This window comes from Xiphias gladius, chromosome 3 (assembly GCF_016859285.1).
Source record: "Xiphias gladius isolate SHS-SW01 ecotype Sanya breed wild chromosome 3, ASM1685928v1, whole genome shotgun sequence".
NCBI classification, from domain to species: domain Eukaryota; kingdom Metazoa; phylum Chordata; class Actinopteri; order Istiophoriformes; family Xiphiidae; genus Xiphias; species Xiphias gladius.
In genome coordinates this window covers 16,175,525-16,289,599 of record NC_053402.1, presented here as the reverse complement: position 1 = coordinate 16,289,599, position 114,075 = coordinate 16,175,525, and the positions used below count along the sequence as shown (strand labels likewise).

The 114,075-nt window shown below is 42.0% G+C and overlaps 12 protein-coding genes across 26 annotated transcripts; 5 read left to right on the top strand and 7 right to left on the bottom strand.

Moving 5' to 3' along the window:
* Window positions 1-19,239: 19,239 nt before the first annotated feature.
* On the bottom strand, window positions 19,240-22,902 carry mrpl12 (mitochondrial ribosomal protein L12). Its single transcript, XM_040124351.1, has 5 exons — window positions 22,517-22,902; window positions 21,317-21,515; window positions 21,123-21,197; window positions 20,804-20,941; window positions 19,240-19,874 (listed from the first exon to the last, which is right to left on the bottom strand). The coding sequence occupies exons 1-5, from the start codon at window positions 22,573-22,575 to the stop codon at window positions 19,758-19,760; spliced, it is 588 nt and encodes a 195-aa protein (XP_039980285.1). The 5' UTR covers window positions 22,576-22,902; the 3' UTR covers window positions 19,240-19,757.
* Window positions 22,903-24,018: 1,116 nt separating this feature from the next.
* On the top strand, window positions 24,019-25,671 carry zgc:103625 (methyltransferase-like 26 B). The gene is made up of 7 exons (XM_040123917.1): window positions 24,019-24,157; window positions 24,248-24,450; window positions 24,678-24,840; window positions 25,019-25,078; window positions 25,221-25,288; window positions 25,399-25,477; window positions 25,564-25,671. The coding sequence occupies exons 2-7, from the start codon at window positions 24,251-24,253 to the stop codon at window positions 25,609-25,611; spliced, it is 618 nt and encodes a 205-aa protein (XP_039979851.1). The 5' UTR covers window positions 24,019-24,157; window positions 24,248-24,250; the 3' UTR covers window positions 25,612-25,671.
* Window positions 25,672-25,784: 113 nt separating this feature from the next.
* Window positions 25,785-36,870, bottom strand: hgs (hepatocyte growth factor-regulated tyrosine kinase substrate). 5 transcript variants are annotated; one of them, XM_040123496.1, is made up of 20 exons: window positions 36,662-36,870; window positions 34,493-34,577; window positions 34,239-34,314; window positions 33,900-33,992; window positions 32,800-32,923; window positions 32,186-32,238; window positions 31,886-31,954; window positions 31,602-31,726; window positions 30,386-30,497; window positions 30,015-30,113; window positions 29,832-29,927; window positions 29,642-29,680; window positions 29,373-29,537; window positions 29,036-29,249; window positions 28,772-28,944; window positions 28,544-28,684; window positions 27,931-28,114; window positions 27,670-27,806; window positions 27,381-27,563; window positions 25,785-27,171 (listed from the first exon to the last, which is right to left on the bottom strand). In XM_040123496.1, exons 1-20 carry the CDS (start codon window positions 36,696-36,698, stop codon window positions 27,070-27,072), a joined length of 2,307 nt encoding a protein of 768 aa, XP_039979430.1. In that variant the 5' UTR covers window positions 36,699-36,870; the 3' UTR covers window positions 25,785-27,069. The 5 variants fall into 5 exon arrangements, with proteins under 5 accessions (XP_039979430.1, XP_039979433.1, XP_039979435.1 ...); XM_040123499.1 differs by having other exon boundaries at window positions 29,036-29,246; XM_040123501.1 differs by having other exon boundaries at window positions 30,386-30,470.
* Window positions 36,871-39,198: 2,328 nt separating this feature from the next.
* cldnk (claudin k) lies at window positions 39,199-41,653 on the bottom strand. Its single transcript, XM_040123962.1, has 2 exons — window positions 41,362-41,653; window positions 39,199-40,292 (listed from the first exon to the last, which is right to left on the bottom strand). The coding sequence occupies exon 2, from the start codon at window positions 40,092-40,094 to the stop codon at window positions 39,447-39,449; it is 648 nt and encodes a 215-aa protein (XP_039979896.1). The 5' UTR covers window positions 40,095-40,292; window positions 41,362-41,653; the 3' UTR covers window positions 39,199-39,446.
* A 29-nt stretch (window positions 41,654-41,682) lies between these two features.
* On the bottom strand, window positions 41,683-48,702 carry btr02 (bloodthirsty-related gene family, member 2). Its single transcript, XM_040117441.1, has 8 exons — window positions 48,684-48,702; window positions 46,582-47,603; window positions 44,114-44,386; window positions 43,926-44,003; window positions 43,573-43,821; window positions 43,320-43,467; window positions 43,191-43,217; window positions 41,683-42,660 (listed from the first exon to the last, which is right to left on the bottom strand). Exons 1-8 carry the CDS (start codon window positions 48,700-48,702, stop codon window positions 42,116-42,118), a joined length of 2,361 nt encoding a protein of 786 aa, XP_039973375.1. The 3' UTR covers window positions 41,683-42,115.
* A 1,767-nt stretch (window positions 48,703-50,469) lies between these two features.
* On the top strand, window positions 50,470-54,554 carry rsad1 (radical S-adenosyl methionine domain containing 1). The gene is made up of 9 exons (XM_040155650.1): window positions 50,470-50,806; window positions 51,024-51,157; window positions 51,273-51,477; window positions 51,551-51,916; window positions 52,563-52,626; window positions 52,715-52,862; window positions 53,190-53,244; window positions 53,403-53,506; window positions 53,964-54,554. Exons 1-9 carry the CDS (start codon window positions 50,666-50,668, stop codon window positions 54,109-54,111), a joined length of 1,365 nt encoding a protein of 454 aa, XP_040011584.1. The 5' UTR covers window positions 50,470-50,665; the 3' UTR covers window positions 54,112-54,554.
* Window positions 54,555-56,244: 1,690 nt separating this feature from the next.
* On the bottom strand, window positions 56,245-57,530 carry rasd2 (RASD family member 2). The gene is made up of 2 exons (XM_040123702.1): window positions 56,990-57,530; window positions 56,245-56,762 (listed from the first exon to the last, which is right to left on the bottom strand). The coding sequence occupies exons 1-2, from the start codon at window positions 57,528-57,530 to the stop codon at window positions 56,245-56,247; spliced, it is 1,059 nt and encodes a 352-aa protein (XP_039979636.1).
* Window positions 57,531-61,744: 4,214 nt separating this feature from the next.
* epn3a (epsin 3a) lies at window positions 61,745-73,147 on the top strand. Of its 7 annotated transcripts, none has more exons than XM_040120721.1 (12): window positions 61,745-62,003; window positions 62,980-63,089; window positions 64,362-65,113; window positions 67,526-67,644; window positions 68,411-68,488; window positions 68,949-69,038; window positions 69,896-69,979; window positions 70,235-70,364; window positions 70,627-70,794; window positions 70,908-71,003; window positions 71,120-71,356; window positions 71,914-73,147. In XM_040120721.1, exons 3-12 carry the CDS (start codon window positions 64,522-64,524, stop codon window positions 72,204-72,206), a joined length of 1,887 nt encoding a protein of 628 aa, XP_039976655.1. In that variant the 5' UTR covers window positions 61,745-62,003; window positions 62,980-63,089; window positions 64,362-64,521; the 3' UTR covers window positions 72,207-73,147. The 7 variants fall into 7 exon arrangements, with proteins under 7 accessions (XP_039976655.1, XP_039976629.1, XP_039976649.1 ...); XM_040120695.1 differs by having other exon boundaries at window positions 64,359-65,113; XM_040120706.1 differs by lacking the exon at window positions 61,745-62,003 and adding an exon at window positions 62,142-62,215 and having other exon boundaries at window positions 64,359-65,113.
* A 231-nt stretch (window positions 73,148-73,378) lies between these two features.
* On the bottom strand, window positions 73,379-75,609 carry arl16 (ADP-ribosylation factor-like 16). Its single transcript, XM_040120763.1, has 5 exons — window positions 75,398-75,609; window positions 74,501-74,556; window positions 74,311-74,427; window positions 74,101-74,216; window positions 73,379-73,937 (listed from the first exon to the last, which is right to left on the bottom strand). Exons 1-5 carry the CDS (start codon window positions 75,513-75,515, stop codon window positions 73,772-73,774), a joined length of 573 nt encoding a protein of 190 aa, XP_039976697.1. The 5' UTR covers window positions 75,516-75,609; the 3' UTR covers window positions 73,379-73,771.
* A 7-nt stretch (window positions 75,610-75,616) lies between these two features.
* On the top strand, window positions 75,617-78,629 carry LOC120785802 (fructosamine 3 kinase related protein). Its single transcript, XM_040120750.1, has 6 exons — window positions 75,617-75,954; window positions 76,244-76,395; window positions 76,576-76,667; window positions 76,871-76,953; window positions 77,101-77,223; window positions 77,329-78,629. Exons 1-6 carry the CDS (start codon window positions 75,814-75,816, stop codon window positions 77,665-77,667), a joined length of 930 nt encoding a protein of 309 aa, XP_039976684.1. The 5' UTR covers window positions 75,617-75,813; the 3' UTR covers window positions 77,668-78,629.
* Window positions 78,630-79,301: 672 nt separating this feature from the next.
* tbcd (tubulin folding cofactor D) lies at window positions 79,302-104,867 on the top strand. Of its 5 annotated transcripts, none has more exons than XM_040122298.1 (40): window positions 79,302-79,425; window positions 79,593-79,816; window positions 79,936-79,986; window positions 80,104-80,201; window positions 80,392-80,493; window positions 80,645-80,791; window positions 82,716-82,771; window positions 83,247-83,379; window positions 84,195-84,240; window positions 84,556-84,688; window positions 84,893-85,032; window positions 85,118-85,178; window positions 85,312-85,386; window positions 85,583-85,677; window positions 90,521-90,677; window positions 93,921-93,978; window positions 94,075-94,104; window positions 94,465-94,550; window positions 95,508-95,588; window positions 95,704-95,777; window positions 95,934-96,051; window positions 96,858-96,918; window positions 97,020-97,042; window positions 97,142-97,173; window positions 97,303-97,365; window positions 97,462-97,547; window positions 97,717-97,798; window positions 97,904-98,022; window positions 98,126-98,217; window positions 98,607-98,747; window positions 99,580-99,663; window positions 100,256-100,414; window positions 100,706-100,844; window positions 103,227-103,348; window positions 103,497-103,574; window positions 103,672-103,758; window positions 103,854-103,941; window positions 104,230-104,339; window positions 104,443-104,527; window positions 104,662-104,685. In XM_040122298.1, exons 2-40 carry the CDS (start codon window positions 79,633-79,635, stop codon window positions 104,683-104,685), a joined length of 3,600 nt encoding a protein of 1,199 aa, XP_039978232.1. In that variant the 5' UTR covers window positions 79,302-79,425; window positions 79,593-79,632. The 5 variants fall into 5 exon arrangements, with proteins under 5 accessions (XP_039978232.1, XP_039978222.1, XP_039978249.1 ...); XM_040122288.1 differs by having other exon boundaries at window positions 79,508-79,816; XM_040122315.1 differs by having other exon boundaries at window positions 79,302-79,816; window positions 98,640-98,747; window positions 104,662-104,867.
* Window positions 86,142-88,139, bottom strand: znf750 (zinc finger protein 750). The gene is made up of 2 exons (XM_040122329.1): window positions 86,854-88,139; window positions 86,142-86,697 (listed from the first exon to the last, which is right to left on the bottom strand). Exons 1-2 carry the CDS (start codon window positions 88,122-88,124, stop codon window positions 86,142-86,144), a joined length of 1,827 nt encoding a protein of 608 aa, XP_039978263.1. The 5' UTR covers window positions 88,125-88,139.
* Window positions 104,868-114,075: the final 9,208 nt, after the last annotated feature.

The window sequence follows — 114,075 nt, the reverse complement described above, 5'->3', positions numbered from 1 at the left end:
AAAGGCATTATCCCTGACGAGATGATTGCTCTGTCAGCCAAAGGCTCTTTTTGACTATGCAGGTTTTCACTTGGTTTTCATTCAATACGCTACGTGGTAACTGGTTCTGGGGGAATGTGGAGGTGAGAAAGGTGTTGCTAAGATGTAATTAAACTCTCTGCCTTGCTATGGTCGACTGCGTGAGGTGCGCTACCCAGTGCCCATTAAAAGCAACACTGGCACAATGGAGCCACCGATGAAAACAGCTGCAGGGCAGTGAGGGCGCTAGAATGATTAATAGAGAGCTGATGGCCTTTTCCTGTTCATCCAAATGAAAGCAGTGTGATTGAAAAGTGGCTTTAACCAAGATGTTTAATGAATATGTATTATTTGCATGAGGACTCTCATATAGAAGTGCACACATAATAGCCTTCAAGAGCATAGAATGACGAAAAGTTGATTTTACTCTGGAGACTTCTGTGCTGACTGTGTAATTGCATACTTTAAGATAAAATTAACATCGGCTTCGAATTAGATGCAGCATGGAAAGACATTTTGTGGTGCTGAAATCCACAAACCTGATGTAAATCAAGGTGCAAATTCTTGCAGGAAATTATCCCTCTGTAATAGTAGTTAAAGGAATAGTTTGACATCTGGGGAAGTAGGTTCACTTTCACATTACTTTCTTACAGCGAGTTTGAGGAGAAGATCAATACGACTCAAGTCTTTGTGGTAAATATGAAGCTGCTAGTTAACCTACCTTCGCATAAAGAGTGAGAACAGGGGAAACAGCTCAGATGTCTAAAGGTAACAAAATCCGCTTGCAAGCAATTCTTAACTCCTCTACTAACTGACATGTACAAAAGTTGAAGTGTAAAAACAACATAAACTCAAATAAGCTCACAAGCCCCCATAAAATGGAAATGGTTACATTTCAGTTTTTGTATATTTTAAGCTTAACTGTTTCCCTCTTTTGACGGTCTTTATACTAAGCTAAGCTAACCAGCTGTCGGTGAGAGCTTCATAATTACCATGCAGACACGAGAGTTGTATCAATCTTTTAATATAACCCTCAGTAAGAACGAAAAAAGCATGTTTCTCAAAATGTTTAACTATTTCTTTAAGCTTGTGTCTATTTCTCTCTAAAATTGCAATTCAGATTGAAATTTTTCACATTATGTGATCAATCAAAAGCAGTTCTGAAAAGGAGATGATTGTGATAACACGAAGGATGTAAAGCAAAATGACCCTGAAAGGGTCATGCAGAATGTACAGCAGCGGCCGCTTACGGTGCGTTTGTATGATCAATTTGCATGTCAGCGGATGGGTGAGAAAACAGATTTCCGCAGCTGTCCTGCCCACACCTGCCGCACACGTCACAGCGAAAGGTGAGGGCTTCTGCCTGTGCCTCTGTCTCGTGGTGCCTGCTGGGAATCGTTATCCAGTGCTGGAAGCTGGAAAAGGTTTGCCAAGAGTTAACATCCTGCCACCCCTTCACTCAAACTCTCAGTAGGCGGATTTGTTCTTGCTATACCAGGATATCGGGGAGGAAAAGCGCCACATTCGTGACCTCAGGCAGTCGATTGGGTCATAAAAACCACTCGCACACAATTACATTCACACATCAACGGGCTCTTGTTCATGTTTTTGACATTTTCGGTCATCACTGTTTGAATGTCTTTTGTGAAAGTAAATCTGAGGGATAATTAATCAATTAGAGATTTAAGAGGCTTGTTGTCCTCTGCTGAGTGGGATTAATGGGCCATTTTACGTGGTGGTGAGGCAGCATTTTCACTGGGGGCTCTGAAGCTGCGTTAGATGCTACATGCAGACAGAACCATGGCGAGATCTCATCCGGGTTGCAGTGTTCGTATCTCCACCTCGTTAGTCTGCGGGTCGGTACTAATCATGTTCTACTGGCTGTACCTGATAAGCACAGGCAGTGTTCCCATTCAGGCCTCTTTCATATCTCTCAAGTGTCATTTCTCTGCATCATTTACCCGTTTCATTCTTTCCCCTGAGACTTTTTCATCAGAGAATCGCTGGGCATAAAATGCAAATAACTGCAGTGATAGGCTTCGTGGCTGATGTTCAACAGGAAAGGCAATCATATCCTCCATTCAAGCCATTCCTGTATCTGAATGACTGTCTTCGAGAGCCCACGGTGGGAAATGTGCACACAGAGTACGCCGCATTCCTTCACCTTTTTTGGCCACATCTGGGTGCAACGCAACACAAAGTGCAGCTCATTAGTTAAACTATCAAAATCAAGCATGAGGCACTGGTGCTGAAGTGTAAACCAAACACAGCGATAAATCAGTCCAACTACAACATTCAAATTAAACATAAAACCCATCCTAAATTTATTTCACTCAAAGTTATACACATAAGTGGTAGGATCTTACATTAGTTTTAAAGAGAAAAAAACACCACTTGAGTGATAGCATTTGAGGGGAAAAAAGGCTAAAACTGACAATGGTGGAAAAAATACTCAGATCCATTGCAGCAATTTAAAAATAGTCCATTACAAGTAACAATCCTGCATTAAAGAATAAAAGTACAAAAATATAATCGGCACATTGTACTTCAAGTATCTAAAGAAAAGTCCTCCTGTGACTGATATATGACATTATTAGATTATTAATACCGACACATCAGTGTGTGCGCAGCATTTTACTGTTGCAGCTGCTCGAGCTGGAGAATACCTTTAGCTACTTTATATACAGTCAGTTAGTTCTGTCCTGTAGCTGCCAAGTGACAAAGTGCCCCAAGTAGATACTGCTTTTTTGTAAAGGGTCATCTTTATATCTTTAAATATGTCCTGTATTTTATGAGCTTATGACTGGGTTTTTGTTTTTTTTTGAAAAGTAAGCAGATCAGATAAATGTAGTTAAACGTAGTTAAGACGTTAAGAATACAATATTTCCCTCTAAAATGTAGTGAATTGGAATAGTAAATTAGCACAAAATATCCCAGTGCGGTAGGACATTGTACTTCTCTATTGTATGAAAACAAGGCAAACTCTGTAATGGATGCAGAATAATGCTACGCTACAATTAGCCCTCACCTGTTCGTGGCCTTTTGCATCATAGGGCGTCACTCAGAATACAGAGTGCTGAGACCTGTTTGACCTGTCACATTTTTGCCAGAAAATGTTCCGTCCCCTGTCGACGGCACACGGCCCTGCTAATGACCAACATCCGCCTCCCTCAGGATTGCTTCTTTATCAGAGGCCAAGGTGTGAGCAAAACAATATCCCACTAACTCTGTTCTTCCGCTGTTTAATAGCGGAGGCATATTAGGTTTGTAATGATAAACTTAAAGACATCAGCAGCAAGCTGCTCCAGCTCGCGGTCAAAAGAACGTTTTAGCTATAATGTCACGTGCTATTTCCATCATCCGAAATATGCATTTATAGGTGAATCTACTGTTTATTTTAAATCAAGTCAATTTGGCCCCAGGGGCAGAACTTACAAGGAAAGGAAATGAAAGTGATTATTTTATAATGCGGCCACAAAACAATATTTGACTGTTCTTATGTGTTAATGGATAAAGAACTGTCCCTAGGCACATTCATGCAAAACAAAACTGAGTTAGAGACAGACAGAGTCTAGAAAATGTGACTTTATTTTAGAGATATATCTGGACTAAATGTCAGGCCATTTTACAACAAATAAGGCTTAAGTGAACGGGAACACTGCTTGTGTTTGTTTTCATTTAACTCATTGCATGTCTCACAAAGATACATTAGCCTGTTTAGAGGGACAGAGACACGCTACCATAACCATAAAAGCCGTTCAGATTTAATGCATTCTGTAGTGTTTCTGTCTGAAATGTTACAGAAATTTGGTCGTCTGGAGTTTCATGCCCCATAAAACTGGCAGAACGTTGCTGCAAATAAAGAGGAAAACAAAGGAATGATCTCATCCATCTAAGATTTTTTAAAAATGTCTCTTATTATTAACGTAGAGGAATTATGATTAAACAGAAACAGAGTTCAAATCAGAGATCGATCATCTCCCTGAGTAGATTAAGATTTGGGGTTCCTTATCAATAAATCTGTTTTTAAGAAAACCAATTAATGACATAAATATGCAAGTAGCCGATGTGAAATAAATTGAAAATATTTTTCTCTACACATCATATTTTTCTTACAATCAAATAAACAATAATTTGTGACTGCAAGTGAAATATTTTTATTTTTCACATTCAGTTTGATTGTATTGTGGCTTTACAATCCGACAGTGGTATGTGTTTGCAGCAAGTGTGACCCTGTCTTTAAAGACACAACTTTGTGTACACAGAATAAAGTTTGGACCCTTTTTTTAATCTTGTAAAGTTGCATGTTATATTGAATATCTGTTTTTTAGCTCGATAAACATGACTAATTACGGTGACTGTCTGCAGTGCCTCATGGGATGAGCTGGATAAGTGGCTCTAGGTCCTACACATACAAGCATTAAATCATGTTATAGGTCATTTATGACAAATCGTACACACTTTACATTACTGAAAGATACTTTCCAAAGCATATTGGAGGGTTTTTGTTCTTCTTCTTCTTCTTCTTTTTTCAAGGTGGCCATTGTTTCAGTTCAAGCCACTGCTTTTCATGGGTAATCCATCCCTGCCAGTTACTATTATTGTTGCAGCTGAACTGCTGACATATGGGGAACTACTTTGAACATTTTTCTTTCAAGTTGTGGATTCAGATCGGTTGAAAAGCTCTGATGTGTTAGATTTGATTAGGGTGCCATTTGGTGGCTCCACGAGCTGAGCTCCCAAAAAATAAAACCCGCAACACATGCTTTAGGGAACCGAACATCGTGAAAAAAATTGCACATCCGCTGTATGACTCACCAGCCTGAATGCTTCTCCAAACAATTTATGCTTTTACCGCCATTATTATTAGTCGGTGAAAATTAAACATCCAGTGAATAAATAAAATACAAAAAATAAGATGAATTCACTTATTGTTTTTATCATTGCATATTACTAACACTTCAGGTTGTTGGAATGCCATTCAAATGTCAAGTCTATGCAAGGTTATTTTCACACTGACATCAATGGAATACCTGCTTCCTGGAAGGGAAGAAAAACACATTCATCAGTCTAAAAAACTATAGCACGCCTTGGAAAATGCTTTAAAGGTTGTGCAAAAGATTTTGCCAACAGCAGTAAGTTGGCGTTAATATGTCAAAACATGTGCAACCAAATGTTCAGTCCAAAACCTACATTTTTCTGCTGAAAAAAAATAATTATAATCTATTTGCCTATGGGAACATGGTAGGGGATCCAGGATCACCTTTGTCAGAGGTCACTGAGCCTTATTTAACACTTAATGTAGATGACTTTTACGTCTTGCACTGTTAATTTTTGTCAGGCCTAGTCGACATGCCAAAGGAGTACATGCCTTTCCACTTTCTATCTTCATCCGTCAAATTCAGGGAAATGTAATGCCAAAGTTTCCTGCGTCACAATACTAACATCTTTTCCCGGTCCGAAGTGTTGTTTGATCACACAGATCCGAGGAGTGTGGGAGAGGCAAAGTGCTCTAACATTTGGGTAGGTGGTGAAAACAACGTATCCTGCCGGAGGAGAGAACCGCTCCGACCACATTTTCACCACAGGGGGAGAGGGCTGCCAGAGTACACCATGATCAGAGCTGATGCCTTCGCTCTCTCCAAAGAAACCAGCTACTGGAACCAACTCGAAAGCCTCCAGCCTCATCAATTAGAGCAACGACAACATGCCCCATTGATTATCAAAATAGCTCCCAGTTCAACAGCAAATTGTTTTTTAACACAGTCTGATTAAGTAGCCAAGATTAAAAGTCGTTGGTCAGGTGCACAGTTTTTCCTCTTCCAGCAGCTGTCTACAGAATATTACTACGACAATGGAAGATGGATGCCAGTGTGCAAGACATGTGCAAGTCATTCATGTGTAAGAACATGTGTAAGACTGTAAAGTTTAATTGTGCAGTGAAGCAGCAGCTGTTTTGTTTTTCTTTCACTGAATTCCACGGTAAAACAACAAAAACGTAACATGACAGTTTTTTTCTACATTGCACAGCAATACAGCAATGCTCATAGTGTATTCTGATTTTCAGGTAATTATAATGCATACTGCCTTTTCAAGACAGCTGCGGAAATTTTTGTGATTTGTTGTAGCTTTAATGAGAATCTTCGTGTAATGGCATCCCCGGGGAAAAACGAGAGAATAAAAGTTACAAGATAAACCTCCAGCAGTGACCTCCTTCAGAGGAGCTGCAGATCTGCATGAGTGAACTTTGCTGTTTTTCCCAGGTGAAACTCAGAGCAAAACAAGTTCATTACACCATTAGAATTAAAGGTAGTTTAGTTTTAAAGTTTCCGCCAAGCTCCTCTCTCTCTCTATCGACGCAGTCATGCCTCTTTTATAGGAAAGCCAAAGGTAACAGGGTTCAGTATCACTGACTCAGTGTCTGGCTATATCGGGTTGATAGGCAATATGATTACCTTGGTCCACTAATAGCTTCTGTATGTCCACTGATGTTATTAAGCATTGTGATAAATGCAAACCCCCACAGTTCAGCCATCATTTTTGTTTTGCAACTTCACTTCCTGCTGCACAAGCCAAAATGGACTGAAATTAAAGCAAACACTAAATTGCTCTGACGGGGAAAATGGACCTTGAACATTTGGATATAACACAACATGTCTCCATCACTGCAGCTGTTCTTATTTTGGATGTAGGAGTCATGTCTGACCTTTTTAAGAAGGCTGGATGGCAGAACCATGGTGGGCTAATATCCCTTGTTAGAATGACTCTTTTGAAAACAAGAATAAAAAAACTCTACAAAACTATTTCTCATTTCTAATGTCCCAGACTAATGGCCCAAGTGTTCCTCTCTCATGATTTGTTTAATACTGAGTTTTCAATGACAGCAAAGCCTGCTGGGTCCTGCTTTATTTTTTTCTATCTTCATCATTATCATTAGAAGCTGTAACAGCGAGCAGTAGCCCCTTGTTATGCTCTCTGTTCAACTTGCCACTGACTCTTCAGATTGAAAGAGAATGTACCTCTGCTTCACAATTAGAGTAATTGTAATTCAGTTAGAGAACACATAGATAAATGCAAATTCTTTTGGACCACACAATTTAATAGCTTTTACCCGTATTATTCCTGGATTCAAGAATAGTATTTACATTTACATATAAACTAGGTACAAAACACGGTGCTCAGATTTGTATTAAAAAAAACCCCACTGATGTGTTGTGATATATATATATATATATTTTTTTTTTTTTTGCTTGCAAGGTTCTGAGTCTGCCAGTCACAGGAATCGCTATCATCCTTATATAATGTCTTTGTGACATCCTCGCCCTTGGCTTTAGTTCCTGTTTTTGTGAGGATCACTGTTCTGGCTAGCTGCAAAGAGCTGGAGGCCGGAGTACAGAAGGGAGGCACGTAGGTTTAGATCAACAGTCAAACCTCGAGAGAAAACCCTGGCTCCCACTCTCCATCCCACAAACTTTTCCATAATGCGAAACCATTGCTCATTCTCTCAACTCTGTTGCTGGTCCAAACCAAGGAGATCAGTACTGTTACCACCCAGAAACAGGCAACAAAATACCTCAAGGGAGAGGAAGAGAGGAATATTGCTGTTGTCAAGTGAAAAGCCTGGGAACTGCAATTTTGGTTATTTTCCTGTTTAAATATAATTTCGTGGATTCATGGCTGCTCTGTTGTGCACATTTGGTCTTACAAAGCCCATTTAAAACACTCTCTGGATAAGTGGTAAGGCAGTGCCTGCTCTGTTAGGCCCTGAGAGTCTGTCAAGACTGGCCCTGGGGCAGTACAGGTGTTGCCGTGACCAAGTCTGCGCAAAGTGCCAGAGGACCTGCAGACACGGAGGTTAAAAAGGCAAACAAAGGAAGATCTCTAGTTCATGGGACACTGGCCCAGGTCTCGACTCTCGAAGTGACAGTCGGAGTTGACCTCAATTGCAAAAGTCACAGCTGCTCCCACTGACAAGCTTTCCTATTCCACAATTTACAGTGATAACGGCGGGAGATCCACAATTTGAAATTCTTCGTACAAATTTTTTAAACAGTGGATCCTTGATTTTTTTTAAAAATGGGTCTTTGATTTCAGACAGATGTAGACAAGAGCAGGCTGCTTATTTCTGGCCAATGACCATCAAGTTTGTGGGCTGAAATGGCAACTGTTTTATCAGCTGTAACTAGCTAGCTCGTAAACTAACATAGCTGCATAAGTTGGTTGAAAACGCTGTCTTCAGCTGATTTGCAGATGTTTCCAGCTGACTCATTTCACAAGAATACCATAAATTTGGGAATCATAAGAATGCACTTGAAGGCCACATACATGATATCGTGCTAAAAGCTGATGTCTAAGACATTTAGCTAACGCTAGTATGTTTCAATTTTAACACTATAAGTGAAAGGAGATTTTATGATGAGGACCACAGGGTTTTTGTTAAACGCTATTCAGTTTTGACTGGAGTTACTGGAGTGAAAAAGTGTCCATTTCCGAGCAGGACAGAGCTCCTAACTAAACTATGCTTTAGCATCTAGCACCGACTTCCCCACCATGGGTTAATACTGCACAGTAGATGTTGTTGTTTTTTTTTTGAATATAATCTCCCACAAAATACTGTGGTATGAAACGCTGCCTGGCCTTGGAAGTAATGTTATAGGTAGTAAGCCAGAAATGCATCATTGCATCAATGCATCATGCATCATTTGCAACTGGCATTAGAGCAGACAAACAGAGTTTAATCAGTTCCTACACTTTTGCTCTTGTATTTCTGGTTTTGGAGAGCATACAAAAAGAAACCACCACCATGACTATGGATCTCCATAAAATAGTACAGCCCAATAAAAACCACTTCAAAATGCAAAGAATCCAAATCTTGACAGGTCTGCCATGCCTAGATATGGTTGCTAAGCTATAATTAACCAATCGATGTTCAGGCCGTAGGGTTTGGCAAATGGTCAGTTGTACAGCGCCAGCCCATGGGAGAAACAGTCACAATTTAGAAGCAGATTGTGGCTGAAAGCAGAGAGGGCGGCCGAAGCACTATCATCTTTCCTGTGAATAAGATGCTGCATCTCAGGTCTAGGAGGAAAACTACAGGTCTACAGGTGAACAGTGAAGTGACAGGAGGGGGAGCTGAAAGAATACCAACTAGAGAAGAAAGGATTTCCTCAGCCGGCTGCACGAGGCGGCAGGTTGACGTCCCTTGCCACTGCCCCATGTTAAAATGATGCTCCTGGATTTGAAGTCGAACAGTGAGAGGTGGCGGCCCCCAAGCAGAGTCACCAGCAGAGCTGCAACAGACAGCACAGCTCAGCAGTCCTTACAATAGCAGCTGTACATGGCCAGTTTGTGTTTGCAGTGCATTTATTTTAATTTTGTGCAGCTAAACAGTGTAGCCTGAAACAGTACTCCATGCAAATGTCCACTTCAGTAAATCAAATTAAGGCAACATATGAATCACTGGCATGTTTGTTGTCCCACTGGCTCTTATCACACACATGAGAATGTGGAAATGTAATCCAATCAAATTAATCGTTATTGAATTCAATTGTTAACAGCTGTATGCTTAAAGTGTGGGATCGGGATGTATTAAACCAGAGCTGGGCTGAAAAACAGAAAATCCCATCTTGCTTTAACATGCTCATTAATCTTTCAAGTTCTTTGACCTGGGAGGTTTTACACATGGGTCCAAATAACTCTCAATATAATATTCAATGAACATTTATAGAGGGATGGGGACTTCTGAACACGGGGTCACTGTTTAAGTAAACACTTTTCTCAGCATTTGTTTTCCTTTAAAGGCTGCAGTAGAGTACAAAGTCCAAAAGAAATGTTGGAGAAACAGTTCATGTATTCTTTATATCGACCATAAAAGCCATAGAAAATACAGCTCTGTTTGTTGGATTTATCCTGTCACATACAAAAGTCATATATTATTTTAGTGTTGACTTTCCATAAAGAGGCAAGTATGATATCACTGTTTATTAGCCTATTATAGGATGGAACAGAAACCTTGGTAATGCTCCTGTCTCAACACCATGAAATCGTGTTGCATGCTTTTCATCAAACAGCTATCAACACTCTGTCTAGTCTTGTATTTGCACTGGCCATATACCTCTGTGCGAGAGAAGTTTGCTCCATTTGATAAGACCTTCACAGAGACTGAAATGTTTTCAAACGGTTTCAAGGGAGTGGCTGGGGGTTGACATGAAAAAAAGCTGCAGAGCATGTTCATATACACAGTGAGCATCCTATCAGGGTAAATCAAAGATAAAAATTATTTTTCCTTTAGCTGAGGTAGCCCACAACGTCTGGTATAAGAATTATTCCTTTTGGAAATCTCAGATTCTGTTTCTGTTGTCAGCACTGTTCCAAGATATTCAGTCTGTCAGTTCTCAGCTTCAGACCAAAGTTTTTCCGGTCTCTATTTCCTCTTTTCCAGAAACAAACATAGAGAGAGAAAGAAGGGAAAGATGGGGCTGTATTTATAGCTGTGTGAGTGTGTGTGTGTGTGTGTGTGTGTGTGTGTGTGTGTGTGTGTGTGTGTGTGTGTGTGTGTGTGTGTGTGTGTGTGTGTGTGTGTGTGTGTGTGTCCGTCATTAACATCATTAACTGTATCCCTGATGGATGTTTTCCAGCATAGTGGTCAGTCTGTAATCTATCAGTGATAGAGTGCCTGATAAAGGGGAAACTACAAACAACCTGCCTCTATAGCTTCACTACAAAGTAAAACAGGAAAATACACTGTGAGGTTCTTTTATGGGGCATTTGTAACAGTTCTGGGTATAACAGAGACTCAGATGCTGAGAAACTCAAAGGAGATGATGAAAGGTTCGAAAAGTTAGTGTCTTTACTGAAGACCCAGGTGGTCGTACACAGGTAGTCTGTCAGATACAGGCAAACAATAACAGGCAGGGAATAGGCAAAAATCCAGGAACTAAAAAAAAAAAGGAACCATGGAAACCATGGAATAAAACATGAGGAGAGCGCTCGACAGCGATGAACAGATGAGGTAGAACAAAGACAATCTGGCAGGTAACAGAGGGAACAGAGGAGTATATACACAGGGCGGACTGACAGGTTACACCAGGGGCGGGTAAGCTGACTGAGAGCGGGTGCGGATGATGAGAGCGCGGGAGAACCACCAGGACAAGAACCGGGACGACAGAACAGGTGAGTATTTCAAAATAAAACAGGAAACAAGGCATGTGAAACTTCAGTGTTACAGCGATATCTGTCATTACCTACCTACTGTACGTCATCATGGTGCTTCTCTTTCGGTGAGCTCCACGACAGCCACTGATGATGAATGTCTCACCATTAAACGACTTTTTGCACAAGTTTAACAGGGTTATGTAGCCAGTCCATCAACTACAGGCAACTTGAGAGACTCTCAAGTCATAGTATCTATCAAAGCAGCTGATTTACAAATATTCTTGCCTTTACACATTAATCTCTCCTTGATATCTTGTCATTCAACAGGTTGGACGACGGTTAGAAAGTTAATCTGTCTTTTTCCTTTACTTTTACGTCACAGACACAGGATCAAAGCCCTGAAGACAACTACCATCCCTCAGATACTGACATCGACAGTAAGTAAACCACGGGACATGGAAAAATATCAGGTGTCTTTTAAGCCTGAGCATGATGCATTGTGCATCACTGTAAAAGGTAGCACTGTAATACCTGGAACAATATTAAAAAATAAAAAGCCACAAACCCACACACCGCTGCTGAACCAGGACTCACAACTCTTTTCTCAGAATTTAAGAGTCAAAACGTTTTACCTTCAGATGAATATTGCTGCTGATTGTCCTCGTGAAAGCACAGTGATGTTGCATTGAAGTGCTCGTATTCAGGAACTTTTGTTCAGTGTAGTACACGCTGAACGGTCAGCAAGGTAGCAGCCCAGAAGTAGATAAATGTTTTTGTTATTTAAATATTTCTCATGACTCTTAACAACTGGAGAAGTGAAAAATATGTCTTCTGCCACAAACTCCACAGTAAATTAATATATAATCTTGTTTTGGCAGTGGTCACAAAAAACTATCTGGTGCAAATATGTTCAAATTCTGGATCAATACAACGAAATACCCGATACTTAATACTTAAATAAGCATAAGCACACTATTTTTCAGTGTGACACTTTTCCCCAGAGGGAAAAAAAGGCCTAGTATTACAAAGTATAATTGCCTGGTGCAAGGCTTGACATGATCTGTCAGCTGACGCTACTTTTAATTTTATGCAGAACTTTGGCTACAAGTTTATTAACCTTCTTTTTGCCAACAACCCTTAGGTCATATTTATCGTAGTCCGGTTAAGGACAGGTGTTGTGCCACAATGTCTGTGTTTGTATGCCGTGGGAGACCCAAAAAAAGAAAAAAATTACAGCATGTATCACATTTCATTTCATTTCACGCCACTGCCTTATCTGGAGCTGGGAATGCATGAGTCATTTTGAGTTATGGATGTAGAAGGTAGCATGAAAATGGATTTTCTAAGACTGATGTCGGTATGTGACTTCCTCTTGGTTCTTGTTATTAGTGGTGTCTAGTGGATTCTTTTGTGAGAACAGCATTGATGATGAAGCTGTCCAACAAAATGCCAAGTGCTGCCTCAGCTGTTGAAAGAATACGAAGTTGAGGACCTCGTAGGGATGAGACGGATAGCTGCTGGAGCAAGACCCTGGGCACAAATCGTATCCTTAATTCATTAAGTGAAGAGTCTAAAGACATTTAATATACAGCAACATTTACACAAGAAAAGTATAAAAACTCACGGTTTTGACTGGAAGAGGCTGTGTAAAACATATTGTCTTCATGTTATTAATAGTGAAGGTGACATCTACCTTGTAGAACGCCTTTCGGCCCAGCTTTGCTGTTTCTGTTAGACAGTGAAACACACCACGCAACAAGGGAGACAAAAAAAAAAAGTAAGACATGTCAAGCTCTGTAATTTCCCAACAGTCTATGAATAAAACATACATGTCAGAGTGATGAGAGGGAGACTAAGAGAGATTTCCCCAAGTAACCCAAGCCTTGCTGAAGCAAAAAGTAGATGCAGAGCGTGTAGAGGAATCACGTGACGGCATGTATGGTGCACAAACTCACCACATGCTCCACTTTAGAGCTTATTAGTCTCGTTTTAACAACATCAAGTGGTTGGCACAGGGTTGTGGCACACAAAAACATCTCACAGTGTGGTGATTTGCATGCAACTGCGGATGACCACAGACAATTCTCAGTACTTGAAAAGATCTGTACAGGATGTATTCCCATTTTTTCCAAATCTACTTACTTCCTCTTATGCCTCACTGGCACCTTGACGTCATTCGGCCCAGATGAGAGATTTAAAGATTGTTAATTGTTAATTAATTGTCCGGGTGAGTAACATTCATGGTGAATATTATGGTAATTGGCGCATAAAAAATGATGTCTGTCTTCGTTTGTTAGTGAACTTAAATCTAAATCTAACTCCGAGCTGATCCTAAATGTCACATTCCAGAAAAACTTGGCAGTAAAATTTGGTCGGCATAAAAATTTTAAAAAGAGGGAATTACTTTTATCTGCAGGGTTACAACAGTCTTGTTGATTTATTTAAAATGTCAGTGCTAAAAAAAGCAGTTTTTACACCAGTTTAATTAATAAAAGTTAATTTAAAAAAATATATATAATATATATAAAGACTGTCAAGACGTGTAAGTAACACATTCCTCCAAAGGCACCCAGCAGGACAGGAATCCTTTGTTCTCTCTGTTCGTCTTCTCCCTGACAGTCTCGTGACTGGCAAATCATGACAGAGAATATGTCACCTAGGGGAAAGGAAAGAAAAAGCTATGTTAAATCAGAAAGGTGCCGCATGTTCATGTACAGTGAGTGAATAATTTAATATGTGTGTGTGTATGTTGTTTTCCATCTGCCGGCAGAGGGACGCAATGAGGCCAGAGTCAGATAACCTTCTCTCCTCCACCATGTCAGCCGTCATCCCGATCACCCTCACCCTCACCTCCTGCTGCGTCTGTAAGTGCTCTCCTGGAAGTGACCAAATGGAAGCAGCAAAGAGGGTCAGTCAAGCTTTTAGTGGGAGCAACAACTCCCTGCGTGAGTGTAAAGTGACAGAAGTCAGCAAAAAAAAAACATCTGGCCTGTCTTAGGCGGGTGACAGAGCGCCCCAAGCCAACAAAATTGGTTCAAATATGAATCTCAAATTATAGCTCGCCACTCAAGTGGTAATGGCAGCGGCCTATTTGAAACATCAACACAAACATTCAGTCAGATCGCTGAACTAAAAAAAAATCATCCACTCAGTAGCTGGGCAATGCCTGTTGGGAATACAAAATTGAACCAGTACATCTGGGCTAAAAAGGCCTCTGTCATTTTATGAAGTTTAAAAGCATCCAAACACGTAATTGAGGCACATCACTGCCAAAGTGACTACACAACTTATTGAAATTTTAGAAAAATTGATTAAACTGAATCGTTGCCATTAAAGAGCAAGCTATTCCAAAAGCTGTTATCATCAGGAAAAGAGAGGATAATTAAAACTTCAAAGAATACAATTTCATTAACATTTTCCACAATGCAATCCAGAGGCATGTGAAAAACACCCCACAGGTCAATGAGGCCTAAGTGGATCATTTTCATAATTTCCTAAAGGAAAGATTGTGCTCCACCGGTAGTTAAATTCAAAATAATTTAGCTTTATCTTTTACCTTAATTAAATCTAGTCAGTGTGCTAAACAGGCAGCTGCGCTGGAGGAGACTCCACCAAAATATCAACGAGAAATGTGATTCTCCTGCATGTTGTCGGTGAAACAAAGTCAGCAGGGAAAGTGCAAAGTGTCGACTTCTCCAAGGTTTCTAGGACCACTTTTTCCCCAGGCTGCTCTCCTCTACCTTTTCCCTCAGTGCTGCTGGTAATGGGTGGTCAATGTCGGTCTCAAATGCACAATAGACAGAGGCAGTGCGAGTGATCGTCATGTAAATCGGCACTTTTGTTTCTCGTAACGAGGTCTCCTGACATTTTGGGTGGCCATATGGCTGAGCTTGTCCAGTCACGCTGGTACGGACCCTTCAGACTTACTCCATCTTTCTGTGCCAGGAAAGCTGTGCAGCTGGTTTGTGGGAGGAAGCGTACGAGACTAATATAAAAATAGTGAGCCAGCTCGACTGTTGCTATACTTTTTTGAATGCGGTACGCAGCATCAGCTAACACGGATCAGAGGTCACGAAGCTCAAACAAATATTTGTCAAGAACAGATGCCGCTGTCCCATTATAACATTCAGTCTCAAGGTCACGAGGTCAAAAACAGACTGAATGTCTTGACAGTCTGTACAAGTGTTAATAAGTCATTTTTATTGTGTTTTTCTTGTAGTTTCTAAAGCACAGTTGCCTCTTTTGGTTCTTAACATGATTTTAAAAGAGCAGTGCAGCAGCGGTATGAACGGGCAGCCTAGCGCTGCACCGTGTGTGCTGACTCAGAGGCGGACTGAGAGGGAGGGGACTCGTGACAGATGACAGGAACAGCAACTGGATGCCCGATCCACGTCAGTAGCAAAGGCAAGACATGAGCAAACACTGTGCTGAAGGATCTGACCCATGCAGACACGTGTTACAACAGCCAGTGATAGTTTGTTATTATGGACACGCGGCTGGTGGATTGTTTGTTGAAGTTGATCCGACTTTATGATTTTGGAGGCTGCGGTTTGTTATTGCATTATACAGAGAGGTGTTTCTATTATTTAGCCTACACTATTGGATACAACTAGACAAAATAAAAGAAATACACAAGTCAACATCACCAGACTGCAACCTCCAAGTGACCATCTCTAAAACAGTTTCAACAAAAACTAAACATAATAACCTTCACGATGTTAGAGATTAGTATTGGTTTTAGCTAGGTGTACCTAATAAACTGGCAGCTGGGTGTAGAATAATACACGTTTTGCAATTTTTTCATGGATCAAATTCTATAATTTGCTGTGACTCTCGCCAGGACCGAATTGCACAGTGTTTGTTCATTGATGGGAAACTGGATGAGGATGGCGTTCACAAAGTTTTTGTAGCCAGTTGTGTGCTATGCTCCCTCCTTGTGTTTCATCCCAACAAATAGTCTTCATCCGCCTCTGTTCTTCCTCTCCTCTATCTCTGCCCAGTATTTGTTTTTGCAAAGTGACACAGACATAAGAAGTAGGAAAAGCACAGGTGTAAATACTATAACAAATGATGGCTGAATTTCATTTAGCAGTTTCAGGGTCCTGGTGTTGTAAATGCCGGCTCACTGTCACACCGCCATAGCTTACTGGGACACTAAAAACAGAGCTATCATTAGTGTTACCAGTCAAGCTCTCAAAAATGTCATGCAGTGAAAAAGGCCCACGCGATTTCAAACGACAACGTATTCAACCGAATTCAGGTGGTAAAACAAAAACATTTTCAAATGTTTTCCCACCACATCCCTTAGTGTAAACCACCTTGGCTATAAATGGCTGTACTCCTCTAACTGATGTCCTCGCTCCCCCTGGTGTCCATGATGGTACCTACGTCCTCACGCAAAAAAAAAAAAAAAAAATTCTATTATTTAAGACTTCTAATTTTAAAATTAAATTTCAACTTCTCCACTTTTGATCCTCTCAATTGTTCCACTTCTACTTGCAACTTAGGACCGTTTTGTCATTTTGGATTAATCTGATTTTGCATTTAACATTTTTGAACCTGAGCACTTCCATTCGTGTTGTCCATTTTTCATGTGATTTCTTTAATTTCATTTTGCAGTTTTTTCAATATCAAAATGTATTTTACCATTCCTTTTTAATATTCATAGTGTTTATTGTCCGTAGGGCTAGAGTAAATGTATGCTCTTTCATCCTTTTATTTTATTCATTAATACTTTTCCAGGGCAAATTATTCTCCTTGTAGGATATCGTTTTGACAAGGTACTTCGACAAGCTATTCATCGTGTTTTCCAGTGCCTCTGAAAAAAATAAGTAATTCAGCATTGGCCTGAAATTTCTCCTGGTTTCAGCTGCCAGGGTCTCTGACGTGACGTGCATACCTCACACCTAACCCTTGCTTTCAATTCCGCACGAGAATTTGCTGCAAGTCATCTCCTCCTCATTCCTATCCATCTGTCGTCCCACACTTTCTCAGGTGCCTTGTAATTTAGGCAATACCTGTAGTTTAGCCTCAAAAAGGGAGCAGCTTTAACAAATGTATAGGATGCCAAGAGTGATGTGCTGCTTTCTTAAAAAAACCCTTTAGTGGTCCTCCTGACATTTTTCCAGGCACAGAACCTCTAACCAATATTTTTGCTCTAGTAAAAACCTCAAGGACAGGTCGAGGTTCATATTTACTGACAATTAATCAGAGCGTAATAAATACAGCAGCTTAATTAAAATGAGCACTGCTTCCAGCCAGTCTCCTGATTATTTCATTGAATGTTGCCTTTGCACCTCGAGGTAGTCCTCTGAAGAGTACTACAGAGCCCATTATGTGGTGCTAAAGATAAGCTGATTGCATGTAGGTGCAATCTATGTGGGCGGATGAATGGGTTTGTTTTTCAAACCCATGTAAAATGAGCCCTGGGTTTATTCTAAATCTATTCTCATATGGGCTACCGATGAAACCCAAGTCTGACCCATACGGTGCCTATGTGGACCTAATAATATTTAATCCTATTACCCTACTTGATAAAATAGGAAACACAACCCCCCACTGATAAACTAGTGCCACAGCAAAAGCAAGGACTGCAATCATGCAGGCCTTCATAAATGTCTGCAATTCCAATAGATACACCTTAGACCACAGCTTTCCCGTGATCTCCCAAACTACTGAAACCGCATTAAAACAATACGAATTAATGAACTGCCTGAAACAGCTGAATCAGGACAAGTTATGTAATAGATACCAAAAATTTGGTCCTGGTCATGACAGTGAGATTATTTTGAAGAGATGATGACTGAACACTTAACATTTCAGTCACACTTTGGTCTTTTTCAAGGCAAATTTTAAGTGTCGAAAACAGCCTTAAATACAGACTACGTACACCACCTGGTGGCAAACTACAATAATGCCATCTTCAAGTCAAAAGGTACACAGTTAAGCACAAAATACATCCAGCATCCGTATACATTTTGACAAAACACAAACATTAACATCAAAATTTTACCTCCTACGAGTGTGTTCGAAAAATATTCATGTCCAAATAGCCCAACATAAAGGCCCTGCACGCCCATGCAGGTGCTTTCAGTTATTTTGAAAGCCACTGTTAATAGCACCTCTGCTTTTCTAACTTGTCTAATGACAAGTCAGCTGTGGAAAAAAAGGCCTATTGTCTGTGAATGACTCAGGTGAACACTCAGCGCTTTTTAACCTGTTGATGTCGATGACCAGGTGGTGTACGTATATCGCAGGCTCTAATCTAAAAAGACCACCTGGTCAAAACATTGGTTACCGCCTCACAGTTGTATGCCTCCGCCAACCAGTCAAGTTGCAGTTTACATCCATGTCTTTCAAGACTCATATGTAGTTAAGACTTTGAAAGAATTTCATAAAAAGGGTATTTAGTGTATCTTATCATAATTAGCATATGAATTCATGAGTTATGGCCAAAAACGTGTTTTGTGAGGTCGCAGTGACCTTGACCTTTAACCAACAAAATCTAATCAGTTAAGCCTCGAGTCCAAGTGACCGTTTTTGTCAAATTTGAGAAAATTCCCACAAGGTGTTCCTAAAATATTGCATTCATGGGACGGATGGATGCACGGACAACCCGGAAGCATGATTCCTCCGGCCACAGCTGTTGCGGCGCAGAGGAATAAAAACGACCGGAGCTTAAAATGCAGCCATCCTGTCTTCAAAATATTAACTGAGCTGGCTACAAGACACTGGCATAATTAGGACTCATCTTTAAGTTTACAGAGGAAAAAAAAAAAAAAAAAAAAGTGGTTCAAACAACCACTCTCATCCTGTCTGAGGTGAATGAAAAAACATCTTATTAACTCGAGTGGTCAGCAGTGGTAAAATAGGATCCAATCTACTGTAGATAAAAATATTCAGCTCTACCTTAAACAGTTACAATATAGAAATGCATGGTGTCTTCAAAGCAACATAATACAGACTGGATGAATTTTTCAGTATCGTTCTTAACAGTTTTAAAGTTTGCAGATCCATTATTTGGCATAAAATCCACGAGTTCAATATAAGAACATATAGGAGAAGGAAAACATGGAGATTTCAACTTTAATCACATTATTAACAATTCTATGAGCAAGATAAGGACTAGGCCCTGCCATCCCCTGAACTAGATACAGTATCTGGTGTTCCTCAACACAGAGAATGGTAACCGTGTCCCTACAACATAATCTTTCCTTCTGTAAAACGGTTTAACACACACACACACACAGAATGATCAACTGACTTACTTGGCGAACAGGCCAGTATTTCTGTAGCTTGTTTGCTATGTAGGTATCAGACAGACACATGAGCAGAAACGTGAACAAACAAACAGCGGGGCGGCCATTTGTGCAGGCGTTGTGCCTGGAAAGTTCAGTGAGTTGTAACGGCCCACTTCCCGCTGTTAGGAGACAGTATTAATGTCAGAAGGCATTTCTTTGTTTCCTTTTCTCCCAGGATCCTCTCTTCTTTGTCATGTAAAAAAAAAAAAAGAAATAATAGAATGAAGGACGAAGTGCATGAGCAGCAAAATGGTGGAAAACAGGTGCGCAGGTGGGCGCAGAGATCTACTCTAACACCACAGTGCCGCCTGCTGCCTCCAGAGCTGCTTTCAGTTTCTCTGCCTCTTCTTTGGATACATTGGCCCGGATTTCCTGGGGAAGAGACTCCACTAGTTTCTTAGCCTGGTTTAGGAAGGATAGAGAAAAAAAAAATAAATAAATTTAGTCAGATTGCAGGAGCTGGTGTACTGTCCTGAGCCAATCTGCAACACTGGTACTGAAACAGATCATAGACATTTTTAAAAAGCCACCAATATTAGTTATAGAAAGTCGGCTCAAACTCAAATCTGTAATAATAAACTAAGGCTCTCCAGACACAGTATGTGAGCTGTCATTAACACCAAATTACACTTGTTAAAAAAGAGAGGAGCCTGCTCCGGCTTCCGAATGCGCACGGTGTAGCACTTGGCTGAACTATGAAGCAGCACCAAAAAATGAACAGCAACATCTAGTTTCAGTGAAGATAGTCAAGCCAACAGTAGGAAGTAGCGAAAGCAAGCAGAAATCAATTTGGGATTTCAAAAACAACTATAACACAAAACACAGTAGGACGCTGTAAAAGCCCCATAGGAGACCACTAAAGGAAAGCTGTGATAAAACTATATTATTTTCATGCAGAGCTTTACACCAGTCAAATATCATTCAAGAGTCTGTCTCAGTACAGTTCTAAATATCAGAAAGATGCTATGTGTAGTGTTCTTGTACAAGAACGAAGTTTTGTTTACACTATGGGTTTCTCATCAGAAAGCATTGAGTGTATTCTCATAAAACATTTGAAAAGCTGAATCTTTAAGTATATTAAAAACTGCACTCTTTACATCTATGTTTGCTAACTTGCAACCGCCCTGGTTCTGCGCCTCTGTGGGCGCCTGGCTGCATTTCTTGGCGGGTTGTGGCCACCGACCGTCAATCTGCAGTGTAGCACGAACCCAGTGGCAGGAATGTGCATTGTGTCATAAAACATTGTTCCTTAGCATTGCTAGCGGTCAAAACCTCTATGGGGTGCCTTTAAATGGCTCAGATCAGGACTGACCATTAATGATGAGACTTACCTGCACCAGATTCAAGCCTTGGATGCAGTTCTTTACTTCCTTTATAAGTTTGACTTTTTCAGCTGCTTTTAATTCTGTCAATTTTACTGTGAAGTGAGTCTTCTCTTTCTTGACAGGTGCCTCCTCCTCTTCTGCGGCCTAGTTCCACACGGGGCAAAAAAAAAAGAAAAAAAAAGCGTATTTATTTGTACACATGGAGATGCTCATTAAGTAGGTGATGACAATTTTTCATTTGTAGTTTGTGGTGGTGTCGTAGTAGATGATGTTAAATTGGAGGGTGTTCTGTGATACTGTCCATCCTCTATGAAATAATTCTCACCTGGGCCACAGGCACAGCTGATGCAGCCATCGCCCCCATCGGCATCATTCCAACATCCTGAATGTTCAGAGTTTTCTGCGACCAAGAAAAAAAAGGAATAATCACTCACCGTGGCAAAACAGGTGGATCACAACAACCTCTATCTGACAAGGCGTACTGCGGTTTAAACTCAGTATTTCAAGTTGAGAACAAACCTTGAGGAGCTCGTTGAGGTCTGACACCTCTAACAAAGTGAGGCTGGCTATGTCATTGACGAGCTGTTGGATTTTAGGGGAGTACTGTTTGGGCGCTCCATCAAACGGAGGGCTGGCAATGGCATCTGAGTGGGTGGCTGGACTGGTCTCCAGAAGTCTGAGAGCGCACAGCGCCGGCGTCTGCCGCTGAAGCTTTTGCCTGCAAAAATGGAAACGGATTAGCTAAATGACTGACTTGTGTCTGGTCCTTAACAGGCCATGTTACAGGAAGTCTCATATTTAGATAAATCCAGAGTGTGTGTAGATTCAGCCGAGAACATCTGTAGTTCACATCTGGCATCAGAATACTATGTCTTTACTGATAATTCCTGATCAGATTTTCCAGAGACTGAGATGACTAGTTACCAAAAGAGTTCTCTGCCTTACTGTTAGATAAGAGGTTTTTTGGTTTGGGTTCGGACTTTCAATCCTTGTCTGGCATCCAACTGTGTGGTAGGTGTCTCTCATGCCTGAACATGCGTTACAAAACTTATTTAAGGCCTGCATTTTAATGATGTACTGCTGATAAGTTAAACTAACATTATCATAATGCACTTTGGGGCTGCATTCACGCCTTAATCTAGAGCAACCAAAATGTAGTCCCAATCTTTTGGGCGTGTTGTTAATGGCCAGAACTTTGCCCCGTGTAAAGCGTTACACAAACGAAGTAGGAGATGCAGCTTGCGGTTATTTGACCAGCAAAAACATGAATTTCCAGTTACTCGAGTGTGACCTTGGCTGTCAGAAGCAGAGCTGCTCAATTGAGAGAGGGGGGGGGGTTGTCTAACCGCTGCAGCGTTTGCTTTCCTTCCCCCCAACAAGATGTAAACGAGGACAAAATGTTTCATAAGACTGAATGTTGGCATCACTGAGTCATGGTGTCCCTGCGAGGAAGCATTTAAAAACCGGGTTGAAGTTTCCAAGCTAACGTCGGCTAACGTACTTCACACACAGTCGTAAAAATGCGAAACTTCCCTCTAACTGCGGACAAAACACACCGTCTGTACCCTCTGTAGGTTTAACGGCCAAAAATCTCCCGCAGCAGCCAGCGACTATCTGCCCTTGAGGAGGCAGGCAGTCGGACACCGATGTGCCGTTACCGCTGCCACCCGGTGTTACATGACTGACTGACTGCTGCGCGCTCGAGAGGACGTTACGTACCGGTGCGTGGTCGCCGCGGCCCGCAGCGCGGTCCGGAGGCAGCGTCTGGTGCAGTACATGCTTAACGTGAACCGGAGGCGTCTATCCTGGTGTCCCTCGGAAAAAAATTAGCCAATTTTTGTCGCAGCCAGGTCTCCTTCCAACCCCTCTGCTTCAAAAGCACATGGCGCCTGACCTACCCACAATGCCCTGCGTGAGCTGTTGGAGAGGCTATGGAGGCCCGCGAGGGACCTGCAAGATCAAAAATAAATAAATAAATAAACAAACGAGAACGAGAGATGATACTGACAGTTGGAGTTGTATGCATTAGGGAGAAAGAAAAGAGATGGGTTTTTTAAATCATATCAATGGAGGGGGGAGACCTGACAGTGTGGGTCAAACTATTCCACAATTTAGACCCCACATCGGAAAATGCTCGATCACCCATGGATTTTAACTGGGTGTGTGGAGTGGGGGGCAGTGATTGGTCAGCAGGACCTGAAGGCGCTGGAGGTGGAATTTTGTAAAACTCATTTTTAAAAAAAATCTCTGTCTGTTTGCTGCAGAGGACGGTATTTACTTATTTTCACTTTATTTTACTTTATTATACTTATTTTCAAATTATATATATATTTTATATTAAAATTGCCAAGAGATGTACAAACTTTTGCAATCTGTTATTACAGATTATATTATTAGTTCTTAAACTTTTAAACTCTTTAAAAATGTTTTTGGTCTGAATATAGACATGTGTTTATTTTCTTTAACCATGTGTTTATTAGACATACATTATTCTTTTTTTTTTAACTTTTATTTTAATGGTGCAGTTATTTATTTATTTATCTATTGTTTTCTGTGTGGCTATGAGGCCCCCCAGTGCCTCCTTTCCTTCACTGGCTCCTTCTCTCCTATGAAGCTTTGTTTACACATGTAAAACAACACTGCTAGATCCACCTCGGCAAAGAAGAGAATCTGAGTAACTCTGTAAAGTTTTGACGCGACCTCGGCACAAGTACACAACACATTTTTCCTTTAGCTAATCTAAGTTGTATAGCCTTACATAGGATCCAGTGTCCTTGGGAAACAAGATATCTGTCACAACAAATAATTTTTATGTTTTATTAAAAACTCTACAAATGAATACGTTTTTTCCTCTTTTACAGGTTTTATTTTTGACATTACTGTGTGGCTGCTTTTCTCCACCTATCCATTCTCCATATCTACTTTTTACATTATTATATTAAAGAGGGCCTAGACTTAAATGATATGATACAAACTCATAAAATATAATACCACACATGATGATGATGATCATCATCATCATCATCATCATGTTGACCGGTATGACTAGTAATTGTAATTGACTATATGTTTACATTTTTATGACAATAGTTGCTACATGATATTCAGAAACAACTTTACTGTCTGTCTCTCTGTTTCCTCTGCTTGTGCGTGTGTGTGTGTGTGTGTGTGTGTGTGTGCGTGTGCGTGTCTGCATCCTACCTGTACTTATACCAGAGCTGGACACTGGGGAGGAGCACAGAGGGAATCCTCTTAACCAGGTAATCTCTGCAACCATCTGCTGTTACAGTCATCCACCACATCCAGCCTCCACCAATATGTCATTTCCCAGCCAGTTTGTGTCAACCAGCACAAGCGAAGGTAAGAGGGATCCTCTGAGAGAGAAAATCAATGCATAGGCTGGCGGCACAAGACAACGGGGTAACATGTCCTTCTGCTTCTTCCCTTCAGACCATGTTGCTGTCCCCTCAGGCAGAGAGGAACTGGGAGGGTCTGTGTTCAGTGCTTGAAGATGTGTTGGAGGACCAGTCCCACAGGCAGCTGTTTGCCTTAGAGCTGGGCTCCGGAACCGGGCAGCATGTTATACGCTTTGCCCAGAAGATGCCCTTTGTCACCTGGCAGCCATCAGACATCAAAGAGGAGTCCCGGGACAGGTTTGTGTCCTGTAGATAAAGACCTCCAGTAGTTATGCTGTTTCATGCGCATCAGACACATTCAACAATCTGTCAGTGAACTACATGACTGGCTACAGTAGTGATGCGGTCCACTGTGTTACAGTAAGCTTCATGGGCAAAGGGTAGTGCACTTGTGATGTGATTTATGAGAATCTTAAGTATTTGAAGCAAAAATGTGAGATTAAGTCGGCAGGACCTGTTTACAGTATCAAAGCATACATTGCTGCAACCCATGCAAAGACGGTACTGCAACCTGTCCACCTGGATGCCGGCGAACCGTGGGAGAAATGGGCAGGCCTTCCTCGCAACTCCTGTGATGTTATTATTGCCATTAACTTACTGCAGTACAGCTCCTTCAGAACAGCACAGGTAGGCCTGATCATCTAAAAACAACTGAAGATGTTGAGCTAATAAGCTAGGGAAAAATAACGACGTTGTGCTGCACATTGGTTCATTTATGAAACAGTATATGAAAATTGTTAAAATAAGCTAAAACCTATTCCTTTTTTTTTTTTTTTTTTTTTGTGGGTGCTGCCAATTTTCCAAGGGTGTTTTCAATGGAGCAGGTCAGATACTCAGACAAAATGGCCTGTTGATAACATATGGGGTATGTGCCGACAATAGTTTTTGAGTTTATTATGCCTTCAAAAATAGAATCCCGTCATCATGCAAATGTGAAGAGCTAACAAATGGCACATCATGCTTTAAAAACACCCCGTTAAGAATTCCTAATCTTACATATGTTTCAGGTGTACGCTATTAATGGCACCATTACACCAAGTTGTAATGAACACCTAGATGCAGAGCTTCGAAAACTGTGAGTTTACTTTTGTACTACAGTAATATACTACTACATGACAACAATATGTGTTGGTGGCTTTGCTGGTATGACTTAAAGAGACTGTCTCGTCTAATTCTGTCACACAGGAATCCAGACTGGGGCCTTCCAGACATCGACCTACTGAGACAGCTGGCCTATGGGAATGGGATGCGTATGGAGAGGATGGTGAGTCACACACACACCATAGTTTGGGGTAACTACTTGGTAATAACTATAATATCACTTTTACACCTGTAATGTTTCATTTCCAGATTGAGATGGAAGAATACTACAAATGCCTCATCTTCAGAAAACTTTAGAAAGGCCAAACTGAATAAAGGAGATTTAAAAACATTCTTATTTATACACTGTAATGCCCAATTTATATGGAACACTGTATTTACATGAATAAAGGTTGTCGTACTACACACGTCTTTCTTTTCAAATTCAGAGTCTAAAAAAAACAAACAAAAAAAATAAGAGGAAGCAAGTGGACAATAAGAACCAGATATTTATTAAATATAATTTTAAAATTGCTTAAAGTCAGACAGATCAATGTGACAGAATAAAGAAGTTCACAGATGACAACTGAAGGGTTACAGAAATCACTGACTGGGTGGTCTGATACATACATGCAGCACATCGTGTTTGCCCTGCAAGCATTTCCACAATTCTGGAGAGCCAAGTAAACTTTAGAAAAGAATGCCAACGAGTACTTACTATGCAGATATCCTCATCTGTGACAGATACAACCAAATGCACACAGGTCGGGGCTTCCTCTGCTTCTCTATGTTATTTAAGGTACTTAATGTTCAAAAACACAAGTCATTTAAATAAAAGGGATGCAGGATACCTTTAGAGTTGCTCGACTGCTTTAATATATAGGTTTTATGATCTCTAATCATTTGATTTCTATGATTTAATCTATGAAAGTATATGTAGTGAGGATCAAACAACCACCCAGCTAATTTTCTAATATTCCTCCCACAATGTACAATCCCTGCCAACTGTTTCATCACCTCAGAAACTACGTTGAGACACTCAAAGAGTCCAAGCAGTGCACAACAATTGGATGCCACAACAAGATAAGATGACCCTAGTTTGTGTGTATCTGTGTGCATGAGAAAGGATGGAGCTGAACTACAACTGGAATGTCAAGTTGTGAACCTGATGGAGATGTTAGTTAGTGCCACGTATTTCAGGACTTTAACTGCGCTTTCTCTCCCAAGACATCATATCCACATACCCATAATCTCTCATAACAGCACATACAGATCTCTCTCAATCACTCCTCAAACTGGTAGGTTAGGCTGCAATTATTAACTTCCATTCCAGAAAATAATTAAAATTTAACATGCAAATTTTGCTTTAGAAAAATATGAGACAAAGGATGGTTATTTTTTCTCTCTCCTCAATTATTATCATATTTTCTTATTCATTCTGAACATTAATACCACTGACTATTTCTGAGCTTCAGTTATTCATTTGATATTACATACATATCAGATGGAAAGAGGGAGACAGAGGGTGGAAGGGTCTGGGTTATGGTGCCCTCTCCTGCAGCTTCACCTCACATTCCCATACTTCAGTGGGGAGAGGCAAGGAGAGCAACAGTTCTGCAACATCATCACAATATTTCACGTTGCCACAACATCACAGCTAGGTGGAAGGTGGGAGGTGTGCGTTTCCAGAGGGCATCCTCAGAGTCCAGAGAGGGAGGGGAGAGACCGATGGAGCGGAGAGGGCGTAGTGTGTCAGACCCTGCGGCGTGTGGGCTTTCAGTCGAAGGAGATGAGTTGCGCCTCCGCGCTGCCCGGCACAGGCTGAGGGGTCTGCTGCTGTGCCTGCTGCTGCTGCTGCGGGCCACCGGGGGGAGCCACCTATCAAGAAAGGAATGAGCAGGTAAAAAACAGGAAGAAAAGTTAAGACTGAAATAATCTGGATGCAGTGAAAAGTAAAAATAAAAAGACACTAATCAATAATTAACTTGGAGGCTTTTGTGTCAGCTTAGTTAATTTACCACAGGGCGTTGGAAAGTTTCCTTACTGCTAACACATGGTAACGAAGGAAGAAGTCATGAACAACTGACCTGCTGGTACATGGGCTGCTGTCCTGGCATGTATGGCTGTTGGGGGGGCATATTGGGGTCCTGTCCCGGCAATGCTGAAATCATGTTCTGCATGTTGTATGGCTGGTAGCCCATGTAGCCCATACCGTTAGCGGGGGCAGCCTGGGACATGGGAGGCATACTCTGGGCCTGTGAGACCACATTCTACACAGAACCGCGACAAAGATTAGTAGGAAAGTTTTTTTATCATTAAATATTCTGACAGTAATATATGTAGTGATCAGAAACTGAAAGTGGGAGTCAATCAGACCTGGTAGCCCTGTGTTGGTGTTGGCTGATAGTTGGAGTAGGGTGGACTAGCAGCGGGTGGCGCCTGGCCGGGAGGTGGAGCAGGTTGCCCATTGGTGCCTGCAGCTTGGTACATGTAGGCATTAACCATATTGGGATCTGCAGGAAGAGAGGACAATCGGTCACCAGCAAATATTTCATTAGTTTCTATTCCTGAAGCTATATCATCAGTATTTCAAAGCATTCTTTCCATCTTATCCTTGCTCTTGTTAAACCTCCTCACCTGAGGCAGCGCCAGGCATGGCCTGGTACTGTGCTGGTGCAGTCTGCCCAGGCTGGTTCATGTAGATGTTATGCATAGGTGAACCCTCCACAGAACCAGCAGGGCTGAAGGTGCCCGGGTAGCTGGGTGGAGCACCAGGCTGGTACACCACCCCTCCTGCCACGTTGGGGGGCAAAGACTGCATCTGTGTAACAGCACATACAGATATTATTAGACATTTATTCTAAAACACTTATTGTGAGATAAATGTGGTGTATAAAACCGCCCATTTTATTTAAACTACAATACCTGACCAATATGATAACATGTATTACCAACTGCAAACACAAAGCTCACAGTTAATAATTTCAATCATGCACCAAGAGTCTAAAGCTGAAATTCACCTTGGGTGACTTTAAGGATGTGCGACCATCTCAATGCTAATTAGTAAAATTAGATAAGGCAGCAATTGTTTTGGTTGAAATCCTTCTTAGTCAGATTTAAAAAGTGCATGACTGGGACCTGTGCTGTATGAAAGGGATGGTTATCTTCTGGACTCGTAGTAGGCGGAAGTATTTAAGTCCAACAATTGGGGATGTAGTATGCTGTGGAGAAGTCAGTGCACAGTGTGTACCTGGGCGTAGGGCAGAGAGAAAGCGGGCATCTGGGCTCTCATCTGGATTGTGTGCTTCTGCTGCTCCAAGCGCATCTGTCTCTCCTTCTCCTGCTCCTGGAGGCGCTGAATGGCCAGCTGTCTTTGCATCTCCAGGTACTCCTGCAGTACAAAGACAAACACTTGTGAGAGCGTGGTAATGAATAGTGTGTCAATCTGCATTCTAATTGGAGAGCCTCATTTCATCACCTGTTTTTTCTGCCTCATGATCTCCAGTTTTTGTGCCAGCTGGATCTGCCTCTGCCTCTCTGCTTCCTCTGCGGCACGGCGCAGCTTCTCTCTGTGTTCGTCACGAAGGGCGTTGAGAGCTGCCCGTGCATCACGCACCTGAGCCAACTTGTCCTGCAGCCCCTCATAGTACACTGCCAATGACATAAACGATGTGTTTAGACACACAGGGAGACAGAAATGCATAGGTACACACACACACACTCATGAACAGCTAACACTCACATCGTTTCTCATCTAGCTGGTTGAGGATGTCCAACAGCTGTGGATGCATGTTGTTGATTGATTGGAAGAGGGAGAGCACAGCACTGTCATTGGTGATGCTGCGCCCACGCATGTGGTTGCTCTTCATGCGGTTAAGGAAGGTGGTGACGGCATTCTGCAGAGCCTTCAGAAACTGCTCGTGGTTCTCCTCCGACTCCCCATTCTGGTACTGCTGCTGAAGGCGGGGACGACAGGGAAGCAAAGAGCAGAGTGTCATTTGTAGTTTGCCTTCTCCAGTTCAGCTGGACATAAAACTGCGACTTCTTGCATCTACCCTCAGCACAATATTTCGATATACCTCCACTATTCTGACTGGCTGGACAGGGACATGGCTGTCCACAGGCTGACTGATTGATGGAAGGGGCTCAGCCAATGGCACAGGGGCAGGGGCTGAGGGGGTGGGACTTTTGCGAGCCTCCTCCTGTTTCTTCTCCCAGTATGTTCTGTTCAGGTAACGGGCCAGCTGGAATAATGTGACACAGACACATCAGTACTGCAAATATCACTTGCATTTCCATTAGTCTATAATAATGCAGGTATTGAAGAAGAGCAGGACAACATATGTACCTCAGGGTCTACATCTTCAGCTGATGGAGCAGAGGAGTTCTTAAAAGAGTACAGAGTTCATATTGGTCAGTAACAAAAAGATATTTCAATAATTTGTAAAATAAAAAGAAAATCTTTCAACTTTGTTTGAAAGATTAAAAAAAAATGTCTGTTAGTGTAAACAATTCATTTCACCAGAGAGAAGTCTTACCACAGGGGAAGTGTAGAGGGTGCTGACTGGTGGTGCTGAGGACGTCACAGGGGTGGGATCAGCTTTGGGATACATTGAGTACGAGTTCTTTTGCCTCTGTAAGTGCACACACAGCTATGGGTCAGTTTCTCTCTATAAACAGGCTGTAAAAATACAAAGTAAAAATTCAGCCGCGCAACCCACCATCCGCTCCTTCTCCTCAGCCTCACTTTGGGAAAGGGCAATGGCCAGCTGCAGCTCTTCCTCCTCCTGCAGTGCTGCCTCATCTCTCTTGGGCGGCATCTGGTGAAAGAGAAGAGCGATGGTAAGACCAAGGAGGGGAAAGAAACCTAAGATAGTCTGAGTCTACAAAGCCATTAATGAGTGAAAGGATGAAGGGAAAAAAAAAAAAAAACTTCAAAAACAGAGCAGGGTGAAGGCAAGGGGATCATTAAAATACATCAAAGCATGTGTGTTTTCCCAAGGAGGGTCTTTAATATAGACGTCTTTTGATAACTAGTGTGACCGTCAACAAAGCCATCTAATTTTTCTACCCATAGTTCCTAAACAAATACCTGTGACTGTTGGGACAGAGGGCTGGTCAGGTACTCGGGAGGCAGTTCAGCAGAGCCTGAGGACGGGGCTTTCCCTTCAGCTTTCCTAAGTGGAGGAGAGAGGGAGGGGTGGCTGGTGAGGAAAAGGGATCAGGGAGGACAAACAACCTTGTAAATCATAGGAGCACATTCGGCCTGAAACAACAACAACTCTCCAAGAACAGAACAATACAAGAAAGCAACCAGGGAGTGCACACCTCTGTCAATGCTGTAAAATTCTCTAAATTTGTTATTTTAATAATAAGAAATGTTTTTGATCTACAGTCTGCATGTAATCAAAGATACTGACAGAAAAATCAAATAAAGTTTTGGAGATTTCATAAATTCTGTGAACGATAAGGCTCTGTAGGATTATTTGTGCAAATGCAAATGTGGGTCGGACTCATTACCACTGATTTATGGCCATTTACAATTTTTGTACCGTTCGAGCCAGTTCTAGGGAAAATGCCTTCAAATTTTGCAGCATTGTTCAGAGTAGATGCAAGCCTGTATCATTTCAATTGCATAATGTGTTCTTAAATCATGGTCATTTATATCATCTAGGCCTTGGCATGTCAACAATAACCTTTTCAGGGTCGTCCCTATATATTATGTACCTGATGTGATAAAGACTGGATGAAATTTGTTGTGATGAAAACAAAATATTTCAAATAATTCAAAATGGAGGAAAAATACATTATAAATGGCCACATGGTCGCACTATTCACTGTTGGCCTTACTTTCCTCTAAATTTCAGTAAAAATCCTTTTTGAGGTAACCTAACTGAGTGACAGACAAACTGGGCTGAAAACATGACCTCTTTGATGTGGGAAACAAACAGACGCACACACACAGACACACACACACACACACACACACACACACACACACACACACACACACACACAAAACAAGACAAAGTGAGGTTCAAAGCATGAATAAAGGTGAGCAAAGATAATCAGGTTGAAGCTTGGACAAGGTAGTTTAATTAAACTTTTTACCCTAAAGCTGACAGTGATCAAGCACGGAATTGTGCATCTAGGCTCTACAATAATACAGCACAACATGAGCAGGAGAATAATTTAAAATACCAGAAATGTCATGCTGCAGCCAATGAAGTATTTCGCTGCGTTGCCGCAGACAGATATAGTGGTACTGTCCAGGGCCACCATACACCCTCACTGTTCACTGGACTCACTTGTTAAGCAGCTCAAAGCAGGGCTCACACACACGCACTTCCTTCTCGATGCCAAACTTCGGAATGGTGGAGTACTTAGACGAACACTTGCCACAGAAAATCTGGCCACAGGCTCGACAGTGGTGCTGGAAAAGCACAGAACGCAGATCGAGGTCAACTTCCGCACATGCGCTACAGACACACACTCCACACTCCACACACACACACACACACACACAGCTGTAGCTGAATGATGGAAACTATAAAATCTACCAGTGGCCTAGTTAAAAGAAAGCCTAGCCTACCTTTCTTGTCATAACTCCAAACTGGACTCTGCACCGGTGGCACTCCTCAGCATCGACCCAGTCTGGGGCCTAGACAACAGACAGACAGCAAATTTTACGATGGATTGGATACCACAATTAAAATCACTGGTGCTCAGTGTACATACAGTGTATCCTCTCTTCTAAATAGTTCAGTGGAGTGACCAGCATCTACTTTTATGTCATGCATTTACCATTCAATTCATGCTGCTTCTGTAGATAACACTCGATTAATAAACCCAATTCTACAATCCGTGAAATCAGAAAAACGAATTATCTCACTCTCTCAGCTGCAAACATCGCATCACTCTCCTTAAACTCGGGGAACACATGACCTGTTGAGAAAAGAAATCAGACCTGTTAAGCATACGGTTCGCTAATTTATTGAGATTTTATAATCACATTTCTGTCAATACTTCTCGGCTGTATATAACAATAATTCCTAGTAATATATATATATAATCAATTAACATGACCTGGACCCAGATAATCCACTGTCACACCAGTCTCAATTGTAGTTTATAAATGTGTAGCGTTTCTTGACAGCCCAGAGCCACATATTTAAAAAAAAATAAATAAATTATAACTAATGTTACTGTCTATAGCAGGAAAGAAAAAATATTCAAGACCTTCGTAAATAAACTTCAAGACTTTTTTATATATTCTTAGGCCTTTTTTTTAGTGGACTGACTTCAGTTCTTTTCAGGACTTTTCAAAACAAATTTAATTACTCTGAATAAATCGACTTAAATGTACAATTTATTTATTTATTTATTTTTAATTCAACTGTATTTAAGACAGGGTTAGAAAACATTTATGCTTTTAGAGTTACTTAGGTTTCCTTCAGGTGAGAGTGACGGTTAAAAAATACAATATGCACGCATGTGACCACTTACCTTCCACTTTCATAATCTGATAAGTGTCTTGAACCACCTTGTATTTAGGTTCGTTGCGGAAGGCATGAGCCCAGGCCTGGATCAGGTACAGGATCTTGTTTCTGACGTTTGGTTCTGTCTGTTTCTGGTGGTAAAAGAACCACACAGAGTAAAGAAAATGTTTCTTTACACCTTTAAATCATTCTTGTTTTTATGCTCTACACCTCTGTTGTCACATTGCTACGACTGAGCAAACTGAATCAAACAACACTGTGTCTCCACACACGAAGGGAGGTGAGAAGTCACTTGCTTTGGTCTGAAAAACCCTCCTGTCACAGGGCAGTGACATCATCAGGAAGTCAAAACCAGCATGTGCTGCAGGAGCCTGTGTCACATGGTACAGCGAGGATCCAATCGAATATTGCTCAATCATGCTGTAATGCAGCCAGCTGTCCGACAGCAGTGAACAGCTATCCAGTCAAGAGAAGGGTGGGGAAGGTGATAAGGCTTCCAGCCAAAATATGCTAAGACAACTCAACCTGTCTGTGTTTAAGAGGCTGAGGCACTGTATCCAAACCTTCCACTACTTGTTTACATGTTACTTTGACGGAGAAGGATAGGAGGACTAACACATATTTGCACAGACATTAACCTGATGTGCGGCGAAAAAATTAAGTCGTTAAATCGATTAGTTGAGGATTTGCTGCTTCTCTTTGTTTTATGTCACTGTAAGCTGAATACCTTTGGGTATTGAACTGCTGGTAGAACACAACAAGACATTTGAGGATGTTACCCTGGAATCTAATAAACAGTGGTGAGAATTTTTCTTTATTTTATGAGTTTTTATAAACTAAATCAATTAATCGGGGGGAAAAAAAAAAAATTTGGATTAATTGATAATGAAACCCTAAACCCAATTCTATAAATACTGCAACTGCTCCAATCCTCGAATCAGCAAATTCAGCTTCACAATAAAAACACAACATTGACTACAACTAAAGTCAAAACTTGTGCTTTGAAAGAACTGGATTGTTGCAACTGGAAAACAGAGACTGAGAACAGTATATTTGAAATTAAACAGCAACAGCATTAGTCTAAGAGATTAATAAAACGAAGGCGACCTTGAGCAGATCCTTCAGCTCCTCCATGGTTTGCTTACTCGCCACCTCATCATGGACTGTCTGGCCACAGTTCTTCACTACTGACTCAAGGACCTGAAGGGTGAGGCCACATTATTATTCACTACACCGACTACGTCATACACATTTCATGTGCAGCAAGCTTCTCCCAAAAAAAGGTGACAACATTGTGACAAAACAGCACACTAACACACCTAAAACATACAGCATAACTGTATATTTCCTGTTAATTTAGTTCAATTTTTACATGTTATAATGCTTTGGGTTTTTTTTCCTTGACAAATTTTTAAGCAGCAACATTTTCAACTATACACGTCTTACCTCCAGTGCGTACAGGGCCACATGTGGATTTTTGTCATTCAGCTTCTTCTTAATGGCTCCAATAGCATATTTAGCTCTGCAAGGACAAAAAAAAAAAAAAAAAAAATTCACTCAATAGAAAGTCCAGGCAATAAATTAATTCAGCAAATAACACTTTGTCAGTTTTCTTCATCTTAAAAAAAAAAGAGAGAAACGTAATATTCAAATGAACTATTTGAATATGTATGCTGACAGAAGTTGGGACAATCACTCACTGTGTGTCTCCTTGTCGAATTAGATCACAAATCTGCAGAATGGATTCCCAGTCAGTCTCCAGCAGAAGCTGACTGGTGGCTTTATCTGTAAATAGAACATATTGTTAAAGATTTGATATAGATATATTGTCTGCCTAATATCTACTACACAGTGACTGCTACACCAAACCAACATGTCATTAAACATAACAGGCTTCCTCCGTTCCTAATTTCACTCCTAGCAGTGTTATAGACTTCCTTTACGGAAACCACGTTAATCTGGGCTTTATATGTAGATATATAATTTATATCTACTCTCAGTTGTCATTTTATTAGGTACAGCTGGCTAATGCAGTCTAGGCCTGAAATAAATCCTAGCTTCATGAAGGTTACAATGTTCAGTTTTTGTTGAAAGTGTTTCAGAGGGTGTCAATATACGGTCATGTTAGAGGCTGAAGTATGTGGTGCAGTTGAATTCTATTTCATTATACAGAAACATTTGTCTTATATTTAATATAACCTCACTGATATAAATAAAATAAAGAGCAACTAAGTGCATGTATGTATATATGTATGTATCTACATATATGTACCGTATCTTGTAGCTTTCTCTTAAAAGTATGTAAGGGTTCTCTTAATGTAATGAAACCATGCAGTGATGTTTCCTCTCCGGGGGTAGTTATACAGTTTCTCATGAAAGAGAGATAAGTGAAGTTATCCAAGTTCTTTATGAAGAAACACAAGTTTGATCTGTTGTTCTGATGTGATATGAAACAAGATATCATCTGTGAGTTCACTTTTTGTATCATAGCAATTTACTATAAGTGTCATCTTTGGTTCAAAAGATGCCTTACAATGGGATAACATACTGTTTGGACTTATTTCCCTACTTTTAGTTAAATGTAATTCTCAAGCTGTTTGTATCCACATAGTTTTTCTCAAATTGTAATAAATGAAAATATTATGAGAGTACCAGCCCTCAATCCCAAAATACTGTCTTATTCCTGATTTCAATTTAAGTCTTGTGGCATTTGATTTTGCCAAAGTGGGCGACTGCCTTGACCTTAACGGCTCCAACTTGACTATTTGGCTGTTGGTTTCCGGTAATCTGAGTAACTACATCTTCGGTAATATGGAAATATGCACAGCTATAGCAGAGTGTCAATTTACATGCTGAAGGTGCTTCAGGTGGAGGTTTTGCTTTGTGCCTGATCTTGAGGTCCCGTGTCAACATCAAACTAGTTTCAGGGAACCTCATCATTATTTCTAAATTTCTGTGTGTCTCAAATTACCACAGCACCACCACAATTACCAAAGCGCCAGTGCACAGAGAGTGGTTTATCAACTGGGGGTTTATAGGGCGGCAGCACCTCGTTTTTGCCCCAGGGGCCCCCTAGCACATTAATGTGGCCATCTGTGTCGACCGCAAGTAGAGGTTAGTGATAAATTATGCTCTGCCTGCAATTCATTTGACTTGTGAGTCTTGCTGTTATCGGATGCGCCTTACTGTCCATTTTCACCATCATTCAGGAAACCACCTACGTGCAATAGTATGACACAGCTGCTTTTTTGTTTTCTTTCTTGGGGTAGCGCTAGGGTAAACTAATTATAGCCATTTAACGTTCATTTTTCCAACTGTATTTTAATGGAAAGACTAATAATTCATCGTAACCCGGCTAATCAACCTGTTGTTGACTTTAAAAACTTAAGACAACACTACAAAGTCATGAACGATAATGTTGTGCTTGGCCTCCTGCCTTCCCTGGACAGCCGAGCCAGATCGTTAGTTATACGGTAACATGATTACCGTCGGTGTGAATAACTAACTAACGTTTATATATCATGGTGTTTGAAGCTGATATGAACTCATCTAAAAGAGAATCGACAGGCTGTTTTTACCTCGACTAGCAACTCAAAGATAACACAAAAAAAAAGGTTTTAGTGAGATTTTCAGTTAAATAAATAAATAAATGGCCAATAAGACTGTACTCGCTATTTAGCCGGGTTGCTAATTTAAGTGAGCCTTGCTGGGCCTCCAAACAATAGCAGCGAAATTGTTAGCAGGCTAAAATTAGCTGGCCCGAGAGCCACAGCCCCAGCGTCTGTCAAAACAATACGCTGGCAAACATCGCACTTTGACTCACATTAGGCTAATAAACCATCAACTTGACGAATGTGCCGATAACTTACCGAGAAGCCTCTCAAATGTGCCACCACCCTTCCCCATGTCGGATTCAAAGTTTCAACGTCGCTGGCGAGGAGTCTTGTTTGGTCCACGGATCCAGGTATTTCCACCGCTGAGGTTAGCGTGTTAGCTCGTCTCTGTTAGCCACGGCGCACAGCTGTGCAGCTCTTCCTACTTCCCGCTTCCGCCGCGGAAACAAAAACACAGAGGGATTTTCTCCCTCTGGCGACTGAGAAACGAAGCGGCAAGCGGCCTACATTTTGGAGCAGGAAAGTACTTTAATTACTTTATTGTATTTAAGTTTCAGGGGCACTTCATAACTTGAATCTTCACAATTTCTGCCTCTTTCTACCTCTACTCCACTACATTTTAGAGGGAAATATTGTAGGTAGTGGATTGCCTACTTTTTAATCCACTGCATTTATATGCAAGGCTGGATTACCAACTGCCCAGGGGACGCGGACCACCAGTGGCCCCAAAAGCCCTGGGTTTATTCCACACCTTGTGGGTCTACATAATTTGAGTACTCACAAATTCGTACCACTTGAAGTACAATATCAACTCTGTCGGGTCCTCCATCCCCCTTGTCTTGTAGAGCGACTCTGTGTCAAAGAATCATGAATAAAGAATGTGCCGCCAACATTCATCAGTTTTCTTTTCATTGAAACACCAATTTCCATGGATAATTCTTGTGCTAAATCAGAAGCACTTACCCGTCTGTTTTTCAGTACAAGTTGTAAGTTGCATAAGTAGTGAATTTCTGAATGGCGAAATTTCTCGGGACAGCCGCTGCGCTTTCTCTCATCGGTAGTATGGCTCCGGGTAGCCTACTGATGGTCTTGTACCCTACCCCATCTTTGTGAAGTCTTGTTCAGGCAGTTCCTTACTATTCGAAGCCGTGCTGCATTAGACATAACCCAGGCCAAAACTGAGAAAGCTGTGGTGGTCACAGGTTACTTTATAACCTTGTTTGGCCTTAATTAAAAATCAAAGGTGTACTCGCCTTTGTTTCATCAAGGTTGTACTTTGGGGCCCCAAATTTACAATGTAGTCTATTTAACCTGTTTTTCAATCATACATAAGATCAAATACCCTACACTCCAACTTAAAAATAATACAATTATTGTGAGATGATAAAATTTTGGATCATTTAACATTTAGATAATGCACAGGGTGCACTCAGATTTGTTGTATACAGTATTACTCTGATGCCACATTCTCTTTTAAAAACAATTTCGGCATGGAAAGCCACTCAGTTTCAACTCCAGCTTCTTAAACATTATTGCTTGTAGTTAGACAGACACCCTCTTGATACACAGTATGAATTCAGACCTATGTACTCAAGAAATGGGACCTCAGGTGAGCTGGGAGAAGGGCAATGTCAGAGGGACCCTGCCGAAGTGTCTTTAACAAACTGTTGAATCCTTACTAGCACCACCTCTAGTGTTCTGTAGTTGGCCCTGTGGATGGTTTACCTCCCCGTGAAGGGTATTATCAATGATTCATTAGTATCCTCATAATCGGTCTGATTCATTTTGGACAGAATTGTGTTGGTACCATACCTTGTAAGTATTTTAAGACGCTGCAGTGATTATTTACAATGTAAGTAGCGCACTTGTCTTACTCTGTTATCACCGTTACAACTTCACAGTGAAATAGCACAGAATGTCTTACTGTATTCACAGCATTACTCTACCAACATAGGCCTACTTAGGTCATGTATGAGTCACTACCTGGCACTTGGAACACTGGTGCCCATTGTCATTGTGGTGCTGTAGTGCTCTGTAAAGTGGCATTGTGTTGCTCTGTCCTCTGCTGTTACGGATGGGGCAAATGTATGCCCTCGCAGCTATGATCAAATTTACTGTTTAGAGCAGACGGAGAGCAAATTCCAGGGTTTGTTGTTATGCAATTAATGGAATGTAAGAGATTTAGCTTGGAAAAAAATACTGCAATTGAGAAACAATATCATGTCAGCGTGTACAGTAACCAAGTTCCAAGGCTCTAACTGTGTTTGAAAATCTCTGTGGGCGATCATTTACTTCAAAGGTAAATGAGCACAGAATCTGAGGGATGTGAAAAATGTCTCATGAATAAAGATTTTTTTTTCCAATTTGGCTTGTAACATCCCACAGCATGGATGACTGTATTTATTAATAGAGGGATTACAAGGATTTGTATGTCATGAAAGAATATAATATATTTTTCTTTGTCCCTGGTACAGGGTAGCTGAGACAGGGAAGAGGAGATGGTGGACACACACACACGCACACACACACACACACGCGCACACACACGCACTTCTCAACAATATGGCACCACAAGAAAATGTACACACATCCCCATTGTTCTATTGTTCTTGTCATTAGAACACATAGTAGCGTCTACATAAATGAGCCAAACAAAGATTTCCCTTTCAAAACAACTATACTACTTCTCTCAGACACATATGTTTGTAAGATTTTTTTAAAGAGCTATTATATCTGTAATTGTAAAAATGTGGACGCACACAAATTCCTTCAGTAGAGGATTTCGACAACCACAACGTTTATTGTATTTTACACTGACAGACAGAGAAAAAAGGTTATTTGAGGATATCAGGTATGAAATAATAAAATGAGTTCAATTTTCCCTAAACAGCTTCCTGTGGCTTTTCAAATAAAAAAGTAAACCGGAATAACATTAAATATAAAATAATTACAAGGAGCAAAATCAAGAGGAGAAAAAACAGGTATGTCATCGTTTGGGGTGGACTTGTGAGACTTGAAGGCATTCAGACATTTTGGCAACTTAGACATAACCTTTGACTTGTGTGGCAGGTGCCCTGCGAGGACTACTTTCTCCACTGCTGAAGGTGGGAGAGCCTGGGATGCCAGGGGGACTTGACCCAGCATAGAGCAGAGATCCCCCAATCAGGAGCAAGGCTGAAGCCCCCCAGCCAATGTAAAGGGCAGGGCCAAGCTCACGCTTGTGTGGAGCCGCCACATGTGGGTCATAGAAATCCCTGATGATGGAGTGGGCAGTCCAGCAGACGGGCACAAGGTAGAGGAACCCCGCGATCGCAAAAAGGGCTCCAGAGATGCGAGCAATACGGGCCTTGAGGCTGTTCACACCGATGCACTTGGTGCACTTGACTCCTAGGACCCCCAGAGCCAGAGCCAGGCCACAGAGCAGGATGGAGAACACAGTGAGGCCGCGGGCAGCCTGCATGTCACTGGGCAGAGCCAGCAAGCTGTCATACACCTTACACTGGATCTGACCTGTGCTCTGCACAATGCAATTCATCCAGAGACCTTCCCAAATGATCTGAGCTGTCACTATGTTGTTACCGATGAAGGCAGTGACCCTCCACAGGGGGATGGCACAGACTATCGCCCCACCCACCCAGCCCACAATGGACATGATTAGCCCCAACAACTGCATGCCCGTGGTTGCCATGGTGAAAGGTGTTGTTTGAATCAGATGGATTTGTCTTGGTTTTCTGTCTGTCTCTGTCTGTTGCAGAGGGCCCACGTATAGTCCCACAAAGAAATGTGGCAGTCTACAGTACTGGAAATGTCGTGCTCCACCACCGGATCCTCAGTCTTTGGGTGATGAGGTGGATGAGTTCAGCTTGGGTTAGGCAAGGTCGATGTCCTAAAATTCAGAAAAACAATTAGAATCAATATGAATCCATTTTTATTCAGCATACAAATAGCAGTGCAAAATTTACTAATACAAATATATTTACGACTTGTTACTTCTTGCAACAATTTATAGCATTGCATAAGCAAAGTATGAAAAGACTTATGGGGCATATATTTATCATAAATATTTGGAAATAGGCTGGGAGGCCCATGTTTAGTGGATTCCAGTAGGAACCACAGAGAATAGCCTTCTTTGACACAGCTGTGGGTGTCGAGCTACGCCTTGCCGGGTGAGTGGATTATCTCAGAAAAACATGAGGAGACTCTGAACACAAGCAGCTTTCATGAAGGCTTGTAGAGTGGGCCAGGAGGACCTGTATCATCACATGTATCACAGCTCTCAGTATCCATATTTGACCAGTTCTGTGAATCAAACCCTCCCTTCACGAGATCAGTTCGAAAAACTGCTTCTGATAGACGAATAAATGTCAAAAGGATCAGCTTTACCCATTAGATCACTATTTGATAAGCACTTATCCATCTAAGGTGATTATTACAAGATGTGATATTAGGAAAATTACAGTCTGCTTTGTAAATAGGCAGATAATAATGTATCATATGAAACCAGGAAGCCAGAACAACCACTTTTACTGGTTTACAGTCTCACACTGTCACAAAACATTGTGCATAAATTCACGGTAGTGAACAATTCTCAAAGACACTCAGTGGCCCCTGAGGGCCCCTGGACCTCACTGTAGGATTCTGTGCCTTATCTTTGGTACAACTAATGGCTCTGATGCATTTCAGGGAAATATTGCAAATGACGCAAGAGCAATTGATAACATCCTGTACACCTGCCAGACTGAGACCATCACTACTGAAACAGGGATATTAAATTGTGATACAGCTAAACATAATTATAGAACAATTACTGGGAACATTCTTTATATTCCATGAAACTCATCACACAAACGTAGTTTACATCAAACAAAATTATCAGTTTTTCAGTCAAATTGTTTCTTGACATTTTTGGAAATGTCACTGATGCACTGACAGAAGCTGTTATTAAGGATATTTACCTCAGATGAAGTATGGTGGACTCTCTCTGCTCCCCGTGGTCCACAGGTTAGTGGTACCGGTCCTTGCTTGTGTAGATCAGTTGCGGATGCCTGAAATTGTGAGTGACGGCCCTGAAAATTCAGTTTAATCCACAGGAAGGCTTGAGAGCAGGGGAGGCTCTATCTAAGAGGTCAGGCGAAGTGCAGGAAAGGGTGATGATCAGCTTCGACACCCAGGACTGGACTGGAGATGGGGCTGCCCTCCGAGATGCCAGCGCAAGTTTGTGTGGCAGTGGGCAGAAGCATGCGCCTGTGTGCGCGACCGTGTTATTGTGTGAATGCGTGAATGTGTTTGAGTGTGTCTCCCAGTGCCTGGTGTACGAGCACAATGCCCTGCTGTTTTGCTGGGCCCCCCCCTTCGTCAACCGCTGTCCCAACCCTGCACCCCCTTACATCCATCCAACTCAGCAACCCATTTTCTCCTCTTTTTCGACTTTGACTCACTTGTTCATTTATGAGAGCCTTCTCTTTTCTTCTGCCCTCTTTCAATCTGCTTATGGGTTTCATTGAAGTTTTCAAGGGTAGTGAGTCAGTCCTTATGCAACCTCTTGTTCACTGTTCTGACAGGGAAAATGTGGTTCATTGTAGATTTTCATTTTGATTTTTAAATTAATAAATATATTTTTCATACTGAATAGATATTGAAAAGACATTTACAAGAAAAGCAACTGTGTTTTATACAGGAGATTTATAAATCTTGTATCGAGATTGATGTTCAGATGCTGCAAAAACTGGAACAGATGAGAAGGGGAGCAGCATTTTTGCCACCGTGCAGGCGACCAGGACTGAAGAATGGATGAAGCCTGTCAGTGAAGGTATCTGTGAAGGTGTAAATGTGGACTCCAGATTCTGCGCAGTAGAAGGACACACGGCCCTCCGTGTGGTCCAGAAACACACCCACCTTCCTGGGCCTCTGCTCTAGAGCCAGCTGGGTGACAGGAGAGGTGTTGGCAACGTACTGCGCTCCAGCCTTCAGACTTAAAGTCCAGAAACCATTTGCAGGGCAGACAGTGAACTTGCCCTTCCTGTTTATGGACTGTCTGACGACACCCAGGCTCCACTCAATCTTCTCCCCGACCTCCACCTCCCAGTAGACCCTCCCACTGTCAAAGCTTTCTTTGGCCAGCACGTTTGCCACACGGTCGAACCGCTTGGGGTGATCTGGTACCTCCCGAAGCTTGTCTGTGTGTCTCACCTGTTTTCTGCTGTCCGAGATGGAGAGGAAGGGATGGGCTGTCTTAGCACTCAGATTGACATCCACTAGGGAAAAGGGAGGAGAAACGGTCAAGAATGGGTCAAACAACATGGAGCACCGAAGGACAGAACAAAATTTACTAGGGTAGGGAGGGGGGTTCAGTCTCGTACGTTTTTTAAAAATTGCAACACCCTCTCAAGCATTATCAACATTTTATTTGGACAATAGCCTTGACTTAGACAAACTGCAACACCCTCCCCCTAATACGTCAAAATACAGCATTGGGTTGGTACAACTCTTCACACCATTAATAACCAAAAAAAGGCAAGGGCACCTTTATGATCCATTGTGCAAACTAGAACACTTATTTGTGAATATTTGATTCCTTTTTTGATTAATGATGCAAGAGATTACTGGAATATAAATGTGAGTTGTTAAAAAATAAAAAAGACCCCTCTCAGATCTAAGAAGAAAGTCAAAACTACCCTCCCCATAGTCAAAAAAAAAAACAATATAACCATCCCCCTTTTCTGACCTCTCCCCTCTTCCTAATACTTTGTCCCTAATATTCATTTCTTTGTAGACAAAACCTTACCTGTGTATTTCTCTGTTCTCTTAAGTTCTGTGAAGGAACAGCCATAGGAAAAATGTCACTGGCATTGAAATTTATCTGATTTATGCTGATTCAATACATGAGATATCTTTTAAAAAACGTATAACTCACCAGATTTGGATAGCCTGTTGACTTCTTCTTTTATCTTATCCATCATGTGTGACAGTGCTCGTCTGGTGACCCCAACACAAGGGTCAGTTTCTACGGTAACCTTTGACCATTCCTTCATGTCAGAGAGGGAAATAGTGGAAATGATTTTCTGCGTGACAAAAAAAAAAAAAAGATGTAACCATTTCACTGATTGTAGCCAGGATCAGTGTTTCACCATCACAATCACGTCGTCTGCCGTTGATGAAGATGTTACCGAGGTAGCTTGCTTTGTATCGTCGCTTTGATCACCGTTTACAGGAATCTGAGGATCGGATTCAGTGGCCTCCTTGCTCAGCTCCTGGATCTCCAGTTCCAGCTCTTTCACCAGCGTCTCTACTCTCTGCTCTTCATCTCTCTGTCTCTCCTCAATTGCAACGACAACTGCTTTGTGACTCTTCTCCATGGCATTTACCAGGGCAGAGAAGACCCTCTGGCTCTCTCGTACCTCTCTGAGGTAAGAGCTCTGATTGGACATCATCATCATCATCATCATTCAGCTATATGCATTCTTAAGAGTAGACAAAGATTATAAAGATGTTACCTTTTTTATAGAGGTTTTCAACGCACCTTTTGAACCTCGAGAGAATATTTCAACCTTTCTATCTTCTGCAGCCTTTCCTCAATCATTTGCTCAACATCTATAACCTGTACATGTGCAACAGTGACACAAGCATACACAAATATACTAGATTTATTAATTATCACATCATATCACCTATGATTACATGACTGACAAAAACAAGCAAAGCAAGTACCATTTCCTCATCGGATGGTTTCTGTGGTCGGGTCTTCCTGTAGTTGTCTGAGACATCTGCCAGAATGCGGTTGACACTGAGGTCAGGCCTGTCAGTAAACACTCTCTTACAGTGGGGGCAGTATTTGGACTGGTGTCGCGCCCAGTAGTGGCAGAGGCAGGACAAGCAGAAGCTGTGTCCACAGGGTATGGTAACTGGGCTGGTGAAGATGTCCCTACACAGAGAGCACAAAAAGTGCTTCTCAGGGAGGAGGCCGATGGTAGAGGCCATTCTCTGAAAATGACAACGACGTGACGACGATGTCAAGAAAGTATGAGGAAAAACTTTTTTATGTTGTTGTTTTGTCAGATGGCTGGGGGCGGGTAACACATACAGTTAACTTGAAAAGTGCCCGTAGAAATCATTTGATTAACAAAAGTAAAGAGTGTTTGTATTTTATACAGAATCTAACGTCAATAGCTATTTTTTTAGGAAATAAAAATGTTATAGTATAGGAAGGAACTTGAACATTGTAGAGCTGTTACTAATTGAAAATCTAGTATATATTAATTATTTATTATTGAGTACCTATTGAGTACATATATGAATGAACAGCAGTGGAAGAAGTATTCATGATGTTATTAGATTGTTGTTACTAATGGGCCAAAGTCTAAGTAGCATCTTACTGTTATAGCTGGTGGAGCTAGTTTTAACTACTTTATATACAGTTAGGTAGTTTATTCCAGTGGTTCCCAAGGGGTCAGGACCCCCCAAAGGGTCACAAGATAAATCTGCGGGATCGCGAGATGATAAATGGGGAAAGAAAGGAGAATAAACAAAATTCTGCTACACATTTTCAACAGTTTAGATGGGAAATGTCTCTTTGGTGGAACAAGTCACAGACGTCTAAAATGTAACAAGGGACCTGAGTACATAGTGCTTTTTTTATAAAGGGTCACTAGCCAAAAAGGTTGGAAACCACAGTATGTTGTATTTTATAAGCTTATCGTGTGTTTTTCTTTTAAGTACCTCAAAGTTATACTTTAGTACATTTCTTGAGTAAATGTACTTAGTTAATTTCCACCATTGTATATGAGTACATATTGGTACATGGCTGTTCTTTCAAGCTACATACTGAAAATTTAACAAAAAGTTGTCATTTTAAATATTTGTTTTTTATGAAAAATGCAGTGCAAAAACGCATTTTCAGCCCAACTTTGCAGCACTCAGATGTTCAGGACAAATGGACGTCATGTTCTTGAGCACAACAACATTCCTGACATTTTCTATGATACATAAGGAACAGGTTATGCGGTTGTTTTGTTTTTTTACTGAACTAACATTCATTTCATGGCAGAGCTCCTCACAGTGAAACCTAGCCTTCTGATTATTTTCTACCACATTTTCTTATTATTGTCGATGCCACAGACATTTGAGCTGAAGAGAATTTCTTTGCGATCATGGGCACATAGACTAAAAGAGAACGGAAGCAGCTAAGTAAAAGATGTGATATCAAGTATGTAGTCAAACAGGAAGCAACCAGATTGTTCGTCATGTCATTGGGGAGCTACAACTCAACACAAAATAACAATTACTGATTGATTGAAGGTTGTTTCTCATGAAATGTGTAATCCCTGAGTTTCGACCCCTTTGTACTTTGACATTCATTCAGGAAACAATCCCAGATTACGCAACATGTTCATGAATGATTCAGAGGTCCGAGTTCTGTTTTATAGGCAGAAAATAGGTAGCTTTTCCAAAAGTGAAACAGAAAACAACACAGAAGAGCCCAAAGAGCCAAGTGTGGTCTTACCTATTCCAGTTGATCTTATCCAGATAGCACTGCAGTCAGCCTGAACTGCTTTTGTTCGGAGTTTCAGGAAAATTATACGTAAAGACTGTAATGGTTTACACTCAGCAGGTGCACTAAGGTGTGTGTGTGTTGTCTAGGAAAGGGGCGGTGCTTCTGGTAATGGCATTCTCAGTTGAGACTCCGACCTGAATGTTATCTGAGCTACGCCCATTGAACTACACACTAACCCAAAGCAAGACTCCAGGAAATGCTGGAGGGTGATAAAAATGTTACACGCTTACCGAACGAGTGCAAACCAAACAGCGAACTTGCTGTCAGTAATCACAACTACATTTATTTAAAATATATTTATTTACAGTTTGAATCAGCTGTGAGATTTATTGTTTTTGACCATTAGTAATATCCTTAAGCTATGGTGTACGACAAAACAGTAGCATAGCATAGAGCGGTATAGAATGTAGATGATATAACTCGTGCAAAAATGAGACACTACAAAGGATTATGGGAGTCAATTTAGTGTTTCAACCTAAAGGGAGTTGTACATTTCCTTTTCTAATTTGCCGTCAAGTCAGCTTGAAAAGCTACATAACAGTTAGATACCAAGAGCATATGGTATAAAGTTTTTCTTTTCACTTTCTTCCTGAAAAACAGGTAACAAGTCAATGCCACGGCGTCATGGTCGAGGAGCAGTGAAGAAGCGATTGATAAAGATTGAATTAAAGTTGAGTCTGGCAGGTGGAGCCACTCTCTCTTCCATATGTTTTATAGCTACTTGGGCTGTTCCTCCTGCTGATCCTCCAACTGCACCACCTATGATCCCATAAAGAACCATCCCTCCTGGCCCCTCTATACACCCAACCAGTGCCCCCATGACAGCTCCCACAACAAAACCCATCCCCAGCCCTCTGGCCAGGGAAGTTCTGAGCCATCCGTTGTCCATCTCCGCCTTGGCTCTGAGCTCAGCTCCAACATTGATGGTGTAGGCATCCTTCTGGTGATACAACTCCTCCGCTATGTAGTGCTTCTCCATGTCAGTCCATGCCTTCTCTATCTCTGCCGCCCTCTGCTTCCTGAGCCTCTTTTCCTCCTTCTTCACACAGTCCTCAGCCTTCTGGAAAGTTCTGCTAGAGAAGTAGCCCCCCCCTAACGAGGCCAGCATCCACTCTATCTTCTGCAGCAGCTCCATGTCCCGGCTGCGATCTCTCCAGTTCTTGCTGAATATGTGGAAGCGTCCACCATACTTCTCGATAAGTTCTCTCAGGTGCCAGTCAGTCTTCTGCACCTTGTCTTCCAAGGCAGCTCCCTCCAGATTTCCTTCATAGACCAGGAGGACCATGCAGTGCCTCAGACAGTGCCTTCCAAAGCGTTCCTTCATCAGTCTGGAAGTTCTTATGTCATTCGGGGAAATTTTCTCCAAGTCAAAGGCAACAAGAAAGGCATGGGGACCAGGGATACACAAGCACTTAGACCTTCTCAGCTCCATCTTCCTCTTGGCTTGAGATATATCTTTGTCGTAGATGTTTGGTCCATTGATCACAGCCACTCGTCTACCAGCCAGCTCTCCGGTAATCTTCCTGCTGCCAGAAATGCTGGTGATATCCTTAGAAAACTCCTCTCTCCCAAGTATGGCATTGGTTAGTAGGAACTGAGAAGGTCCACTGCTACCGACCACCATAAGCCTCAGTTCAGTAGTGGGTCCTATGAAAAACAGAAGTTCAGTTGAATTTCAGACAGAAGTAACACCCACTAAATGCAAAAAGTAATGTGCATTTGCTTACACTTATCATTCTTACTGTTTATCCCATTTTTACATCGTCCTCCTGTAGAATCTTCAGCTTTTAAGTGCATAAAATCCATGTGTAATAGGTTGTACAAGAGGCACACAAAATAATGCAAATATAGTATGTGAGAAATTTTTTTGTTGTCATGTTTCTTAAGAATTTTTTTTTTTTTTTTGATATTCCAAATAATTTTGTGGTTTTACCAATGCGCTGTGATTATGACAAAAAGAGGAATTGCTTTTTTTAGTTTACCACTGTAGCTTTAGCAAGATGAGTCTGTGAAGCTGTGGTTTGAGCAAAATGACAATGATGACGCTGAGGTGATGAAATGTTACCCATGTTTCACCATCTTAGTTTAGCATGTTAGCATGCTGACTTCTAATACTTAGCATGAAACACAAAGTACAGCAGAGGCTGATTGACCGAAGTAGCAAAGAGAAATTTTGACCTGATGGTGGCGCTATTGAAGAGTCTGAGGATCACCAGAGTGATTACAATTCATCCTGAGGGGAATGTGAAGGTGTGTACCAAATTTAAATCGATCTGATAGTCGTTGAGACATTTCACTTCGAACCACAGATATCAACGACATGATGGTGTTGCAGGAGAAGTCGGGGGATCATCAAAATCATTAGAATTCATTGTCTGCAAATCATGAATGTCCTCACAAAATTCTGTGGCAATCAAGTAGATCTCTGTTGTTGACATATTTTACTGGAAGTTGTGAAAAAAATGACCTGCTGGTGACTCAAGATGAAAAGTCAGATGTTGATCCTCCAGACACCATTAATGTCTTTACAAAATTTCATGGCAACTGACTCCAAAACTGTTGCTAGATCTCTTTTAGCCGAGGAATGCTGCTAAATGGCATGCAAACTTTTATGACCTATGATACGGCCACCTTTTTACTTTTGTTGCTTGAGTTAAAGTAAAGCAGATTAGTCATTTCCATGTCATATTTGTTCACCCTCTGTATATAATAAATCAGTAAGCTTACCTTTCTTCCTCTTATCCATCTGGAAGATTTACAGCATAGATTCACTCTTAATAATTATCTCAAGTTGGATTATCTCAAAGTTTTCTAGGGCCTCACTGGACTGAACTCATCACCATAACTGTTGCATGTATTCAGTGAAAACATCCCTATTCTTTTCCCCAATCTCTCTCTCCATCTCTCTCTCTCTCACTTTTTCTCCCTCTCCCTCTCTGTTGATGAGGTAACTAGGCACCAGATTTAATATTAAGTGGAAAATGTCCGCAGGGTCAGAAGCTGGCAGTGAGCGCATTCACAGTTATTGACATCTTTAATGAAATGCTTTGATAAATGGTTCAATTACTCAATTAATTTGCGTGTATTGTCACTTTTTGGAAATAATATAGCAAAGGATAAGAGCATTTATACATTTTCTTTGTTGCGGATGTTGATTTCCTCACTTTTATACAGACACATCATATACAGCCGATTTACATAATCATCCCAACAAATACTGCAAAGTTAATCAGTGCTGATCAGAGGTAATTATTTGAAGATGACAGGAATCTAGGGATTGTACAGTTGTTTGTCAACTAACAGAGCTACGTTGCCTCTTACCTGAAAATTATTAAGATATTTAATTGAGTGTAATCCTGATGAGTGAATGCTTATATTAACATTCGAACAGTGTTGATTGTTTTTTCAGTGTTAAAATTAATATTCCAATTTTATCGGTGACCCTACGAGGTTATGTCATTGTCAGCCCACTAGACGTTTTCAGGTTCAGGGAAATCAATAGCTCATTAAATCAGTTTGATCCTGTGCGAGTAGAGCACATATAATATTCCAAATATAGACTAGTCTCTTTATGTATTGTCACTGCAACAACAAATACCACTGTTTGCAAAAATGGCAATAACAAAAAGGCTGCACTCAGTATTCAGATGCTCTTGTCAAATATTGGGACACGTTTTGCATTTGATTTGGTTTCATCTGAGATGCATCATACATCTAATGTTTGATATAAGAAAACTAAAAAAAATGACTGCTTTTTTCATTTAATGCAAATGGATGAAAGTGAGTCATAATTGGAGCCTTTTAATTAGACAACATAGCTGTTTACTTGACTTTAAAATAGAGTTGGTCTGCCAAACGTTAGGATTTTTTCACAGCCATCTGACATTAGTCATTCATCAACATCTTTAAAAATATATATATATTTCTTGAAATATTAAAAAAAAATATTTTGGAGAGGGTCTGGATAAGGTTGCTGCACATGAAGGATGCCCAAGGGCACTAACTGCCTTATAAACCTTAATAATTCTACATATCAACCTCAAATCTGCCAAAACTCGTGGACAAGAAGTGTGTAAAATGTAAAATTTCTAGAGTTGCATAACTCTATTATTATTAATAATTATTTTCTTTTCTTTTAAAAAAATGTATACCCCGTCTTATATTTTCATGGAGATTAAAAATTCAGTCATTTACGTTTATACATTTAATGGCGGGGTGTCTCCTTCTGTTTAATCCACTAACTACGGTTCTGTGATGTTTGCATGGGAAGTTATCCTGCATTAAATAAACTTGTGCACAATCGCCTGAGCTTTTCACTCGCTCCCACACTTCAGACCAAATGGAGCTCACAGACGCCAGTGTGTGACGTTTACTGCCAGTGGTAGCCGTTTGCAAGTGCTCATGGGTCATTCTTACACCGGCGGAACAGCGCCCCTGCGCGGTCGCGCCTCGCAACACATGAAGAGGGAATCACATTGATGTATTTCCCGTTTGGACCCGGAAGTCACGTGAACGGGCGGAATGACTCCACGCTCCGGTGTGTAGTTCCCTTCGGCCACACTGGTGTCCTACAGACTTTGACACTTTTTATTTTTATTTATTTTTTTTTTTCAACTGTTACGATGAAGCCAGACACGCCCAGCTGCTGCTCTAAGGAGCCGTGTGTTCGAGTGGAGTCCGCATAGGTGACCCCCCCCCCCGTCTGCAGAATGAGCAGACGCCCGTTGCTCGCGGCCAGACGCGCCCTCTCCCCCGGTCTGCGCGGCTTCTCTGGCGGAGGAACAATTGAGGATGGGCGTGAATGGGCAGGCCCGCCGCATCTCACTAAGCAGGCGTCTCTCTATGTCCACGTGAGCTGGCGTCCTGGTCACTTTAGCTGATGGGATATTTGCATGCAGAGATACACACACACACACACACATCTGCAAATGCATATCTATGAGTTGAATTAGATCCATTTTCATTCTAGGGTTTTTTTTTTTTTTTAGTGCAAATAATACCTTTGTCTCTACTACATGTCAGTTTGCCCAAATGATGCCAACGTCCTCTGCCTCTTCCAATTAACAGTGGCCGTACTGTCTCAGGAGGTGTTCCTACTGCAATTTTAACAAGTATATACCCAGAGAGAACAATTACCACATCCTGACCGACTGCCTTCAGCGGGAGACTGAGACATTGCTGCAGCTCAGTCGGGTATCCTGGTATGGGGAAATTTCTTTCTTTGACCTCTGGACGTTCCGCAGGAAATCATTCGGTATCCCCCCGCGGCTTTCGGCGCATTGCCTTCACCCGTCTCCGCTGTGTTTTCATTTGCAGCGTCACCTCGGTGTTCTTTGGCGGCGGGACCCCGAGCCTGGCACACCCGTCGACCATCGCCGCGCTCCTGGAAACCGTCTCCGGGCAGGTGACTCTATCAGATGAGGCTGAGGTCACGCTCGAGGTCAACCCCACTCCAGTGGGAATGTCAAAGTTAGAGGATTACTGCCGTGCTGGGGTGAACCGCTTCTCCATTGGGGTCCAGGTGACTGATCAGAGAAGAACAGATTATTATACCGTGTACTCGCACTCTTCATATCACATTTTCAATCCTTCAGTCCTTGCAGGACGATGATCTGAAAATTCTGGGGAGAGACCACAGCTCTCATCAGGCTCTGCAAACTATTGAGGAGGCTCAGAGGCTGTGCCCAGGGAGGGTGTCGGTGGATGTCATGTTCGGACGCCCCGGGCAGAGCGTCGAATCCTGGGGGAGTGAGTTGTCTGAGCTGCTGAGGGTGTGCGACGACCACGTGTCTCTGTACCAGCTGACGCTGGAGCGAGGCACCCAGCTGTTTAAACAGGTGCAACAAGGGGAGGTGACTGTGCCAGATGACGACGTGACGGCACAGATGTACCAGTGTGCCAGGAGGATTCTCCACCAGAATGGCTTTCTGCAGTACGAAGTGTCAAACTTTGCAAGAAATGTAAGTCCTCAGCGGAATGATTTTGTATCGACCTCAAAAATGTTCTATCCTCCTCCCCTTGAAGCACAGATTACAGGAAAGGCAACTTTATTAATAGAGTGCCTTTTTAAATACTAAAAGCAGTTCATAAGACATAACAGTGCGCACAACAACATTTAAAAGAAAATAAGAAGGACAATACATTGAAATAGAGAAAAAATAGTATAATAAAGACAAATAAAAGAACAGAGAACAAATGAATACAAGTTTCAGTGTTAGTGTAGAAAATAGTTCAAGTTCAAGTTTATTTGTTGAGTCAAATTTAAACAAAAAACAGCTGCTGTAGTATTTAGCTTTAAAAGGGGTTTAGAGCTGGAGCAGACCTTAGAGCTTCTGGGTGTTTGTCCCACATATTTGATGTATTTAGATTTAGCAGTCGCCTCTCTGTAGAGTAGTTTTCCTTGTTAGTGGCGTTGTGTGCGTTGGCCACGCTGGATTTGGATTTCCTACACCTGCACAGGGGATTCACAAGAAACAACGCAGCGCGCCATCCAGAGTTATTTTCTTTCTGATTGACAGCAGCCTCAGCGCTCCCTGTTCACGGTTCACGGTTCAGACCTGGTCAAAGCTTCATCGACACGGTAACACTTTTCATTGTGTTGTGCAGAATGGAGTGAGTCATCACAATATGAGCTACTGGAAGGGAAGACAGTACGTCGGTGTCGGCCCAGGTGATGGATTATCTAGCTTGAAAGTGCGGATTGATTGAATGTTGTACTCGTGGGAAAGTTGGATTTAACTTTTTTTTGTCTGTGACAGGAGCACACGGGCGGTTTGTTCCTTTCGGGGAGGGAGGTGTCCTTCGGGAGGCCCGGACCCAGACTCTCGAGCCTGACGTTTGGATCCGTGAAGTCCAACAGAGGGGACACGGGACCCGGAGGAGGATTCGGCTCAGCCGTCGTGAACTGTGAGCTGTTGCACTTACCAGGCAGTAGTGTTGCATTTTGTAATGAGCATATTTGGTTATTACACAAGAGGGCGGCTGCAATTTTCGGTCCAGACATTCTCTGCGTGAAATGTGAAATGTAGCAGTTATGTATCAGCCAATCCACAGAGCGTCATTTCCCACAGTGTGGGAAACATAGTGTTAGAGGTCGCTATACAGTACATGTGCTTGTTCTTTCCAGACATTGTGAAACACTAGACCTCGTCCATTCACTCACCTTGTCCTGCCCTTGTTATTATCCACGTCTTGTCAGTGTGAAGTTTTTTTTGAAAGATATTTGTTTGGCAGATTGGAGGAGGTGTTGGTGATGGGAATGAGAATGTCAGAGGGCATTAATCACAAGGTGAAGCACACACAATAAACCCTTTACACATACATGACATGTAATGGAAAACATTCGATTCTAATGTAATCTTCTCTGTCGATTAAGATGATGTTCAGTATTCAGTGAATACTGTGAAATATGATAATGTTTTCTGGTCATTTTCTGGTATTTGACAGCATTGGGAGCTGTTTAGCCCTCAGCTGGGCCTCCACGAAGTCTTTGGTACATCCGGCGGTGTCCAAGAGCTGCTGCAGAGTGGACAGCTGATTCTCGACGACAGGTGACGTACGAGTATTATTCAGTGATACTTGAACGCAAAGTTTGACACTTTCACTGGCGAGAAAGAGATTTTCCATTTGTGGATGGCTGCAACTAACAATTATATTCAGTATCATCATAATTAGATTAATCATTTTGTTTATAAAATGTCCGAAAATAGTGAAAAATTCCTGTCATATTTTCTGGCTATACAGCCCAAGGTGATTGCGATATCTAGTTTAACTCGGTCTAAACCCAAAAATAATCAGTTAACTGTTAGATCTGGCAAAGAGAAGAATCAGATCACGTGTCAAAAGCTGGAAACAGGAATGTTTGGAGCTTTTGCTTGAAAAATGACGAAAACGATTAATCGACCATCAAAATCGTTGCCTCTTAATTTTTCTGTCCGTCAACTATTCGGTTAATCGCAGCTGTACACTTATGTCTGAGTCTCTTATCTGTTTCCTTTTTTTTACCAGAGGTCTGCGCTGCTCGTGGGATGGACTGGCCTTACTGGACAGCATACTGCCAGCTCTGCTGGTGGAGCTAGAGACTCAGATCCTCCAGAGGCCACACAGGGACCCCAGTGCTGATGGACAAACACAGAAGACCTCCGACCCACAATGACAGTAATGTTAATAGAGCGGGTAACTTTGGAGAAAGCTCGTTTGATGCTGTGCTAAAATGCTATGCCATTTTTCACATTGAATTCGTTGAGTATTTCCCTGTCTTTGTTTCTTTGCCGTTTTAGCTGTCGTGACAACTCAAACCACCACAACCTGACCAGTGCAATCGCGCCTGGCGCTGAAACATTTCTCATTAAGTCTTTTTACTGTCATCTAAACATAATTATTACTCTCGTGGCACATAAGACATTGTTTTGAGTTGATGGGAATACCTGTTCATCCTTCTGTGTGAGCCTGTATTGAGAATACATGTAAATTTTGCCTCATTTGTAAATATACCGGCTGAATACAGTAGATGAATCTGCCACCACCGTGTTCAGCACACTGACAGACACTTTACTAAAATCTCTGACTCGATTAACGTGACCATATGCAATTTTTTTTTTTTTTTTTTGGAAAATCAATATATTAATTACTCCTTATTTATTTATGAGTAGACTGGGGGAAAATCTTTGGCAGTGCTTATGGGTTCATAATTTCACATCATTTCCATGGAATTTTCTTGGAAAGATCTCTGTAATGTGGTGCTTTATACTGAGAAAATAGACTTCAGTAAACAAGCACACGAACAATTCAACATAAATGAAAAACAAAGTTTACAACAATGATGGAATAATGTGTGGATGTTTATGTGAGGTTTAATGGAGCAGATCGTTGAAAGAAATTTCTCTGGAAATCAACCAGACAGCAGAAGACCACATCGGGTTCCTCTTCTGTCCGACAGGAACAGGAATCTGAGGCTGCAGCGGGGCCCCTTGCTCACCAAAACCGGACAGTTGAAGGCTGGAAAAACATAGCCTGGTAAGATGAATCCGGATTCCTGCTGAGGCACGCAGACGGTGGGGTCAGAATTTGGCATCAAGCGCATGAATCCACGGACCTAACCCGCCTCGTGTCGACATTCCAGGCTGGTGGTGTAATGGCGTGTGGAACGGCACACTTTGGTCCCCTTAATACCAGGCAGTCATCGTTTTTTTAATGCCACATCTTCTAATGGCTACTTCCAGCATGATAACACACCAGGTCACAGAGCAAAAGTCTCCGACTGGTTTCACGAACTTCAGAGGCCTCCCCAGTCCCCGGATCTGAATCCGGTAGAACACCGTTGGGATGGGGTAGAACGCGAGATTCACACCATGAACGTGCAGCTGACAAATTCGCAGGAATGATGGGATGTAATCGTGTCAACATGGGCCAGAATCTCATAGGACTGTTTCCAACACCTCGTGGAGTCCATGCCAGGAAGAAGAAGAAGAGCAAATGGAGGCCCTACGTATTAGTATGGTGTTTCTGATGAAGGGCTCAGTGAGTGCATATAGACTTAGTTCACTCCGGGAAGTGATGGGCCACAAAAAGCGGTGTTACCAAATCTTTCTCCGCCTTTTGACTGAAGTGACCATTTAATGCGGATCAATGTATACTCTGCCAGTTTTTAGTAAGGGGGGCTTTTATTGTTAGTGGCAGGGCGGTAGTGAGAGCCGGGTTTAATAACCAGTGGGCTCTCTCCATGGTGCTGATTTCACAGAGTTCTCCATGGCTCTCTCTCTCTCTCTCTCTCTCTCTCCTCCCGCCCACCTCCCCCTCTTTAAAAAAACCCAAAAACCATGCTCCCAACTCTTTTTCCGTTCCCTCGAAACGACGCGGTGGTGCATGGGCGTGTGGGCCCCCGGTGCCGCTTGCACCCGCCCCGGAGAACGTCTAAGGTGGGTGTTTTGAGTCATCTTCCCTCCGACGCTTGCGAGTGGTCGGTCTTTGCATCGGCGCTTGAAAACGGTCGAGACGCGCCCGAGCGTGATCTAGCAGCATCCGCCTCCATCTCCTGTTTCATAAAAGAAATACACGTCTGAGATTTATAAAAATAAAATAAAAAAGTGAATTTGATTGGTGGAACAGATGACGAAAATGCACACGTAACACTTAGAAAGAATCCGTTTTATTGTAGGATGATATAGCAACATATACAAAAACAAAACGTGAATGCACTGGTCCAGCCAGGTGCTACAGAGTATAACTCCTTACATGATGTGACATTGCAGCATACTACTACAATTAGTTTATCGAGAAGGCTCCCAGTTCATTGAACCTGACACTTCTCTGGTTTGCTGCGTTTGGTGCTTGATCCAAGCACCAGCCGCAGGTCGCTGGTGAAGCTCGGGCGGCGCGCCAGGGGGTCCAGGGCGGCGCAGGGCGCGCCGAGTCCCCGCGCCCGGCCCCCCCTCCTGCCCCGCTGGCCGACGCACAGCGACCGGTAGGCGAGGATGGGCAGGAGCCGATGTCGTGACGGACTGGTCTCGGCGGGCAGTCCGCCGACAGAGGCGAGGGCTCTGAACACGCCTTCCAGTCCGGAACCGTCTTTGGCCGAGGCTTCGAAGAATGAGACGTCCTCACCGAGGATTTCTTCCACCTGCGAGCGGCTGACGGCTCTCTGCGCTACCAAGTCCGCCTTATTCCCGCATACCACGGCCGGCACGATCGCGGCACTTTTCATTTTGAGTAACTTTGCCTTGGCAGCTTTGACCTCGCTCAGCAGCTCACAGGCTTCGCTGAAAGAGTCTTTGTCATCCAAACTGAAGACGAGCAGAAAGATGTCACCTGGACACAGAGAGAGCAGCAGTGATCACCAAATGTCATGGTCGAATTTAAGGACACAATCACTGTTTCCATAGTGTTTTGGGGCTTGTGTGTTACCATGAATTTCACGAGGTTATAATGTTATTTCTATGCCTTAAATTATATTCCAAGAAACAAAAATTTAAGTTTTTCATACATACAACAATACAGTACAAATACAATAATTGTCAATAGCCACACCGGCTCACCTGTCAGTATGGATAACCTCCGTTTCGCAGGGAAGTCCCTCTCGCTTGAGGCGTCCAGAAGATCAATCTGGTATGCCTCTCCTCGTATGTGGAACAGCTTTCTGTGGAAGTCCTCGGTTGTGGGTTCATAGCGCTCTTCAAATTCTCCGCCCAGGAACCGCTGGAGGATGTTGGTTTTGCCTACTCTGGGCGCGCCAAGCACAACTATTCTGTGACAGTTCCTGGGCTTGGTCAGGCCCAACTCCAGCAGATCCACGGACCTTTTTGGGAGTCGATCGGCCGATACTTGCCGATTGCCAGAACTGGAAGATCTGCTTGCAACCGCTCTCTTATCCTGTTGTCTCCAGCGCCCTTTAACCGTTTTGATGATGCCCATGCCTGTCTTCGATATGTTTGAGACTTTGGGGTGCTGGAGCACCGGGGTAAGGGCTGTGCTCTGCAGGACTGGGTGCGCAGTGTGTGATAGGTAATGCCCGGTGAGAGAGTCGAACATTGCGAGGATGCCATCAACGGGAAGGTAAAGCCTCTCGGTTGCGTTCATCTCTGTGTTCTTTCAGGAGTCCCCAGTTGCCGAGAGGCTATTAAAATCTTACCGACCCAGCTGCCTCTCCATGTGTGCTCGGAAACGGCGCAGAGCGTTGTCTCTTATACACCCACACCAAGCGCTGTTTCTGCGTCACAGAGTCTCATCCACAACGCACTCCTTTTATAGAAGCATAAAGAGGCCTCAAACCAAAAAAGCAGACTAGAACTCCACTTGGAACTGCCGAGAAAAGTCTGGGAATATCCAGAGAGTAGTCTTCGCTTGGTATGCTCCGGCTTTTTAAATGTGTTCAAAACGATCCAAAATCCATCCGAGGTAAATTATGCTCTTGAACACTTTGTTCTGAGACAAACCCGTGTAAAAACGCAGTCTGATCCGTGCAAACCTAATTAGAGGCACTAGTCTATTTTTAGCACCTTCACCGGCAGGTGTTTCTTGCCTCATTGTGGATAAACGGATGAAAGAACTGCTGGACAGAGTGTCCAGATAATTACCCAAATCCCTGCAGTCGTGGACACTGGAGGCGTGAAGCGTGAGCACACATTAATTTTATTAATTCTCTTCTCTGAGAATTCTGTCGTGTTGACAGTAGTTATTTGGGGTTTTCGGTTTTTACTGTGGCCTGTTTCTAATATGGATTTTAATATTCATATGACCCTTTACACAGTGTTTAGATAACAGAGGTAATTGGAGAATACGTAGCCTACTTGCACCGCCTGACATAACTGCATTTGGCATATTGTTATTCACGAGTCCGGTATGAACAGTACAATACAATCCTTTCTGCTTTCTGCAGTGATCACGACTTGGCCCGAGCGTTATGACAGGAGACACAGCTCACTCTCTGCTCTGTGATTCATGAAGCTTGGTGATGAGTCCTCTGCAGCACTGCCAGCTTCAGCAACAGTAATCTGATTTTTGTTTTCCACCGTGTACCCACGAGACAAATATTACTATGTGGTTCACTATAAGGGCATAAATCATATCCTTTTTCTCTATGGGGAGGAAAACGAATTCATTCATTTTCAACAATAGATATACTCTTATTTTAGAGTGAAGGTTTAGCGAGGGAAGACAGTGAAAGCTTAGGGACACATCCTACCTTGCCTGACTTTAAAGTACTGAACTGAACACTAACGCAAATAATTTATGAGTTCATGGCAGGAACCAGGATATATGAAATAACTGTAGCTTTTCCCCCGTCAAACCATCCTTTCACAAACCGGGGCACTCTGAATGGACAGCCCACTTAATAGTTTCTTCCTGGAAACCTGAAGAATGTGTTGGATATGCAGTCATAGAGCAAGGAGAGGCTGATTGCCACGGAGAGTGCAATCTCATTACCACAAATGCAGTTCAGCGCTGCAGCCAATAACCGTGTTGTAATGGAAAATGTAAGAGTTGTACATTTACTTTGCCATAATGTTTATGGCGATTTATTGATAGAAGACAAACATTTTGTCACCAACCTGTGTTTGAAGCGCATAAAGTAATGTTATTTGCAGTACTCACACCTAGTTGGTCATTCAAATACTTCTAAAATTGGAAAGAATCTATCTGTCAATCTAATGTGGGTATTTTTGCTACATGGATCCTCAGTTTGGAGATTAACACGCCATGAAAAACACACATTAACACCTTCTACTTAACTCTAACGTTGTGCGTGGTGTCCTGAAGACCCCGGGCCCCCCTCTAACAGCTCAAAAAACATACTAAACATGGTTTTGTCACTTTGATACTTAATGACTATTTCTAATATTGTGAGAACTGCTTAGAAGCAGGATTTTTATGGACATCAAATTACAGTCAGGGTCATTTTAGAGAGAGGCAGTTTGAAACGGAGGCAATTCAAAGTGCTTTACATAAGGCAAGGAACTGCATTAGAGCAACATATAAGACCACAATACAATAACAATATAAAATCAATGAAACTATAAAAAAATGAGATTCGAAATAAAATGCAAATAAACAAAACTAATCATAACCAAAAAAAATACAGTTATAGTGCAGTAATATGTTGTAGGCTGGTGTTATTAGTGTTATCAGTCCTATCCTCCCCCTGAAATACTAATTTGCTTTACTACTTTAAAATACTGCTGCTGGCTTATGAAGAGCTGTATGGTTTAGGGTCAAAATACATTTCTGATCTGCTAATACATTGTGGACCGTGCCGCCTTCCAGTCATACAAGACAGGTGTGCGAACCGTCCCTGGAGTCAAAACTAAACATGGAAAATCAGCAGTGTTCATGTTATGCACCGCATACCTGGAACGAACTCATCTCAACTTGAACATCGGCTTTTTTTTCTGTTTGCCGCCACTTTTTATTAAATCAAATTAGGGACTATTTACTCATATCCTTCACTACACTGTACTGCACTGAATTTGCCTGCCCTGTGTTTTCCCATACCTCACCTGGATGTCCTGTAAATCTCCGTATATACTTAGAACTGATTATGAACTGAGGACATCTTTGCCAAGACACGAACGCATCAATAACAGACTTAACATCACAGTGTCAGCGGATATGTATGTTTTAAGTAACAGGTAATGTAGAAGTACGCCCTCAATGTCTCAGAAGCAGCCAGAGGAGAGCACGACGTACACTACCGGAGAATACCGGTAGATGGCAGCAAAGAGGAGTGAGTGCCACACAGGAAAGCTAAAGTTGCAGAGTTAAGATCCTGGAGTGCACAGAAATTGACCAGTGATTACAAACGTTCGTGTTGCTTTCTCTAGCAACAATCATGAACTTCAAAAATGAAAAAAAATCCCTTTCTCTCTCTCTCTCTGTCTTTCCTAATCTTTCTCTCGCTCTCAACCAGACACACACCCACACACACCCACCCGCAAGAAGTCAGATTTCCTCTCCTGTGAGACGTCACTGCCGTGCAGTAGTAGGCTGGTGTTACTTATCAGTCCTCTCACCTCCCCCTCTGTATTCCCAGGCCTTTCCCGCACCGCCCCCCCACCCCCCATGACCTCGCCAAGTCTTTGTTGGGAAACAAAGACTGTTCAGGCATCTGTTTTCAGGAGAAATAAAGCCATGGGGTGGCAAGACAGAGAGGAGGAGGGCCGGAGGAGGTATATGAGGTTGAGCTCGTCTGATCTGATCAGTGGGAGTCACATGAAAATGAAACGGGGAGCCACCACTAGCAAATGTCCAGCTAGGAAAGCCCTCTTCAAACTTATTTGAACCTCCTATCAGGACCTAGGGAAAATCTCCCAAACTACTTTTCAAGAGCTAGTTTCACCCTGCCCGAGGAGCTTCTGATTTCTGAACACGTTACCCTATTGTCGTCTCCAAGAGCCGTGCCTTTGTTGTGTCAAGGTGGAGCTGGTATTTCCTGTATATCCTGCTCAGTCAACCAGCCGCAAGGCCCACTGTTCCCTCCTGCTGCTTCTTCCCCAGTTAGGTAATCATCATTGACTCAACATTGTGATGCGATCCTTCTCGTACTTTCGAACACGACCTGTGGCTGGCTGGAGGTGACTCTGGCCCGGGCACTGAGTGCACTCCAGTGTAAATACAGAGGGAGATTCAGGCCGTGCATAATGCATGGCGGCATGTCTTCAGACAACATCCCATTAGCGGTGATAAATAAGTAAAGAGCAGAAATTCAATGATGAAGTTGCTGAAAAGGAAATGTGGCTCTTTGCAGAATCCCTCGGGGATAACATGCTCGCTCACTCTGCTAGAAAGTGTTACAGCACAGCTTATCTGTTGTATCTGTGTAGGAAAGTATAGGGCTTGTGCTGAGGTTATACCCACGTTACCATATTCTCTCACTATATATGTGTGTGGTTCCTGTGATGTTCAGATATTATAATTGCAGGGATTTTTCTACAGTGATCTCCTGAAATTGAATACAGGATCACTGTGGTGTTTTGGGGAACTGAGAAACTGCATTAGCAGGTTTATTTGAATGGTCGTGTCTCTGCCTGCACCACACAGTCCGTCCATTGATTGTGTGTGTTGTGCTCCTGTGACGGTATAATGCCGTGTGGGACTTCCTCAGTGGGCTCTGATCACCTGCTCTCCCGGTCAGCACAGATGCGTTTCCATCAGGCAGTGAAAGGGTTAAGTCTGACTCTGCATGCACCGAGCGGGCCTCCCTCCCTCCCTCCCTCTCCATCCATTTTTACTGTGTGTGTGTGTGTGTGTGTGTGTGTGTGTGTGTGTGTGTGTGTGTTTTGGGAGGGGGGGGGGGCGCTGTGCCATCTGCAAGCCCAGTGCCTGGATTTGTGATATGCACACACAACTTAGTTTAATAACAAATCAGCACCGGTTTTGGAGTCATTCTTATTACATACGGTTCTCCACGGATGTTTTCCTTTCCGGTGCTCTAAGGATCTTTGTAGACGGGCTCTTTTCCCTGTCCGAAAGCTACGGGATATGTCGAGAGGCGTTTTCTTCCTCCACCCAAAGCCTCCCCAAGCTGGGACCTCACTGACGTGCTATGACATGAAGGTAAGAGGGAAAGTGGAAGCGGCGAAGCGGGTCGCTGCGATTTAGTCTTTTCTTCTTGCTCTGTCGGGGTTTCAACTTTCAAACCTCGGGAACGTAGCTGAGTCACGGTCACACGCGCTTCACCTACCCGATCATCCCATTCGACGCAACGTGCACGGCAACGGGCCCGGTCGTCCTAGTTTGGGACAGGAGAGGACACGTCCGTGAAATAAGTTGAGTCGGGACCGGGGCTTTCAACCAGTGGTCGGCTGTTTTGACTTCGCACATCTGTAGCGCACAATCAAACATACCTGGACGAGCACGTAGGCCTGATCCGGGAGCAGTTTTCACTTCGCTTCCTATAGGTAGAGTTAGAGAGGGCTAGGAAATGATGTACTCTCGCTTGATATTCTTGGTCTTCCGCGCGGATCAGAGCCAAGAATACGTCTTTTACAGATTAATTGAATCCTCCAAAGTATGTTTCAGAGTACGTTAATTATCCAGTGAGATGTGTCACCATGTCAAGGTCACAAGTCACACTCGAACTGTGTGGGAAATCTCCGTTTTGCCAGGAGAGACAGAGTGGGGGTGTGTGTTCGATAGACAGATTATTAATGTGTGTGTGTGTGTGTGTGTGTGTGTGTGTGTGTGTGTGTGTGTGTGTGTTTGGCGGTGGGGAGCGGGTGCTGCCTCTTCCCACCCCACCGCTAGCCGTGATAATGGGATAAGAATTTGTTAGTCTAAATCACGGAGCCAGATGTGCCAGAGAAATGACAAGTAGCTTCATTGTGAGCGCGAGTGCGACAGCAGGCGAATGGAGGCATCCACATCGGGCTAGAAATCTGGCCGGAGGGAGAATTTAATTTCCACTCAAACTCTTTGATCTTCCCGTCACAGCGCTGCTCTCTCCTCTCTCTCTCTCTCTCTCTCTCTCTGTCATTAGCTGCATTAAAAAAAAAAATCGCCCTCTCCGCTTTTGACGACTTTTCGTTTACAGGAAGCCGCGGGAAGGCCCCACTTTAGCTGACTCTCGAGTTATTCCTCACGCTGGCTCCAGTCGAGAAGTACCAGGAATCAGGAAGCAGCAGGAGTTAATGGGAGTAAATGGTGAGCTGGGCTGAACCGGGCCTGCATCGGTCGCCACTTGGAGATTGAACCTGTGGTCAGCTGCGGGACAGACATTTTCAGTCTCACTACCACTTAAAAATCTATTTGCAGCCCTCTGACAGCACAGGAAGCTCTCTCATAGTGTGTCAGATGTTTCAGGCAAACCTGCTGCAGTCACCTTTTTATTCGTAGTGTGACCGCTGTCTACTGAGATGTTTGAGTTTGAGTTTAAACTAAAATGTTTTCAGTTTCCTTTCTTTGTTACAGTATCAGTGTTTCTGCATTAGACGTTAATAAATGCAAAGTGTATCACAAAAGGAATCCTACACCCGTCATAAAGCAATTTTATTATATCCAATATTTCACTGGATCAATACCAACCATTTTAAAGCACATCTATCTTCTCGTGTCCCTTTTTAACATTTTGCAAGTGCTTACTCATGACACAGCATTTGACTCTTAAGTGAAGCCACTGATTCATTTTGTTCATTCATCTCGGGGCTTAGATTAGACAGATCTGGGAGTGAAAAGTTACTGGTTCAACTGAATTACTTCCCTGTCTACGCAGGACAAAACAGCTCCATGTCCAAGGAAGTGTAACAGATATTGTACTGCACTAAGTAAAATTCAGAAACGGCAAACTGTTGATGATTCTGGTGGACTACTGTGTGCCTATCTGTGTAGGAGTTCAGCGGTTTTGTTAGAGTTTTGTTGAGTCTTCAAACGCTCCGAACCCCTGCTGCTGCTGCTGCTGCTGCTGTGGTGATGTAATCAGGTCGATAAAACAGGGGAGGTGGGGCCCCTCCCGTCTTTGATAACACTCTGAGGTAAAACACAGATTTCGACATTGGCAGGTTGGGTTGTAGTCCCTCGGTCTGAAAGTAATATTTGCTTTTCAGGGAGGAAAAAATTACGTAGTGAAATTGAATGCAGGAAATAGCCGATGAACTGGGCATTGCCTACTTAGGAGCAATACACTGTGGGCACGCACACAGACCTCTTCAAGTTGTCTCAGGGAAAACTGAGTCTAGGTGTTATGTTTCCACATTGCCTGGAGGTGCTAAGTTGTTCCTCTCTCCTTCCAAACACAACTACTGAGGGGGGGGGGGGAGCTGCAGTCACTATTACTATTGGCATACAGAAGTAGTACTGAGGATGTGGTGTGTTTGTTGTGTGAGAGAACGTTCTCTCCATTGTTTTACATAAGAATAATAAAACCTTTACAGGTTCAAATCTTTCTGTACATCTAATACGTGCATTCCTCTCCAGCAGGAACACACTTGTGGCGACCACTGAAGTTGCTGAGAGGAGGACGACTTCATTGCATATTTGTGCTGAACTGATCCCTAACGAGCCACCTTGCCTGAGGCGACACAGCGGGCTGGCCTGCTGTTAGACTCTCTTTTGCCGCCTGTAAAACACCACTGCCATCATGCAGACCTCATCGCTCCGCCGGCAGATGAAAAACATGGTCAACAACTACACAGAGGCTGAGATCAAGGTCCGAGAGGCCACCTCCAACGACCACTGGGGACCCTCCAGCTCGCTGATGTCCGAAATCGCAGATCTGACCTTCAACGTAGTGGCTTTCGCTGAGGTTATGGGTATGATCTGGAAGCGGCTCAATGACCACGGGAAAAACTGGCGCCACGTTTATAAGGCACTGACCCTGCTGGACTACCTGATCAAAACAGGCTCGGAGCGTGTGGCCCAGGAGTGCCGAGAGAACATATACACCATCCAGACACTGAGAGACTTCCAGTACATTGATCGGGATGGACGTGACCAGGGTATCAATGTCCGAGAGAAGGCCAAGCAACTGGTGGCTCTGTTGAGGGATGAGGAAAAGCTGAAGAGGGAAAGGAGCCAGGCGCTGAAGACCAAGACGCGAATGGCGGGGGTCACCAGTAGCTTAGGCTCTGGAGCCTTGCCGCCTCCATACCCAGGAAACCGTACTGGCCAGCCCAGTTCGGCCTACGGGGATGATTTCGGGAGTTGCAGAGGATCGCCGTCCTCCTTTCACTGTGAGTAGCACGGACATCTCCCGTATATACATCCACTTCGAATTGGCCCGATACACCCTTTTATGAAACACATGCACACTCATCTTCAGCTGTAACGTTACTTCAGTTCCTGGAAGGAACACAATGATCCGAAAGATACCTGAACATTTCCCGTGGTGTGTCACCTGTGTCATCTGGCAGGAGTGCACACATGACAGGTCATGAGTTTATTTGGTCACGTGTTTATCAGATAAAATCAGATGGGCTTCTGTGGATGATGAAAGCAACAGAATGACAGCAGTTACTTCTCAGTTTATCAGTCACCCCAAGATTTTCATCAAGATTTTCCATTTGATGACAGGATAGGGAATATTTATGGAGATACTGTCAGTTATATATTTCTAATCTCTGTTTTTGAGATATGTGCATCAATCAGGTCTCACCTGTGATTTCTCACTGACGTAAATGCTATTTTAATACCAGAAGCACATTCCAACAATCAAGCCTTGATAAGTATCATTTGCTTGTTCTTTGCCTTTTAATAGAAAAACCGTTTGAGTTTTGCTCTCTACTGTCAGTTGGATATATCTGCATTCCTGTCATTCTCCTGTTTACAGTCACGTCAGCTAAACTGGATTCACAAAAGAGAGGAGGCCCTGCTTGTGCTTGTTTCGGTCTAATGTGAAACCACAACTGGATACCATGTTTACTTGCGGTGATACTATTTGTCACACTACTCTGAGATAATAAAAGACCTATGTGATCCTCGTGTTAGGACATCTGATGTCATTGACTTATCAACTACAGTAAACAGTTTAAACGTCAAAACAAATTGTGGAAAAGCAGCAATTAGCTGTATGTGGCATTTGTAAATGTTGTGTGGTTGGTGTGTACCATATATTTTGCATTTGTGTTTTCCGTGAGGTGTATGGTGGACTTGCTGTATGCTAATGTTAAAAGGCCTTGCGATTCTTCCCCACACATTACTTTTTGTGCATTTACTATTTAATAGTAGTTTTTACTTTTCGACTTATTTCGTTCCTCTGTCCAAACTGCGTGTTAAGCAATTGTAACGAAGCAATTTCCCGGCGGGGATCAATGAAGTTTTTCTGATTCGGATTTGAAGTTGTTAGTCAATAGCAGAGCTGTGGCTTCACGAAGGCACCGGTTATCCTGTTATACTTGGATGTCTGAGGCCTGTTTTATGGTGTAAACAGAGTTCTGTCCACAGATGGTATCTGACCGTTTTATTACCACTAATCCCTAAAAAGTCCCTTTTTGACCAATACATTTTTCTCTTGACAGATGTTTCTTGCATATGTTTCTGGGTCAGAATGTGCGCCAGTGGAAACATGTGGCCATTTACATTCTCCAAGCTCTCGATCTGGGATTCGGTGATGCTGCAATACAAGCACGCATTGTAATACACAGAAAAATGAATACATCTGATAACACTATAAAATGCTAAGTTTACCATACAGAGGCTGGCTTTCATGCTGGATAACCGTAATAATTTCACACTCCTGCGATCATTGCAAATGAAATCACTTGGTCTTTATCCAAATAGGAATGGTCTTAAAAAGGCCTGCTGTAGATGACAAAGAATGAGTACCTCAGAGGTGTGCTGCAGGTGTTTAAATTCTTGAAAGGTGAGTTAGCGTCCGAGCGTATGTGTTATGTGCAGGTATGTGTAAATGCAGTAATTCCATTTTTGCAACACTGCACAAGAGCACAGCTTCTTGCTCTGCTCTGAGTGGCTTCAAATGCAAAACGGAAGATTGTGGTGGTCTCTTGGAGATTCTTGGACACCAGCGCATGGTTGAAGTGTCTGTGCTGATGGATGGCATGGGTGTAGGTCAGGGGGTTGGCAGCAGCTAACTGCCAGCAAGCATTCCAGCTCAGACAGGGATAGTGAAGGGCAGCAAAGTGGAAATGATTGGTTTCTGAGACCTCACTTTGCCAACGTGTGGCCTGCTGCACTGTTTTAGCCCCATGACCCACAGCCTGTCACCCAGACTGGTATACTGCCAATCCCCCACCAGCCCCTCCCCAAACCTGGCTGGACCTGAATCCCACCCAGAGGATTCAGGGTAATAAGGTGGGCCCCACTCCAGCCCGTCCATTCCTCTCCCCCTCCACCACCCTAACTCTCCACACAGGCGCACCATTGTTCTCAGTGCAGGCAGAGTTAGGCAGACCGTGGCAAGCAATGCCAGCAAAGGCCCTAAACAACAGGCAATGGAAAAAAAATTAACATGCAACGACAGTGCCAGCTCTTTTTTGTCATAAAAAAATCAGCCTAAAGTGCTTCTTTCTTTGCTCTCCATCTCCTTTCTCCTTCATTTCCATCTGTTAATGTTTCTGTATACATCCTTCTGCTCCCCCTACCTCGGTAAACACCCATTTCCCTCTGCTCTTCTTTTCCTCGACTAGCCCCCTCTTCCTCCCCTCAACTTGCTCCAGACCTGGAGCAAGCTCGGCCCACGACCAGTGGAGAAGAGGAGCTGCAGCTGCAGCTGGCCCTGGCTATGAGCCGAGAGGAAAGTGAAAAGGTACTTCTAACTGGAATCACACACACACACACACACACACACACACACACACACACACACACACACACACACACACACACACACACACACACACACACACACACACACACACACACAGAGCACAAACCACTTGTCCTCACAGCACATGCGCCTGACACAAAGAGCCTTCTTAGCTGCCCTGCTCCTGACATGTTATGTTGCAATTCTGTAGTAAAACATTAAAGGGCTCCAACACATATCCTTGGACACTGTCAGTCATGGTAGTGAGGCACTCCTACTGCCTCTGCTACGCCACCATTTCCCAGAACCTTTCACAGAAAGTGATATCATCATGTCTGTCTCTGATGTGGTCAATAACGGCACTCTGGCCAATCAGTGTTAGCAATGCCGAAGAGTGAGGACACTGTGAGTGAAATAGTGAGAAGCCAGACAGGATGTGTGCATTGATCCCCTTCTAAGCATCCACAGCCCGCTCTAGTCTCCATGGCAAGGGCAGCTGTTGCCCTCTGTGACTTCTGCTCGGCTTCTATGCAAATATATTATTTGTGCCTAGCAGTTTCCGCTTCAGTAATCAAAGAAATCAGCTTTTTTTTTGATCAAATTGAGATCCATATATTAGATCTCCGTGTTACTCCTCTCTTTTGAATCACCTCAAATCATTGTATATTCTTAATTATTTCTCAGTGAATCACTTCAACAAAGTCGAGCGTGATTTTACCTTTCCCTTTGATTAGTCTTCCCCCTAATCCTTCCTGCTTGACCCTAGCCACCTCCCCCTGTGGACATTGATGAACAGACCCAGCTCCAGATCGCTATGAGTCTCAGCAAGGAGGAGGCACAGAAGGTATAAGTACACTGGGACAAGGGTTGATCCTTCCGTTGCATTATTTGCCCTGTAGCACATCTCCTGTTGCTCTATACACTAAAACGATAGTCACAGCCCATTTTTTGTTCTTCTGGGAAACAACTGCATGTACTACTCACTTTCCCTCTTCTCCCTCACTCATTTTTAAACAGCAAAAGGACACGCAAATTTCTCGAAAGACTAATTATTTGTGGCTTAATCCTTCTCTTCCACTAACCACTACATCTCTCCTCTTAGTCCAGTACTAGGAGATACCCATCTCAGACACTCTGACCTCTTCCGGTGTGGTGTCATGGAAGGGCAAAGGGTTTGTTCCCTTTACTCGACTTGGACACCTGTAAAACTGCATGCAATGCACTGTGAGGAAGTCCAAGAATGATTTCCACTTTTGTAGACAGAATACTGATTGCAATTCTCTTCCCGGTTAACACCCGCACAGCCAGTACAGCGTGCACCTGCCACACTGGATATGGATGAGGAAACCCAGCTCCAGTTAGCCCTGAGCCTGAGCAAGGAGGAGCACCAGCAGGTAGGGTTGCTTGGGGTTACTGGGGAGGTGTGGAGCTGCTGCTTTGTCATGCTAGGAACACTCTTGCAGAATTTTGCAACCCTGAAAGTGGGAACCCTTGGGATCATACTTTTAACAACTAACTTTGGGAAATTATAGCTCTAGATAACCACACTCAGTTATTTGATGATACCCAGGTCTAATGGGGTCACAATCAGAGTTACCCAGATTCCAGTCATAACCATCTGAAATTCGATTTGAATCACTTGAAACACTTCTTAAAATCTCAAATGTTGTTCACCATTGCCATGTCAGGGTTATAGTTGGGATGGATGTAGTGTGTTCCCACCTTACATTCATTGATCTTTAAGTGTAGTACGGACTCATCCACTATTTTTTTCTCATATTTACTTTTGATTGATAATTATTTCCCTCTATAAAATGTTTATCTTATTTCCACACCTGCTTCCTTCGCTATGCCTTTTTAAAAAAAAAAAAAAACATTGTATAGCTATCACTCTGTTGTATTATGCCAGACAACCATTGTACCCCACCTCACTCTGTCTCTTTGTCTTTTTGCTCCCCTTTTTCTTTCTCACTGTGTCAGTATACTGTAGCACAATAGAACTGTTCTGTTGGAGGGCACAGTGATGCTCTCCTCTCTTTGACCGGAGAATTTTCTGGTCTGTGCCCACTGAAAACATTTATCTCTGGGTCATATGTTTCCTAGGAAAAATACAAACTAGCTTTTGTGCCCGTATGCTGCAACTGAGTCATAAATATATTATGATGTGACAATATGTGAATATGGCTGGGAGCTGTCAGTCCCGAAGGCATGTGACTGAAGGCATGTGGCATATGACTGTATCTATTGACAGGAACAACTGAGCCGCCAAGGAGACGAGTCGATGCTCCAGAAAGCTTTGGAGGAGAGCAAACGTCAGATGGAGTCTAAAGGCGGGGTATGAATTATTGGGGTATGGAATGTCTCAGTGGGGGTGATGAAATATAACCACACATTCAAGGACATGCAATTATCGCCCAATGATTATAACCAAGTCAACTATGATGCTTTATGATGATGACAGGCAGAGGTTTTATAGCTCAACCCTCAGTTATGCAATTGTGTTGTCATCATTATGATTAGAGAACTGTCAGTGAGTGCTGAAGCAATATCATGACCTGATTCAGGTTTTTCTTCTTGTTTATGTGGACAGACTGCCTTCATGGACCTGGTTGATGTTTTCGCAGTGCCCTCAAATCTGCCTTCTAGTGACCATCGCTGGAATAATGCCGCACACCAGGCAGCAGCTCAGCCGGGCGGCTCAGACCCCTGGGACTCCCTCGGTGAGCCTTGAGTTAGCTTACCGTGACCAACGCTGGAGTGTTTAAGCACCAAGCGTAAACAATATGTAGTAAATTAGAATCGTAAAATATTAATTCTTTGAGGACAGAAGCATTTGTAGCCGGATCAATTTCAGGTATCAGTTTTTTTTTTCCAGTAGGGATTTACTGAACATTGTGGTGTCTGAAAATTCCTCATGTTTACAGTAAAATTTGTCCTGGTCACATGCTATGATAAACATACTCTCTCTCTCTGTTATTAAAGAAGGCAGCACTAACACCTCAAGAGTAGATTCTCCGTGGATGGTACCACCAACCCCCAGCAGCCCTCCACCACCATGGGAGCCCCCAGTTGCCCCCTGGGATGCCCTGCCGAACAATGTCTCCAACCTCGACGCCGCAGGCCGTGTGTGGGCTTTGCCTGCGAACACAGGTGAGCCTGTGATGTGCATGCACTCATACAGCTCAGCCAAAGACAAGTAGGAGATATTTAAACTAAAATATTTCACAATAATTACATTATATTACATTTTGTTATGTTTATAGCCTCTTCAAAAGTTGATCCATTCTCAGCCCCATCAGAGAGAACAGCACTTGAGAGAGCTGTCAGGGAACCTTTTCCCCGAACTGGAAGTCCCTCTGGTAAACAAAACCTTCTCTTACTCACTGTATTCTCTTTCTCTCTTCTCATTCTCTTGCTGTGGTTCTGTGTATCCCACATACCTGTAATCTCAGAACTCTATTTTTTCTGCTGTTAGATGGGGATCTGTTTGATGATGCCATGGATGGTGGTCAGGTGAATGTCAACGGCCGAGGGGAGGACAGTCCTGAGCTCTTTGACCTGTCACGTCTCGGGGAAAGCCTGGCTGCCCCCAGCCCTCGTACATGCCGGACACCTGAGGCCTTCCTGGACCCCACAGCAGCGTCCTTGGTAAACCTGGACAGCTTGATTCCGGCAAATCCCCCAGCCAAGGCCAAGAACCCCTTTTTATCAGGTATTTATTAGATTATGGAATAGAGGTGCAACACTGATTTTGTTCTCCCAGGGAAAGATGGGGAAAGTGGGTGCTTTGATAGCTGCAACCCTAGATGTAAATCACCCTGGTGTTTTGCATAATTTACCCCATTAAATGCAAATGATGTGTACAGTACTGTCAACCACGTACCGCAGCCCGCCTTACTTGCACTGTATAGATGAATTCCTAGCTTCCATGTAGCCACTGTATTTCTGTATGGAATAAAAATCTACTTGCAGAGACCTGAATGGTAATACAGCTGCAAAATATGGACCTTTTTAAAAACGCTCCTTGTTGGTATCCAAACCGTAGGAGTATGTTGCTGACACTGAACCTTTTAATGGAGAAATCAACAAATTCACACAATCCTCTCTGCTTGCAACTTTAGGGTGCTAGATTCACTTACAAAAACATCAACTGGGCTAAATGTTAACAGTGTTTGATGTTTCAGGTTCTAGATCCAGTCTCAGAAATGATAAATCTAATTTGAAGAATTGGTTAAAGTAAATCTAATACTCCTGTTTCTTTCTGTCCAGGCCTCAGTGCTCCCTCACCCAGCAATCCGTTCCAAACTGAGCAGCCCAAACTAACTCTGAATCAAATGGGCTCCAGCTCCACCTCTTCAGCTCCTCACACTTCTCTTCCGTACAGTGCCTCCTTGCCTCTGCCCATGAGCCACCAGCCTGCGAGCCTCCCTTCATCGCTTACTCACCCCACCCAGCCTGGTCTGGACCTGCCAGGGAACCTCCCTGAGCCCTTGTTGCCCTTCTCTTCAGCCAGCACTCAGGGATCACAGGCTGAACAGAGCACTCAGAACCCTTTCTTATGAGGACCAACTAAACTAGAGAGAAAATATCTTAGAAAAAGAGGAATGCCTTTAGGTTATGCTCTGGAAATATCACTCAAACTGCAGACCAAACTGCAGCCCCAAGGACTTGTATGAAAACCCGATTCTTAGTTGTTTTTATATTGTGGTATAATACAGTAACCCTTAGAATTGATGCAAGTTGGTTCTGCTCTTCACTGTAACAGCCTGTCCTGCTCCTCCGGTCACGAATGCTGTAACAGGGATATAAGAGATAACACCTCTGTATCACAAAATATTAGTGTCATGTAAAACTTCCATAAGGCCATAACCTATTGCTAATTGAATTCAAATACAAACTTACACAAAAGCGCAGCTTGATAATGTTTTTCGTTGTCTCTGCACAGCCATAATAACCATGCAAATGTGTTAAAGCTTCTCAGTTAGTCAGTAAGGCTGCTCATTCAAGTGTTTGTATGATCTGCTGCTGCTGTCATATACTCTGTCTCCTGATAAAAACAGATTTCTATAACTTGCAATAGTTTTTTAAAGACATGTCCAGCTCTTGAAATGTTACGGCATCAAACAATATCATTCACTTTGTGCTGCTTCTGTTGGATCAGAATTGATGAGAAACATCAGCATATATACAATTTTACTAAGGTGAAATGAATTGCTGAGGTTAAGGGGATGAAATTATAGTCTGGGGGGACAGTACATACTTCAGAATTAACTATAAGAAAGGAAACATTAGAAAATGTATGAATCCTGAGTTTTATTCATTGCTTGTGAACCACTGACTCTTATCAAATATAAGGGTATTATCATAACACTGCCTCATTCTTCAGTTGGTTTTTCTTGCTTTGCATTTTCTCATGTCCCTTGATAGCTATACAGTTGATATGAAATCATCACAACAAAGGCACACACCCAGTGCCAGTTTCAATATTTTTTGTGCACCTTGTGCCCCCTGCTGGTAATAAATCATTACTACTATGCTGCATCCCTTTACAGTAATCAGTGATATAACATTTTTTCTTTACACTTTACTATTTGTTACAACTGAAGTGCAAAGGGTTACTTTATTTCAGACAGAGATTAGTCCTTAGAGATGCATGAGGTTTCTTTCAATGTTACAATGACATACAAGTCCTATGATCACGCTACTGACAGTCATGAATCCCTGCAAATACCTGTTTATCTATCCAGAATTTAATTAGTAAAAGTGACCAGTGTAAATAACTGCAAGTAAGACCTACAGTAGTGTTGATTTAACAAATGTTAAAATGGCCAGCCTTACAACTATCCGATCCTGCCATGATATCACTAATACGTTGCCTTCTCCATTCACCTAATGAGGAGTCACCATATTTTATATGGTACCAAAGATACAACAGTTTTCTTGTCATTTGTCTTGTCATTTTTTCAGTGAGTCCAACACTTAACACACCATTATGTCCACTTAAAAATGGTGTGTAAACAGTCTTTGCACAGTGAGGATACTGACATCGCTTGCCAACAGGCTTGACACCATTATTCAAAGTCCTAAGAGAGCAGCATCAATTTTGAAGGAACAAACATATGATAGATCACTTGACTGTGATGGACTCCAGCCAGCTGAGCACCTCCTGAAGTCCCTGTCCTGAGCGGGCACTGAGTTCCAGTATTGTGATTGGCTGAGTAGCAGATGCAATGATGTCATCCATTCTGAACAGTGACTTTATCTCTATAAGACTCATAGTGCAGGGCATGTCCCTGGAAAAGGGTGGAATAAAAAATGAAAATAAGAAAATACACAATAACAAGAACTTAAGAGAATTACGAGATTGGATACATGTTGTGTTGAACCTTCTCACTCTCACATCTTGCATGTATGGTAAGTGAATGTAGGGATTGGTGTGTATGCTTAGAGTGTCACCTCTTGTTGAAGAGAATAAGCACAGGGGCACTGCGCAGTGGCTCAGCAGAGAGTACCAACAGCAGCTGGATACAGGAGGAGGATACCTGAGCGATGTTGGCAGAGTCCACCATAAACTATGACAAAACACAAAGAAACAAACATTCAGTCAAATAATTCCAACTTCCACTGAATGTTGAAAACAGATGCAGTATGAATACAAAAACATACAATGACAGAGGAGCAGTCTTTGAAGTAACTGGGCCATACAGGGCCCATGCAGCCTCCCAGCTCTCTCACGGTCACCTTCTTCTTCTTCAGTTTCAGGTCTGTCAGGTTGGTTCCTACCTGTGGAGGTTTAGAGAGATTAGAGGCTTTACACGGATCGGCTGTCCGTATTAAAACTTTCAGTATCACTTACTGTAGGAAGGGTAGAAGGAGGTGCCCCCAGTTCACCTATTCCATGTAAACTGAGCCCTAAACAAAATTGGTTAGGAAAAAAATCCACAGGAGCCAGCGTCGTGAGTAAAGCTTATCAGATACAAAGGGAAAAATTAGGTTGGCACATTATTAAAACTGTTTAAACTGTTTACATAGTATTTCGTCGGTTATGAAAGTGGCATTTTATTGTAATCTGTTTTTCTAAGGGTATGTAATTTAGAACATATGAAATAATATTTTAACCTCCTTTACTTTACTTCAGTACCGTATCGCCTGTACACTTCATATGAATGTCCACGAATGTTTTGTAACTGCATTTGTACTCAGACTGGTGCGAAATTACATGAGGGTGTCGACCGATATCGGTGGAATTTATGAACTCAGTTTTCAGTTTATTGGTAAAAGTGCATTGGCAGGTGTTCCTATTACTTTGTCCACCCCATTCAAAACAATGAGGGTAGGCGAAACAACAGGCACGCCTCCCTTGTGTAATCCAATACAGTTCAACAGCACCACAAACTGCGGCCTGCAAAATGATCATACAGTTGAATCAACACCTCTTTAACACTTCACATTTTTAACACAAGCTGAACATTATAACCTTCGTGGAGAGAGGATTTAGTGCTGAACTGTTTAATTAGACTGCATTCGTTTTAGCTAGGTGTTCCTAATAAACTGACAACTGAGTACATAATATATAAAACATTAGCCAGCTAGTATTTATTGCTTATATACGTATTAAGGTTAATTACTTTAAACCTACTACTACAGCTCACCAGGCTAAATTAGCTATATTTAAGATACACAAGACTTTCAGTTTACAGTACTTGTATGCCTCTTGCTCTAGTTCAAACATTCAGCTAGGCACAAAGGATATTTTGTAGACGTTTCAGGAGCAGGGTTTTTCCGACGCCAGTCGCTCCAAGAAGCAAACACGTTTCATTTTTGGTCATTTCGGTTTTCCAGCAGGAACATAGCAAAGCCTGTGATAGCATGTAGCCGATATAGCAGGACCTGGCACCATGGCGACGGCCACACGACCATTGTACTTCGCTGTGATAGGAGGAAGTAGACTACAATGATTCCATTCTTGTTTCTGATTGGTTACCGTTACACCCCCGTATAAATACAACGGAAGCAAAACAAGATTAACATCGTCGAGTAAGAGTCATCGCTGGTTCGCACGACGGAAAACATTGAAAACGCCCCCCAGACATCTGACACTGCAGTTGTGCTGTGTTGTCGGTATTAGCGCCACTGTATTTCCTGAATAATTGTTTTTGGGAAATAACCATGGAAGCTAAGTTAAAGAAAGAGTTGGGGACAACCATGCTGAAGTCAGCTGGTCACTCAGGAGGTGGATGTATCAGCGAGGGCCAGAGTTATGATACTGACACTGGGAGAGTGTTTGTGAAGATAAATCACAAGAGCGAGGTATTTTATAATTATTTTTTTATTTTAATATTTAATTTAATATAGTGTAGTTGTGTTAGTTGATGTCTGGATCGCATATGTTCTATTAGTCTCGATGGAACAGCACATCAGTGAATAGGATTTGTTCAGCAATTCTGGCTACACCCTCTAAAAGCCACTGAACTTTGTCCACACATTGTGAAAAGAAGAATGGTCTAATTATTATTAATTTCGCGAACATGCAAACTAAATGCTCACCAGCCCAAATACCAACAATAAAACATTTTTTTTTTTTTTTGGTTTTATTCAGGCCAAATTGATGTTTGATGGGGAGATGGCCAGTTTGGAAGCCATTTTAAAGACAGAAACTGTAAAAGTCCCCAAGCCTGTGAAGGTGATTGAGCTTGACACAGGAGGATGTGTATTTGTGATGGAGCATCTGGACATGAGAGGTCTTAGCAAGTAAGATATACAATTTGTTTAGTACTTTATCAGTGTCATTACCACTGTATACAGGTTAGACTGGAGGGCAATTTGTAAATACAGCAGACTGCAGTAGAGGCCTATTTGTCCTGTTTTTTTTTTTGTTTTTTTTAAAACAAACAAAAAAATGAATCCTTTATTTCCAAATCCAATGTGTAGGTACTCAAAGCACTTAGGAGAGCAGCTGGCAGACCTGCATCTTCACAACAAGAAACAGTTGGAAAAATTAAATAAAGAGCAGCAGACTTTGGGTAAGTGACCTTAACTACACTTCAGTACATGCAAATGCAGACAAATGCACAAAATTTTTCTTTTTTCTTCTTGCCACTACTGACCATTCTTGACTTGAATGAATAGCAATAAATTCTCACATTTTAAGTGAGAGTGTAAATTTTTGATGAATTTAGATTTAGTGATATATAAGTTATATAATATATTGTTCTATTCTACACAGGAAAAGGAGCTCAGCAGTCGGAGGTGGCTGCTGTTGGACAGTTTGGCTTTAGTGTAACTACATGCTGTGGATATATAGCACAGGTAAAATTATATATTGTATCTGTATACTATGTGAAACTGGACTGTATTGTAGTCTCTAAGATGTAGTACATATGTATGGTCTCTAAGTCTCTTACATTCATCCTTAGCAGTATCAATGTAGCCTTCTTTTTTTCCTTATCTCTCCAGAATAATGAGTGGCAGGATGACTGGGTGACATTTTACTCACTGCAGAGGCTGGAGCACCAGCTTAACATGGTGGAGAAATCTTATGGAGACAGGGAGGCCAGAGAACTATGGGCCAAGCTACAGGTGCACCTTGCTTTGACCCCCATCTGAATCAAAACCTGTACACATCTTTATGATTTTATCAATACTATGACAGTGCAACTTACATATTGTTTCTGTTATTTACAGCTTAAGATCCCTCAGTTTTTTACAGATGTGGAGATTGTCCCCGCTCTCCTCCATGGAGATTTATGGGGAGGCAATGTGGCAGAGTCTGCAGAAGGCCCAGTCATCTTTGACCCTGCTTCATTCTATGGCCATTCAGAGTTTGAGCTGGGTATTGCAGGGATGTTTGGTGGCTTCAACAGCTATTTTTATTCTGCCTACCATGACAAGATTCCTCAAACACCAGGCTTTGCAAAGAGAAACCAGCTTTACCAACTCTTCCACTATCTGAATCATTGGAACCACTTTGGTGGTGGCTACAGAGGCTCTTCAATAAGGATTATGAAGAACCTGCTGAAATAAATGCACTCACAGTCACTTGTAGAAAGCTTCACAAGTCTTAAATGCAAGCCAAGTATTATAGATATATTTTGACAGATGCTAATTTGACCAAAACTAGTGTGGCTAATTGTTGAAGACAATAAACATAACATTTTAACATTGTAATGTATGTAAAATACAAAATCAACATAACAAAATTATTTCTGCCCTTACTGCTCCACCTACACCACCTTGCTTTCAAAATGGGGAAAACATAATCCATATATTCCAGTTAATGTCCTCAAATTTATGATTTAACAAGAACTTAAACTTAACTAGTATTCTTAAAATTCAGTATTTTTCTACTGTTACTTGTGTGTAGGTTACCTACAATCAAACATAAACCTCAACATGCAATACTATATGAAAGAAGGAAGGCCTTAGCACGCAAACTCAGTACTAGACCAACTTAAAACTCCTTGGTTTTTATTTAAACAGTTTCTGCTAGTTGGAGAGTAAGCCACGTGTTTTGTGTATTTTTTTTGCATTCTTACTTGAAAGAACATATACCAAGAAGTTTTAAGATGGTTTAAAACTGAGATTTTTGTTATGCTGCAAAAACTCTTATTTTTTTATTCTTTTGCATTACCTGTGTTTGACCAGCACCGGACTGAATTGTACTGATGTGCAAAGAACATTTGATTTTCCCTGCGAATGCAATATTATATCCTTAATCTACATTATAATAGCCTGACTGTTGATGTCATGCAGACCGACACACTACATACACATACAAAATGTTGCTGTATAGTAATGATTCATTGCAATATCTGCTATCTATTGCTTAACCAACAATAAATCCTGGTATGAGCCAAAGTCTCTGTCCTAATCTGCTCTTTTTTGTATCAGTCTGGCTTGAAACCTGTAGCAGGTCAAACAGTAAGTCCTCCATCATCGTAAAGAACTCACCATCCCTCTTATTGACTGACCCCTGCCTCCAGGATAAACAATAGAATCTTCTCCCAGGCTATTAAGACTGCTGTACCATGCAAAACTCACATGCAACTTATTAACATAAACATATAAACCTAGTCATCTTGTAATTATTTTTTATCGCTACTTTGCTTATACGTGTATACTTGTTTATGTGTATTTTTTTATTATACACTCTATTTGCAGTTTATTAAAACCTACTCAGAACTTCTGTTCCTCTCAGGTTTTGATGCGCCCATACACTTAAGATGTTTTATATTTTTGTTTTATTGCTTGACTGGAATTTTGACCCTTTTAACTTTCCAGTCCTGAAGAAAAAAAATTTCTTTTCATCTGTATCTTTGCAGACTTTTCTTTTCTTTTAACTTTACTTGAATTAACAGAGAGTTGTACAGGCCATGCTATTAGGCCAGTGATTAACATGGAAAGGCACTTTCATTTATATACTACGCCTTCCAAACACAGGCAATTGGAAGTGGTTGGGAGAAAAAAAAATCGATTAAAATAACACACAAATGGACCAAAAACTGTGCACCAAAAATACAGATTTCTTACTAGTAACAAATGCTCGGTAAATTGTTCATAAACATGCGTTATGACGATGTTTACAAATTTAACTAGCAACAAATTTTTTGCTTATTCACAGCAACAGAACCACTTCCGTTATTCTACTGGCACTTCTCGCTTACCGTACGTGCCAGGGCGGGGCGCGAAGGTAACAGTCAGCTACAGTCTATTGCGGGAGCATCATAACAGAGAGGAGGAACAGTGGCACGGTTTTGTTTAGCGAAGTCAATTTCAGATCGGGTACAGTCATTTTTCACGTTAATATTCTTCAGACAAATTACTTGTCTTAGCTGTATGTTTAATAAATCCCATTCTTTCCCAGGCTAATTTTCACCCACACCCGCTCCTTTTGCTAATATTAGCTAGCTAACCGATCCATAACTTATAACAACAAACGTCAACGTTAGCCTCTACAGAGACAATCGCTGTGGATAAAGGTCCTTTAAAATGGCCTTACCTGACGCAGAGAATGAGTGTTCCGTTGGTGAAGGGGGAGAATCCGATGTTATTGTCACAACTTGTGTCCTGGGTGGCTTCAGTGAGAGCGGCGAGACCAGAGCTCTCATCTCCAGCCTGCCGGAGGTCCACGGGGACACAGTGACAAGCGAGTCCACCACACAGAGGTTCCTGGGTGAGACAGTCCTCGCAGATTTCATCAATTCTTAAATAAACAATTTTCAGTCAGTGCTTTGCATTGGTGGTTTTAGATTGTTCTCATATTCATCACATTCTGCCCATTTTCTCCCACAGTGATAATGAACAGATATCAAGAGCAGCCTCATCTGCTGGACCCACATCTAGGTACATTATGATAAGCATGACTCTGAATTCAATGTGTATTAGTACCGTAGATTCATTTGGAGAATGTATGTATAATGTAAACGCACCCACTCATCAATTTTTCAAACCCTGTATTAGAATGGATGTTGAACATGATACTGGATTATGTAAGGAGTGAAAAGTCTCCCCCCTCACTGGTTCATTTGGGCTTCAAATTTCTCTACATCATCTGTAAGGTCAGTAAAAACAGCACTCTTGCCGACAGTAGATTGTCAAGTCAGTGAAAATCCACTAGACTGCACTGCACAGAGTAAAAACTTGACCACTCATTTTACTTACCCAGCAAAGCTATCCAGCTAATTCAGTACTCCTGCTTGGTGATACAGGCCCTAGGTTGTTTGTATTTATTCATATTTTTCTGGCCAGGTAAGAGGCTATAAAATCTTCATGCAGCTATATCCTCATGAGGTAGCTGATGTCCAGCCAGTTCTGGACCTGCTGTCCAGACAGGATCCCAAAGACTCTGAGGTGAGATTGGCATTATTTTTTATGGGAAAAAATAATATTCCTGTCCTTCACAGCAAGCACACCTTTGTGCATTTTCTTCCTACAAATTTGGTGTGTATTATATTTGGTGTTAGGTTTACTAGCGGCATGTTTTACAATGTACTCATTCCAGACTTGGGAAACTCGCTACATGCTGTTGTTGTGGCTGTCCATGACCTGCCTCATACCCTTTGACCTTTCTCGTCTGGATGGCCACCTGGAGTCAGACGGCGGCAAGGCCAGAGAACCCACTATGGACCGCATTCTGGCTATTGCAAAGGCAAGTTAATTGTATGAAAAATCTTGATTTTTGTTATGGTGTTTTGTGTTGAAAGAGATTGGTTTATATGTCTAGGTCTTGCTCCCCATAATAGCTTTTCTTTATTATCAGGATTTATGAATCCTCAAAAATATTTTAATAAACTGTCCAAAAGATTTTCAGAAGTAATTCTGTCATCAGTATGTCTCCTTGTCAAAACTGAGGTAACCATAGAGAAACTTAATACTATTGAATCCTTTGGCATAATATCTGAACTGAATTTTACAGTCTTGGTTGAAATTATTGGAACCCCTGAATGTAAGGTACAGAATTTAGAATATCTTCAGAAATAAAATGCTAATTAACCAATTTTGTACAATCAGAATATTTTAATAAATGTACAAAGTTACTGAACAACAACAAAGAAATGCTTTCATGTAGTGAAATAAAAAAATATAGACATAAAATGTAAACTCGACACAGTTATTGGCACCCTTTTGATTAATTTAAATGAGTTCCTCAAACAAAATAAAAAACAATTTAAACTCACCTGTGTTTAAGTGTTCACATGACCTGAATTAACCATTGATTGATGATTTTACTACATCCAAAGGTCCTGATTGTTTCCAGTTTTGTTTTCACATTGGCACAGACGAGAGCTGTCTGAGAGCATCAGAAATGCTATTGTCAACAAACATAACAATTCCAAAGGCTACAAGGCAATTGCCAAAGATCTGGAAATCCCTCATTCAACAGTTTGTAATGTTATCAAGAAGTTTCACAGTCATAAAACTGATAAGATGCTTCCAGGACGTGGCGCTAAGAAGAAAGTCAGTGAGACAAGTCTGCGATGGTTGATGCGGAATGTGGAAAAAACACCACGGAAGAGATTCAGGCTGACCTTGAGCAATCTGCAGTGGTGGTTAGAGCCTGTAACATATGCCGCACACTAAACCAAGTAGGGGTCCATGGGTGAAAGCCAAGGAGGACACCACTATTGAAAGAAAGGCACACAAAGGCAAGAATAATATTTTCAAAAACATTCATAGATAAGCCAAAGTCTGTCTGGCGTAATGTTCAGTGGTCAGATGGGACCAAAGTAGAGCTCTTTGCAGTGCTTCAGTTTGTTTATAAGTGACAAAATGAAGCCCATAAGGAAAAAAACACCCAACCTATAATAAAAAACACAGTGGAGGCTCTGTCTTATTGTGGGCTGTTTTGCTGCCTCTGTTACTAGAGGCATTTAGTTTATCAAAGGAATGATGAAATCAGAAGATTACCAAGGCATTTTAGAGCTACCAAGTGTCAGAAAAGGTTTGAGGTGAACGACTTGGGTCTTTCAGCAGAACGACGACCAAAGCTCACGTCCAGTAGCACAAAAGAATGGTTGAAAAGGAAAAGATGGGCTGTTTTAAACTGGCCAGCAATGAGTCCTGACCTAAATTCCATTGAAAACCTTTGGAGAGAGCTCAAATCTGTCATTGCAAAAAGAACTTCTGGCAAAGTTGAACACATAGCAATGGAAGATTGGCAGAAACTACCAGCAGACAAGTTCAAGAAGCTTCTCAATGGTTACAAGAAACATTCAGAGGTTTTCATTGTTGCCAAAGGTTCTGCAACCAAATGTTAGTGAAGCGTGCCAATAACTGTGTCTGGGATAGATTTTGTGTTTGTATCATTGCAGTACTATGCAAGTTTTGTTTTTATCAAAACATTTTATTAAACTATTTTGATTATACAAAATTGGTTCATTTGCATTTATTTCTGAAGATATTCCAAACTCTGTACTTAAAATTCAGGGGTGCCAATAATTACAACCAGGACTGTATTTAGCCCTGGCAATGTTTGTTTATTTGTAGTATTACTCCAATGTTTAAGTATAGGGTGATGCTCGACACTCATGGTGTCATACAGTATGAATAACAGTGTTTTTGTTTGCTTGCAGTTTTATCTAGTTGTCAGTGATACTCCCAGGGATGCTGCATCTGTACTGGTATCAAAGTAAGTGCACAAACAGTTGTCAGTGTATTAACTGGTGTAAACCCATATGTTAGATGTCAAATATCCACACTATTGAAAACAGGAAATAATCTTTTTAATCATCCACCTTCCTGTTTTGTATTACTGAATGTATGCAATGACCATGAAATGTGCATAAACTACAATGTGTTCTTTTAAGGAAAACCAAACAAAGCAACATTATTATCAGTGTATTTGGGTTATTAAGCTTGTTACACACATCAAGGCTAAGTGTCTATTGTATGTCTCAAAAATCAAGGACTGAATGTAATCTATAAAACTCAGCAACTTATTGCAAACACAAAATACAAACGACATGTGAAGTTATTAGCTGTAATTAGTTTTCTAACCAGTAGAGGGCAAGGTTGTTCTTGGAATGTCTTTCCTGGTGTCTGCATTTCTTTATCCAGATTAAACATTTTATTTCTTGCTTGACTTGCTGTACATGACCGTACAGGTTCATGACACGCCCTGATGTGAAACAGAAGCGTCTCGGAGACTTTTTGGACTGGAGCCTCACCACTATATCCCAGACCAATGACCAATCAATGAGGGACATTATGGTGCTGGATGGTGCTCTGCAGTCTCTGGTAAACGCGCATGCTTACTGATCATACTCAGCTGGTTTTGCGTGCACGGCTGTATTAAAACCTGCAGAGGGTAGTTTACAAGAGCTGACATGACTGGTAGGTTTTACCCAATACCTAATGTGGTTTTGGCAAGTGTATAATGCACCTGCTACGTGTGTGGCATGTACTGCTTCAGGTGACTTACAGTGGGGTCCAAAAGTCTGAGACAAATTCCCGTTCAAGTGAACGGGAAAGTTTGATCCACAGCTTTAAGATAAACGGTTCTTCAGTAAATTGGAACGGGGTTGAGGGTACTTTGTTCCAATGAAAGTCAAATGTCAAGCCTCTCACATTACACCTGTTCTCACAGCAAATCTTATTCAATGATGGTATTTTCAAATCACTGTCAGCTAAGGTAATATATTGCAACCCTCAAGCAAGTACATTACATTCATATAATGGCGCGTAACTTGCACAACATGTTTAGAAAGCGTCCCTTTGTGCTTCATGTCTTTGAAGTCAATCTGGCCCCAGCCTGTTTGGTGCTTAGGGTGTTTAAAACTGGCTCGGTGTGTTCAGTCAGCCTACATGACTACATGACCCATACTTGCAAGTTTTGTGTGTGTAGATTGAGGCTATAGTGACATCAAGATTCAAGGACAAAAAATAACTAAAAATGACTTGAGCTTTGGTTTCTGAGAGTAATCTTTAATTTTTAGTTTGTTGGTGAAATACTTACTATTTCAAAATGTACGATGCCTTCCCAAATGTTACTGCTGTCACGTGTCCTCTACAGTATGTTAGCTTGATTTGGTCATCTTATTTGTGTCCCCTAGGCAAAGCTTTTCAAACATGGAAAACGAGATGACCTCCTACAGTATGGTAGGTTCCCTTTTTTTCCTATTATATCTATCTGCAGTAAAGTAATGAATGAAAATCAAATGAATTTGCCATTAATCCCAATCAGCTGGTCTTCGAAGCAGGATGGCAGCAGTTCAGCTGGCCCCAGCTTGACTGAAATTTTAATGTTATTAGGAAGAACAGATTTTTGCTTTTGACTTGATGAAAGCTCAAAGAAGCACTCTTAACTTCTTACGTCAGTATTGTGTTCATCGTATGTGGACTCAATTTATTTATTTATGTAATTAAATTATAGTATTACAACACATAATAATTATGTCTTTATATTTTTCCCAGCTCCTACCATTCTGCAGTGTCTGGAGCAGAAGTGCCTAGCAGAGAGCAGCCAGGCCATGCTGAGGAAGCTTGGTGTCAAACTAATCCAGAGGCTTGGCCTCACCCTCCTGAAGCCACGTTTGGCTGCTTGGCGGTCAGCAATAATACCAATAAATAAATTCATTGTGTGTTTACATAAAACTTGACTTTGTTACATCCGGTCTCTTCCTAGCTAGTTTTTCATAGTGAGTAAGGTCAAATGTGTCACAACACATTTTACTGTCATTAGTAATGTGTTTGGCTCAGGCAGGAGCACAGAGTTGTGTGTCTTTAAAAAGTTTATGTGCATGTTTTTCAGGTACCAGAGAGGTAGCCGCTCTCTAGCAGCAAACCTTTCCATGTCCCAATCTGCTACAATTACTGATGTGACTCCTGATGTGGACACACAAGAACAGGAAGAGGACTATGACATACCTGAAGAAGTAGAGACTGTTATTGGTGAGTTTCTGCCCCCACTCAGTTTAAAAGGTTTGTTATTGCAATATGTCTATTCAGGAACTCAGATTTGCATGTTATTTTACAGAGTATCTGCTGGTGGGACTGAAAGATAAGGAAACAATTGTGCGCTGGTCTGCAGCAAAGGGGTAACAATCAATCCTCATCTAGCAAATTTGTAACAGTTGATAACAAGTCGTCCTTGTTGCTACTTGTCTATGGTTTTCTTTATGTCAAAGACAGTATCTCCAAAAGACTTTGCTATTTTATTTAACCCTTCAGCATTGGGAGGGTGACTGGGAGGCTTCCACAGGAGCTGGCAGATGAGGTGGTTGGATCATTGTTGGACTGCTTCAGGTAGGTTCATGCTGGGGGCATATTGGCTCTTGCCGTCAGTTGGGGTCTACTATTTATCATTTCTTATGTTCTTTTTTTTTTTTTCTTTTTTTTTTTCTCCACAATACCTGTCAACCAGGGACATTTTTTCAAGCAGCCCCATTTTTCTGAAACATGTTCTATGTTTTGACATGTGTTGTGTGTGTTGTTTTTCAAGCTTCCAGGAAACAGATAACGCTTGGCATGGAGGCTGCCTGGCATTGGCAGAACTTGGAAGGAGAGGCCTACTGCTGCCTTCCAGATTGAATGATGGTATGTGTCCAGGTATTCACATTGAAATACATATCATAAGATACATTGACTATTGTAAACAAGTCGGTTTTTGTTACCGATTTATTTCAAAATGTTTACATTTTCAGTGTATCGGCTCTTCCGTAGTCAACTTTCTACACTACAAAAAATGTCCACGTTTAAATATAAAGAACCCTTATATAAAACCACGAGACATAACATGCACATACCTGTTAAAACAATACTTTGCATTTAACAGTTTTGTTTTGTTTTTTTTTTGTTTATACAATTGACCTTGTGGCAGTTCTGTAGATGTGCCACATCTGCTCCTGCTTGAATGGTCAAATATTTCAGTGCTTAATTAACATTTTAACATTAATTTTCAATAAGTTGATCTTTCCATGTTGAGGCTTGCAGTGGTAAAGTTGGGAGATATTCTGTCCTTATTACCAAGTATTGTAACAGTCAGAGTTTAGTTGTTAGCATCAACGGAGCCTCCTCCTCAGAACCCGTCCTGGTGCTTTCACTCTCTTGTGTGGTTTATGGCAGTTGCTTTCAGCCTGGCCGCTGTTTGCTCTTTTCATGCCCATTGCCTTAGCCTTGGTTGTGTGCTTGGTCTTCTCTGGAGAGCCGGGGCTTCTAGCGTCTGTGGAATCCTTTGAGGGCCCGTGTGCAGTGCTGAAGTCACACGAGGAGGCAGCGGAGCTTGCAGTGGCTAGCTGACAGAGTGCCAGTGCTGCAGTCTGCCTCTGGTCACATGGTTCTTCATCCGACTTAGCATCTGGCCTCTCCTGAAGATCTTTAGGGCTGCTGCAAGAAGCTCGAAGGCTGAGGTTCAGAGGCAACTCATCCCCTATCAGTTTCTCTGTGTCTAAGCACCTCAGTCTGTGCTCAGATGGACTTTTTTCTTTATCCTGTTTTCTTGTTGAGAGGTTGAGGGGAGCCAGATGTTCACTGTTGACCTCATCATCTTGTTCTGACGTAGTTTCAGGACATGACTCATAGACAGACATGGAGGAATATCTTCTGCTTTCAGCTGACCTGAAAGGGACAGACCAAAACTTAAATTTAGTGGACTGACTACCATTATTGCAAATACATTATACTGCAGCTCAGTTAAGCCAAGAAAGAAAGATTATTTTTCCTCAAAAATTAAAAAAAAAAAAAAAAGCAACTAAATTTGGGGAGTCTGCTTACCCTCCATCCACATGCAATGTTCTTAACTGCAGCAAGCTTTCAGCAGACTCCTCTTGTCTAAAGTAATTTTTGATGGGTAGCGTGGCTGTAGCAGTGTGTCCTAGTTGGGTGGTTGTCTGTGATTCACCAGTGCTGGTGTATTGCAGGGCCTCTGTGTCTCTCTGGATGGTGTGTGCATGGCTGGGTCTATCAGGGGACCCCAAGGCTGAACAACCCGCTTTAGGGCTTAGCCTGGTTGCTTTGTCTCCACTTTGCCCGTGGTCGCTCTGCCCTTGTTTAGATGTGTTGAGGCTGTTGTGTCTGGGATGTGAATGCAAGTATAAGTCATTATCCTTGGGCCCAAGGGTCTGGCCGTACAAGTTCAAAGGAATATATCTGGGCCCTGTAATTGGCATAGAGAGTTCATGTGGTCTATACAGGGTATAATGCAGAGGGGGGTGTGGGTGAATAGAGTGGCAGTATCTGTATGTGTATGGAGGAAAGAGGGAAGTTTGAGGTGGGGCAATGGGTTGTGGCATCACGGGCCTCTGGGGATCCAGAAACTCTGTCTGGAAAGACGGAGAGTTTGGCTCATTTGCATGGTGATTTCCTGGGAGGTAGTATGATGGATACAGGGGCCTGTCAGGCAGGAGATAAGTAGAGTATTCAGGAACAATGGGAGGGGGTATTGATTTTAAGGGAATGGATGATGAAATTGTACCCCATGGAAAGCCTGGATGGTTGAAAGTGGGAGCAGGAGTTTGCGAATCCTCTGACCGCTGCACAGATGACTTGAAGGCATCTGCTCCATCTCGGTTGGGTGTGACAGGGGAGAAGGCAGACGGGCGTGGCAGAGACTTGGCCTCATTGCTCTCACTATTCTCTTTCTCTATAACTATGTTTGGTTTTGTCATGTTCTGGCTGTCCTTATCGACCGGGCTGTCAGACCCAATGCATACTTCTTCTGTGTCTTGTCTGCTCTCAGCTTTGTTCTCCTCAGCTCCCTGTTTCTCAGGACTGTTGTTCTGAACTGCTTGCAGGAGGCTAGGACAGTCCTTAGATTTGACAGGGACTGCCTTTGCTACAGCCTTGACCTGTCGAGCTGCTTGCCCGGTTTTCTGTGACATCAGGGAGATTGAGTTTTTACACAAGTTATATTTCATGTGGTTGAAGAGATGGGACTTTTCGTTGCAGGTGAAAGGACACTGGAAACACTGATACTTGAAGGGCTTGCCTGGCGGTCGGGGAATGTAGTGGGGTCTTTTTGGCTTGCGTTCCTGAGCAGTCTCCATTTTGCTTCTAATGCACGTTTTCTGAAAGAAAAATTCAGCACATTGCAGTTGAGGAATTAGTAGTGGTTCAGATTTAGATTCATAAAGTTCTTCTTTTCATATATACTTAAGCTGTCGGGGAATGTGACACTAAAGCATATAAGAGCAACTCGTTAATCATTGAAACTTTTTGTGCCAGTTTCTCACTGAGTAATGACGCTACTAAAGTTGTTTGACTGGTTCAGGAGGAAAGTGGTTCTCATTGGAAGGTTTTTTTCACTCAGTGTTTCTTTAGCAGCTCGGCCAGAAAAATCTAGCAGCAGAAAACACGGCACCCCCGGGCTAATTTATTTCTGCAACTGTTACTTCACGCTGGGTTGGACACCAAACAGAGAAATAATTATGGAAACCTGTCTCCTGTATGCAAAAATGTACCCGCATGTTTGCATAGGTGCAGTCGTATTTTAGTGTGACTTTGGTTGATTGGCAGCAGCCTAGAAGCGCTTCTGCTTGGCCTGATGTTCACCTGTATATCATTTTGATATTGCCCCACTCATCTGTCCTATAAAGTACAAGGGTTTGCTAAGGCACAAGGTAGGCAGGTGTTGGGCAGACTAGACACTTACTAACACAGACCTGGAGGGCATGCAGAGACTTGCTTTCGCTCTCAACCTTACTAAACTCTGTGCTTACGGCGTGGGAACCACCAGCCACCTGCTTCCCATGACTACACCTGCAGGATGCACCCAGCTCCCATTCATCATTTTATGAGCTCACCAGCTCTGGAGAAAAAGGAGTATGAGAAGTAATTCTTTACTAGGTTTTCATGTAACGTACCGGTTAAAGTAAATGTAGCAGGTGGCATCGGAAACACTTCAGGTTCGACATTTGAAATGAAACATCACCCAAAGCCGTGAGTTAAGTGGTGTTGGGTGCTGCACGGAGGAACCTGCATGTCATGCGCTGTCGCAAGAAGTTGTCGCTCAAGTTTCTGTTCAACTGTAGAAGCATGCAAAGCCACTCCCTTCTTAAGTGAAATCCATTAGAAAATCCCTTTTTTAACATTATACGTCTTCAGTATGATTATAAGCCAGTCAAAACCTTTTTTCTTTTTTTTCTTCATAAAAAAATATGTATTTGGATCTTATGAGCTTGGGTGATTTTTATTTTTTTTTTAATTGAAAGACTAATTTAATATTTTATAAGGAAAAAAAGCTCTGTTATTTAACTAAGTATCTTGACCTTTTTTTTTTTTTTTAAGAGGGTCCTCCATAAGGGTTAGGTACTTGGCGCATTACCTGGGCATCACTCCTCACTGATCAGGCAAGGGCTAATTAAATCCACAGGTAACAGGTGCATGCGAAGCCTATACCTACCTCAAATACACCCTACAAACTAGTGAACAGTACCATTGAAATTGTTTTACAAAAACACAGAAAGGCTTTGGCAGAGTGCCGTAAATAAGTAAATGTAACCTAACATTGCTTGTTTGTTAATGAAGGGAAGATTAAAAAAACACATGAAAAAATTACCTGCTGTGGTTGTAGCAATGGTGTCCTGTCCTCAGTATTTGGCCTGCAAAGAGCCGCTCCACAGTACAAAGTCAGTGTTAGTATCTTGTCAGGACGTCCACTCCTACATGTGCTAAGAGATCAGAGTGTGTTTGTGAATGTGTGTGATGGTGCATGTGTGTCTGTATTTGGTGATGTTAGTTGTGTGGTGAGTTCCTCTCTCTGAGGTGTTGTCTCACTAGTGGGTGGGGCTTCAGCCAAAACAGCAGGGCCCTCGGGCAACATCGATGTACCTGATATTAGTCAAGCCTGAAGCGATGATTTACATGATGGGGTCAGGTGGGGGCTCTCACAATATCTTCCTCTTTCCTCTTTGGTGGAAATGACCACATGGGCCACATTCTACAGTTACTTAAAATAACATTCTTGTTTGCATAAACGCAAGTTTCAAGTCAAGTTCATGAGCAAGCTGGCAAGATGGGCATGACATTTGCATACTTGAGGATAAAATTGTTGCTGCTCTTTTTAGTTTTATGTCACTCTTGAGCAGTGCACAAAGAAAATAATACAGACCTGCAATGCTAATCATGTTGTGCTTTCTTTCCCTATCACATAGAAGTACCACCATTTTGGTATTTGCTTGGCCTTGAGCACAACCTTATTTTTTCTAATGCTATCAATCTATTCCTTTAAAAAATCAAAGAAGACCACCAAGAAACAGTTCACAGTTTCTGTGCTGCAAAAGGGTTGCTTTAAATGCATGTTAACTATAAAATGAATAAAACCAGGAAATCTTACCACAGTTCAGAGACTCAATATATGGAAAACAAAAATGTTCATTTAAAATCACCCATACCTTCTTCATTATTGTGACACACCCAATCGCAATCTGTTGTCTGTTTGCAGTCGTGCCACTCATTATCAAGTCCCTGACCTACGAGGAAAAGAGAGGAGCATGCAGCGTTGGTTCCAACGTGCGTGATGCTGCCTGCTATGTGTGCTGGTCTTTTGCCAGGGCTTATGAACCCACAGAGCTCCAGCCTTTTGTCACTCAGATTTCCAGGTAACCCTCTTTTTCTTTCCCTTCCAATAAAACTGTGACATGCATAGCTTGCTGCAAAACCACACTAATTACACATTTTCATCTGTCAGGTAGACATAAGTGTGAATCTTGCGTGGGCCCAAAATGATTCATTTCACTAATAATACGTTTGTAATAAGACCTCACTCTTCCCCACAAGAAAATTAAAAAGCCAGGGTCATCTACAAAATAACAATTGTGCCTGTATTCCAATCCCCCATTTTAAATTGCTCTTGCTGCTGTTTGTCCTCCTTGTGTATGTATCGTCATGTACATTTTTACAGAATTATTTACTTAATTTACTAGAATAACATCACCGGTATGCCATAATTGCCACTCTCAACAGCATAACCCCTTCTCTTTTCTGACAAAGAAGGAAAATATGGGTCAAATATGAGTAGAGCTGCAGCCCACAAACATTTTTTCACGTACGTGCCGACAAGACAAACAGAAGCGCCTCTCTGTAAAATGCAATACAGCGACAATCAAGGGATGGAAGCATAACACACAATTAATCAGTAAGATTTTTAAGTTGCAACTCATTCTGAATATCATCATTCTGATTTCCATAGAAGCTGCATGATTTGCCTCTGAGCAGTTATTTGCTGCCTCAAACCAGTTTTTCTGTGCCACACCAATCTTGCATGTTCCCACTTAACCAGCACACATACTTGTGCATTGCTTTTGTGCCTCTGCACTGAAGTAGGTTGCAGTTTACTCTTTATCTTAATTATACAGACGGATGTCATTCTAAGACCATGGTATCAAAAGTTGATCATCACATGTTGTGTGACTCCAAAGGTACTTAACAGTAATGGCATTTCAATCATGAGATACATGCATTTCCCTGTTATTTCTTTGTCTTTTAATAGCAATTTCACTGCTGCCAAGCAGTATAAGCGGTTGATCTTTTCGTGGCTCAGTGCCAGGGGTTCTTCTGTAAAAATGAATACTTGGTCCTCTGTGCCCTGACTGAGACAGATACACTCCATGATTTCATAGAGCCCCATATCCAAAAATCTTCCAAAAAGCTCACTGCTGTTAGGAAAGTCAGCTGTAATCTCAGCTGAGTTTCAAAACATCAGTAGTGAGCTTGAAGGACATTTTGGATCTGTTTTGGATCTATTTTTTGGCATTATAACCACGAGAAGTGTATTTATAAGGTACATGTAAATATAAAAGATCTGAGAATGGAAATCAATTGCTGTTTCTATACTGTTGCACCTGAAAAGATTTAGCCACAGAGTATTACAAGTTTTGAAACCATTAAAAAGTGCTTTACAGGCAAGGAAATAATAAGAAATAAAATAAACCAAATACATTAAAAGAAAAACAGATATATGAATGGGTGGTGAAATAAAATACAGAAAGTAAAATTTATAGTCCTTTTCAAACATAGAATATGTAACTGCTGGCTTCATCTTTCTCTTAAAGTGATAGCTTTTTGTCATTTAGACATAAGTGACTTTTATGGTGATGTTCTTTATTGCTTTACTCAGACATGAGAGGACAATTACTGACAGAGCTGACATTAAATTCAACACTCAGTCTTATATTACTTTTACATAAAAGTGACCAGGGTGCTTATTCAGACATTAGACTGACATGTTAAATGGCCATCAGATTAAAAGAAAGGGGTGCATGTCTGAAAGGGGTTTTTGAACTATCTGATTCAAATTCCAACTGTGAACAGTGGAAGGCACTGGACGACCGTTGTTTCTTTTGATCTAAATGCTAGAATGGAAAATGGTTTAGAGGGGCCTTCTTCCAGGGTCCGAAACAGGAGCTAGCCTTAAAAGTATTGAGTAACATCTTGATACTTGTACATATAATCAGCAACCGGTGCAGAGAAAGCAAGGTGCAATATCATCAAGTGACGCATGTTCAGTCTTTGTCAATACTAACGGTTCGCTTGCTCCTTGATCTCATTTTCTCTCGGCATGCATGTATGGACCTGCGGCCTCTGACTGTGCAGACCAGCTCTGCAGAGTCAGTTTGAACCACCGCAACTACCATTATCATCAGCAGTAGCGACAACACCCTCCCTTTCCCTAGCCTACAGGATTGCCAGGTTTCGCCTGTTGTTGTAGGTTTCGGTCGCCGTTTGGCAGCAAAGCCCAGACAAGCTTGTTCATGCTCTATTCATCATAGCTTGATGACAATTTATAGAAAAATCATCTTTGTAAATGTGCGACTAAGGGACTTGGGGGGCTCATGCATACACACTGTTGTATCTCTGCTTACACATTTACAGTTACTCAGATGCACTGTGTACTTCTTAATTGTAGAAGCCACAGATATAATTCGGAATATCCTTCAGGGCATTATCCGGAGTGCAATCAGGGCTGTTTTTGTTTCTAAGCCCTCGGGGTAAGTTAGTGGTTAGAAAAGCTCCAGGCCTTAATCTTACTGTTTGGAGGCAGGGAATATGGGAGGAGAGCAAACAAAGCAGTAAGTGTCGGGCTGTCACTGTGATGTATAAGTATAAGGTTGGGCCCACCTTCACCAACTGACACTCACACATCCACACCGCCTGAGACTTGCAGAGGCAATGTAGAGTTGAGGGATGCTGAGGTCAAAAGGTAACCACACACAACTTCCCGTAATGCAGGGGAGTCATGGTTAATTATATTCCCCGCTTTGCCGGGAACCTGCGCACCGCAACAAAAATTCAGTTTTGTGGTGATGATATAACCTTGACTTAGACATCATTTTAAAATCTGAGTCAGAGATCCTTAACAAATTATTAGTATGTTAGTACAATATTGGTGCAATCTAACAGGAATTACTGAGAAGGTTAGTATCTCAGTAGGGGAAATGTTGCAAATATGTGCATAAATATTGTATGTGCCACATTTTCCAAGCTGCAAAAACATTTGCAAGAAGGGATGATACCTGATGGACTAAAAGTGTCTAGAATATAAATGTTGAAATAGTTAATTTTTGAAAAAAACAAAGCGACAAAGCACAGAGAAGCACATTTTAGACTCACACTTACAAAGCTATAGTGGGAAGAACTGATACATACTGTTTTTTACATTTGAAGACTATCACATTAAGTTGTCTACTCATAAAAACTTAAAATTTTAAGCATTCTGTGACTGTGAAAACACTTTACTGTTAACAAAGTACCATATTGCATACAGTGGACAGTTCTTGGTACAAGTCTTTTTTCAGATCATTTATATTGTCCAACCCACTGTTACTTTGTGTTTCTCTCTGCAGTGCTCTGCTGATCACAGCTGTGTTTGATCGAAATGTCAACTGTCGCAGAGCTGCCTCTGTGAGTTCTCTGTTCACCATCCTACATTCGATGACTAAAGATAAACAGTTAAATGACACAAGTTAATTTTTTTTTTTTTGCCTCATTTTGTCCCAGGCTGCCTTCCAGGAGAATGTCGGCAGACAGGTTTGTGACCGCTGGATTGACTACTTGTACATTATGACTAACAGAATTACTGTGATTTGAATTTTATTTGCTGCCAAATATCCAGGTCTTGCTCAAACTTGCCTTTTTAGTGAGAGCTTTTGAAGCAAAGAAGTAGCCTCCCAGTGAGTGCTACAGGGCACCAGCAAAGTCTTGATTTTCCAACAGTCCTTGAGCCATAAAGCTCTCTTAAAATCTGAGTTCATTACTTGAATATGGAGCCAATCCACCTAATTCCCATCGCGCAGCCATTTGCTCAGTGTTGAGCAATATACAGTAGATTATTCTTACACATGCGCTGAAAACATATCAGCTTTTTGTTGCTTGTTTGTTTCTCAATAGGGAACGTTTCCTCATGGCATTGACATTTTAACTGCAGCAGACTACTATGCTGTTGGGAATCTCAATAACTGCTATCTGAACATCAGGTAAGAAACAATGTTTTCACATTGGCAGTTCTTAAGTGCTCGTCACAGTACTGTCACATTTTCTTAGTCACATATACTCAAGTAAAGCTTCACGCGGACAAATGCTTACGTAAGTACACTTGTTCTAGCAGACTAAATAATAAAGTGTGTTGGCAATAGGTGTTGTCCTATACTTACTCACACACCACAGATTTTAGCTTTGTTCTAGTGTCACTTGTAGTCATCTGGAAGAAAACCGTCTCTGTGCGCAGGAAGTAACAAATAGAAATGAGTCCCACTTCACAGCTGAACTTGTGGCCATAAGATTTTCTCCCCCTCCTCCTGTCCCACCGGCCAATGACAAAAATACATTCAGGTCAAAGGAATGTACAACATTGCATGATTTGTGATTATTAAGGTACCTAGAAATATGCAGCTTTTTAACAAATATAACTAAATAATGAAAATTGTTTAGTTTAACAATAACAGGGAATATGGCACTAAAGCAAAGCTATCAAAATCTGGTGTTGATATTACACCCAGAAGCTTGCAGCTTTAAGCTCCTAAATACCTCGTAGAACATTGACATTGCTAATGTTACTATATAGGTATGTGCAGTTTAATCAGATAGTTTATAAAGCATGTGTGTTTATGAACAGCAGCACTTTTCTCTGGGGATACACATCTGACATGTAAGCAGTGAACTGTGTCCATCAAAACCAAAACAGAAAAGCGCTAAACTTTTCAAGAATTTTAACCTTGGGCAGAAATGCAGCAGAGCAAACATTCAAGCAGTGAAAATGGAAAAGATGCTAGCCTCATGGTATGACCTACTAAAAAACTGCACATAACAAAGAAAATGAAATAAAGATGTAGAAAATGATGAGAGCTGGGTTGAGATTTCTTGTCAAAAACTGGTATTTTCATGTCAAAAACTGGTCTTCATTCACAGTTTTTGTGTTGTTGTTGTTCTCTAAGTGTTTACGTAGCTAGTTTCCCAGAGTACACCAATGCCATGATAGACCATTTAATAGCCATGAAGATCAACCACTGGGATGGGTAAGTACTTGTATTGTCCTGCTCCTGTAACGTCAGCAAACATGAATAAAATTGATATTGTAGTTCTCTTTTTGTCTCTTAAACAAAACCACCATATTTTTTATGTGATTTGCAGTGCAATTCGGGAGCTTGCCACTAAAGCACTACACAACCTGACACCTCAAGCACCCGATTATATGGCAACAACAGGTAAACAATGCCACTTCCCCTGTTCCCCAGTCAATGTAGAGCTTTCCATGAAAATAAATTGTTCCTGGGAAATCCCTTTTGGTAATTGACTGAAATCTATTATTTTTGGTCGTTGGTCATAGATAGACCATGTGCTTTCTTCCTTGTTGGTTTCAGTTTTGCCACAGCTGTTGCCCATGGCAGTGGGTATTGACCTCCACAGTCGCCATGGTGCTATCCTGGCATGTGCAGAGATCACACATGCTCTGTACAAACTGGGCCTTCAGACCAACAGGTAGACTCCTAAGTCCCCACTCAAAAAGACACTGAGCTAGGGGTGGATTTCCAAGTCCAAGCTGCAGTTTGTGCTTCTCATATATTAGCCTCAGCTTTACATTTGGGTCACAATGATAAGCATCCTTTTCTCTGAATGATAAATACCCAGTGATGTTTGAAACCCATAAGCTTGTTTAACAAGACTCACCCCTAATCTGGAGGTATTTCCAGAATCCTCAAAGGCTCTTCTAACCATTTGGATAAAAAACATTCTTTATGTTACACAATAAAAAAGATTTTTAACTTGTCTCAAGTTGCGACTCTGTGTTTTGTTTTTGCCCGAGGAGCCATCAGCTACCATTTCTGTTTGGATCAGGAAGCAAATCCACAACTTGAGAAATTAGTTAAAAATTGTATTTTATTGTGTAGAGGACGGAAACTATTTTCATCCAGGTGGTTAGAAGAATCTTAAGAATCTTTCAAACATCACTGGGTATTTTTATTGTAGAGAAATGGATGCTTACCAGTGTGACTTGATTTTTAACACTGAAGCTAATACACGAGAGGCACATAGTGGGGGTATCCTAGTTCATATTTTTGACATAATTTTAAAAGTTCTACTGGAATAATGGAAATATACTGTGAAGATGAGCTTCTTATGTGTGTGTGTTTGTGTGCGCGTGTGCTCGTGCAAACGCACTGATGATGCAGCTTCAGTAGAAAAAATAAATACATTTATAATAACAAATACAATTTGATGGTAAAGGTGCACCTTGTACTCCGTTCCATGAATTGTTGCTTCAACCTGTATTTTTTTTTTTATAGGACTGTGGTGGACATGATTTCTTCAGAATGTGTGGATGCATTAAAACATATTCATCGGATGGTAAGGGTACCCCAAGCAGCTAACAAACAATTTTGCTTCAAATTTAATAAATTGGCAAAATATCCTCTGTTGCTGATTTCCATTTGTTGATACACTTTCAGCTACATGACAGAAAACAGTACAGGTAGGCAGACTGTATCAATTTAACTCTCTGTTAGCAGCAAGCTAAAAGTGCTAAATATCGTTTTATTAAACTTATGTTGTTGTTGTTTTTTTAATTTAGGGGTTTTGGTGGAGAGCTAATCAGGCCAGCAAGTAAGTTTAATAGCAAACAGCAAAATGGCTTTAATTGTTTTTAATTAGTCGAAACATGGTGGAAGACACTAAAGACAGCGCTATTTTCTCATAATACAGTCGATATGATTGATATTATCTTTTCTACAGTGTGCAGCCTAATCGAAAAGCTGTCCCTGTCCAAAATGCCTTTTAAGAATGACCCTGTAATCAGTAAGTTAATTATTTTAAACACTCGCTATTTTGCCTTTCATTTCATTCAGTATCGCACCTAAAAGTAACTAATGTTGTGACTTGACTGTGTTTCAGCTGAGTGGCAGTGGCTCATTGATGACACCATCAAAAATCTTCATCTCGTTTCTAGTGGAGCTAGTGGAGCGAAGGATGGCATTATGGTAAGCTTAATATTTCTTTATAAAACCGAGGTACTGCCATGGATCAAGTGTTTCGCAAGACTTACAGTTCTCTGGAAGTAGTTAAACTGCTCTTAAGAAATTCAAATTATTTAATCCAGAAAGACTATTTGTTTTTTACCACTTACTGATCTTCCTCTTGTGTCTGCAGGTTGCAGTGGTATCAGCCTTGTCCGCTTTGTGTGAGGAATACTACCATGACCGGGCAGGCCAGGCTGACTCACAAATGCAAGGTAGGTTGAATATAGTTTCCTAATTCCACCACTTACACTCTGGCTTAATTTGAAAATAATTTCTGTATGGTGTGTGTGTTTGTCCGTCTACGTGCGCACGTGTAGATGTCCTGGTATCTCAGTACATTGAGGGGCTGCAGAGTCCACAGATGCTCACTCGTTGTGGATCTGCCCTTGCCCTCGGCTGCCTGCCAAGATTTATGATCCATAGCAAACTGAAGCAGGTGTGTTTGAAGTTTTGTGTACATTTTCAAGCCATTTGACATCTTACTGCCTCAGTAATAAGGCATAAAGTGTGTCCGTGTGCGTGTGTTTTGTCTGTGAAAGATCTTTGAAGGCCTCCAGCACATGTGCACTGTCAGCCAGAAGGAAGGGACTTTTACAGAGGCGAGGAGGGATGCAGTCAGAGCAATTGCTCAGTGAGTATTCACATACATTTTTATTGACTTCTCATCTTTGCACCTTCTGTCTCGAATTTTTTTTTTCTATATTCGTATTTTAGTTATTTGTTAATGGTTCATGTTTATGTCACAAAGGCCCCTCTGTCTCTCCTCTGGTCTTTGTCTTGCCTGTCTGCTAGTTTAACTGCGTAGTTGTGCAGGCTGCAATGCTAAAATAAACAGTTGACTTACTATACTTGCCAGACCTGATTGACATGTCCGTCCATTTGTTTCTCTAAGACTTTTTTATCTCTGTCCTCAAAATTCTAATTTTATGCCGTTTCCCCAATTCATGTGATAGCTTCCTTGTTGTCCCTTTGAATATTTTTTTTTACTGTGTGAAATGTTTTGTTTTCACTCTCCTTCAGAGTGTGTTTGAGGACGGGTGTTTGTGCCCACGGTTCCCCAGACTCTGCTCTGTGCCCGGAGAATGTAGCCAAGGTGTATGGCACACTGCTCGAAAGCATGAATGACTACACAACAGACAGCAGAGGGGATGTGGGGGCCTGGTGAGTGAACGTCCTCATCAGCATACATATGTTAATATACATGCAAACACTCACACTCAGCCCACCAATACACACATGCCCTTTTGCCTCAGGGATTAGGAATGTTCCCCTGCCTGAGGCCTCTGGTGTCTTTCTGTCCCTCCACCTCGGGACATAAAGACATGACATGCATGCCTGTCTCACTAGTAGCCCCAGGCCATGCTTACTGACACGCCAGGAATGCCACCAGGCTTGTCACTTGTCCTCACAACATGGGATGGGCTTCTTCTTTCAGGCTGGCTAGCAATCTTATTCTTTCCTTCATTCTTTTTCTTGAATATGTTTTCCTCCACATTTCCACGCCCTTCTCTCTCCCCTTAATGTTTTCTTTCCTGCACCAAACTTTTCTTCTTTTTTTTTTTTTTTCAAGCCCTCACCCGCACCAGCACACGTTTCTTTTTCATTTTCATTATTACAACATAAATGTTCTTCATTTTACCTTTGCCTCATGTTTGCCAGTAGACCAATAGTCAGGAGTTCCACTGGTCACCTGCGAACCTGTTTCAGGGTGTGACTTTTGAACAAATGCCCTGATCAACATGTCACCTAAACAAATTGTGCCCTGCAGCGATGAAGCTATTTTGACCTTAAAAACTGCCAAATCCAGTGATACTGAAATATGATCTTCAAATTCTGGCGTGTTTCCTTGTGTCAGCTTATTTGTGTTTTTATGCATGCATCACTTGTCATGTGGTTTTTAAAAGGTTAATTTTAAGGACTTTCTTTAAATGAGTGTGAAGTAGATTCAAGCCCGTGTCATTGCAAGCTCCACTCTCTCTGTCACTTCCCACAGGGTGAGAGAGGCAGCAATGACCAGTCTGATGGATGTGACTACACTGGTGGTCAGCAGTGCTCCAGAGATCCTTTCGCCAGACCTGTGAGTAGACATCAGAAAACTCCGATTAACACCAGCTCTTGGCTAATTTTTTATGAATCTTACTATACAGCCAGAGAAAGTCTTCACTCACCAGCAGCTGACCATAAAACTTGTAATATCAGGCGATCTCAGACTTGTTGTTTGTTCAGTAAATCTGTGGTTTCATCCCAGTGTCTCAAGGTGTGGCCACAATACCTTAGCGCTAAGTTAGTCAAACTTGGATCATGTATGTCTTGTAATTATTATAGAGAAACAGGATCAAAACAATTACGCAACATTTACTTTTACCTTTTATTGGATACCAGTTGATATCTTAAAAAGAGTCACGTCATGGTAGTATTTACACCCATTGTTGCCTTCGGGCTTTTTCACAGCACAAGACTGATTAATGAATATTAACTGTAAGTCCCCTTTCATCTGTCACCAGAAACCTAGTTCATAAAGACATAGAACCTGGTACGAGTTTGAAAACAGTAGTTGATTTGGGGATTTAGTCATACTTCAGTGAAGTTTAATGTAGTGAGACCCTGCATGGATTTCTGATGATAAGGATGGCACTTATCTTCTTTATCTTCTAATATTCTGAATGCAGGGTGAATTGTATGATGTGCTGCCTGGCCCAGCAGGCAGCAGAGAAGATTGACCGATACAGAGCCCATGCTGGCAGCATCTTCCTTCGCCTCCTGCACAGCACAGAGCCTGCAGTGCCTCACATCCCCCACAGAGAGGAGCTGTTGCACATTTTTCCTGCGTGAGTTACTCCTGCCCTTTATTTTAACCAATTTGACCAACTCTGGCCTTTGAAACAGCACTGATGCACCAAGGTACACTTACACACACTTTTTCAAGGTACTTTGCAGGTAGGTTGTTCCAAGCATCTTGCAGAACTTGGCGCAGTTCTTCTGTGGATTTGTGATTTGTCATGTGATTCCAGACTTGTCATCCCAGTTTAGTATAATATAACAGCTTGATGTGGAGCAATTTTATGTACGATAACTTGTAATATTTGTTAATCTTTGACCCCACTTGCTCTGTTTTTCAGTGAGACCACAACCAGTCTGAACTGGAATGCTCCATCCCAAGCTTTCCCGTATATCACCCAGCTGCTTGGACTGCCTCAGTATCAGTACCACACCCTGCTGGGACTCACTGTGTCTGTGGGAGGGATCACTGAGTCCACAGTAGGTCAACTGTGACGGGAGGAGTAGAATATTGTCAAATTAGAGCAGTATAATGTACAGATTGGTTACAACTTTAAGGAAAAACGAAAAACAAATGCAGACACGTCCGTACAGGAAACAAGGAGTCACTGAATGTTGAATTAATGAACACGAATCAGAAACTGTGGTCTTCTCAGTTACTAGATCTCAACCCAATTGAACACAGATGGGAGAATTGGAACGTACTTGTTAGTCAGCGCTCTCCAAAGCCGTCAACAAAACACCAAATGAGGAATTATGTTTTGAAAGATGTTTTTCCATCCCTCCAGTAGCGTTCCACACAGACTTGTACAAACTGTGATAAGGAGCACTTAAGGAGCACTGAACCTCATGGTGGCCCCACATCGTATTAAGAAATTTAATCTGGTTTTTTCCTCCAATTTGTCTCTCATCTGTATTTTATAAAACTTCACTTTCACCTAAGAATTGGTTTAGTAGAAGCATCACTTTCAAATTTGAAGGCCATAAACAAAAGGTTTACGCAATAATGAAAATTTGAAAAATGATGCTGGAATGAGACCATAGCGCACGGAGTTGAGTTAGATCTATAGGGGATTTTGGCATTTTATTGCCCTTAAAGATGTTGCATCAACTTTCTACTGCTGGTATAAAATATGGAGCTCCTGAAAATGACATATGACAGAGACACTTAATGGTATATCATTGTACTTTGCTCATTAGTAAGCTGGGATGTTTGTGCATACAGCACTGCTCCATTTCATTGTAAAAATTCAATTTTCATCACATAATGAGGCCTGACTATTTGTTTGGAGAGCGTGCGCTGCTTTGTTCTTTATTTTGTGGATAATCCTGCTGCCAGTAATAAACTGGCAAAGTCAGGTCTTAGTAGTGTTTATTTATGAGAAAATTAGACCAGCAGGGGGAGCCCTGTGTCTAATGTAGTCTGCTCAGTCCTCTGCACCATAAAAATCTTTCCTTCTCTAAAATGCCTGACTTTCAATGAATTCTTAAAATCACAGATCAGGCTGTGTACTTTGACTCATCTCCACCGTGTCCGATCTTGCAATATTGCGGCAACCACTTGAGCCTCAAGGATTGATCCAGACTTATCCAGAACAAATTGATCTGACAGGTCCCTCATGGTACTAGCAGGCGAGAATTTCCCATCAGCTGAATCTTTGCATTGCAGTGCTCAATAACAACTTTAAAGCATGTCTACTACTTTCCTCTCCTGACCTTTTGCTCACCATCACTTGGGAGGCTCAGCTGGGGCCCCAAACTAGGGTTGATGAAGTTCTCCCTCCTCCTCCAGTATGACCTAACCTGTAAAAACCACTCATTTGAAAAGGTACAGCCCGTAAAGATTTGTGATGGTTAGGCTATTTTTAACTTTTAGTGTTTGTGGATATCATAAAGACAAATAAGTTTGAAGCCTGTAATAGCAACAGCGAGGTCAACAAAGTTGAATTAATGTGCCAACGGAGGCTGTAAACATATTCCCTTGGAGACAATCTGGCTCTTGTCTTGCTTTTACCTCCTGCTCCTCCAGCCTTTCTTTGCCACAGATACATCCTCAGAGACGGGAAGGACTGATATGTTTGTACAGGGTTGCATGCAGGAAACTGAGCCAAGACTGCATCGATACATGGGCCAAGATTACCATTCTCACACCACAGGCACATACTCACACAGGCCAGAGAGAGAAGGAGCATCCACCAACTTTCCAGGAACTGCCTTGAAGGCTAGCCTAAACATAGAGAGAGCATTCAGTAGAGCCTAGCAAAAGCCAAACTGCAGAAACTGTCACAAGTCCCAAGACTGTGAAAAAAAAATTCTGCACCAACAAGTAGTTTCAGTACCCAAGCGTTTCACAGTTTTCATTTGTATATTTTTAGTTTGTTGATTCTTGAAATAACCTTTAATCATTGAATAACACAAATAGAAACACAGGCAATTTTGTTTGTAATGGTAGATAAGAAAGTCAACGATGAAGTTTCCATGTAACTTTGTTTATCTGTAGAACGTTGTGTTGCTTTGTTGCAAATGTCAAGGTGTGAAACTTTCTTTCCTGTAGTCTGATGATATCATCTGTTTTACTCTTTATCTTTCCAAGACCCCTCCGTTTCACGCTCATTCACTTATAAGCACACAGCTATTTTGAGAGTGCAAAATTTTACAACATGGGAGTATTAGTATACAGGACATCATTAAATGTAAAGCAGGTCTCTTTCATTTCTTAAAGACAGTGATACTGTTGGACAAAAAGCAGCAGTTGCACTCACCCTCAGCACAATGAGTGGAGGTCTGTGTATTTTAGTTCACCGTTCTAAACTTCAGGCTGCTGCTCCACATTAACTGCTGCTCTCCACTGCCTCTATTCAGGTGCATTTTTCTTCCCAGTCGTTGTTTGACTATCTGAAAGGGATCCAGGAAAATAATGATGCTCTGGCACAGTTTGGAAATACTTTGCTGAGCATCTTCAAAGACAATCTCCGCAATGAGAGGTACACACATCTTTTATTATTACTGTTGTTGGCTTTTTTGTTTTGTTTTATTTACTTTCCTATACAGTATAAAACAGGTAAAACTTTCCTCCATTTCATTTCAATAATTGCTCTCTGGGATGTAAGTGACTGTTTTCCTTTTTTTTAGGTTGACTATTCCTTTTCTTAAGATGCTCAATCAGATGCTTGCTAACAGCTGCTTTGAAATCTTCACCACACAAGAGAAGTAAGCGATGCAACAACTTTGTTTTTAAAAAAAAAAAAAAAAAAAAATGTGGATGACATCTTTGAGAACTAAAGTTTTTCTGTGTTTGCTTTCTAAGTCATCAGTTCTGTTTGGATCTTCTGGCCCTTTGCAAAGAGTTCAAGAAGTCCAGAGATATTTCCAAGCTGCGTGCCTGTATAGCTGTGTAAGTCTACAGCTCATTGATAGATGTAAACATTATATACAGCGCTGAAGCAAAATGAACCGTTCATGATGTCTGTGCTGACTGATGTTTCCCAGCTTCTGTGGCTTGATCCAGTTCCAGGGTGAGGTGAGAAAGAAAGTTTTGTCTCAGCTACTGATGCTACTCTGCCATTCCTTTCCTGTGGTAAGTCCACAAGACAAGCATAACTCACCTATCCTCAGCAGATGCATAGAACGTTTGACAAACTGTGTTTTTAGAATTTAAAAAAAATGCAGCACTGTAGCTTATGGTACAAAATTCACACTCTCCAAATGCCAGGGAAATTTGTCTTCCGCCTGCTAAATTTGCCAGTGTTAGTATTGTAATGTGTGGTTGCTTTTGGCCGGGCTAGTGACATGGCTCTAGAAACGGAGATGTTGTCATTGCAGCTGAGACAGTAAAAAATGAACCGGTCCTTTCTTTCAACTGTAGATAAGAAAGACCACAGCGAGCCAGATGTATGAGATGCTGCTGACCTACGATGATGTCATTGATCCCGAGGTGTTGGATGACGTGATGACTCTGCTGAGTGATACTAATTGGTCAGTGGTCACACGGGGTGGTGTGATTAAATATTCTTGAATCGTCAAAAGCATTCAGAACGTACAACATGTGCCATGTTCTCATGCTGGTTGTCCGTTCCAGGGAGAGTGACCTTGCTACAGTACGGCCTCACAGGAATCAGCTTTGTGACTGGTTGGGAGTCCCCAGGCCACAGGTGGTTGCCAAGGTAACCATTTGACTGACATTAGTTAGAGCTGAGTGCTTGACAGGATTCCTTTAGGCAGATGCAAGCTAGCGAACTTTTTATGTTTCATTGCCCTGTTGGACTTGGACTTAACCCCAACCGCTCTCTTTCATCAGCAGAACCCTGTCCAGGTTTCCTGATTACCTGTGGCCGTGAAAACCAGCAGGAAGTAATGTGGCTGGACAAAATCCTGTAGAGAATTAGGGATGGACTCTGAATTCTGCTCTCCTTAAGCTGTCCTGTATCATTAGGTCTGGCCATCTGCCAAAAAAATAACACATGGAATCAAGTTTTACATTACAATGAATTAACGGAAACATCAGCTATTTGCCCTGTTTTGTTATTATTACTACAGAGTTCTTGCACACCAGAGAGTTATATGACAGATGCACAAGATCAAAAACACTGATAAACTAAAAAAAATCCAGGACACTGTCTCACTCACTCGTACTCACTTCAGTAACATTGTTTTGGTCCTGCTGTCGTTTCCCTGATGAAGGTATGAGGAACGTATCACTGATAAAATAAAATGAAAGTTTTTCGCTTTTTTCCCTGTCTTGTTATTGGAACTTCCGAACACTAAGAAACCTTGAACACATTTGTATAAAGCTTTCATTGTAGTTTACTCTCCATAACACTTTTCTTACATGACTCGCTCAGGTCACAGTCTAGTGACACTTTGGAAATGGTTTCACTAGAGCTATTTTCATGTAACCTCTACCTGTTAAAACATGATAGATGAAACTGAAACTACAGCTCTGTACACTCCAAGGAAATGGTTGCCACTTAGCCATTTTAGCACAAACTGTGGAATGGAACTGGGGCCCTGCTTTTCCTCGGGCCCCATGCAGACCTACTTTTTCTGCATCAGTAGAGGTGCCAGGGACTGGAGGTGTCCCTGTCCTGATAGTGGAGCCTCCCTCGTTGCCTGTGGTCCAGGCTTTCTCCTTAGAATCTGATAGTCATCACATTGTTCTAGCCAACTTCCCTATCTCACACTAACAGAGATGGTTTCAGATTGTTTATCATACGCTGCAGAAACACTCTAGGCTAGTAATAAGTATATTGCATTACATTTTTTCTGTAATCTGATTATTTTAACCAGGTTTATCCTTTCCCATGGACACATAAGTGTATTTGAACCAGTATGAAACTGGGTAGAAAAAATGGCTGTTGTTTTTTTTCCACGTGTTTGGCTTTTTGCATTTCAGCAGTTCTTGTAATGGTGAGTGTGCTGCCACATCATTTGTAACATCTGGCCATCCGTGCCGTGCTGTTTTGGTTTTTTTTTTTTTTCTTTTTTTCCCGGTTATTCTTAAACAGCTGATAATCATCAAGCCATTAACTTTTATTCCAAAAATGTTAAAGTGGGTCTCCACTATCTTGTCGCTTCTATAATTTCTAAATTCTTATCACCTGTTTTAAAATTGATTGAAGTTTGATTAGTATGTGCAGATTTTTTTTTTTTTTTCTGTGGTGATTAATAAAACTAAATCTCAACATGAAACAGTTATTGTACTAACAGAGTCAGGAAATGTGCTGCCAACTTTGAGGTCATTCAATATGAAATCCAGACTTCGCAGTGTTTTAGCTGTTCCATCACTCTTACTTGCCTTGTTCTGCAAAAGTTAAATTCGGTATAAAGAAGATTGCGTGCAGAGGTTACTTAATAACATCAGCGAATATATGGATTAATGGTGGCCAAGAAACCTGATATATCAATGATCATATTGTCAACTGCCTCATCTCTGCCTTGCCTAATAACTGCTGAGTTAGTGCTTCTGACGATTGGTTTCGCTGGCCTCTTACAATTCTCATTAACAATGCCACATTCAGTGTTACCCTCCAAGGGTGTTGTTGAATTTGACTGGGTAGCCCAATGTTGCCGTAGCCCATAATTCAACTTTAATTAATTCCCAGCCAGATGGAAATTCCTGTAGTTGCTAATGAAAGAAATGGTGTGTTTCCCTCAAGGCGGATTGACGGTAAAGCGAGCAGCTTTGCTACAGTGCTCAGGGTAGAGAGGAATGCTAATAATTCTAAAAGGCTTACAGTTCGCCGGCAGTAGCCATGGTAATTCTTCACAGACAATGGTGGCCTTTTAGAGGAGTGGAGAGGGGAGGGGGCTGCTCCCTCATTGACTCAGTTTGGTGTGATATTAGGAAAGACCTCCTTGCACTCTCCACTGTTCTGGTTATTATGAGATTAAGTGGCGCTCATAGCAGCGTGCCTGCGTTTACAACCGTGGAGTGGAGAGGGTAATAATCATCAGTCTACAGCAGTGGTTATACTTAGACTGCATTAATGTTGTTTCATGACTACGTGTCCATTCTTCCTTCTGAAAATGTAAATAATGCACACGCTGACAGATTTCTTGCTTATATTGTAAACTGATTACATAATCACTCTCAGCTCATTACAGCATTTCCCTAACATGAAGCACATTATAGAACTCGGAGCTCATAATTTTGTTTATGGTTTATCCCTGTTTCGTGCGGGGGGACAATACGAGCGCTTGTGCAGTTTTACCATGAATGAAGTAAGGCTCTGTTAGAATACGGTTATTGCTTAGAGAAAACGGCGTGTTTCTAATTCTCCTCATGATCCACTGATTGGTATCAACATCGCAGAAGCAAGTGATGGAAATCAGTTCCCCTTCCACAATCAATGATTCAACTGCTGTGAACACGGAGGCAAATGTTGCACTAAATGACCTCAGGATAACCTTTTTTTATTCATTTATTTTCTCTATCTGTTGTATACTTCTGCGTGTTAAAGGGAGCTAGTGCGCATCCAAGTGCACAATGCAACGTGTTGCAATAGCCTAATCCCTACAGAGAGTACAAATTTTGCACTTCCTTGCACAAAGGCTGGCGTGGCAACTGAATAATCTGCGAATCCTTGGTAGAAGTTTTGGGATTTATGCAGCTGGAAACTCCTAAGCCAATCAGATATAAGAGATGCACAATGCCGGCCTGTTGTGCCCAATTGCACTTCTGAATTCTACCCAATTATGATTAAACGGATTTAGTCATGGTGTTAAACTTGACTATGTTCCATATTTTCGGTGGCCCAGCCCTGAGATGGAGCTATTGTCTGCTGAGAGACTTTATCATTCCCAGGTCTTACTCCTGCTGGGACTTCCTGTGTATGGCCTCAACACCTGGTGCAGGAGCAAAAACCCTCCTCCAGCTTGTTAGTGGGGTTCATTAGTGGAGCTCGGGGCTTAATTGCCCTCAATTTATGGAGTCTAGGTCCTGTGGAGCAGTTACAACTAGATTGGCTTTGGGTTCAAGACCCCTTACAGCCTTCCAAATCTGGCTCAAACATATTGTTGTAAATGACTGATTTATCATAGTTTTGAGTCTTAGTACCTTTTTTTCTTATACCAAGCATAGACAAAAAAAATCACTGAGTGTGTTGCTTTGTGTGTTCAATGAAGCTGCTCCGGACCTGTGTGTTATGTGAAGACGGCGGCAGACGTGTCTTCCTCCACTGTCTCAGGTTTTTTTTAAGAGTGTGGTGAATTAGCCATACAAATGTTGGGACAAGCACTCAAAGCAGCGCTTCTGCTGCTAACGAGGTGGAAAAGAAAAGCAGCATACGCTGTAACCAGAAGTCGTGTACGTCATGGACCTTCAACTATAAAGAAAACTTCAGGAAATTGCAGAAATATAGCATAGGTAGAAATGACTGAATATGATGATTATATGACTGATAGAAATAGCAGAGATACGATAATTATACGATCGATAGAAATAGCAGAAATGCTGTAATTATGAATATGACAGCTGATGCGGTCTCCCTCCAGGAAACCACAGTCTTTATAAGTTTCCAAAAGCCATAATCAGCAGCACACCAGGCATGCGCTCTCTGCCTAGGAAATTACCACGTTGTTTGGAATTATAGTAATTTGGAAATGGAGGCAGCTGGATAAGTTTGGGAATGCGGGTTAATTGCTGAGCCTGTGTCCTTTTATAGACCACAGGTTAATGGGCAGTGTGTATGTGTTTTGTTTTTTTGTTTTTTTGTTTTGTTTTTTTTTAATATCAAGAGCATACACAAATGCTTACAGATAATTTGGCTAATTGAATGGAAAGGTCATATTATTGTGTTGACCTCTGTCATTTTGTTATTCCTTTTCATTCCCCATGAGACAGAAGGCTGCTTGTCTGTGTTGGAAAGGGTTTGGCAAGCCGGACAATGTCTCTAGGTCTTAATGTTTTCTAACATTTTGTTGTTGTTCTTTTTGTTTTCTTTTCTACAATGGGCACTTGGTTTATGCTCCGACCACCTTATCGCAGCAGTCGGGCAGGCTGCGAAAACGTGGTTCAGACCTAATAAACAGTTTCCTTGGCTTATGTTTTTCTGAGGACTGACGGGCCTTGTTAGAGAGCAGGAAGCCTCCAATTAGCCTTCTTTATCGCTGTTGTCCTGGAGGAGTCTGACAGGCATTATCAGCTCCAGCACCTCCCAGATTCCTCATCCACTATTCAGTATTTAGTTTTTTGTTGTTGTTGTTGTTGTTGTTGTTCATATATGTTCATAACGCGCCGGTTTGTACTGTGTGTGCATATCGGTCTGACCTGTGAACAGTGAGGGATGGAAGCTTTTGCATTAATTCTGCGTAAAGCAGCAGGAGAGGAGGTTGTCGGCCAGCTGGTCTGTTTGGGTTAAAATGATATCAAGGGGGCCTGTTGACAGATCCTCAGGGTCTTCTGGGAAATGTCTCCCTCTGTACTGTGTTTGATGAAACAAGCAGAGGGCTGCTTACTTAGCATCACTTGGAGTCGCCAAGGTCTTTCTGTCTGATAAGATTGGTTCTTATGTTTTCACAGTAGCCTGGTTATGCGTACGATAAGACTAAATTTAGGCTTGAGGACATGCTGCTTTTTTCATGCCTCTTGGCCCCTTTTGCAGTTTCTTCTAATCAAATGTTTCGGTACTTTTTTTCTCTTGCCAATCCATCCCCTACACCGATGCTATCCCTATTCTTCTTTGGACTTGGAGCGTGCAGTCATTTTCAGTCTCAGTCCAGTTAAGATGTTCCTCCTCTTCCTGTCATCACTCTGGCCTGGGGTGAACCTCAGAGAATCTCAAGACTATGTTTGTGTGCAGGGACTGCGCTGCTGCTGCTGCTCTATACTGATCTGTGCTCGGAGAGTGACTTCGTGGAGGCAGCTCAGACGTCAGGGGTCTGGCTCGCCTCTGGTTTGGATGTTGGCCAGAATGAGCTCATCCGTGACAACGAGTCCAGCTGCTCAGTTGTAGGAGTGCTGTTCTTTCTTGACCTCTGCACCTGGCCCTGAACCCAGGAGCCGGCTGATGTGAGGATGGGGGTTATTGTGAGTGTGACACCGGTCCCAGAAGCTCCGGCAGGGACTGACCACTGGCAGCCTGCCGCCCCTTCGGCGCCTGCTAAGCAGTACGGCCTCAGGCCTCCGCCGTTCCCTACGGAGAGGCCCAGTTTGTTCTGGACACACGCCAGTGCTGAGCAGTAGGGGGCATGGCAAGGTCAGCTCTCAGGGGTGGTCCTGTAGTCCGTGTGTGTGAATGTATGTGTACTTGTGATGTGTTTGGAGCCATAATAATTAGCTTGTGTTTTGTTTTTGTGTGATTCTATTATTTTTGATTTAGTGTTAAGCCTTTGGGCTGTAAGAATTCTCTGTCTCTGTCGAGCTCCCAGTGTTTCTTGGGAATAGAGAGGAGGACAGCACATGAAAGATTATGGTTCTAACTTGTTCAGCTATTTCTATGAAGATAAATGCTGATGGGCTTCTGGTCCTGAAGGAAGGCTGTATTAGTCTGAGGACAGAGAATGTGGCCAACTCCGTCCTACAGCAACCCAATGTACGTTACGATTCTGAGCGGAGAGGTGCCGCACTATCTGTAATATCTGCGTGACTTAAAGATCTCTGGAGCACATAAGGTATCAGCAGCTGAGAAAGATAACCCCTGGGGGGAAGATAGCTCCACTGAGCTCTGTGCGATTCTGTTGGTGAGATTATTCTGTCACCCAGTCATCTCCTGGGCTAACAAAGTCAATCTGGTTTTAATCAATGGCAAAGCACACGAGTGCAGGGGCAGCCAAAGGTCAGAACCTGAGAAGGAGTCATATCTCTTTGCTCCCCCTCCTCCTGATCTTGTGCTCCCTCCATTGCCACTTCCTTCAACCCTACGCCTGCTCCTCTACCCGAGCTCACCATTTGGAACCCATTATCCGAGCCGGTCGGAGTTTACTGATAGTTAAAAGGAGAGGTTCTCCAACGTTCCCTCCAAGATTAACGGCTGTACCCTGGGATCAGTCAGTGGGGTTGCAAACACAGCAGGGAGGTGGATGCTGTGGACACTCCAGGGCTGGGAGCAAAGGGCCAGGGAATGAATATAGGTATTGTGTATATAGAGGTGAGCCAAATCCATGAGTTCTAGAAGTTGTCTGTTAGCTGTTTGGAGCTGGGATTTGGTTTTCAGGGAGTGTCTTTAGGGGGATTTTGTTGGAGGAGAGGCCGGAGGAGAGGTGGTCTTCTGGTGTATAACTTGGAGTAGGCCATGACTGTGGTTAGAAAAAAGAAAAAAAATCTGTCAAAAACATCTGCCACATAGTGTAGGTCCTATTCTCGGCCTGTGGGTCAACTCTAGACCAAGTTGGATCTGCTTGCGGTGCTCGGCGGGCGGGGGGTGGGGTGGGGTGGGGGGGCGACTTGGCTGCTTAACACAGAGGCCAGAAACATTCTATGATTGCAGCTCATTGTTACAATATCATCAAACCATCCCACTAGAGGTGCACTTGGTCAAACTGAGTTCATCCCACGTCTCTGAAATCATGTTTGACAGTGTTGACTTTTTTCGATTATTAGGTCTTGGCTTAAACTGGCATTTGCATTTCATTTCTCTTTTCCCGGCTGACGAAATGTTACTTGTTATTCCAATGTCCACGTTACAGTATATTAAAATAAGAATCAGCAACTCCGATGGCAGCCAGAATTAAAATGACGCATCTGTCCAAATACATTTATCCAGTTAAATGAATTGAGAAATAATCTCCGATGACACCTAAGTGGAAAAGTTGTGCTAGAGAGGAATTGGTCTGATGCAACACAAAAGTTATGTACTGGTAAATCATGCAGTACTAAAGCAGTGATGATGAGTTTTTTATCAGTTAGAAAAACAGTCGAATCATATCAGATAGCGTCATTCCACGGGAACTGCGTCACATATAAGTTTCAGGTGATTTGGGTCATTTTCCAGTCATACATCCATATCTGCGTTCACATCTGCTGGACTCAGCCACATGGTCTCGGATTGCTATTTTCAGTGCACACAGCTCCTAGGAGTTGGCATGAATTTTTCCAGGCGAATTTTAACGTTCTAACAATTAGCAGAGTGAACTGGGTCAGAGGCAGTCACTAGTTTGTGGTTGGAGCATGTGATAAGGCTGCAGAGCTGAGTGTATCTGATGACAGCGCAGCCAAAGTTGGTCTCTCCAGGGCAGTGTATTAACCAGGGCTGGTCGTGAACTTTTGACATGCAAACAGACATATGCTTCACGACTGCAGGGCCCGGAGCTCATCACAGGACTTTCAAATCAGATGATATGCTGACTGTTAAAGTCTTTCTGTCTTGTGCTGACATCTTCTTCACACTTCTATGCTCCTGTCATGTGATGCAAGATGCTGCCACCGTATTTTTCAACGTGTGCTTCATTTGATTCACAGCTGCGTCTTGTGAGCTTTCTATATAAGTGAGACGTTATAGTGCAATTTGTTTTTTTTGTTTTTTTTCAGGGCTTTGCAGTTGTTGAGAGGTCAAGCCAAGGAGTCTTTCCAAATCGGTGAAATATATTTTTGGCAAGGACACGATTACAAAGTATGATATAACTCATCTTCATGGACCTCAAGAATAGATCCAAGCCACTTCAAAAACAGACTTCTTTTGTGGTTAGGGTGCATCTGTTGGACCGTACTATTAGAGGTAGCATCAAAGCTCAGATTTGACTCCGCAGCTTACCTCTGTAAAAATTCTGGAGTCTACATCTGTCGGTCTGATGAGATTTGTATTTTTTGAACACCTTTCCTCAGCTCAGTAACTCTGTTTGTTTGCCCGTGTAACAAGAGCTTTAACATCTGAAATGTGGTCGGGGCCACTGTTTAGTCTTGTATGGTTAACCTCGCTGAGACAGATCGGTGTCTTGAATTCAAAAGCTGCCCGTCTCTCCGTTAGCCCAACAGCCTCACCTTTCAAAAACGCCAGAGCGTCAGTTCTGCTGTTATTGTAGCAATGGCCTTGCTCGAATCGCTTCGTCTTTTAGCAGCGGTCCAAATTACAGGGCTGAAAGCTGTCTCTTTCAGGTGGTTGGCGTATACACACTCAGCGTAACCTCGGCTTCCTTTGAAATCTTTCAGTTGCTCATGCCTCATTTCTTACCAGCCTCCAGTGAACACAATGACCAGAGCAGTTACACTGCGCCAGACGTGTGTGGGTTATTAACTTGATAAATATCACACTAGTTACAGTGCTGCCAGTGACTCACAGCTGTGGGTAGAACACTCAAACACATGTTTCATATAAACCAGCTCTATAAAATAGCTGTTTAGCGATACCAAACCAACCAAAACACGACTCTTTAAGCCAATGCCTCTTCTGTCGTTGGAGCCTGTTCATGATCTGGGTAAGCTGCGTGAGTGTACAAGCATATGTGCGCGTATTTTTGTTTACATTTGAAAGTAAGGAATGTCTTTGAAATCGGTAACACACTAAAAAAAACCCACGGGGCTGGCGATACAAGAGGCGAAAAGATTATTTTGCACGGGAGAGGGGCCTCTGAGTGAGTGATGCCGTGCCCCTCTCCCCCACATGGCAGGCCTGCTGCTGCGGTCACGGGTCGACATCAGCCTAATAACAAGTTGCTGCTCTGCTCCAATCAGAGGAATTCAGACATCCGCCCGGGCCAGCCGCCCTCCTCTCTATTTCTCTATTTTAAGAGGCAGACCGAGGGGGGTGGAATTACACTCCAATATACTTAATCATTTCCATCAGTGATGTGGGATACGGAGCAAGGACTGAACTCTTCTGTCGCCCGAGGGCTGTTTCCATGAGGCACGTTCACTATCCACATTAATGTTCTCAAACGGTTTAGCGGCGATCACCACACAACTCCCATTTGTAGGAAAGCCTTTGAAATTGTCAATGATTTGCGTCACTCATGCTTTGACCCAGCGAGAGTTGTGCGGCGTTTGCAGCCTAATTCTAGTGCTGAGGAAAGAGAGAGAGAGAGAGAGAGAGAGAGAGGAGATTCGGGATAAGTAGACAGAGGAAGAAAGGACAGTGGATGTGGTTGCAGTGGTCTACCAGCAACTGTCATCCAAAATGAGTGACTCAACGCGAGGAAGTGGCTTTTGACACACAGTCTAGAGTAAAGGAAGTGTGCACACTGTACCAGACTGATTAACTGTTTATCAACTTGTTCCCTTTTATTCTGCTCATTGAACTGCATGTGCCTGGTGTCAAAATAGCAGCATTGTTATTGATGT

What these genes read in the sequence shown, in the direction of transcription:
- zgc:103625 (XM_040123917.1), top strand. Translation starts at nt 24,251, where the DNA reads ATGTTGCTGTCCCCTCAGGCAGAGAGGAACTGGGAGGGTCTGTGTTCA. An exon ending in GATGCAGAGCTTCGAAAACT is followed by an intron (nt 25,289 to 25,398) that starts GTGAGTTTACTT and finishes TCTGTCACACAG; the next exon opens with GAATCCAGACTGGGGCCTTC. An exon ending in GGATGCGTATGGAGAGGATG is followed by an intron (nt 25,478 to 25,563) that starts GTGAGTCACACA and finishes TTTCATTTCCAG; the next exon opens with ATTGAGATGGAAGAATACTA.
- rasd2 (XM_040123702.1), bottom strand. Translation starts at nt 57,530, where the DNA reads ATGAACGCAACCGAGAGGCTTTACCTTCCCGTTGATGGCATCCTCGCA. An exon ending in GAGGTTATCCATACTGACAG is followed by an intron (nt 56,763 to 56,989) that starts GTGAGCCGGTGT and finishes CTCTGTGTCCAG; the next exon opens with GTGACATCTTTCTGCTCGTC.
- tbcd (XM_040122279.1), top strand. Translation starts at nt 79,633, where the DNA reads ATGGCCTTACCTGACGCAGAGAATGAGTGTTCCGTTGGTGAAGGGGGA. An exon ending in ACTGTCGCAGAGCTGCCTCT is followed by an intron (nt 93,979 to 94,074) that starts GTGAGTTCTCTG and finishes ATTTTGTCCCAG; the next exon opens with GCTGCCTTCCAGGAGAATGT. An exon ending in GCAGTCAGAGCAATTGCTCA is followed by an intron (nt 98,218 to 98,606) that starts GTGAGTATTCAC and finishes ACTCTCCTTCAG; the next exon opens with AGTGTGTTTGAGGACGGGTG.
- cldnk (XM_040123962.1), bottom strand. Translation starts at nt 40,094, where the DNA reads ATGGCAACCACGGGCATGCAGTTGTTGGGGCTAATCATGTCCATTGTG.
- epn3a (XM_040120715.1), top strand. Translation starts at nt 64,522, where the DNA reads ATGCAGACCTCATCGCTCCGCCGGCAGATGAAAAACATGGTCAACAAC. An exon ending in AGATGGAGTCTAAAGGCGGG is followed by an intron (nt 69,980 to 70,234) that starts GTATGAATTATT and finishes TTATGTGGACAG; the next exon opens with ACTGCCTTCATGGACCTGGT. An exon ending in CCGAACTGGAAGTCCCTCTG is followed by an intron (nt 71,004 to 71,119) that starts GTAAACAAAACC and finishes TTCTGCTGTTAG; the next exon opens with ATGGGGATCTGTTTGATGAT.
- hgs (XM_040123496.1), bottom strand. Translation starts at nt 36,698, where the DNA reads ATGGGGAAGGGTGGTGGCACATTTGAGAGGCTTCTCG. An exon ending in CTCTGTCCCAACAGTCACAG is followed by an intron (nt 30,114 to 30,385) that starts GTATTTGTTTAG and finishes CTCTTTCACCAG; the next exon opens with ATGCCGCCCAAGAGAGATGA. An exon ending in CCAGCTAGATGAGAAACGAT is followed by an intron (nt 28,945 to 29,035) that starts GTGAGTGTTAGC and finishes TGTCATTGGCAG; the next exon opens with TGTACTATGAGGGGCTGCAG.
- arl16 (XM_040120763.1), bottom strand. Translation starts at nt 75,515, where the DNA reads ATGCTATCACAGGCTTTGCTATGTTCCTGCTGGAAAACCGAAATGACC. An exon ending in GCTCCTGAAACGTCTACAAA is followed by an intron (nt 74,557 to 75,397) that starts ATATCCTTTGTG and finishes AATTTTGTTTAG; the next exon opens with GGCTCAGTTTACATGGAATA. An exon ending in AAGACTGCTCCTCTGTCATT is followed by an intron (nt 74,217 to 74,310) that starts GTATGTTTTTGT and finishes GTTTTGTCATAG; the next exon opens with TTTATGGTGGACTCTGCCAA.
- znf750 (XM_040122329.1), bottom strand. Translation starts at nt 88,124, where the DNA reads ATGGAGACTGCTCAGGAACGCAAGCCAAAAAGACCCCACTACATTCCC. An exon ending in ACATTGCATGTGGATGGAGG is followed by an intron (nt 86,698 to 86,853) that starts GTAAGCAGACTC and finishes TGTCCCTTTCAG; the next exon opens with GTCAGCTGAAAGCAGAAGAT.
- mrpl12 (XM_040124351.1), bottom strand. Translation starts at nt 22,575, where the DNA reads ATGTACTGCACCAGACGCTGCCTCCGGACCGCGCTGCGGGCCGCGGCG. An exon ending in CAGCTGTGCCTGTGGCCCAG is followed by an intron (nt 20,942 to 21,122) that starts GTGAGAATTATT and finishes GTGTGGAACTAG; the next exon opens with GCCGCAGAAGAGGAGGAGGC. An exon ending in AAGGCTTGAATCTGGTGCAG is followed by an intron (nt 19,875 to 20,803) that starts GTAAGTCTCATC and finishes TTCCTAAACCAG; the next exon opens with GCTAAGAAACTAGTGGAGTC.
- rsad1 (XM_040155650.1), top strand. Translation starts at nt 50,666, where the DNA reads ATGAGCAGACGCCCGTTGCTCGCGGCCAGACGCGCCCTCTCCCCCGGT. An exon ending in GCTTCTCCATTGGGGTCCAG is followed by an intron (nt 51,478 to 51,550) that starts GTGACTGATCAG and finishes TCAATCCTTCAG; the next exon opens with TCCTTGCAGGACGATGATCT. An exon ending in GTACGTCGGTGTCGGCCCAG is followed by an intron (nt 52,627 to 52,714) that starts GTGATGGATTAT and finishes TGTCTGTGACAG; the next exon opens with GAGCACACGGGCGGTTTGTT.
- btr02 (XM_040117441.1), bottom strand. An exon ending in ATTCTCTCGAGGTTCAAAAG is followed by an intron (nt 43,822 to 43,925) that starts GTGCGTTGAAAA and finishes ATGTCCAATCAG; the next exon opens with AGCTCTTACCTCAGAGAGGT. An exon ending in ATACAAAGCAAGCTACCTCG is followed by an intron (nt 43,468 to 43,572) that starts GTAACATCTTCA and finishes TTTGTCACGCAG; the next exon opens with AAAATCATTTCCACTATTTC.
- LOC120785802 (XM_040120750.1), top strand. Translation starts at nt 75,814, where the DNA reads ATGGAAGCTAAGTTAAAGAAAGAGTTGGGGACAACCATGCTGAAGTCA. An exon ending in AGATAAATCACAAGAGCGAG is followed by an intron (nt 75,955 to 76,243) that starts GTATTTTATAAT and finishes GGTTTTATTCAG; the next exon opens with GCCAAATTGATGTTTGATGG. An exon ending in AACTATGGGCCAAGCTACAG is followed by an intron (nt 77,224 to 77,328) that starts GTGCACCTTGCT and finishes TGTTATTTACAG; the next exon opens with CTTAAGATCCCTCAGTTTTT.